The 137,500-nt window shown below is 39.6% G+C and overlaps 1 protein-coding gene across 4 annotated transcripts; it reads right to left on the minus strand.

The window, feature by feature from the left end:
- NNT (nicotinamide nucleotide transhydrogenase) lies at positions 22,831-116,773 on the minus strand. Of its 4 annotated transcripts, none has more exons than XM_005694731.3 (22): positions 116,694-116,773; positions 111,353-111,557; positions 104,676-104,905; positions 101,627-101,844; positions 97,587-97,674; positions 92,360-92,448; positions 89,482-89,669; positions 70,331-70,464; positions 69,869-70,060; positions 68,694-68,847; positions 65,568-65,729; positions 64,337-64,447; positions 63,327-63,472; positions 61,909-62,104; positions 58,510-58,743; positions 57,245-57,405; positions 55,494-55,673; positions 48,317-48,476; positions 45,350-45,431; positions 27,958-28,076; positions 26,375-26,490; positions 22,831-24,064 (listed from the first exon to the last, which is right to left on the minus strand). In XM_005694731.3, the coding sequence occupies exons 2-22, from the start codon at positions 111,501-111,503 to the stop codon at positions 23,915-23,917; spliced, it is 3,261 nt and encodes a 1,086-aa protein (XP_005694788.1). In that variant the 5' UTR covers positions 111,504-111,557; positions 116,694-116,773; the 3' UTR covers positions 22,831-23,914. The 4 variants fall into 4 exon arrangements, with proteins under 4 accessions (XP_005694788.1, XP_005694789.1, XP_013828228.1 ...); XM_005694732.3 differs by lacking the exon at positions 116,694-116,773 and adding an exon at positions 116,460-116,538; XM_013972774.2 differs by lacking the exon at positions 116,694-116,773 and adding an exon at positions 116,444-116,536.

Raw genomic sequence — 137,500 nt, forward strand, 5'->3', positions numbered from 1 at the left:
TGTGGCAAACTTTAGATACGTGTCGGCATCAGAGCCTGCACTGGGGAAAGTTTGCTATTAGTCACAGCAAGCATCCAGTCTTGGAAAGTATAATAAGGAAGTAAAACCATCTTTTCCCAAAATTCAGAAGTTAAGCTATCCCGCACACCGCATATCAGTATATAAATGCCGCTATTGAACTTTAAGCAACAGTTTGCTCCCTAAATAAGTAATTTGATAAAATATAAGTCAGTTTCAGAAACACAGGCTTAGAGAATGAACTTATGGTTGCCTGGGGGGAGGAACTGGGAAAGAGATAGTTAGGAAGTTTGGGATGGTCATGTACACACTGCTATGTTTAAAATAGATAACCAGCAAGGACCTCCTGTATAGCACAGGGAACTCTGCTCAATGTTACGTGGCATCTTGGATGGGAGGGAGGTTTAGGGGAGAATGGATACATGTATAGGTATGGCTTAGTCCCTTTGCTCTTCACCTGAAACCATCACAACATTACTAATTGGCTATACTCCAATACAAAATAAACAGTTTATATATATATATACACACACATATATACATGTATACATATATATATGTATATATATATACATATATATATACACACACACATATGCGCCAGTTTCAAGGATACAGGCAGAGTAGAAATAGGTTACAACACTGGAATGAAAGGAAGGAAAGAGTGCTAACTTAATTAAATTGGTATTTCCTTGGATTGTTCTGTGACTGGGAACTTATCAGTCTTCATTAGTAGGTGAAAAAATGATAAGAAATGTCATGAAAGTTAACATTTTTTTTGAGGGCTTACTATATCCCAGGTGCTGTTCTAAGATTTTTACATCTATCAAGGCATAGAAATCTTATGAAATGGAAACCGTGGCAGCCTAGTTTTGCAGGATGAAGGAAAGGAAAGTTAAGAGAGGTAAAATGCCAAGATTACACAGCTAGTAAGTGGCAGATCTGGGGTTTAAACTCAAGCAGAATGAATCCAGACCCTTCCCTTTTAACTTCTACACTTTTATCTTCTAATACCTCTAAACAAATGTAAAGGAATATTACCTACCAGACACCATTTAAAATCTAGTCAACAATTCATTTCACAAAATAACATTATGAAATCAAATGATGCTTTTACAATATAAAAATTTATGTGGCTTTGCTTCCTACCAAATATTCAAGTTGTATTTTAAAGACAGTAGGAGAATTTTTTTAGCTTCCTAGACTTGGACAGTTAGCTCACAAAATGTTCAGAATTTGGTGATTGCAATGATCTTAATGGGTATTTTTTTTTCTCCTAAGAACTTAACATTTTCACCAGAAATGAAGATGAGATTTTCTCCAAGCAGTCTAACAAATATAAAGGACGGTCTTAAATTTTTTTCTAATTTTTGAATTTCCTTATTCTATTTAATTCACAAATGTCCCTGTTTTCCCTTAAATGAATAAAGGAGGAACTCAATCTTTTTCTTGTTAGCTCATAAGCACCATCTAGTGAAGAAACAGAATAACTACAGAATGATTCTTGGTGATCAAGATTTAATCTGTATTACGGATAACCAACAAGGACCTACTGTAGAGCACAGGGAACTCTGTGCAATGTTATGCAGCCTGGATGGGAGGGGAGTTTAAGGGAGAATGCATACATGTGTATGTATGGCTGAGGCCCTTCGCCGTTCACCTGAAACCACCACAACACTATTAATCTGCCATACCCCAATACAAAATAAAAAGTTTGGGGGGAAAAAAGATTTAATCTGTACTAATAAAGCTTAAACCAGCACAATTTTATATCATTGTTCTCAAATAGAAGGAGATTGGTTAAATGCAAACATTATGGCTAAGGTTTAAAATATGTATTCCAAGCTTTGTTACTGTTTTAAATTTTTCGAAATAAGAATTAGCTTGCTTTGTATTTCCAGCTCCATTGGCCTTTCTACTATTATTGACTATAAGTCCTCAGACTGCATTTTAAGTGGCACATTTTACTGTATCAATAACCCAGGTTGATTTTTGGAATGTATTTTTCCCATATCAGCCCATGTTCTGCTTTTTCCTCCTTCGTTTCATATCTCACACTGAAGTTTTTTAATACATTCACCCAAAAATTTATCAAAGACATCTCTGTCCTCACGAGTTCACAGACCAATAGGTGCAGACTTCAGGGAGACAAAGTATTACAGGTGTTATGATGGAATATAATGTAATGTAGCACAACACTATAATTAATCAATTCTAATCAGAAGGGTCACAAAAAACTGGCTACCATTTTGCAATTTCCTCAGAGGGCAAGAAACACGTGTTATTCTACAGCAGAAGTTCTTTTAATCAACCTCCATTTAACCAACTCATCACATTAACCAAAGCTCTCCATTACGTCTATAAAATATATTGACTCACACCCACTGCACAGTGAATGCTTAGGGCTAGAAGGCTATCTAAACACTCATGAACATCTGTTCCTACCAGCTGAGTTGGATGCCTAACAAGAGGCAGCTGGATTTTGTTCCCAAATATGTTTATGCCAGTTTTAGTTGTAGTTACACAATATTAATTACACAACTTAAATAATTACTACATCAATCAAGTGTAAGTTCAAAAATTGGTATCAAATTAGGTAGGAATGAAACAAGTATAGAAGATTGAAGAGAAACCTAACAATCTAGAATTCTGCATTCAAACTGATTTGGAGATGTTTGTAGATTCTTGCTCTAATTTTTTAAAAAATACTGGTAAACTTAATCGATGGCTGTTTTAAACAAGAAAGACAATTCACAGCATTCCTAGAATCTCAAACTCTAAAAGGAGGTAAGGATTCATAATCAAGACCCAGAGGGATGGTACAGGGCGGGAGGAGGGTTCAGGATGGGGAACACATGTATACCTGTGACGGATTCATGTTGATGTATAGCAAAACCATTACAATATTGTAAAGTAATTAACCTCCAATTAAAATAAATAAATTTATATTTTTTAAAAAAGAACAGTATTTCAAAAGTGGCACAGAGGTATAAGAATGGTGTCAAAGAAGGCAAAATATGACATGAGCTTAAGACTGTGAAAGAATAAACCAATAAACTAGGTTCTTTATATTTAGAGGAAAATGAAGCATGAGAGGTGAAAGTCTTTGAATCATGGGAGCTGATGCCAGCAAGGAGCAGGGACAAAACCAATCTCCTCGAATACTATTCTCCTTTCTTCTGTGTAAAGTATATTGAGATTTAGCTGGAAAAGGTAAAAGAGAGGACTTTTTAAAGAACCTCCTAACTTCTCTAAAATGTGCCCAGATGAGATCTGTTCATACTATTTCCAAGTATAAACGTAGAACATGCCTTGAGATTTCTGACTCCGTTTTCAGCCAGCTTTGAGGAATTAAGACAAGCAGGAATCATGCTACAGGACAGATAATGGGCAAATGTATCCCTGGCCTTCCAAAAATGGCAAGAAGTCAATATTGAAAATGGACTGGGAATACACTAATCATCCTCAACAACATTCTAGAACAAACTATTAAAATCTCAGACTGTGAGCATCTAAAACAGGAACACTGCTGCGTGTGAATCATGATTAGTTCACAGGAAACAGACCCTACCAGAACTAACCCATTACTGTTTTTATATGTTTATTAGGTTAGTCAGTTTCCTATTTCTGTATATTTTGGGAAAACTTTTGACAAAGCTATTAAGGATACGCTTCTGGACAAAAAGTGAAGAAATGTGAGTTCAATAGATTTATTGCTGTTTGTATCTAAAATGTCCTGATTAACAGATTAAAGTCAGCGTTGGAGAAGAGTGTGTAGCATGTGTTGTCCAGTTTCATCCTAAGCCCTACAAAATGAGGAAAATGTTTTTTTTCTCAATGACCTCAGTACGAACATTGATGCCATACTTTCAGGTGACACAAAGACAGAAGGAACAGTGTCAACCCTTTGAATGGCAGACTCAAATTCCTGATCCCCAAGGATAGAAAGTAGGCCCAAATAAGTCAAGTTTAAAAAAAGAAACTATAGAGTATAAGTGGAAGAGAAATTAATCATCAACTGCCCTTGCAAGAAAAGAGCTAAGAATTTTAGTTAAGTTCAATACAATAAAAATAAGTGTCAAAGAGGTAATATGCTCATGGTGGTTGTGGTTTAGTCACTAAGTCATGTCTGACTCTTGCCACCCCATTGACCGTAGCTCACCAGGCTCCTCTATCCATGGGATTTTCCAGCAAGAACGCTGGAGTGGGTTACCATTTTCTTCTCCAGGAGATCTTCCCCACTCAGGGGTTGAACTCACGTCTCTTGCATCTCCTACATTGCAGGCAGATTCTTTACCACTGAGCCACCACATGACTGAAGTGACTTAACATGCAAGCACTCTAAAAATGAGTGGTTGACCAATGGTGTCAAATGTTAGAGATGTCCAATAAAATGAATTCTCAGATTTATGTTTGATGATAAGGACTCATTGTTGACTTTCGAGATAAGACTGTCATTGTTGTCTAGTCGCTAAGTCGTGTCTGACTCTTTTGCAGCCCCATAGACAGGAGCCCACCAGGCTCTTTCGTCAGTTAGGATGGGAACCAACGGCAAAACTTTTTGAGGCCTGAAGAGAGTATGAGCTAAAGTAAACTATCCACTGGAGAGCCTGATCAGTAAAGGAAAGAAAATAGCATTTAAATCAGGAGATAAACTAGTATTGGGTTAATTTCTCTTGCTTTAGAGAACTTTGTTAATTTTATACAATTTCAAGCAAAAGCCAAAACTATAATTAAAACTAAGAAGCAATATGATTAGTGTCCTTAGATTATTATATAACTTCAGTTATGCTCTGACACAGAGAAGGCAATGGCACCCCACTCCAGTTTTCTTGCTTGGAAAATCCCATGGATGGAGGAGCCTGGTGGGCTGCAGTCCATGGGATCACGAAGGTGGATACGACTGAGCAACTTCACTTTCACTTTTCACTCCCATGCATTGGAGAAAGAAATGGCAACCCACTCCAGTGTTCTTGCCTGAAGAATCCCAGGGACAGAAGAGCCTGGTAAGCTGCCATCTCTGGGGTCGCACAGAGTCAGACACGACTGAAGTGACTTAGCAGCAGCAGCATGCTCTGACAACTAGTATATGAACAACCATATCAAAAAGACTAGCTCTGAAGTAATATAAAAGAACTAGAATATAGTTTAGCAGATTTATGGGCTAGTATAAAGAAAGAAGTTTAAACAATTTTTTTGAAAAATTTGATCAGCTCTACTGTAAAGAATCACCTCTGCAGGGAATCCGGACTATTCTCCAGGCAAGAACACTGGAATGGGTTGCCATTCCCTTCTCCAGGAGATCTTTCTGACGCAGGGGTTGAACCCATGTCTCCTGCACTGCAGGCAGATTCTCTACCAACTGAGCCACCAGGAAAGCCCCAGAATGGGATAAAGAAGGTCAAAAGATGATGGAGAACCCAGATAATAACAAAAGGAGGACCAGAAAGAAAGGACAGAATCTGCCCCCAACCAAACTGGATTACAGGCTTCATAACTTTCCAGTAAAGAAGGTATGGTAGTTAACACTGGAATCATGATGTGCTTTGGTAATCAAGTTATTTGTGACCTGTTGTATGGATATGTATGCTTAAGAACACAGTAAGATCTATAGCTATACTATATAAAAAGAAAGAAAGGGAAAACCCAAGAGCAGCCTGCACTTAAAAACAAGCAAGTTCATACTGTAGGAGTGAAGCACATGATCCTTCTCATGGCACCACATCAAAATGACAGATTCTGTATTTCTAAAAGGTGAAGAAATCTTTTGGAAAAATTGACTCTGCCAAACACATGCATGAAGTTAAGCAAATGTCAAACTGGTACATTAAACTGTACTTCTTGCTTCTTTGTTTAGCATCCCAAGGAGTTCACAAATTACAAGTAGTTCCCAACTTACCAAGAAGTTGTTTTCTAAAAGTTAGTTGGCAAGTCAGTGCTATGACAGCATAGTACTGTGGTTCAGAGTGAGGCCAGATGGCTCAGGTTCAAATCCTGACTCCACTTAATTAATTGGACTCTGAGCTCCCATATCTGTACAATGGGATGCCTACTGAAAGGATTGCTCTGTTGTGATTAATGAATTATTACATTGAAAAGCTTTAGAATTATGTCTGGCACATAGTCAGTATTCAATGAATATAAGTATTCTTGCCTGGAGAATCCCAGGGACAGAGGAGACTGGTGGTCTGCCATCTACGGGTTCGCACAGGGTTGGACACGACTGAAGGGACTTACTGGCAGCAGCAGTAGCAAGCTATTATTATAATTAGCACAGCTTTAGGAACAGGAACAGAGTTATTTAGTTCCTAGAACAGGAGGCTTATAGGGCTGTGGTTAAGGGAAAGGACAGGAGAGAAATACGTCACCACGGATTTGGTAAATGCCAATACCTCTCCTATACCTATGCGTAAGAGGATATTTCTCTCTGGGCTAATCTCCCAAAGTGTTGGTGTGCTTGGTCGCTCAGTCATGTCTGACTCTTTGCGACCCCATGGACTGTAGCCCGCCAGACTCCTCTGTCCATGGGATTCTCCAGGCAAGAATACTAGAGTGGGTTGCCATGCCCTCCTCCAGGGAATCTTCCCAACCCAGGGACCGAATCCAGGTCTCCCGCATTGCAGGCAGATTCTTTACCATCTGAGCAACCAGGGAAGCCCAAAGTGTTTAGTAGAACACATTTAAATTCCAAAGAACACGTAACACAAAAATAAAGTGCTTAATTAAATTTAAAAATTCAGTGATCAGATGATAATGGGAAATACTGTATATTATATACCTCCTTCTTGGAGATTTACAGTGCATGTTACTAATAGTAGCCCTGTGACTAAAAAGAGAAAAATATTATTGAATTTTGTTTAATCCAGCATTTCCTAAACTTTTATAACCACAGAACCTGTTTTTCTTTTACCTGTCATTACCATCACATTTTGGGAAATGTTTTTCCAGGTCAATTACTTCCCAAAAAACCTAAACTGAAGAACAAAGAATAGTTACTCTTAAGGAAATAAAACTGGAGGTTTGTGATTCACAACTCTCAGAAAATTATAAAAATGCTATTCATAAGTGGAATATTGGCTAAATCATGACTGTGATTCTTGCTCAACCCATTCAAAGTCACAAAGCCATGTTAAAATAAAATATAGTGCTCCAACACTTCCTTTTTCTGCTCATATTAGTAAACCCACATTAAGCATTCTTTCTGCTTAATTCTTACAGATCTTAAGGAAGATAAATCTGAGAACTGCAAAGTGTATTAAAGCATTATAGTTCTGAAAGTGTCATAATCATTTCACAGTACATACAAATATAGAATCATTATGTGATACAACTGAAAATAAATACAATGTTATATGGAAATTATACCTCAATTTTAAAAAAGCTTTAGAGTTCTTCCTTCATAAATCCAAAACCATTTAATTATAAAAGCAAAGAAAGCTTTTAACTATTATTGCATGGGAAAATAGGAGTAATTTTTAAGGCAGCCTAGTGATGTTTTTACAATGCATGCTAGTACTCATGCTAGCTATTAGTTTTCTTGCTTCTGAGAATGTTTTTATCCATGAATTAGAATTTGAGTAAGGGAGCCGGCATTGCTCTGGGTCTTAGTTTCCACGCTCCACTCTTAGCTTTTATTTCCCTTCTTGAAACATCTCATAGAACTTTGAGAATGCCATGTGCCTGCGCTGTCCCCTTATGTACAACAGTAATACAACACCCAGTCCAGGCACAAAAGTTTAAAAAGTACAAAAGTAAGAGAAAATTGCATTGTTCAGAATCTCTCAGTTCATTCATTCATTCATTTAAGAAATATGTTTTGAGTATGTTCCAGAAGTCAGAATATAAGCTAAATATTGTGGGCAAAAAGAGACAAAATTTCTTCTTTTGGAGCTTATAATTCTAGGGAATATAAACATAATTACATATAAGAAAGTTGAATTGAAATTTCTCTGGAGCTGAGATGTTTGGTTCTATTCAGTTTAGTTTAGTTCAGTTGCTGTCGTGTCCAACTCTTTGTAATCCCAAGAACCGCAGCACGCCAGGCCTCCCTGTCCCTCTCCTGGAGTTTACCCAAACTCATGTCCATTGAGTCAGTGATGCCATCCAGCCATCTCATCCTCTGTCATCCCCTTCTCCTCCTGCCTTCAATCTTTCCCAGCATCAGGGTCTTTTCAAATGAATCAGCTCTTTGCATCAGTTGGCCAAACTACTGGAGTTTCAGCTTCAACATCAGTCCTTCCAATGAACACCCAGGACTGATCTGCTTTAGGATGGACTGGTTGGATCTCCTTGCAGTCCAAGGGACTCTCAAAACTCTTCTCCAACACCACAGTTCAAAAGCATCAATACTGCAGTGCTCAGCTTTCTTTATAGTCCAACTCTCATATCCATACATGACTACTGGAAAAACCATAGGCTTGACTAGACACACCTTTGTTGGCAAAGTAATGTCTCTGCTATTTAATATGCTGTCTAGGTTGGTCATAACTTTCCTTCCAAGGAGTAAGCATCTTTTAATTTCATGGCTGCAGTCACCATCTGCAGTGATTTTGGAGCCCCCCCAAAAAACTAAAGTCTGCCACTATTTCCACTATTTCCCCATCTATTTGCATGAAGTGACAGGACCAGGTGCCATGATCATAGTTTCTGAATGTTGAGCTTGAAGCCAATTTTTTCACTCTCCTATTTCACTTTCCTCAAGAGGCTTTTTAGTTCCTCTTCACTTTCTGCCATAAGGGTGGTATCATCTGCATATCTGGGGTTATTGATATTTCTCCCGGCAATCTTGATTCAAGCTTGTGCTTCATCCAGCCCAGCATTTCTCATGATGTACCCTGCTGCTGCTGCTGCTTCTAAGTCGCTTCAGTTGTGTCCAAATCTGTGCGACCGCAGAGATGGCAGCCTACCAGGATCCCCCGTCCCTGGGATTCTCCAGGCAAGAATGCTGGAGTGGGTTGCCATTTCCTTCTCCAATGCATAAAAGTGAAAAGTGAAAGTGAAGTCGCTCAGTCGTGTCGAACTCTATGCGACACTATGGACTGAAGCCCGCAAAGCTCCTCTGCCCATGGGATTTTCCAGGCAGGAATACTGGAGTGGGGTGCCTGCATATAAGTTAAATAAGCAGGGTGACAATATACAGCCTTGATGTACTCCTTTTCCTATTTGGATCCAGTCTGTTGTTCCATGTCCAGTTCCAACTGTTGCTTCCTGATCTGCATACAAGTTTCTCAAGAGCTAGGTCAGGTGGTCTGGTATTCCCATCTCTTTCAGAATTGTCCAGTTTATTGTGATCCACATAGTCAAAGGCTTTGGCATAGTCAATAAAGCAGAAACAGATGTTTTTCTGGAACTCTATTGCTTTTTCCATGATCCAGCGGATGTTGGCAATTTGATCTCTGGTTCCTCTGCCTTTTCTAAAACCAGCTTGAACATCTGGAAGTTCACAGTTCACGTATTGCTGAAGCCTGACTTGGAGAATTTTGAGCATTACTTTACTAGCATGTGAGATGAGTGCAATTGTGCAGTAGTTTGAGCATTCTTTGGCATTGCCTTTCTTTGGGATTGGAATGAAAACTGACCTTTTCTAGTCCTGTGGACACTGCTGAGTTTTCCAAATTTGCTGGCATATTGAGTGCAGCACTTTCACAGCATCATCTTTCAAGATTTGAAACAACTCAACTGGAATTCTATCACCTCCACTAGCTTTGTTCATAGTGATGCTTTCTAAGGCCCACTTGACTTCACATTCCAGGATGTCTGGCTCTAGGTGAGTGGTCACACCATCATGATTATCCAGGTCATGAAGATCATTTTTATACAGTTCTTCTGTGTATTTTTGCCACCTCTTCTTAATATCTTCTGCTTCTGTTAGGTCCATACAATTTCTGTGCTTTATTGAGCCCATCTTTGCATGAAATGTTCCCTTGGTATCTCTAATTTTTTAAAGAGCTCTGTAGTCTTTCTCATACTATTGCTTTCCTCTATTTCTTTGCACTGATCGCTGAGGAAGTCTTTCTTATCTCTCCTTGCTGTTCTTTGGAACTCTGCATTCAAGTGGATATATTTTTCTTTTTCTCCTTTGCTTTTCATTTCTCTTCTTTTCACAGCTATTTGTAAGGCCTCCTCAGACAACCATTTTGCTTTTTTGCATTTCTTTTCCATGGGGATGATTTTGATCCCTGTCTCCTGTACAATGTCATGAACCTCCATCCATAGATCATCATGCACTTGGTCTATCAAATCTAGGCCCTTAAATCTATTTCTCACTTCCACTGTATAATCATAAGGGATTTGATTTAGGTCCTACCTGAATGGTCTAGTGGTTTTCCCTACTTTCTTCAATTTAAGTCTGAACTTGGCAATAAGGAGTTCATTTTCTGAGCCACAGTCAGCTCCTGGTCTTGGTTTTGCTGACTGTATAGCTTCTTCATCTTTGACTGCAAAGAATATAATCAATCTACTTTCAGTGTTGACCAGCTAGTGATGTCCATGTGTAGAGTCTTCTGTTTTGTTGTTGGAAGAGGGTGTTTGCTATGACCAGTGCATTCTCTTGGCAAAACTCTATTAGCCTTTGCCCTGCTTCATTCCACATTCCAAGGCCAAATTTGCCTGTTACTCCACGTGTTTCTTGACTTCCTACTTTTGCATTCCAGTCTCCTATAATGAAAAGGATATCTTTTCTGGGTGTTAGTTCTAAAAGGTCTTGTAGGTAGGTCTTCATAGAATCTTTCAACTTCAGCTTCTTCAGCATTACTGTTCAGGGTATAGACTTGGATTACTGTGATATTGAATGGTTTGCCTTGAAAATGAACAGAGATCATTCTGTTGTTTTTGAGATTGCATCCAAGTACTGCATTTTGGAATCTTTTGTTGACCATGATGGCTACTCCATTTCTTCTAAGGGATTTTTGCCCACAGTAGTAGATATAATGGTCATCTGAGTTAAATTCACCCAATCCATCCATTTTAGTTCACTGATTCCTAAAATGTCAATGTTCACTTTTGCCATCTCCTGTTTGGCCACTTCCAATTTGCCTTGATTCATGGACTTAACATTCCAGGCTCCTATGCAATATTGCTCTTTACAGCATCGGACCCTGCTTCTATCACCAGTCACATCCACACCTGGGTGTTGTTTTTGCTTTGACTCTATCCCTTCATTCTTTCTGGAGTTATTTCTCCACTGATCTCCAGTAGCATATTGGGCACTTACCGACCTGGGGAGTTCATCTTTCAGTGTCCTATCTTTTTGCCTTTTCATTCTGTTCATGGAGTTCTCAAGGAAAGAATACTGAAGTGGTTTGCCATTCCCTTCTCCAGTGGACCACATTCTGTCAGACCTCTCCACCATGACCCATCCATCTTGGATGGCCCTGCAGCCATGGCTTAATTTCATGAGTTAGACAAGGCTGTGGTCCATGTGATCAGATTGGCTAGTTGTCTGTGATTGTGGTTTCAGTCTGTCTGCCCTCTGATGCCCTCTCTCAGCACTCACCATCTTACTTGGTTTTCTCTTACCTGGACATGGGGTATCTCTTCACGGCTGCTCCAGCAAAGCCCAGCCACTGCTCTTTACCTTGGATGTGGGGTAGCTTCTCTTGGCTGTTCCTATAATTAGGGGTTCAGGGACACTTCCCTAAGTATGGGGAGGGAGGTGGGAGGGGGGTTCAGGATGGGGAACACGTGTACACTCATGGCGGATTCATGTCGATTTATGGCAAAACCAATACAGTACTGTAAAGTAATTAGCCTCCAATGAAAATAAATAAATTTATATTTAAAAAAATAAAAGAGCTTTCAAAAAAAAAAGAATTAATGGATTCAAGAGCCGGCGGAAGAGTCATAGTTAACTAGATGGCAAAACAGGGGAGGAGCAAAACAAGAGTAAGCAAAAGTAAACATGTGGGCAAGGTCCTCTGGCAAGCCAGGGCCAGTAAGCAGTCCCTCTCAGCCATTTCCTTGGAGAACAAACTAACAAACTAATCCTGACTCAATGGTGAATGACAGAGAATAAATGCTGTGTGTCCAGGGATAGCTGCATGTTCATCATTGGAGATGGAAATTCTTAGCTTAAGGGGAAAAAAATCATTATTTAAATAATGTTAAAGATTCAAGTACCAGGACAGACTGATAAGGAAGATATTCCAGGGTGAGCAGGGGTTCCAAGTGTCTCCCAGCTCTCACTGCCTATAAAAATGACCATCCGTGCTTCCACAGGAAAAGGGGAAGTGGAGATAGCAGGAAGAAATAAGAAGGAATCTAAAAATGGACAGACGGAAAACTATGTGAAGAAATAGGGAAAGACAATCATATACATGCCAAGGAGGGAGGCCTGTGAAAGAAACAACATTTCTGACCCCTTGCTTGATCTTGGACTTCTAGTCTTCAGAATTTTGAGTAAATAGATTTCTATGATTTAAGTCGTCTACTCTGTGATACTTTGTTATGGCACCCCACGCAAACTTAGAAGACATCGGTGCCTTAGAAGGCACTGGTGTTTCCTGCAACAAAGAATATTCATATAAAAAAGACATGAAAGAAAAAAAAGAAGGAATCTAAGGAAGGGATTAAAAAATAATAGAACTAAGTTAATCCATAGTTTAAGGGGGGAAAAAGAAGTCAAGTTTGCTATTAATGCTTTGTCATAGCTTGTTTCAGTTGTCCATTGCTGTATAACAACCACCCCAAACAACAATCTGTTATTTCACAGAAATCTGTTTGTTAGGCATGCTGGCAAGGTCCATCTCTCAAGCTGCCCCTCATGACCCAGCCCAGCTTCTTTATAACATGGCAACAGGCTCCCAAGTAGGAACTTTCCAAAAGATGAAACCCTAGTGCACAGGCATTTATCAAGACTGTCTGCATGTCACTTGTTAATACCCACTGCCCAAAGTGGAGTCAAAGAGCCAAAGGATTGATCTCCACATGCAAAAATGAGTGCTCTTTGAATTTCTAAAAGTGGAGTCAGTCTTTCTCTGGATATGAGCATATACTATCACCAAAGCATCACTAAAAAATACCTTTCTTCAAACGTTCAAACGTCATCCCCACACATCTGCACTCTGACACAAAGAAGATAGATGTTACAAGTGTTTTAAATCTCCCTTGGTGGTGTATCACGTCCTCTAGAAAAAGGAATCATTTATTAGAAGAATCATTGAATCTATCACTCAATCTGTTTGTAAAAGGTGGTGAAATGTATCACCTAATTTTAATATGTCAGGAGAAATGGTTGCAGTCATTAAATGAGATGTTTTGATCATCATACCTTCAATGATTTATGTAAGGAACATATTGTGAAAAATCTTAGGAATATTATTTTTATTTTACTTTTGCTTGACAGCAGCATAAGGAAAGGGAGGCAAGTCAGTATCAAAATTGACAAATGACTACTGAAAAGGAGTAAAAAAAAAAAGTGACTGTTTCAAATCATGACCTGAAGTCTCTTCTTCACGGTAACCTGGAAGGTAACAGTCCTCTAGCACAAGTTTTATATAAAACACTGATAGCTATTAATTAAAAAGCTATATTGTGTTCCACATTTGAAGAGAATTACTTCCTTTGAATGCTCTTGATCCAGTTAATGCTCATATACTTTCTCCTCCACTTTAAATACCCGCCCCTTCCTGCGTGCCTGGTCATCTCTGATTTGTCTTCCAGAACACTCTGCAAATGCTCCCCAGAACTTCCCACTCTTCCTCAGGCAGCAACAGTCCTTCTCTTCTCTAAGCTCCCTCCATAACTTGCAGATCCTTGCAATCTTACATTTACACCAAACTGTGCCCCTCTATGCATCTCATACTTCACGGCAAGGGATCATGTCATGTGTATCTGTTACCTGGCACAGCACAAAGTGCACAATAAATGATAAATGGTTACGCTTTCCATTGCCACATGAGTACCTATTTTACAGACAAAAGAGACCAAACTAAGTCAATGCTAGAGGAAACAGAATTCAGGACATTTCAAACATAAGCAATTTCTCACATCATCTTATAGTCTAGAAAATGTCATTACTCCTGCCATTAGCCCATTTTCTGGTTTCTTTTGCTTTGAATTGCAACTTCTTACTCCACCATCCCTTCCAAAAACCTCATGCCAACGAGCTCTGATTCTTCTCTCCTTTGACATCCCCTGCCTCCATATTTAGAATCAACAAGAACCACTGTTAGTTGACTTTCTCTCATCTCATGAAATGCTCCTTGGGTCTCTCTCTATTCACAGGGGGGTTTCCTCCCCCCATCGTGTGAGTGAGTGGTCTCCTATGCTCAGCAGTGGCCACTGTACTCTTCTCAGCCTCTGTTCCACTTTGGCAAGCTCCTCTCATCCCAGGTACTTCAGGAACATCTTTTATGCTAAGCACTTCCCTATTGTCCCATGTTCTATCTTGTAGTCTATTGCAAGTGGTAACATGAAAATACTAAATCAAGGCAGTTTTAAATAGCCGTGATTTAATATCTTATGATTTAATGTCTTTAATGTTTGGCTCAATTTCCTACAATTCCATGGGAGGGGGGGACTATTATTCCAGAGGAGCAAAAAGCTTATGCATAAAATAGGAAACATGACATTTATTCAAACAACCAGGCACTCATGATTTAAGAAAAAAATACAGCTAAATGGCAGAAGATAAAGTTCTTGCTGTTCCATCTGCCGCAGGGTAATTATGGGAAGATTGTGATGCCCTATTCTCCAATTTCTCCAGCTGAAAATTACAGTTAACAACATACACAGAAATTACTATTTAAAAAAATTTTCATTGGTACAAAAAAATTAGTTGGGCTAGAAACACTAATTTGTGTCCTTAAAAAAGATAATAATTATCAAAGGAGGTGTGATTTGACCTTGCTTTGTTTGAGAGGTGCTCCAACTATGAATGAATCTTTCTATTAAACTTTTGACTATAGATTTAACACCAAAGCACTATTAATAAACTAACAGAAATTAGAGATAATGCACTTTATATTCCACATAGGGGAGGAAAAAAACCTTCCCCAAAACAATTCCATGTCTTTAAATTTTTAATAATACATATTTCTGAAGCAATTCAGGTATTCACAGGAGAAAAATTAAATAACTCCTTAAAACTCTTTTGCTAGAAGCATTTGGATCAATTCCATTTCAAATTATTTAAACAATAGGGCACCTACTACATTCTTTGTAGGAATAACACTAATATTCCATTTTCACACAAAGGAGAAAAAAGTTTATCCCCAAATATAAATTGTATTTTGTTTTCAGAGGTTCACCCCAAATATAAATTGTAGGAATAGGAGAAATTTGCCAAGATATATTGAGATTATCTTATCTTTTACTTGTGTGTTTCTTCCTCCCCATTCCATATTGCTTTAAATGATCTTGTAACTTCTTTTATTTCATTTAGTACATGATGCCAATCAGCAAAGATGTTAGAAACCAGGACTTGGTAGAACAATGTGTATTTCAGAGCATTCCAGACTGGACAGATGGATACCAAGGATCTGACTCATCCCTCTCAATCTTTGAGGTTACATAATTCACCTTGCCTCCAACCCACCTTGCTTCAGAAGGAAGCAGTGCCCCCAGGGGTAGGAGACGGAAATGCCCTGAATTAAGGGTTGTTTCCAATTCCAGCAAAAATGGGAGGTCTGAGGAATTCAGTTCATTCATGGAAAAATAGTCATATTTTGGCACATCTCAAGTTTTTTACCTAGGAGACAAAAATTCACAGCAAAAAGCTTTGGCCTGACTGGTTGTCAGGTGGAAATGTGTCAGAGGACAAAGCAGGCACGGAGTTTCAGCAGGTGTGATCCTGGAAAGCAAAGCCTGGAAAACTGAAGCACCTGCTCCAAAAGTTCCTTTCTCCTGCTCCTGAGTAGGAAGCATCCTCAGGACTTAGGTGTTTGTGTATGAGGCAAAGAGAGAGAATGAGCGGCAAGACAAACCCTGACTGGATAACCAGCAACTTTTGCAATGCCATATAAAGACAGCAGGCAGTTGTTTCACATTTCTTCCTGTAAGAAGTTGGCTTCTTCTGGCTGAGATTTTAACTCTATCTTTAATAATTAAATAGTGTATAAGATAAACTGCCCTCCTTCTGTCCTGCCCGGTAAAATATTTATTAAAATGGCTTTGTGTTTAATGTACTGAAAAGCGATACGCTCCAAAAATGAGGCATGACCAAAGTGATTTATTATGTAGAAAACAGTAACATCTTTTATAGTCACACCACTAAAAACTGTTTAACCGGGTTCATCATTAAAATCCACCTTTGGCGCCACTTACACACACAGTATTTGGGGTGAGATGCACTCTGTGTGTCCGTGTTCATGGGTGCGGGTGGGCATGTGCTTGGTCATGCCCGCCTCTTTGCGACCCCATGGACTATAGCACTCCAGGTTCCTATGTCAATAGAATTTTCCAGGCGAGAATACTGGAGTGGGTTGCCATTTCCAGCTCCAGGGAATCTTCCCAATCCAGGGATCGAATCCGTGTCTCTTGCATCTCCCGCATTGGCAGGAGGTTTCTTTACCACTAGCACCACCTGGGAAGCCCGAGCGGCACAATAGCAAAGATCAGAGCCAGTATAGGTACTCAAATTCTTATGCATACAGTAAGCTCATAAGATTTTTTGCTATGCTCTCATTTACAATAATGATTCCAATCTTTATGAGATCATGTTTCCAAGTTACTAGAATTACACCCAACACTAATGAAGCAGTTAGCCCCAGTCAGACACAAGGGTGTGGACCTGAAGTATGCCTAAGTCGTCATGCCCATATATATCCCAGTGGGACAAAACCACAGAGCAAACCATAATTTTCAAGAACAAAATTTTCCATGAATCAGTAAAGCCCTGAAAGTTTTAAAAGGCCTTCTAGAAGGCGTGACTTCTGAAGCATAATGTTCCAGTAAACTTGGGAGAGTGGTGACAAAACATTCTAAAGTCATGACACTGTCTCATCCCTCTGGGGAGAAAAACCATCTCTCCGGCAGACATAATACAAAGGAGTTATTTATTTAGTCACACTTTCTCTCATTTCTCTGGAGAGATTTAGATGTAACCTTTCAGTTCTAACCGTGTGTGTGCAGCGAGGACTGGAATCGCATGGTCTGAATAGAATTAACCAGCGCAAGACACGGGTTTAGCCACTGTATTGTACTTCTTCAGAAAGTGCACTCCCTAACTGGGGGAAAGAAGGAAGAAAAAAACCAAGGCTGACTGATAGCAACCCACTGGCATTTGGAAAATCAGTTCCAGGAAAGGACTGGTTTAAATCAAAATCCACAGGCTAAACCTAGTCCTACACCTTGTTGTAGGAGTTTCCCAGTGCTGCTTTTTCTATTGCAAACCAAAAACAAAGAAGTAGGGTGGGGAAAATTGGCCTTATTTCCATTCATAAATGATTCATTCCATGGGTTTTTACTGTCCCCTACATCAGATCACATGGCTGCTGTTTTTCATTTTCCCAAATGCCACAGGAAGGAGAATGAGAAAAAGTTATGAGATCCTCCTATTCCATCTTTACACCAGAGGAAATAGGAGCACTCGTGATCCCTTGGTCAACAATGGTCAACACCAAAATCAGATTGATTACATTCTTTGCAGCCAAAGATGAAGAAGCTCTATACAGTCAGCAAAAACAAGACCAGGAGCTGACTGTGGCTCAGATTATGAACTCCTTATTGCCAAGTTCAGACTTAAATTGAGAAAAAAGGGAAAACCAACTAGACCATTCAGGTAGGACCTAAATCAAATCCCTTACGATTATACAGTGGAAGTAAGAAAATAGATTTAAGGGACTAGATTTGATAGACCAAGTGCCTGATGAACTATGGACAGAGGTTCGTGACATTGTACAGGAGACAGGGATCAAGACCATTCCCAAGAAAAGAAATGCAAAAAAAGCAAAATGGCTGTCTGGGGAGGCCTTACAAATAGCTGTGAAAAGAGAAGCGAAAGAAACGAGAAAAGGAAAGATAAACCCACTTGAATGCAGAGTTCCAAAGAATAGCAAGGAGAGATAAGAAAGTCTTCCTCAGTGGTCAGTGCAAAGATATAAGAGGAAAACAATAGAATGGGAAAGACTAGAGAGCTCAAGAAAATTAGAGATACCAAGGGAACGTTTCACGCAAAGATGGGCTCAATAAAGGACAGAAATGATCTGGACCTAACACAAGCAGAAGATATTGAGAAGAGGTGGCAAGAATACACAGAAGAACTATACAAAAAAGATCCTCACGACCCAGACAATCATGATGGTATGATCACTCACCTAGAGCCAGACATCCTGGAATGGGAAGTCAAGTGGGCCTTAGGAAGCATCACTACAAACAAAGCTATTGGAGGTGATGGAATTCCAGTTGAGCTATTTCAAATCCTAAAAGATGATGCTGTGAAAGTGCTGCACTCAATATGCCAGCAAATTTGGAAATCTCAGCAGTGGCCACAGGACTAGAAAAGGTCAGTTTTCATACCAATCCCAAAGAAAGGCAATGCCAAAGAATGCTCAAACTACCGCACAATTTCACTCATCTCACATGCTAGTAAAGTAATACTCAAAATTCTCCAAGCCAGGCTTCAGCAGTACGTGAACCATGAACTTCCAGATGTTCAAGCTGGTTTTAGAAAAGGCAGAGGAACCAGAGATCAAATTGCCAACATCCGCTGGATCATGGAAAAAGCTATAGAGTTCCAGAAAAACATCTGTTTCTGCTTTACTGACTATGCCAAAGTCTTTGACTGTGTGGATCACAAAAACTGTGGAAAATTCTCAAAGAGGTGGGAATACCAGACCACCTGACCTAGCTCTTGAGAAACTTGTATGCAGGTCAGGAAGCAACAGTTAGAACTAGACATGGAACAAGAGACTGGTTCCAAGTAGGAAAAGGAGTATGTCATATTGTCACCCTGCTTATTTAACTTCTATGCAGAGTACATCATGAGAAATGCTGGGCTGGATGAAGCACAAGCTGAAATCAAGATTGCTAGAAGAAATATCAATAACCTTAGATATGCAGATGACACCACCCTTATGGCAGAAAGTGAAGAAAAACTAGAGAGCCTCTTGATGAAAGTGAAAGAGGAGAGTGAAAAAGTTGGCTTAAAGCTCAACATTCAGATGCCACGGATCATGGCATCCAGCCCCATCACTTCATGCAAATAGATGGGGAAACAGTGGAAATAGTGGCAGACTTTATTTTGGGGGCCTCCAAAATCACTGCAGATGGTGACTTCAGCCATGAAATTAAAAGACACTTACTCCTTGGAAGGAGAGTTATGAGCAACCTAGACAGCATATTAAAAAGCAGAGACATTACTTTGCCAACAAAGGTCTGTCTAGTCAAGGCTATGGTTTTTCGAATAGTCATGTATGGATGTGAGTGAACTATAAAGAAAGCTGAGCACCGAAGAATTGAGGCTTTTGAACTATGGTGTTGGAGAAGAATCTTGAGAGTCCCTTGGACTGCAAGGAGATCCAACCAGTCCACCCTAAAGGAGTTCAGTCCTGAATGTTCATTGGCAGGACTGATGTTGAAGCTGAAACTCCAATACTTTGGCCACCTGATGCGAAGAACTGACTCATTTGAAAAGACCCTGGTGCTGGGAAAGATTGAAGGCAGGGGGATGACAGAGGATGAGATGGTTGGATGGCATCACCAACTCAATAGATAGGAGTTCGAGTAAACTCCAGGAGTTGGTGATGGACAGGGAGGCCTGGCATGCTGCAGTCCATGGGGTCGCAAAGAGTCGGACACTACTGAGCAACTGAACTGAACTGAACTTGATCCCTTGGCTGAGTTCTCACTTCCTTTTTCCCTTCTCTCCATTGTGGTGGGAAAGAACTAGCCACCATCACTCCAGGTGTTACCTGTATACCCCAAATCCACACCCCCTTCTCAATCCTTCTCAAAATCCATGACAACCACTTCTAGCCCCTGCCATTCCATTGCTGCCACATGGATTCTCCCACACACATCACCCCATCTCATGGGCACCCTCTCAATTCCAGCATCTTCATGATTTTGTTACTCACAATAACCCAGACAATGCAGCCCAAGCACCCAGTTCTCAGAAGGTCTGGTTGGTCTGTGAAATTTGAAATATCAAGGGGCAAACTGGACTCCATATCCTTTAAGCAATCTTTCCATTGGAATTAATTTTCACAAATAGGCTTTTGGAAAGAACTGAAAAGCAGAGCTCAAGGTTGGCAAAAATATGAAGTACAAATAATTCATATTGAATAAGGCAGTCTTATGCTTTGACAATCAACATGACTGAGATGTAATATACCTCACTTTTAAAGTTCTTCATAAACTGACCTTTCTCTATCTATCCAATATGGTTTTCCACTTTTTCCCCAAATGAATTATCTACTATGATCTAACTTTTTTTTCCTACCACTATCTTATTATATGTAAGAGCTTCAAATATTGGTCACTCTAATTACTGTATCATCTATATCACTATTTTACCAGCATCCAAAAGATTTCCATCCACAATTACAGTATATACCATGTTAAATATCTGTAATTACTTAAGTATTATAGTAGAGAAAACAGTTCAATTCCTCAGCCCACTACATAAATGTCTAAGAGATAAGAGTTTAAGAACAGCAATCTTGAGTGTTTTGAAATTCAAATGTTACTATTTCTGCTGCCTTAGTAAATCAACATTTTAAAAGTTTCACTTAGAAAAGGTTTTTCTTTTTTTCTCTTTGTTAATTAACCTAATCCTTCTTTCCCTTGAGAAGCTAAAGAGCAACCCGGTTATGCAAGTTACTGCCACTGGATTGAAGTTTGGAGTTTGGGTTTTTTCCTTTTTAACCATTCTGCCCCAGTACTATTTGTTGGCAAAGACTTTCAAAAACTGGCAAGAGCTATAAATTAGCCATCTGAACTATTCTCCCCTATCTACACAAAAGAGCTGTCCAACTTTCCAGGGCTAAAATGCTTTAATTCACAAGACTTATGCCTTTGGGGACTAGAAAATTTGCCTCTAAGTCATAGAAACATATGGGTTATAAGTTATTATACAAAATAAGGCTTTGGGACCAGATAAATTGAACTAAACCCTAAAGCTGACTGATACATAATAACATAATATATCCCATATTTGTGTTGGATAAGAAAAGAGTAAAATCTAAAAATCAGGGTCATGACTTAAAAGGACTCAGAAAGACCAAGCCCCAGCTTCCAGATCCATTACCAAATACTTAACTGATATCCACTGGCTCAGAAAAACTGAAAGCCTCCTGAAGAGATCAGTCCCCTCTCTTAATCTCTCTATTCCAACCATAGAAAGAAGAGTATATAAAATGATAAAAAGATTTACGTACTAGAAAACTGTTCAAAGTTAGATAAATAGATATACAGATAGAATATATTTAAAAATGTATACATTTACTTATATAACATGCTTTAGCTAGATTAGTAACTTTAACACAAACTCCCAAATTGAGACAAACCTAAGAAAACTAAAGGATGGTTAATAAGACTAAAAACACAAGTCAACATTACCACTTCACTGCTTCTTTTTTTTCTTTGGTAACAGATTGTAGGATATAATGGATTTTTAAAAATTATTTCTAGTTGAATATCAAAAAGACATACTGAACAATAGATCAATACAGAAAAAAATAAGTCATATTTACCAGTTGTATGACTTATCAGAAAGGGAGGAATAGTAAAATAAGAGGAATGAAAATTATTTTGTTGATCTTAGACCTCACTATAATAATGATCCAGGATCAATAATCTTTTAAAGTATTACTTTAAGGAATTATATATATATATATTCAAAAATCCCTTAAACAATAAAGTAAAATAAAATCAACCAGAACATGAATTTTCAATTAACACAACTGAATGATTAGCAAGTATCAAAGAAATGAGATCATCCTAAATCTTAAAAATATAGAAAAATATTTGCTATAAATGATGGAAATAATAAATCCAAGTGTAATAATTTTAGTTTAAATAGAATGAAGAAATTATTCCCCCCCCAAAAAAATAACCCAGATATACCTACAACTACTTTGAGAAAAGGAAATGGAATGAATCAAGATACTGCTTACTTTCTTCAAATAGAACTTTCTTGGTATAAATCACTCATGAAGTTACAAATGATCTGAGATCCATTAACAAATTGCATTTACCATTTAAAAATTAAAAAGGAGTCTTTCCTGATTTAAACACATGCACACACATGCAGATCTTAATCTCAGGCACAGCAAAACAGAAACTGATGACCAAACCAACAATTATTACGAGTTGTAAATTCAATAAACAAGAGCATTATAGTAAAAAATTTCACACCAGTTATTTCTTTTTACGATTTACAGATAGTGTTTACATGTTAATAACTGTCTCAAGAAACAATGCTGGGACTTACCTAGTGGCTCAGTGGTAAAAATACAGGAGACACGGGTTTGATCCCTGGTCCGGGAAGATCCCACATGCTGTGGAGTAACTAAGCCCATGTGGTACAACTGTTGAGCCTGTGCTCCAGAGCCCGGGAGCTGCAACTAGTGGGCCCACATGATACAGAAGCCTGCTGAAGCCTGGGGCTCCTAGAGCCCATGGTCAACGCAACAAGAGAAGCCACCACAATGGGAAGGCTGCACACCGCAACTGGAGAGCGGCCAGCACCCTCCACAACTAGTGTAAAGCCCACGCAGCAGTGAAGACCCAGCACAGCCAAAAACAAGCAGAAAGAAAGAAACTTGATGCCAAGTTAATTACACAGAGAAATAGGTATTCTGAATATTCACCACACATTCAACCTGTATAGAACTTTTAGCACACTAGCAAAGACACAAAGAAAATTACACGTTTACTGCAAAAGGACAATCTTTACTGGTGCCAAAAAGGCAGAATCTTTACTGGTGCTTAAACAAAGAGGTAGCTAGAAAAATGCCACCATTTCTCTCAAACGTTATCATTTACATAACACCTTCAAATACACAATGATTTAGGGAAAAAGTCATTCTTCCAAACAGGTAAAACAAGTTAATCTCATCTATTTCATGACAGCAATTCCTTCCTCAGATGTTAACAACAGGCAGAATTATTTGATTTTAGCCTTTAGTCACCAGAGACAACTGCTACATCACTATGCAAACATGATGAACTCATTTTATTAGGCAAATAGTAGAATTTCATTCAAGTGCACTTAATACAGTACTACACATATAAACTGAAATTAAAAGAGATCTCCAATTGGAAATGGGTTTAAAAAATACAGCTAATACTGATTTCAAGTTACATGTTTCATTGGTGTTCTAATGAAACATACAAAGCAAATGATTTGCTTCCAGCATCTCTGAAAGATTATCTAGTCCTTTAATGTATTAAAATAGAAGTGAGAAAATATACCCTTGAATACAGACTTTAAAATACAGTGTGAAAAACTGAAACCAATTTGATATGCTTAACTCAGATTATGGTTAAATGGTTAAGAAGATAGCTCAAGAGTTGATAAAAAGTTTCAAATTAGTCACATTTTGTAAAAAAAAAAAAATAAATGCAGGTGGCTGTAATGTTTACACTGTGTCAGATTTTTTCAAATCCATGTATAATGTAAGTCCCAAAAATCATAGACTTAATTTCTTAAAATAATGCTGACTATTGAGGAAAATCTGAATGGATTATACCTAAAATGAGACTTTTTTTCTCCTTTTGTAAAATACTTTTGGAATTCATAACAAAAAAATATGCACAGAAAGACATTTAGAATTATCAATCCTTTTTTAAAATTGATGGATCGCGGCTCTTGAAAATTTTCCGTTTATTTGCTTTGTTTCTTCAGAGTCTTCCTTTTCTTCCAAGAGTTTTGCTACAGATGTGTATCAGCTGTATATGTCAATAATTTATTTGCCTGTTCCCACAAGTGAAGAGGTGGTTTGATTTTTATATTTTACTTCTGATAGGATTCTCTAACTTTCGCCTGCAGAGCATCACACGTCTTCTTGGCATCGCCTAGAAGCATGGCTGTGTTAGGTTTGTAGAAGATTGGATTGTCCACTGCAGCATAGCCAACACCTAGCGACCTCTTCATAACAATGACCTAAGAACCAAAGATTAGGTGAGAGAGTATATTTAACAGACCTGGCCAGGACGTGTCAGACACACAAACTTTGTCCTGCCCTAACTTTGAACAAAGCATGTACCACTACTGATTCTTTACTACAAAGACTTTTAAAATACACAAGGAGTATTTTTATTTTTTTAAACATAAATTTATTTTAATTGGAGATTAACTACTTTACAATATTGTATTGGTTTTGCCATACATCAACATGAATCCGCCACAGGTATACACGTGTTCCCCATCCTGAACCTTCATGTTTACTTTGTATTAACTTGAACTCTTCAAATATGCCCATACTCTTACATCCACTAGAGAAAAGGTCCTGTTAACAACAGTGTATCTCTGAGTGATAAGTGATTTTTCCCCCCAGTGTCTTTGTCTATAAAGACAATGTATAACATTTTCCAACAAAAAAAATAATAATAATAACCATCTTTCTCTGAATGGGCTAAAGATTTCTCTGAATGGGCTAAAGACAACAAATTTAGTGCATAAATTTCTACTACCAATCCTAAGATAAAAGTAGTTGAGTGGGAAAATGGTATGATTCTTAGCCCATTGATTTAAAGTAAAGAATATTGGACAAGAAAGATGTAAGACAAGAGCCCAAAGAGTAATCCAGTGTGCCCCAGAACAGAGCTAATGACTAACAGAATGCTTCCACAAAGAAAAATGAAGAGGTAAGTCTTTCTCTAACACTGATGTGTTCTGCTGCTGCTGCTGCTAAGTCACTTCAGTCATGTTCAACTCCGTGGGACCCCATAGATGGCAGCCCACCAAGCTCTCCCATCCCTGGGATTCTCCAGGCAAGAACACTGGAGTGGGTTGCCATTTCCTTCTCCAATGCATGAAAGTGAAAAGTGAAAGTGAAGTCGCTCAGTCGTGTCCAACCCTTAGCGACCCCATGGACTGCGGCCCACCAGGCTCCTCCGTCCATGGGATTTTTCAGGCAAGGTACTTAAGTGGGGTGCCAAAGATGTGTTCTAGACATTTACAATTACACAGATTATAGATGTCACTATCCTGTTGAATACCAAGTTAATTCTTCAAGACATAAAAAGCCTTTCTACGTTCTTCTAGGACACAGAGGCTACTCAAAAATGGAAGCAGAGCAAATGTCCCCTATACCATTAATACAGTAAGGTACTGCGCAAACTCTCAAAGTACTGATGATTGATGCAGTAATTGTCTAAATACATATGAACAAGTGCAGGTCCCATCTACTCACCCACCACAGATACTATGTTTACAACTCCACATTTTTACAATGAAGATAGACAAATTAAAAGGAAATATATCCGTTATAATGATTCTTAAAATCCAGATATGAGTTGAGAGTGGTGAAAAGAGTTGCCCACAGTTGGGACAGAGCACAATTATAAGGGCTAAATTTCCCTACAATCTAGCAGTTAGCCTTTTCAGAAGTAATGTGCTGTGAGCAGGGCTTGCTTCCCTATGCCATGTTACTGTTTGGATTTCTAAATCACCTTTCTTCTGGACACTCCATAATGTACAAGTGAAGTGAAAGTCACTCAGTCATGTCTGACTCTTTGTAACCCCATGGACTATACAGTCCATGGAATTCTCCAGGACAGAATTCTGGAGTAGGTAGCCTTTCCCTTCTCCTGGGGATATTTCCAACCCAGGGATTGAACCCAGGTCTCCCATATTATAGGCAGATTCTTTACCAGCTGAGTGACAAGGGAAGCCCAACCCTTTCAAAAAAATTAAATGAAAATATGTGCTCATCTTCATATGTGAAGGTGATGATATTAACTCACTGTCCCAGAGGGAAGCCATCTGCTTCACTGGACTCGGCCTGGAATTCAGCCAGCCTCATCCCCAAAGCTTACAGATCCTTTTTCAGTTGTGGTTACAGATTGCATTAATCCACCCTATAATCCCCTCTAGTTCTAACTGCGGAGAAGGCAATGGCACCCCACTCCAGTACTCTTGCCTGGAAAATCCCATGGATGGAGGAGCCTAGTCGGCTGCCGTCTATGGGGTCGCACAGAGTCGGACACGACTGAAGCGACTTAGCAGCAGCAGCAGCAGCAGCAGCAGCAGTTCTCATTGAGGAGGCCTTCAGGGCATTCACTCAGTTTCTCTGGTGACCACAGAACAGACAGAAGCTGGATCTAGAGAGTTGGACCCTAAATCTCCTCTTAACTCCTAAGCCTCCTAAAAGGCATCATCATTTCTCATCAAGTGACCCACGAAAAGTTCTGTGTGCATATCTTAAGAGACCTTTAATCCTTAGAATGAAATGCAAGTCTGAAACTTTACCTGCTTTGATTTCCAGACTTCAAGGACTGGCATGCCTGCGATGATGGAGTTGGGGTCTTCCTGAGCCGCTGAATTAACAGTGTCATTAGCTCCAATTACAAGGACCAAATCAGTGTCTACAACAGAAAATAAAAATATCACAGTGGTCACTTCAGGCAAATGATGGTGACTGGATTTTTTTAAAACAATATAATAGTTGTTATAATAAGTTAATAGCTATAGGATGAACACTTGTGCCAGGCACTGTACAAAGAGCTTTATCAGAGAGGTTCAGTAACTTAGCCAGCATCACACAGCTTAAAAGCAATAGGTCCTGAATCTGAACCTGAGCACCCTGACTGCAGCTTGTATTATTATGCTTTCCCTCCCCTCCATGGATCTACCCAATCTGACTTTTGTTGTTGCTTTTGTTCAGTTGCTAAGTTGTGCCTGACTCTGCGACCCCACAGACTGTAGCCCACCAGGCTCCTCTGTCCATGGGTTTTCCAGGCAAGAATACTGGAGCGAGATGCCACTTCCTTCTCCACGGCATCTTCCTAACACAGGAATCGAACCTGCATCTCATGCAATGCAGCTGGACTCTTTACCACGGAGCCACCAGGAAAGCCCAATCTGACTTTACAGCTATTATCTCAAAATGATCTTGCCAGTAACATTAAAGATATGCATTCCATTTTCAACTTTCAAAATGACCACTTAATATGCAATCTGACATCTAAAAGAATATGGTCTGAGAGTCTGTACTATATTAAAGCTGTGTCCATAATTCTTGGAACTGCCAAGTTTCACACATAATTTAGCAACAGTGAAATCTAAAAAGGGGACATAAAATTAAAATGGCCTAAATTCCCTCTTTAAGAACCGTAATTTAAATTACCTTAGAACTTTGCCAAAAATGCCATGTGAATCTAGACATACACATAATTTCTTTATTTTTCTCTAATAAACAGTATTTTTTTAAGTTTACAGTGGATACTTGCCAGAGGGAACTGGTTTAATTTTAACAAACATGATTTTGGGTCAAATGTCATTAGCATTCCACATCTAGCCAGTGAAAACCACCAAGTCCAGCCCCTTATTTGTGAAGTCCCAGTACTTCAAAGAAAACAGGAAAGTACTGACTGACCATGAATTGGTGCAACTGAAAACCAGTAAAATCTCAAGACGCTGGCAAGAATCAGATCCTAAGTCATCAATGGAAACAATTTTATAAATGAGAAGCCTGAAGTTGAACACCAAGTTCAAGAGCACAAGCAAACCAGAGTCAGGATCTGGATTCCAAACCCAGGTCTGTCCCTAACGCCTCTGCAAGGCACTCCACTCCACCGCATTGTCCCCCAAGATTTCCACCGTCCTTCAGATCTCCTCGCAGCGAAATGACTACTCATGGTGCTCCCAGATCCTGTCTCACTATTTTTCAGTATCATCTTTCGTTGATTTAATTTCAACTACTTACTTACTAGGAGCAGGTTACTCTTCCTCTGGGAGCAAGTCTGCAGTAATCCCACAATTTATATCCTCAGACTGGCATTGCTCTATTCATATTAAGAACACTTGAATTTCACCAGTACCCCATCACTTACCTGGGAAATCATGATTGATCTCGTCCATTTCCAACACAATATCATATGGCACCCCAGCCTCAGCCAGCAGCACATTAAGCTGACCAGGCATCCGGCCTGCAACTGGGTGAATTCCAAACCTAGACAGGAAACAAATGAACAGCTGGCCTTATTTGATGGGCCAAAATGTACAAGGACCCCAGGATTACCTCCAGACCTGCACACTCTGTTCTTGGCACCTCTGCTTCTCCTGGTACTATCTGATCTCTGCAAGAAGGAATAGAATCAGTCCAGATATACCATTAGTCTACAAAGAGTAAGGCTGGAGATTAAGGATCTCCATATATACAAACTATAACTGCTCTCAAGAAAATAAGTGTTGCTTTAGAACCTGACTCTTCCATATATGTTTTAAGTCCAATGAACTCCCAACAACATTAATAAATAATACCACCTTACATTCAGTAAGTATTATGTTCTCTCATGATATTTTCTGATTTTTTTAATCTTTCTGAAGTCAGCCTGGAATTAAACATTTGCCATGAAAAACACTGTCGTGCACATAAGTTAAAGGCCTACTTTCAAAGAGAAAGTTATCCAACTATGTTATCCACATTTTCTATGAGAATAACAGCTTTACAGTGGAAAAAAATTAACTTCATTTAAGATAAATTAACACTTCATGTTTTTATACTGTGAGATAATTTATAAATTTCTTATATATTATTTCATTCTATCCCTAAGTCATCTTTAATAATCTCCATCAAAAATTAGAATTCAGAGCACCTGATTCAAATTTAGGACTTAGTTAAATAAACTGAGCTATAGAGCTACATTCTTATATCTAAAATAGGGCAAAAGAGCAAGAATGTAAATAACAGGGGTTCCTTGCATATATTTTCGCATAATGGCTAATGCTGACTCTTCAAGATGTGCCATGCAACCTGACAACTTTTTTAGTGAACAGGTAACCAGAGATTCAAATTCAGGTCTCCTTCAAAAGTCTGTGCTTTTCACTACTATACAACACAGTTAGTATGGTCAGGCAATTTAAGAGGCATTTTTGTTATTAGCTCAAGATAACCAGTTATATGATGTTTGGTAAGTTACTAATCAGCTCTCTCAATTTTCCCATAGAGTACTAACTAGCTGTTATTACAAGCCCACCTCATACCAAGGGTTATATAAAACCCTGAAGAAAAGGTTTGAGAAATACCTATTTATCTCTGCTTAAATGGGTGAAATAAGGAATTCTAAGAATCCAAATTACAGTATTCTCTAACAAAAATTGAGAACACACAAAGTTTCAAATAACATTTTTTTTTAATTTTTAAATGTTTGCATGGACATAGGAAAAAAAAAATGTTTCCTTACAGAAAGTACCTGCAATAGTGCAAAACATTTACCAGCACCTCTACAGCTGGGAAGTAGGTTCTGAAAAACTACTAGGGGTGGGAGGTAGAATGAACTGCATAGAATGGACTATTAATAACCTAAGACTCGAGAAAGAAGGTCAGCAGCCGGTAACTTGGGGAACTACCAAACTGTTGAGGCCATTTGGGGACTTTGGAACTTTGTATGGTGGCATATACAACTCTTCAGCTATAATTGTTTTTGTCACAGGAATGAAAAGATTGGAAATTCTCTCTACTCCACTCTGGGCTTACTCCCTTGGGGGAACTGAGCCACTCTGGGTTCCCTGAGTGCCAGCCCTGCATCTGCTCTCAATCTACATGGAAGCCTCTCTCTCGGAGTAGAAGTGGAATCTTTGGGCTATACTTTTGACCTTCTGTTTGTGGGACAATGTTTTATTATTTGTGTGTATGTGTGATGGTACTTACTTTGACTGGCTGAACTATATTTAATTGACTTAAAGATAAGTGCTTATAAATTAAATCTAAATATATAGAAAAAATAATCCAAGACTTGGTTTTTTAAAATTTTTACTGGTGTATAGTTGATTTACTATCTGTGTTAGCAAAGTGAATCAGTTATATATATATTCATCTTTTTCAGATTCTTTTCCCATATTGACCATTACAGAGTATTCAGTAGAGTTCCCTATACAATAAAGTAAGTCCTAATTAGTTATCTATTTTATATGATAATATTTTATATACAATAGTGTGTATATTGAAGACTCTGTTAAAAGGCATTTATCATCTCTTTCTTCAGTGAGTTTTATTTTAGTGAGAATAAAATTAAGGCAGTCATTAGTTTACTCCAGACTGTGGTCACCGAACCTCACCATCTCATAAAGCTTAAATTCTTTAATCACAAATTCTATCATTTTTAGAAATGTAAATGTTCAATACTTGAGTAAAATTTTTAAATATTCTCTAAAAACAAGATTGTTAAGACTGCTCCTTTTTTTTTTTTTTTTTTGGCTAGATACTACTATCCTAGTATCACTGTCTCTTTCAAATGAGAGTTTTTAATCACCCTGAAAACAAAAGAAATGAGGCAAAATACCAACAATTCATGCTCACATTCTTCATGTAATAATACAAACTATATTTTGCACTTCCAAAATATCACACAGACTCTTGGATTGAGATGTATACTCTACAATGTTAACATTTTCACAAAGGCAGTAGGATAAGACATTTGAAAAGAATATCTCCAGGCACCATAGCATATGTTCATTAAATGGGAATTATATTACAAACCCTCAAATCTGAAGATAAATGTCACTTTAATACTCTAACAATAATATTCTAAGCATTAATATAAAAAATGGGAGAAAATGTAGTATATTGAAACAACCAAAATATCCTCCTACGCCTTCTGATTGCATGAATGTAGGAAAAGAAAAGACATATGAATGAAGTTTCAGAGGGGACTGATTTTGTAAACAAGCATCACAGTCTTCAATTCAGGACTTCTAAACCTTTCTTCAATGACGGAAAGGGATGAATAATCCCTTAGGCTCACAAGTAATAACAGAAGCAGAAAGAAAAAAAGATAATAACAGACTCAGAAAAGGTAAAGCTCACTTATACGGAATAAAGAATTTTAATTTCATAAAAGAGGAAAGATTCAATTTGTTTAATCCTCACAAAAACTGAGAAAGAAGGCAGAGCACAAAGCAAAATAAATGCACATAAGAGAGGGACATGGATGTGACATGCATGACATTAAGGTGTATAAAAATAAGAAAGTAATTTGAACATCAAAATAAATAAGGTTAGTAATGGACCATAACCCTCTGGGGGAAAAGGCAACTCAGGAGTCAAGACTGATAACCAGGATCTCCCTGGTGGTCCAGTGGTCAAGACTCTGCACTTCCACTGCAGAAGGCATGGGTTCAATCCCTGGTTGGGAGCCAAGATCGCACATGCCTCTCAGCACGGCTAAAAAATCATAAAATAAAGCTATTAGAAACTTATTTTTTAAAAAAAGACTGATAACAGATTAGGTCACTAATGAAAGAAAGAAATGGAAGGAGGGAATACTCTCCCCTATAATGGCTTAAATGGCTTACTCTCTCCTATAATGAGCTTCCCTGGCTCAGATGGCAAAGTGTCTGCCTGCAATGTGGGAGACCTGGGTTCGATTGCTGGGTTGGGAAGAGCTCCTGGAGAAGGAAATGGCCATCCACTCCAGTATTCTTGCCTGGAGAATCCCACGGACGGAGGAGCATGGTAGGCTACAGTCCATGGGGTCGCAAAGAGTCGGACACAACTGAGCAAGCTTCATAATGGCTTAAAGCTCAACATTCAGAAAACTAAGATCATGGCATCTGGTCCCATCAATTCATAGGAAATAGATAGGGAAACAGTGTCAGACTTTATTTTTGGGGGCTCCAAAATCACTGCAGATGGTGACTGCAGCCATGAAATTAAAAGATGCTTACTCCTTGGAAGGAAAGTTATGACCAATCTAGATAGCATATTCAAAAGCAAACCTTTGCCAACAAAGGTCTGTCTAGTCAAGGCTATGGTTTTTCCAGTGGTCATGTATGGATGTGAGAGTTGGACTGTGAAGAACGCTGAGTGCCGAAGAATTGATACTTTTGAACTGTGGTGGTGGAGAAGACTCTTGAGAATCCCTTGAACTGCACGGAGATCCAACCAGTCCATCCTAAAGGAGATCAGTCCTGGGTGTTCATTGGAAGGACTGATGTTGAAGCTGAAACTCCAATACTTTGGCCACGTCATGCAAAGAGTTTACTCACTGGAAAAGACCCTGATGCTGGGAGAGATTAGGGGCAGGAGGAGAAGGGGACAACCGAGGATGAGATGGCTGGATGGCATCACCGACTCGATGGACATGAGTTGAGTAAACTCCGGGAGTTGGTGATGGACAGGGAGGCCTGGCGTGCTGTGATTCATGAGGTCACAAAGAGTTGGACCCGACTGGGCAACTGAACTGAACTGATAATGGTAGAATACCAACTGATAAATGTAGTGGATTATAAAACCACCATTTTGCATCAAGATTGGTTCAGATAAAAAATCATCAGCACACACTCAATCTAAGGAGTAAAGCTAGAATGAGAAACAGGATTTTGCTACGTCTTAAAGACAGCGAGAGCTCAACAGAAAAAAAAATGAGTAAAGACTTTCAGCATGTTCTCTGAGAGCTACCTAATTGAAATCGAACAGTAATAACTAGTTCTTAGACACAGAACACCTGGATCCTCTGCCGAATGGGCATCTGGTTAAGTGGGCACAGTCCATGTTTCCTTTTCTCCCAGCTAACAGTTCCTTATAATAGCTAAAATATATATGTTACCAAGATTATACAGCCAAATCTCAGCCAAGAAGAACTTAAATTGAAATTATAGCTTATTATGATTTTAATGCACTGTTTGATATGCACAGATACTGATAGAATATTGCAACTTGATGTTCTTCTAAATATCATATAAAAGTGAAAGTCTCTCAGTCATGTCTGACTCTTTATGACCCCATGGACTATATAATCCATGGAATTCTCCAAGCTGGAATACTGGAGTGAATAGCCATTTCCTTCTCCAGGGGATCTTCCCAACCCAGGGATTGAACTCAGGTCTCCTGCATAGCAGATGGATTCTTTACCAACTGAGCCACCAGGGAAGGCCAAGAATACTGGAGTGGGTAGCCTATCCCTTCCCTAGGGGATCTTCCTGACCCAGGAAATTGAACTGGGGTCTCCTGAACTGCAGGCGGATTCTTTACCAGCTGAACTACCAGGGAAGCCCAAACAGCATGTGGAAGAACTAAAAAGCACCAAGAATGTGCCCACCAAGGCAGGGATTCTGTAATTAAATTTGGGGACCCTAACATGTCATTATTTTTGAATAATGATAGAACAAAATATTTCCAAAGAACACATCCTAAACTCAAAAATTTTAGTTTGGAAAGGTCATTTCACTTCACAGAGGTTCTTAGTAATACAGCTGACATATCAAATTATATTGTTAATAAGCTGACTTTTATTCAAAGTCAATGCCAATTTGTATTTCAACTGTGGTGATTTCAAATCAACATTCAAAATTAATGCAGGGTTGTTTTCAAATATCAGTAAAAGGCACTCTATCTCCCACCACTGACTAGATCCCATAATATAACTAAATAACTAGATTTAGTTAGGGAGTTTCAGCTTAAAAGGATCACAGGGCACTTGGAAAAGGTTCAAGAGAAACATAAAATACCTAACAACTTAGAAAATAACCCACACTAAGTGAAAAAAGATCAACTGGCTAGAAAAAAAGGCAAAACTGATTTTCAAGCAGACCAAATAAAACAGAAGTTGACCAAATATTCCCCATTTTCATTTAATAGAAAGAAAGAAAATGGTCTTCAAATGCAAATGAAAGAACTGGAATTAAATTTTTTAAAAAATACCTTTCTGTCAAAAACTTAGGAAGTGAAAGTCACTCAGTTGTATCTGACTCTTTGTGACTCCATGGACTGTCCATGGAATTCTCTAGGCCAGAATACTGGAGTGGGTAGCCTCTCCCTTCTCCAGGAGATCTTCCCAACCCAGGGATCAAACCCAGGTCTCCCGCATTGCAGGTGGATTCTTTACCAGCTAAGCCACAAGAGAACAAACTCCCTCGTTAGGGGAAGTTTCAGGCCTCTTTTCTGTGGATCAGGAAGAGATGGTTTCATTCATCTGAGCTGATGTTCAAACCACCAATTTAGTACAAAATGGATTCAAAAGGATTTCACAAACAAATGCTAAGGATGGTTGGCCAGCAGTGAACATAGTCAAGGCAGTTATGGCAGCTGAGACAGCTCTTTATTTAATGGCGGGGGGCAGGGGCAGTTGTCAAAACCACTAGGAAGAGAGAACAACAGCTTTGGTAAAAGTTAGGATTCCCAGAACAACCGCAAGACACTGCTCTACCTCCGTCCTATGCCACTAACTGCAACGAATTTGTGCTCTTTTGGGATCCTCATGGCAAATTTTGGACACCAAAAATTTCTCCTGATCTCACAATCCTTCTGAGCATCAACAAGTGCTTCCTGTTGCACCCCAGTCCGTTCCTCTCCCCAAAACCCGATTGGTGAGGCTTGTGCTTAGTCATGTCCAACTCTTTGTGACCCCATGGACTGCGGCCTGCCAGGCTCCTCTGTCCATGGAAATTCTCCAGGTAAGAATACTGGAATGGGTAGCCATGCCCTCCTCCAGGGAATCTTCCCAACTCAGGAATCAAACTGAGGTCTCCTGCATTGCAGGCAGACTCTTTACCAACTGAGCTAGCAGGGAAGCCCAGGGGGAGGCTCAAGAAAGACTGAGTCACTACAGGACATATAAGGTCTGTATTAGTGTCCTATTAGTGATATAACAAATTACCACAAATTTAGTAGCTTAAAACAACATGCATCGATGACAGCGGCCTGACATCCAAAATCAGCACCCAGGTGCTAAAACCAAGGTGTCGGCAGGACTGTATTTCTCTTAGAACCTTGAGGAGAAAATCCACCCGTCCCTTGCCTTTTTCCCAGCTTCTGGAGGCTGCCTCCTCTCCCTGGCTTGAGGCTGCATCACTGACTTCTACTTCCATTGTCACGTCCCCTCTTCTGACACTGACCCTCTTCCTCTCTTTCATAAGGACCCTAGTGACTACATGGACCCAAACAAATAACTCAGAATCATCTCTGCATCTCAAAATCATCACTGAATCTACAAAGTTCCTTTTGCCATATAAGGTAACATATTCACAAGTGTGGGGTATTCAGAGGTGGGTTTCTTTGGGGGTCATTAATCAGCTAACCCCAAACTCCCTTTCCAGTCCTAAAATTCCATGAACCAGGGATTCCGTTTAGCTGAATAAGTCAATATACACTTCGTGGTTTACTTTTGTAATTTACTTCTGCATCCCTCCCTGATTCCAGTGATTCTGTAAAATTTTACTGCCTTTGCTTATCTTTAATCCATCTGGCTATCATCTTCATGTTTTAACTGAGGTGTCTTGGACCAAATCAGAAGTTAAAGACCTCCAAATGTATTTGTTATTATCATAATATTTGATTATCTGCAGACTGCATAAAGACAACGTTTCTGCTGAGCTAGTTGTGAGGGGTAAATAGCTAACCAGCATGTTATGCTGAATATCCCAAAGGACAGCTCACTTCATATCTGTTTGTATAACAATTTATTATACTAAATTTTAAGACTCTAAAGTTGGAGAGAAACACACAAAGGCTATTATAAGAGAATGCCAATGTTTTGAGAGAAATGACAGAACACACTAAATTTGTAGGAATATATATGAGCACACTGATGAGTCAATGTGAATTTATAAAAATTCTGGCCCATGCAACTGGCTAATCTTCAAAGTATGGATTAAAGCTAATTATATCAGACATTGGTTGCCCATGACCAGCAATTTCCAGGAACTTATGGCTAAAGTTCATCAATGTTCCATCATCCCATGAAGAACATCCAGAATTCAGAAATGCAAAGCCTACCAGCCTTTTGGTTCTCCCCTGTAAACTGCAAAAATTATCTTGATTATATACTTGCTTATTAACAGAACAGGATCAGCTGTCCCTGTCCAAAACCTAACTTTACAGAAGAGCAAATAACTACTAACATGAGACCATAGGAAAATCGTCCAGGCTCCCAGAACTCACTCTTCACGCTCCTTCTGCATTATAGGAACTGGCTGATGACTGTGCCTTCCAAACTGGGAGCAACTTGAGAACAGGGACTGTGTCCTATTTATCAGTTCCCAAAGTACCTGGCACTCTAGTAGAGCAACTCAAATAAAGAGAGGGAAGTAAGGACGGGAGGGATGTAGGGAGTGGGGGAAAGGGTTTTAAGGAAGATAGTGTGCCCAATAAAGTGCACTGATTCAATAAAGTGAAAACTCGCTATATCTCTTTTGGAAAAAAGATTTCAGAGAAGTAGTAAAGAGTAGCAGCTAAAAGCTCTAGGGTGCCACTGCCTGGATTCAAAACATTCAGACAATTTACCTCTGTGTGCCTCCCTTTCCTCCTGTGTACAACAGGAGTGATAATAAAGCCTTTTCAGAGGATTACTGTGACATTTAAGGAAGATAATTCACATAAAGAGCATTTTATACAAAGTGTTTTAGGCCAATGCCTGGCACACATGAGTCCTTAATGAATGTAAACTGCAATTATAATATCCCATTGAAACATATTTTGTGATATAAATGCTCATCTGTATTGTTCAAATAAATGCACATTTTTAATGATCATTTATATTAAAAGAAAGGCAAATTTTCACATTAAAACAAATGTTGATTTGTCAGCATTTTCTAAACTGGTTTTCTAATTTTTACCTTGAAAACCCAATAAATATCAATATGGTCCAATAAAAGCCAGAAATTCTTTGTACTTGCAACTACATGCAAAAGCTAGAGAAATTATATAGTCAATATAGACTGAGGTCAATAATTATGACCACTGGACTTGTTGATCAATTGGTCATAGCTAATATTCAAATTATTGTAATAGTGTCAAATTTCAAAAGGCCACATTTAACTCTTCTATAGGTACTATTAAGGCAAAAAAGTACTGTTCCCTGAACCTAAAGATACAACAAATGTCACTGACAAGTCAAGGTAATCTTCTCAATTATCTTGAAGATAATTTAAGAAAAAGTTAAACATGTTTTTCTATTTTCCTCTCTCAAGCATAAAAACAATAAAGTCTTTTGTGTAACATTATATAATAAAAACTAAGGCCCCCATCACCAGTTAAAAACAGACCCAGGCACAGTTCCAAAAAGGTGGCACAATATACTCACATGAAACAATGATCTTTAGAGCCTTTTAATTAACCAAGAAAGAATGAAAAAAGATAAAAGTGCATATAGAAGCTATTCATAAATTCCATGTAAAATGGGTAAATTTAGTAAAAGAGCAATTTTAAAAAACTATGAATTTTAAGCCTCTTTTATAATTGTTGCTATTGTTCAGTCACCAGGCTTTCCTGTCCTTCACTATCTCCCAGAGTTTGCTCAAATTCTTGTCCGTTGAGTCATTGATGCTATCTAACCATTTCATCCTTTGCAGGCCCCTTCTCCTTTCATCTTCAATCTTTCCGAGCATCAGGGTCTTTTCCAAAGAGTGAGCTCTCTGCTTCAGGTGGCCAAAGTAACACACAATGATATAAGTCCCATTCTTAGAGTTTTTCTGCAACTTCAAATTAGATTTCAGACATCACATGTGCTAAAAGGAACAACATGAGTTCCCATGAACAAGGGCCATGGGGACAATATGTCCTGACCACAGAGTATCACAACAGTTGTTGACTTTTACAGAGTATAAACCATTCACTACATGGATCCTACCACAACGTTCAAATAAACTACATTTCCCTGCTTGCATTATGGAAATATCCAGATTTAGTTTAGCAATAAAACATGATGAAGAGCCAAGTATCCCAACTCAGTACTAAGACAAAGAAACTACAGAGACAACTGGGCCCCATTCTAAAGTATTTACCGTGTTTTCTCCATTTTGAAGCCTCTTATTACAAATAGTAAAAAGGATCTCCAGATTAAAAAAAAATCTTTTTACAACCTTCAACTATTTGGTTATATGTTTTACGAGACACTATAAAATTAAAAGATGCTTACTCCTTGGAAGGAAAGTTATGACCAACCTAGATGGCATATTCAAAAGCTATTACCTTGTCAACAAAGGTCCGTCTAGTCAAAGCTATGGTTTTTCCTCTGGTCATGTATGGATGTGAGAGTTGGACTGTGAAGAAAGCTGAGCACTGAAGAATTGATGTTTTGAACTGTGGTGTTGGAGAAGACTCTTCAGAATCCCTTGGACTGCAAGGAGATCCAACCAATCCATCCTAAAGGAGATCAGTCCTGGGTGTTCATTGGAAGGACTGATGCTAAAGCTGAAACTCCAATACTTGGGCCACCTCATGCAAAGAGTTGACTCATTGGAAAAAACCCTGAAGCTGGGAGGGACTGGGGGCAGGAGGAGAGGGGGACGACAGAAGATGAGATGGCTGGATGGCATCACCGACTTGATAGACATGAGTTTGAGTAAACTCCGGGAGCTAGCGATGGACAGGGAGGCCTGGCGTGCTGCGATTCACGGGGTCGTAAAGAGTCGGACACGACTGAGCGACTGAACTGAACTGATTGATGCAAAATTTATTCTCATACCCAAGATGTTCAAAGGGTTAATATCCTTTCTTTTACTGTTTCATATTTTAAAATTGAACTTTACACAGAACAATGTATGCTGACAGCATTTTGAAATTCTGCCTTCCCAATAACATCATTGCACAATTTTCCTAAATATATCATTCTCAGCTCCTACGTGGCTGACAAATTAACTCAGGAAAAGATATAACAAAGGGAAAATAAAAAGCTTACTTATTCTTCCTGTTTTTAACCATAAATATCTATAAATCAAGAAAACTTTAAAAGTTAAAATAGACTTTAAGGTCTCTCTAATACAATGCTTCCTAAGGCAGGACACTTTTATTTAGAGTAACAACAATAACATGTACACTGCGTTCTGTCCTGGGAATTTCACTACAGATGTAATAGAATCCCTGCTAGGAGGTACACCCGAAGAACCTTTGTATTTGATGTTGCATGTAGCAATGCTCCATTCTGAGGAAGGTTCATGGAGGTAATAAAAAGATTTGTTACTATTTTCAATATTTTTTAATTAAATGTTTATTTTATTTAATTAATATTTTAATTAATTTTAACCTTTGAAAAATATGACAGCATCTGGAAAGACAGGGTTCTTTGGTTTATCACATTCTGACCAGAACTTCTGATTGACAGCTATAGGTCACCTATTAAAAGCACAAGGAAAACTTATTTAAGAGAAATAATTTTAGTAAATGCATTTTGAAGTAAAATCTTATAAAATATGAAGCAGACTAAACAGTATCCTTCCCGGTAAAGTGGCTGGGACCAGCTGCGAGGGGTTAGTCTATCCATCAGAAGAGAAGCATGGAAACAAAGTGGAAAAAAAAATCTGCCCAGCAATGCAGCTGTCATCCACAAAAACTGATTAATGAGAAAGGTTGTGGAGTCAATGTTTTGGCAAGTCTTCTTAGGCAAAAGGATAGAAACCCAGCTTTTGAAAACTGTGAGTCCTTTTCAGAAGCAATGGTTCAGATAAACCTACTCATACAATTCTGAATGAAAAAGAAAATTCTAATTTCCTCTAACTTTCCAACTGCCAGAATTGGAGAACACTAAGTACTTTTCTCTTTTTTTTGAAGGTGAATAAAGGCTGAACTCTGATCTGAATCTGGTATTCATCCACAGCCTCCCCTTCTTCAGGAAAGAATAATGAATGTTAAAGGGCTTACAAGAATGTCTCAGGGGCAGTTTTTCTAATACAGAACAACCTGTTCTATGAGTATGAGTGAAGAAATGTTTGACAGGACGCTACGGTCACATGTTCCAACGTGTACAGGTGGCCCGTGACACTGGGGCCACCCCCAAAAAACAAGAAGTCATCTGAACAGGACCAGGTCAGATGACTGGTGCGAATGTCAGTGCAGAACCCTGTCCCAACACTTCCTTTTCCACTCCAAGGAGATTATTATAAATTGTGCCCAAATCTACTTTTTCCTTCACTGAACCAAATCCAGTGCAGTCAAGAACAGCAGCTGTATGACTAGTGACATGGTTTTCATTTCAAAATAACTACTAAGACCATGAAGAATGATATATCAGGGGGAAAACTGAATTCTACTTGCAGATGAAGTTCTAGAATACATATGCTTGCACAATGGAGAGATGTATTGAAAATTATACATAATTTCTTATTTCTGACTGAATAATTTTAACGATGCTGAATGACTCTTGAAATGCAATGGCTAGTAAATAACATGAAATGGAAATTATTAACAAGATACTGAAGAATTTGAACATAAAATGACAAGAGGGCTTCTATCTACTTCTCCTCTGCCATGTTTACATGAACCTCATTGACAAAAATCAGCTCAAAGAGTCTATAATAATTAACAGTAGACCTAGAAGCCAAACATCACTCTGATGGTCAGAGGCACTGGTTTCCGTCAATGGTGAGTTTCTCCCCTTGACCGCTGGAATGCCTGTGATCATCATTTCCAAGGAATGAGTCCTAGAACAGCATGGCTGGGAGAGGCTTTATAAAGCACCTAAATCACAGCCTTTAACATAGTCTTCTCTTCCTTCCACTATATCAATATGTTGTGGGCAGCACGCAGTCAGAGGCAATCTGATCAACAGTCAAGAGTCTGGAAGGATGATGGCCCTTTTCTAGTAAAACAGACACCTTTGATCTGAGGGATTCCTGGAAATTTTATACAACAGGTTGACCAGAGATATAAGTGAATGCACACGCTGGTTTTCCTCTCTTCTACCAGAAGTTTCACTCATCTGACTAATTACACAAATAATTCCCATCATCCATCCTCCTGTCACCATGTTTTATAAGAAAGCAGGCTCAGTGCAGAGAGACACAGCATGTTCTTTCAGAACACCAGAAGCACTGGCTAGTTCATCACCAAAGAGTGCCAGTGGAAACTCTGATACAGTGATCAATGCCCCTGCTGTTCTTCATCATTTCAACTAGTGACTGAACTGAAAACACAATAGGGTTATAAGTGTCAATTCAGAATATCTTAACACCTCTTAACTAAGTTCTCCTTAAATGTCAGCTCCACATGGGTCAGGAATTTTGATCTTTGTATTCGCTGATGTATTCTCAGAACTTAAACAGTGCCTGGCACCAAGTACTGTGTAATTATTCATACAGCGAAATGGTCACTGACATGAATAGTCATGGCTAATAAGAAAGTAATGCAAAGCTGGCAAGAAACTCATAAAAAATATCTATTTCCTTTCTCAACTGCTACACTGGATCTTTTTATCTGGCCTAACCCTCTATTCTCTTCAGAAGCACATATCTTTATTACTCAACAAATCTGCATGTGCTAGATTTTCCTGCACCCCAAAATCTAACAAATCCAAGATAGCTGAACTCTGTTTATTTGGACTGCATTTAATCCATGAAAAACGGGAAAATCCAGTTAGATCAACAAAATATTTCATCTTCCAGTATCTTCAGAGAATAGATTTCCTAGCAAAAATAACATACATTTAAACTTATAGTCATGTCACACAAGACCGTAAAACACTATTAAACTGCAAATACCACTGGCAGCTAGATATGTTTAGATAGAAGATGAAAAAAATAATTAAATATTTATTTTTTAAAACCTGCAAAAAAGTTTCATGTTATGAGTAGAATAAAAAGTTTAAAATATTCCCTTGACAGCTATCTACTCTTGTCCTTTGCCTTCCTACCCTCCTTCTACTCCACTCTTCTTAGCATATTGGTACATTAAATGGAATTCATTCACTCGTTCATTTGTTGATCGATTTGTTCTCTATCTATAAACTTTTGAGAGTGGGAAATGAGCTTCTGCATCCTTGTATTCTCAGCACCTAGAAATAAATTTCTGTCAGCAAATTATTAATAGAAAGACAGAGTTGGACATTAATAGGAAAGCCATATATAACATCAGTCAGCCAATCAAAGAAGTTGACAAATTTTAAAGCAATAATGCTTTATACAAAGAAAATCAAGCAGTGATTAATTGCAAAAAGAAAAAAAAATATGTCTTTCTAAGGATTATTTGTTGGAAACACTACCTCAGCTTTATAATGAAAAGCTTGTATTGACCCAAAGATTGGGAAACAAAGAGAAAAAAATGTCTGTGCTCTTGTATCATAAGATTTTTATAATCAAATGCTTTCAGAGATCAAGCCAAGTTAGGTATTCTGGGTGCCCAGGAAGCAACAATATCCTGGTAAATTATCCAGTAAAGATGGCTAAGTCAGTGAACTTCCAGGACATTCTAAAATGAGCTCTTTTCATGAAATGTCATGTGCTTCATTATCTAACCTCAGGTCTCTGTGAGCATGTTATGACTATGGCCAAAGTAAAGGGAAACAGGAATGTCTCTAAATCAATCATGGGCCATGAAGCCAGACAGACTGTATGACAGAGGCAATTTTTCTCGGCACCACTTGGGCATAACTGATTGATGACAATCGTATGTCCACACTGGCACATTTCCACGGGGAATGTGTGAGAATACGTCACCACATCTGGATGTGAGGCATGCCGGGGTCCTGAGGCACAAAGATCTACTAACAGCGAAGGCCCAGCAGCTGTGCTCAATGAACACCGTGGGAGCTCCACAGAGTGATGAAAGGACTAAATTACCGCAAACTGTAAATACAGATTTATTTCATTAAAATACGAGGTAACCGCTGCAGCCATCTCTTGTTCAAACAGACATGTGCCTCTTAAGAAAAAGCCAACACCTAACTTCGTAAAGAAAATCTGCATTTCTGCTACAGAAAGATGATGATGCACATAAAGCAGAATCAACAAAGTTGCTATGACTCCCTTTAAAATTAAAAAAAAAAAAACACTCTCATGGAAGCTAGAAAGGAAAAATATGATAATCTACTGTCATGTTAGCAAGAATAGCTCTCTTTCATTTAATACAAATATGAGACTTACATAACACTACAAAGCCCATGTTGAAAATTCATTATAGTAAAAAAAAGAAAAAATTTGAACATATTAATATATAAATTCATCTTTAATATGAAATAGAGTAATCAATGTAAGTGGCTAACTCTTCCTAACTCACAAGTAGAAATTAGGCTGACAAGTAATATCATTCACATAATAAATTATTAGCATTTACTATTAACAAATGATTTTTAAAACTGACGATTATACAAAATGATTAAAAGCTCTCGTGAAAGCCTGATGTTCTGGTCACAAAATTACTTTTTCTTGGCGGGGGCGGGGGGCGGGGCTGTGCCATGTGACTTGCAGGATTAGCTCCCCAACCAAGGATCAAATTCGGGTCCCCTGTAGTGGAAATGCAGATTCCTAATCACTGGACTGCCAGGCAAGTCCCAAAATTATTTCAGTAAAAAAAAATTATGACTGAGAAACTATTCATACGTGTTTAATTAAATACCTGCCTGAAATCTTAAGTCAAATAGTTACCTTTTCAATGCAGTGTGACAGAAATCCTTCTAAAACAGCACTTCATATTATGCCTTCATGGATGAAATTCAAATTTTAAATGAGGTCAGAAGCTAAAATTTCCATTGTCTTATCCCTTTTCTTTATCCCTGATTTTCTTTCCTAACTCTCTTAACTCCTTCCCTTTCACATCCTGCCTTCTGTCAAGCTTCCCATCCTTGCACCCACAACCTGGGCTGACCAGTGGGTAACAAGAGAGGTTATATCAAATTAATCATGCCTTTCCCTAAGAATAATTAAGACATGAAAGCCATCTTTCTATTTGATTATGATTGCCACTCATCTCCTAAACATGTGGTGACAGAAGGCATCGTTAATACATTATACTTTTTTACATGTGGATCAAATAAAGAGAAAAAAATTTCTTTTTAGGAAAATCATAAAAGATTCTGTAACACATCCTTTCCACTTGTAGGTCTCCAAATGCTTTAAGTGGCAAAGACTACAACTAAAAGGGAAGCCCCATTTATACCCTCTATAAAAAGAATAAGCTACCAAAATGAGACCGCTCATGTGAAAATTAGAAAACAAAGACGATGCCTTTTCTCATCTTCTATCAATTCATCTTAGACTTTACTAAACGTGGGAGCCATCTACATGACAGAAATGCTGGACCTATCATAAAACAGTATTTCGATTCTGTGTATTTAAAAAGCACAGACTCACTATAGATCACAGGAAGGTGGAGAATGAGAAAAAGATTGACAAAAGGAAAAAAGGGTGGAAAGAAAGAAAGAAAATGCAGCTGACGTTAGAACTTTTTAGATAACCCTTTGATTTAATCACCTAAGACTCTTCTACTGCTGTTAAAAGTGGCGACATTCAAGCTAAAGATTCGGACTCTGCATCTAGTCTGCACAGATAGTCTGATTAATTCTAGGCCCTCTGTTTGGCTAATTTTCTTATCATTTTCCTCCAGGCAAAAGTGTAAGATTGACACCTCAAAGGAATTTTATTAACAGACATAAATAGTTTTGTCAATATGCAATGACATCTTGGTAAATGAACCAATCTTATTTAACAATAGAGTTATCCCGTTGCTCTGACTTCCATGTCAATGAAACTGCTAGTGAACCAGTCTCCCCACACAACATGCAGCAGCTATGCTCCCATGGACAACTCCAGCCCGCCCCTTCACTGCCTCCCAGCAGCAGAGTTCCAGAAGGCGGACCCAAAGGTACACAGGACAGACATAAAGCACTTCAAGGGCTCATCACCCTGACCCCATTTTCACATACCACAAACCCTTTATCCAAGGTCAGGGGGAATAATCTAGAAATGCAGAGTCCTTGACTTCACATTCTGCTTAATAACCATCCACCCAAGAGCAGAATCCAGGGCCCAAGTAGCACATAGCAGCAACAGGAGCTGTTCTAATTCACAGTCCAAAAAGTGTATGGCTTTATTATCTATCTTGTACACAGAAAAAGAAAGTTTTCTGCAGTCTTTTCTAGCCCGAGTGTGAGAGCTAAATCCATCAAACAGTCACGGGTTCACCACTCAGGCTCACACCCTTTGGAAACCCCCCATTTGAGATGTTTTCCTTCTGTGTGAACAACAGAAACCCAAAAGACACAGCTTGATGGGACTCAGATGCCTTGATGACCTCCTTCCCCAAGCAAACCACAGAGAAACCAGGTTTCCATTTTTCCCTATTGATAAATATCCTAGAATGTAGTACCGTAAGAATTTCCTTTTCTAAAATGAGACTATATTGAAGTTGGATGCTATTAGAGACAGCATGAAAACTAGGAAGTAAGACTAAGGCTAGAACAGGGTCTTTCACAACTTTCTCTACTTAGTATCACAGGTAAAACCCCACTTGAAGAAACAGTCACCTCAAAGAAGTCGTCTCTCTTCCTTTCCTTTCACATATGCATGGCAAGCACTTACCTGACTTTTTTGCCTTGTTCAGAGAGCATCTTCACCAAATCAGCAATGGGGTACTGAGCTTTGGCTGCACAGAGGCCGTAGCCTACAGGAGCATTGAGAACACAGAAGAATGCGGTTTTGTTTCAAATTGTATGAACAACAATTTCTTTATGCCAAAAAGGGCAATCAGTTAACAGGACTAGAAGTGAAAACAAAAAACTGACAATATGGACTTTAAAAATATTGGCCTAAATTTCAAATTAAAATCTCATGGTCATCATTGCCATCTTCCTAAATTCCATATATATGTGTTAGTATACTGTATTGGTGTTTTTCTTTCTAGCTTACTTCACTCTGTATAATTGGCTCCAGTTTCATCCATCTCATCAGAACTGATTCAAATGAATTCTAAAGACACAGATGTGTATAACGGACTTTTGGACTCAGAGGGAGAGGGAGAGGGTGGGATGATTTGGGAGAATGGGAATTCTAACATGTACACTGTCATGTAAGAATTGAATCGCCAGTCCATGTCTGACGTAGGGTGCAGCATGCTTGGGGCTGGTGCATGGGGATGACCCAGAGAGATGTTGCGGGGAGGGAGGTGGGAGGGGGGTTCATGTTTGGGAACGCATGTAAGAATTAAAGATTTTAAAATTTAAAAAATAAAAAAAAATTTAAAAATATAAAAAAAAAAGATGAAAGCAATAAATGGTCATCCAAAGTCCTCAAGAAAAAAATAATAATAATAAAATAAAATAAAATCTCATGGTCCCTCCTCAGTCCCCTACAGTGTCTAACAGTGCTGGGCACTCCCTCCCACATCACACACACACGCACGGTGTATACGCTCTCACATAAATGTTTTCAAACTGTCACCCTACTTGGCTTTGAGATCACTGCCGTCCCTTAGTAACCCTCCTAACTTCACCACTATTCTTCCTCAATTTCCTTGAACAGATCTTTTCCTTCTGTATTCCCGCTCTTAAATCCTGAGTCTCCCCAGGGCTTTAACTTTGCACCTCACTCTCTCCCTGGAAAACCTCAGCCCATCCCACAGCTTCAACAACCTCCTGAAAGTAAAAAAGTATTAGTCACTCAGTCACGTCCAGCTGTTTGCAACCCCATGGACTGTAGCCTGCCAGGTTCCTCTGACCATGGAATTCTCCAGCCAAGAATACTGGAGCAGGTAGCCACGCCCTTCTCCAAGGGATCTTCTAGACCCAGAGATTGAACCCGGGTCTCCTGCATTGCAGGCAGATTCTTTACTGTCTGAGACACCAGGGAAGCCCCAACAACTGCCTGACGGCTCCCAATCTGCCTCCAGGCTCCACCTAACACTGAGCTCCAGTTCAGCCTGTCCACTGTCCCAGCTACACTGCAAACTTAATGTTTCCAAATGAGAACTTAAGATTTTCCCCCTCTGCCAAAAAAAACAGTGCTCCATAGTTCTGATGTTCTTTCAAGTATGACCAAAAACATCAATCATTTCCCTTCTCCTTCAACCCCTGTGTTCTGTCCCTCCACCCTTTCCAGTGAATCTCATATCTATCCCCCCTTTCCTACCCTCATTTTTTCAAAGACCGATCTCTGCTCAAGGTATCCCCCCTACCTCCCCCACCCCAATACCATCCACCCTCGGGGGTCCAACACAAATCCAGACTTCCCAACAATCCTTAGATTCCCCATGATAGAAAACATGCCTACATTGTCCAATGCAGCTCTCATCATAACCCATCTTGCATTATTTACTGATCTGACTTCTCCACTATATGGAAAATGCCTAAAGGGCATTTACTCTCCACTTTCACACCCCAGGACAATGTTTCTCAACAGGTAACACCAATGCACTCTGGCTGGGAAAACCCATGCTGCAGGAAGATCCGAGGCTTATAGCATATTTGGTTTACCTGCTCGCACACACGCTAGCTGACAGTAGCAGCTCCATCTTTGAGAAGCCAAATCCCCAAATCCATGTGTTTCAAATACCCTGAGAAAAATAATGCTGCCCCCACTTGAGAAGACTGTCACCTGAAGTTTCAATTCTGCTAATGTTTGCTGTTTACAGCATCTGCCTCCAGTGCGGGAGGCCCGGGTTCAACCCCTGGGTCGGGAAGATCCCCTGGAGGAGGAAATGGTAACCCACTCCAGTATTCTTGCCTGGAGAATCCCACAGACGGAGAAGCCTGGTAGGCTACAGTCCACGGGGTCGCAGAGTCGGACACGACTGAGCGACTTCACTTACTTTCACTTTCACATAGTCAACCAACAAACTACCCACATGACAAAATCAATTGATTTCCTTTACAGAAAACTTCTATGATAGCATGATAGAGTTAAAATTCTAATCTGAAATCAAATGCAATGACATTCTTTGATGAGTAAAGAAGTACTGGGCTAAGCCTCAGGAAATTGGGAAATTGAAACGGGGACACCAACTGACTTGGGCCACATGTCAATTATTAGAGGCAAAATGAAAAACAGAAGTAAGGTGTTATGACTTCTAGACCAAGTCCTTTCTACTGGACTTGTTACCTCATCTTGTTGGAAATCACATGATTTTCAATGATTTTTTTAAAAAATATTTACTTTTAGAAAGAAAGACATTAACATTTACCAACCTTTACTGAGTAAGTCTAACGAGTGAGTTGAACACTTTAATATACTATCTAATTCTGACACAGGCCCAAAATTTATCAGTGAGAAAAAAAAAATTAACCAAGACTCAAAGATGATTTAAACATTTTGTACTGAATCACAGAAAAACACAGGTAGAATCTACTACCTCAACTTATAAAATCTCTATATGATTCCCAAACTATTAACCTAAGCCAAGAATTCCAGAACTATTCACTTAGTAATCACAGAGTTGTTTCTAAATTTCCATTATATTTTCAAAAATGAGTAAATTCCAATTTGATTTTTCCTATTACAAGAAATTACTTTACGTGATTATAGGTTGTTTCCTTTTGGGTTTTGGTTTTTTACCTGGAGTAATAATAATGCTATTAGCTTCTCGAATCATGTCAATTGCATTGTCAAGGTTGATTTCTGTATGCGTGCCAGAAATTTCCATGGGTTTTCCACCAGCTGTTGAAGTGGTACCATAGCCTCCAAGAATCACATTAGCCAGGGAGCGATTCATTGCCTGGAAAGAAAAATTATCAGCTGTGAAAATTTAATCCACATAAATTTTCTGTGAATATGATAGTCAGAGTCAATTAAAGACATTTACTTGATCACCTAAAACATTTTAACCAAATAAATTTGATCGAGTGTCTGAAAATTATTTCAAAAATTTAAATGATAAAAAGACATCTAGGAAATCACATCATTGTTTTCTAAAAAATCAACTTCACACTGATATATTTTCCATCAAAATAAATTTTAGAAAGGCATTTAATGGAAAATTACCAGTGATTTTAACATATATATTTAAAAAGTACTAGTTGTTCAGTCATGTCCAACTCTTAGCAACCACATGAACTGTAGCCCATCAGGCTCCTCTGCCCATGGAATTCTCCAGGCAAGAATACTGGAGTGGGTAGCCATTCCCTTCTCCATGGCATCTTCCTGACCCAGGTATAAAACGTGGGTCTCCATCATTGTAGGCAGATTCTTTACCATCTGAGCCACCAGAGAAGGCCTAAAAACTCTGATCTAGTCATTCTTAATCTGTCTACTGACTAAGCACGTTCTAACTCCATATTGGCATGTATTTCACCTGAGCAAAAGAGAATGAAGGCTATAGAAATTTTACAAGGTGCCTCTACCTACCGATATCTCACGTGAATTCTGCTACAAGTTCAAGCTGTCAAGAGGCAACAGGGAAGAATCAAAGGATAGAGACCCCTATCATTTAGAAGTCTGCTGCCCTCTGCCGTCAGGAAAAAAAAGTGAAGGAGTTGACACTTCAAAGCACCTACAGCTCCAAGAAGCAAGAACAGAAGTGACTGGATTCATCATTAGCCTTTTTAAATAGTTCACTTCCAAAAGGTATATGAGTAAGTTTATACCCTGCTTCACTAAAATTTACACCCACCTTTTAACTAGTAAAACCATCTAATGGAAAAGTAAGTGCGAGGCATTTATTGGATGCTCATTTACAATCATCCAACCTGGAGTGCTGTGGTTCATGGGATCGCAAAGAGTCGGACAAAACTGAGCAAGTGAACTAAAGAATGTACCATACAAACACACCTGGACCATGTGACAATAACGGATTTGAAAACTGTCTGCAGATCTTGAGAGGTGTGGTGGTAAAAAAATAAATATATCAAATGACAAAAATAAAAGACCAGAGGCTGGATATTTTTAGTAACCAAAAGCATTTTCAGAACACTATACATGATCAAAGTAGTCATCCTAAATGATCATAATTGATATCATTTCATAAAAAAATTCCAAACAATTAAACCTTATTTTAAGGGTTTGAATAAACATATCATTGATCCATCATTTATACTATTTTAAAGCTATACAAGTGTCAAACTAAACTTTTTTTAAAAAGACAACCCTTTATTATTAAAGAGCAAAAAGCATCTGGAGACTTTCAGTGACAAGTAATACATCAGAGGGGAAAAAAATAAAAAAACTCATCCAAAGATAGGCCAGCCTGCTACCACCTTAGCAGAGAGATTTACATAAACTGCTGAAGTAGGACAGAGCGAAGGCAGGAAAAGAGAAGAGAAGAGGAGAGCCTCACTTATGTTTCAAAGATGTGGATCAAAAAGTCAGAATTTTTAAGTTGTTCCTTTGACCTAACCTCATTTATCAGACATTCACATTTACAGAGCCCAGAGTCTGGTAAATTTGCCTAAGATTATTACATATAAAATAAAGCTCAGAATATCCTTGTGCATATTACTAACAGATAAGAGGATCAGAGAAAAATTAAAGTGATGCTTTTAAGTTCTTCATCCTAATCCAACATGAAGTTTCAAATTCTTAACACAACCTCCTCTACTTAAATCCAAGGTTGAATGAAAATCCAAACAGCCATATCTGAGACTTCCCAAACATTCAACATCTGCTGATTCTTATAAATCCTTTCCAGTTTTGAATCACAGGATTTTGAAACTAAATTACTAAAAATATGTTCTATCAATTTTTGCCCTTAAAATGGTTTCAAAGAACAATTTCAAACACTAAAATATTTCTGCTATAATTTTCTTTTAGTGAAACGTACAAAAAGGCTCTATCACCTGCATCACACAGCCCTATAGACAGACAGATGACAGAGGAATAGGACGTAGAAGAATACGACCAATTTACTCTCACTTGGCTTAAAAGGAACCCTTCTTTTCTTCCCATAAAGCTGAATGGAGGAGAAGGAAAGAATTTCTGAGAATATTTAATTAGTGTGTACCCACTTCTGATGGTATCTTACAAGAAAAAATAGGGAACCACACAGTAATTTAACAATCAAAGTCAACTTGTTAAACACATATCCTCAATTATATCACCATTACACCAATTCCACATGGTCTCTTAAAAACTAAATCAAACTTCATCTCTGAATTTACCATTGCAACATCATATTTCCAATAAACGTTTAGGGTTTAGGGCTTTGTTTTGTTTCCTTTTTTTATTTTTTTGGCTTGCTTAAGACTTGATGAGACTACCCTGTGACCACTGATCCACAGCCTGAAGAGTTCCCAAGTTCCAAGACAAAGCATTTGCAACACTGTCCAGGACTGTTCCTTTTAAGTTATTAAGGCCCGTAATGAAAATTGTATGCTACATTAAAGAGATGCTTAATTCACATAATTCCAAGCAAATTAAGAAATAAATATGAAAACAAAGGAAGATCATAAAATAAACAAAACCAAAGCAAAAATAACATGTATACCATTGACTAGCATCCCCTCGTTTCAATGCTTTGTAGGTGCTAATTAGTTCATCACAAGGCAAAAAAAATTATTTTTGGTTTGGCTTTCATTTACTTCATTCTGCTTTATTTTCATTTGGAAACAAGCAGCAAAGTATACAAATCAGAGAATTTAGTCTGAGAATGATGTTGCATTTTTGAAAGCCCTCTATATCCCAAACCCTAATTTGGACACTATCTCAAGTAAATGAACTATAAAATCATAAAGAGGTTAACGTCTCTATGACCTCTGGATATAAAGCAAATCATTCATTTGAGCTGGCTATTTGGACACTTTTGACATTTTCTAGTTTTTATAATATTGGGTGTCATGTAACCAAGCATTATGCTCAGAGGATACCCTAAAGACTTCTTTGTCAGAACAAATATTCAATTTTCAGGATGATGGTTACACTTAGGGTCCATCCCATCCCCTCTCACATAATAAAACCACTCCACCACTCCGCTCTGGTTTGGATTTTTCCTTCAATAAATGATAAAATTATGAAGGTAAACGTACTAGTAATATTAACAGCTATTGATAAGAAGCAGTATTTCTGCTACCATAACTTCCCAAAGAGGATTCCAAAATGGGAAATGAGCTAATAAAACATTCATTTTAAAACTGCTATATTCACTTGAATGTGCCAGGTGTGAGGGCAGGCTCCACAAACACAAAGGCAAATAATAAATGGTGTCTTAAAACAGCTTCCTTGTAAAATGAGAATATTTCCTACCTCCAGAATTAGTTTGAGAATTAGGAGTCAACATTTGTAAAGCACCCAGCATAGTATACTACATCCAATTACGAGCAGCTATTTCACTTTTATTATTATTATGAACCACTCTAAGCTGCTAAGCACAAGCCATGGAGAAACAATTGCTTATAATTAATTGCTTATTATAAGAAATAAGCAATTTCCTACAATAAAGCTAAGAATCAATGAAGATTAATGTGAAAAGTCAGAGAGCAGGAAAATTGAAAAGGAAAGGAAATTTGTACTTTTGAAATATAAAACGTGGCAGGCGTGTTTTTGTTGTCTCGTTTGTTTTGCAAGAAGTCATAGGAATGGACAGTGAGCAGTAACACAAGCACCCCACACATCACTGGTGGGAGCTTTGACTGGACTGTCCTTTGAAGATCAACTTATCAATATCGACAGCGAAGAAAACAATCTTAATCCCTTTGGTCAAGTAATTGTACTCACAGAAATTTGATCTAAGAAAATAATCCATGATGCCTAAGGAGGAACACTGCAGCAAAAAAAAAAAGTTAAAAACAACTACTATCATAGACTTGGATAAATAAATTATGATATATCTTTGTGATATAATAATATGTAGACACTAAACTTTATTGGTAAGAAAACTAAATGTTAACATAGAATGTATTTAAACATATACATATGAAAAAAGATAAGAATTAAGACTAATGTTAACAGTTAAGTGATAATGGGATTGTAGATAATTTTATATATACTTATTTATCCTTTTCTATTTTCTTAATGAAAGATGTTTCATTAAATATCATTTATTTTTGTAATCAAATAATATTTTTTAAAAATTAAAGCTTCAACTGTTCTTGATTCCAAATTACTACAATTTGCTATTATAGAGTAGCAATCTGACCGAGTGTGATTTCTACAGTCACAGACAGCTATGAGACCTTGTTAGCCTTATATACAATACAGGTATTAAGAAATATCTGAGGTATGCTGACAGTAAATGACATGCCTGAGGCAGTGAAAATAGAAAAGTACAGCAAAAACGGGTCAATAAATACGAAAGAACAGATAAAACTTTAGAGAAAGATGACATAACTGCAAAAGTACATTGGAAGGACTGACGCTGAATCTGAAGCTCCAATACTTTGGCCACCTGACGCGACTGAAAACAAAGAGAAAGATGATATGATTGCAGAAACACATGTAGAAAAGAGCACTTTCAACAAGTGCCTTTTATACCTTATTCTAGTTAAAGCTATAGAAATGCTATTTCAAAAGTTATTATAGTTACTGTAACAACAGAAGAAACTAAGTGAACAGGGGGAAAGAGAGGAAATAAAAGACACAGAAGGTTGGGGAACACTGCGGATAAATTTAAGAACCCAACTGTGGTGCTGGAGAAGACTCCTGAAAGTCCCCTGGACAGCAAGGAGATTAAAACCAGTCAATCTTAAGGGAAATTAACCCTGAATAGTCATTGGAAGGACTGATGCTGAAGCTGAAGCTCCAGTATTTTGGTCATCTGATACGAACAGCCGACTCACTGGAAAAGTCCCTGATGCTGGGAAAGATTGAGGATAGGAGAAAGGGGCGTCAAAGGATGAGATGGCTGGATGGCATCACTGATGCAATGGACATGAACTTGGGCAAACTTCAAGACATGGTGAGGGAAAGAGAGGCCTGGTGTGCTGCTGTCCATGGAGTCACAAAGAGTTGGACACGACTGGACAAGTGAACAACAACAAGGAAAACCATTTAAGAGAAAAAGAATTTTTAAAAAAGAGAGAGAGAAAAAAAGTATAAAGATTAGAAGGTACCCATGTTGACTTTTCAAGAACTATATACAAGTCCCCCCTTCCTCTCCCCACTGGCCTTGTAAAAATTTAAATCCTCCCATTTAATTTTAAAATTAGTATTTGACATCAACCATAAGTTTAAGTGGGACTTCCCAGGTGGTGCTAGGTGCTTCCCTGCCAATGCAGGAGATGCAAGAAATGCGGGTTCAATCCCTGAGTCAGGAAGATCCCCTGTAGTAGGAAGTGGCAATCACTTCAGTATTCTTGCCTGGAAAAATCCATAGACAGAGAAGCCTGGTGTGCTAGAGTCTATGGGCTGCACAGAGGACTCAACTGAGCACACACACAGTAAGTTTTAAGTACCGTGGTGGATTTATGTCAATGTACGGCAAAACCAATACAGTATTGTAAAGTAAAATAAAGTAAAACTAAAAATTAAAAAAAAGTATTAGTGACAATCTGCTGCCCCCCACTGGTCATTCAAATTTACCAAATAAAGCAAGAAAACTATTTCTAATACAACTGAATAAATTTTTCTTCTTTATGAACATTTGCTTTAAAAAAAATACTCCAAAGCCTGACACTCTTCCAATAAGAAAAACCTTTCCAAACTCCTTGAACAACTTGAAGGATTTTATGTGAAACCTCTCAGCTGGTTTTGAACTGAGGCTTTCAATTTTTTGTACTTACAGTATGTCCAAAGAAAACTAATTTTTCATTATGAAAAGATAATTTTAGCATTCAATTTTAAATTAAAACATAAGAGAAATTCTGAGTTATAAAATAAGGGCTTTTAAACTTCTAATAAAAGAATGAAGGTGGAGTCATTTTTCTGCCTGAGTGATCAATTAGTATAAAGGCAGTTCTGACTTTACCCAGTTTCATGCTTGCCCTTTCACAGCCATTCAAAACCATTATTTAGAGAATAATAGCTATCATTTGAAAAAAGTGCTTTAGTCAAAACTATTTGCAGGTTATCTTCTTGCCATTAAAAAGAGAATTAGAAACAAAAAAGAAGCTAGGAAGTATTTGTCTTGTTAATTTTTTTTTCAAACCATGCTGACCACAAAACTTCAAGATAAGACTGTAAATTGCAGCAAGCTTTCTGGAAACCACATGACAAAAAGAAGACAAAGCCCAAAAAATGAGCACACCCTTTACTTCTAGGAATCATCCTAAGACAAAAATCAGAAATGCCAAACATGTACTTATGCACAAGAAAGAAATATCAAACAACATTAAAGGTAAAGCATTGGGGAAGAATTAAATCTTGAATATCCACATGATAGATTAGTATGAAACCCTAAAAACAGTATTTAAACAGCATTTTTAAAATAAGCATCAAGACTATCACTCAAAAGATTTAAAAAATTAAATATACATCCTATGGACAGAGGAGCCTGGGGGGCTACAGCCCATGGGGTCGCAAAGAGTCAGACACAACTGAGCAACTAACATACAATATACAATATGATCAGACAAGTAAACACAGAGATCTGGAATACACAAAGAAAAAAATAAAAAATAAAATCTTAAGTGTTTTAATCACCAGATGAAGTTAGAAGATTTTTGTCTTGATATTTAATTTTATAAATTATCTACACTCAGGTACTTTACAAGCAGTCTGGCAAATTCATTCAAACGAAACACTCCAATATTTCTGCGAGAGAGAAAAAGAACTGACATGGTCATTTCTACTACAAATAAAAGAAATAACAGACAGGTCCTGATTTTCAGAACAGTATTTCCTTCTCCTTCACGGGCTGCTTCCTTACCACACACATGATGTAGGACAGGATAGCGCCCGAGGAGCCAATAAGCGCGCCCACAATGGTCAGCAGATTGTTGTTGAGCAGGAAGCCCTCTGCACACAGGGCCCAGCCTGAGTAGCTGTTCAGCACAGTGATGACCACGGGCATGTCAGCACCCCCAATGGCAGCCGTCAAAGTCACACCCTAGGACGAAAACCAGAGTGGAATTCAAAATTCACGCATTGGAAAGGAACCTCTGACACTGAGCACTGTGGTTCATAATCATTCCAGTTTTCCAATTAATATATTTACATGTAAATTCCATGCCTGGGAATGACCCCTATCAGGCCAACTCTCCTACAGATATAACAAGTGAAAACACTAAATCACATTTTCCACCCACAAAAAAAAAAAAAAAAAAAAATCCCCAAATCCCTAAGAGGCACTAACCATGAGCAGGCAGAAATTGGAGAGGGGTCTACACTTGGAAAAAAGTAATAGCACTGAGTTGATGTGACAATTTGTACGACTTTAGCTGATGAGCAGGGAGGGTCCTGTCGGTGCCAAGTGAAGCAGCTAAAACTCAAATACAAGCCCAGTCTTATTGGTTTGAAATCTGAGGGTAGAGCTTTGGGTGACTAAGCAATTACTCACTCCTGTCCAAACTGTCACGTGACACCTTTATTACTCTGGGGTTTTCTCACTGGATCAATGTTTCGGTCAATAGGAATCTAAAGAGACAAGGGTTTCAGTTCTGTTCATTGGTGCCTACTGTGTGATAAGACCTCTAAAATGAAACAAGTGTCAAAGAGACCTTGCCCATTAGTTGCTCTCACATTTGATGGAAGCCCCGATATCACGCCAAATAATCATAAAATGAAGGGACAACAGAAGATGAGACAGTTGGATGGCATCACTAACTCGATGGACATGAGTTTAAGTAAGCTCTGGGAATTGTTGATGGACAGGGAAGCCTGGCATGCTGCAGTTCATGGGGTTGCAAAGAGTCAGACACAACTGAGAGACTGAACTAAACTGAAGCAATTACTATATGTCTAACTTTGTGCTAAGCACCATAGATGATTTTTGAAATTTTTAACTTCATTTCGACAATGAAGTATACACTAAGAGTATACTAGACAAACATGAAGTAATCCATGAACGACACACAGCTAATACAGCAGCGCCATACATTGCTCTAACAGAATGCTAAAGTGTGACATACAGACACACAGAATACTGTTATGTACCCACATACTAAATGCAATAAACAGAGAGGAAGAGGAAGAGGAAGACCAGTCTATCCTAGGAGGTTTCTCTGAACTCCCCTACTGAACACACAGGGTTTAATAAATGCATTTCATTTTATATGACTATTTGGCTTGATATCAGAGCTTCCGGCAAATGTGAGAGCAACCAATGGGCAGGGTCTCTCTGACACTTGTTTGAGGGCTTGTCACACAGCAGGCACCTGATGAAACTCTTGGCTCTTTAAATTCCTATTGACCGACACACTAATCCAGTAAAAAGACCCCAGAGCAATAAAAGTGTCACATGTGACAGTCTGGACAGGAGTGAGTAAGTGAAGAGAAGGGGGACTTTATTCTTACACTTTTCTATATTGTTCAGACTCTACGAAGATGAACACATAACAGCATATTAAAACATTTTTATTCCATCAGGGGTCTTGATGAGACAGAAATAAGGTTAGACTATAACCTAATAAAATACTTAGTTCCTCACTAAGAACATGCTTTCCATCTCTGACCTCTTACCATGACAGCAGAGAGGGCTGACACAGAGCCCAAACAGGTGATGCCAGTGGTGAAGCTGGGGTCCATCATGAAGGGGATGATCCCACCCACGCTGGCAGCCAGCAGGCCTGCGTTGAGGAGGTGCCTCCCAGGGAGCAGGAGAGGGGCGGACTTCAGGATTCCTAGGGTGGAGGATGGGACCATCAGAACCCAAGACGTGTCCCAAGAAATCCCCTCAAACACTCTAAGTCATTTAATCATAAGCTACCAAATGTAATATTAGGAAAAAAAACATGCTACTTAAAATAGCACTTTTTATCACCACCTACTGAAACATGAAAGCGTACATTAGAGTTCTTACACATACACATTCATGGAAGTGGGAAAAGGATGGCTCAGCTTAACTGTCCTTTGATCACACAAGTTCATTACTCTTTGTCACGGAATCATGAAAAGTGATTTTTCTTCCCCATATGACCGATACAGATGTTAAGTGTGGTCTTATTTATTTAAAACTTCAAAACTGAGTCAGACCATTCGTTTTTCTGATTCTATCAACTGAGCCCAAGGCAGAAGGGTCCCTGTTTGCTTCTTTTAAAGACAGAACATATCATAGGCATTAAGCTCTTCTGTGATTTTTAAGTTTCACGATGTTCCCCACTTAATTCTAATGATTGATTACTGAGAAGCAAGACCAGGTTTTTAAATCACAAACTTGTTTTTCCAGAGACTCGTGTTTTCGTGAAAACACTGAAAGCAGCTATGAGAGGTTTTTTTTTTTTTCCTCCACTTCTGTTTTCATGATTGGCTTTAATGGTTGCCAAAGCTGCCACACTACACCTCAAAAAAGGTGTATTTATTTTCAAAGTAAGTACTGTATACTAATCACACAAATTTATTCAATAAGTCTCTCTCTATTCTGGGAAATGTATAAAGTTCATTTCTGTGAATGCTATACAGGCATCTCTAACCAAAAATTATGAAAATGTCATTTTGTTCATATGTATCATCAAATGTCAACTAGTCCCTGTAGGCAAATTTCTGTGCACTAGTTTCCTCCATGAGCTGTCTGCAGAAGCCTTGGCTTCAAAGCTTTGTGAGATTTGTAAAGACCAATAAGAGAAGCCATCTTTTTTGAGAAAAAAACTTTCATAGTGTTTCCCAGAGTCATACAAATACTCTTTGCCTAATAGATTCTACTACTAAGCCATTTTCTGAAATTGAAATGGACACCTGAACACCCTAAACAATAGATATTCACCTCCATGTTACATTGAATCACTTACCCTGCAATTTTCCATAGGCAACCAAAGACCCACTGAAGGTGACCCCACCGATGTAAGTACCGAGGTAGGCCACGATCTTGGTAAGATTGGCTGCCGCATCCGTAGCGAAATGTGGATACTCTATGATGTACTCAGCTATGCATGTAAGCACAGCTGCCAGTCCCACTAAACTGTGGAAAGCAGCAACCAACTGAGGTAAATCAGAAATCTGGATGCGTTTCGCAATTGTCAATCCTGTCAGGAAATGAAAGTTAAAGAAAAATTAAAGCATAACAGACCTTTGAGAAATAATCCAATAAAGTCCACAATTAAATATTGCTTGGCTACATGAAAGAAGGAAATCTTGTCCCTGGAACAACATGAATGGACCTTTAGGGCATTATGCTAAGTGAAATAAGCCAGACAGAGAAAGACAAATACCATATGATCTCACTTATATGTGGAATCTAAACAAACAAAGAAACTCATAGATACAGAGAACAAATTGGTGACTGCCAGAGGCAGGAGGTAAGGGGTGGGCAGAATGGGTGAATGGGATCAAAAGGTACAAACTTCCCATTATAAAATGAGTGAGTCTTGGGGATGGAATGTACAGCATGGTGACTATAGTTAATAATAAAGCTATATTGCAGATTTGAAAGGTGCTAAGAGAGTAGATCTTTAAAGTCCTCATAAAAGAAAAAGAATTTATGTATGGTGACAAATGTTAAGTAGACTTTTTGTAGCGATCATTTTGCAATATATATATGTATGTATCAACTCATTATGTTGCATATCTGAAACCAGTATAATATTATATGTCAATTATTCCTCAATTTTAAAAAAAGACAATACTAAGGTTATCCATCACTGTCATTAATAACTATTTATCCACTTCCTAGCAAAATACTCTCTTACAGGACTATCCAGGCAAGAACATTGGCTTAAATACCCTTTAATATAGCAGGTTCTTTCAACCACCTTATCAATCAATGCCAACTCCAAAGAACCCAAACACATAGCATCAACTTTTCCTTACAAACTCTGAACATTCCCCTGGACTAATGCATCTTCAGATTAGTTAAAGTTCCAACTAAACCCCTTAAATTCTCCCATGAACAGCCCAGGCTCCCTTCCCTATTAGGCATCACTTGCCCCTCAGCACACAAGAAACAGCTGGAATGAAGGCAGCCTAGGTTTTCAGGTGGGCAGAAGGAAGCCAAGTCCACAGGTAATGAAATGCAAAAATCTGGATAGAAAACAACCAAACCAGGAGACTCTGAAGGAGTTACCTGGCTACAGGTAGATGATACACAGGACTGGGGCTCATAATATTTGCAAAGACCACATCTAAAGGTTTTCCTGCCACGAAACTACAGCACAAGCATTTTCCTCCACGTGCCTTTCCAGGGACTGTAAGAAAGTATGCACCGCTTTCCCAGATAAATAAAATACGAGACGTAAGCTAAAGCTGTGCTGGTAAGTATTTAGCCACCAGCCTCCCAGGATGAAAACAGGTGTGTGTGTGCCTGGATGGGAGGGGAGTTTGGAGGAAAACAGAAACATGTGTATGTATGGCCAAGTCCCTTCACTGTTCACCTAAAACTATCACAACATTGTTAATCGGCTATACTACAATACAAAAAAAAGTTTAAAAAAATGAATAGATTAGAGAATGCTCCTTTTTCCTATTCTCAAAAAAGATTCATGTAAAAGTGGTGTTTCATTTTTCCCTTAACTATTTAGAAAAATTCACTAGTGAAACTGTATGAACTTAACTTTTCTGAAAGAATGCTTTTCTGTTTCAATTTCAATAGATGTAAATCTTTACTATAAATTTTTAAATCTCAGCCTATATCATTCTTGGGAATATATAGTTATAAAATTATGCATAACACTATTTTACTACCTTTAATACAGTTTATTATCTTTTTATTACCTTTTTAATAGCTGTAGGTCTAAGTCATTACTTTCTTATCCACTGAAATGATATATACAATTATATATGTATAATTACACATATATTTGTATTACTCTTCCAAATCTTAGAATATTGTTGATTTTATACTTAAATAAACCAACTTTAAGTTTTTTTAAAAAGTGTATGTGTGTAAATATAGGAGTTTTTACTTATAAAAAGGTATGTAGTACACAAATTTCAAAAAATAAAAATATATACAATATTCTTTATTGTAAGCTTCATCTAGCCAATTGACTTTCACAGAATGCTTTTGTTGATTTTTTGCTAAACTCTGGTACCTGCAGCCAACCTAGTATTTGCAACTGATAAATGAGTATAGTTCCCACATGAATGCTGGTTGAGACTGTTGTTTACTTTAACAAATAAAATGACAGTGAAACAACAAGGCATATATAAGAACTTCACTCATTGTCAACCATGTGAGTGGGAATTCTGCTGAATCTGAAAATAGTTTCCAAATACTAGAAGAATATTCAATTTTTTTGTGCAATTCACAATATAATGGCTACAGACAAAACACACATTTAAGTTTAAACTGCATTAACATTTTCTCCATCACTTTTTTAGGGCTGGACAATCAACAAAACAGTAAATGAATCCCAGATTTGTAACATTTGTTGACTTATATGGTGTAAATACAACTGCCATGGATGATCTGAAGCTGCAATGTGATGGCATTAAATATGGATTCAGGAAGAGATACACAGAAGCCCATAATTACATAGTATTTCTACCACACAGACATAAGACACATGGATAATCTCAAAAGTGGAGATAATAAAAGCTAGTTAATTCATTGGAAAGTCATGAGTGCTCAGAATTATTACCTTTGTTTCTAATTCATTTAATTTTAAGTTTACATAATTTAATTTTTTATAATGGCTGTGTTAACAACCAGTTCAAAAGATTCCTGAAAATTTAACAATCAACCCCAACACACTACTGAATAAAATTAAAACAGTGGTTTTTCTGCTGGCACATGTTTTCGTGTTTTTAACAAGTCTGAAGCCGGATCGTTTGCTGTTATTTAAACCCAACAGAATAAAACACGAGCCTCCAGACAGTACATACATACAAGTATTCTAATCTCCTGTTCTATTATCAGCTAAAGGAACAGTCAGTAAAGGAAAACAAGAACTGAGTAAAGGCACTTCTTAGCCCACTTTTGTGACACAGTTCATATTACTCAGTGTTTTAAAATGTTTATTTCTGAATGACAATTACAATACCAACTATGATGACTTTTGCCAAAATATTTACTGAAGCAACTTCCGTAATAGGCAACTTAATTCCTTTATCAATATGGGCTTCAAACAGATACATATATATTCAGAAGTGTTCTTACTCTTAACAACGTATTCCTAAATCTCTGAGCCTAACTGCCTTCAGGTGTTCAAAGGGCATGGGTTTATATGAAGGCAGAACCCACAAGTGCTTACCAATGGTACCGCCCAAAGCCATTGCTCCAGACATCTGCGCTAACAATTCTGGACACGGTTTTAGGCCTCCGAGGGTGGCTGCCAGGCCTCCAGCCACCCCAATCATGCCCAGAGCATTGCCAAGACGTGCAGTCCCCTGGGTGGAAAGCCCGGCCAGGGCACCAACGCAGCAAAGGCCAGAGCCCAGGTACATAATCTTTTCAAAAGAAAAGGAAGAAACAGAGAAGTTACTGAAAGCTTTTAGTCCATCAGCTTAAAGAGAACTTCCTTTGAGGAAACATGATTCTCTAAAGACATTTCTAAGGACAATTTTAAAGTCAGACAATTTTAAAGTTAAAAGAGTCAATATGATCTCTTCTTTTAATATTTCAATATATATTCCTATCCATTGGGGATATTAACATACTAAATACTTTAAATTGTACTTGCAATTAAACCATTTACGTACACTGATTTCTTCTGGACTTGACAGCATACAAATGCATATAAAAGTACCTAAATTTAAATGGAGTTATGGGATCTAGACCTGACCCAATGTTATAAGGGAGCCAATCCCGTGAGGTTGTAAGTGCCAGAGACCATGCTATATACGTTGCATAAGTTATAACCCCTATCATGAGATTCACAGGAGGAGAGAATCATCATCCTCATTTTATAAAAGAAAATCAGTGCATAAAGAGGCTGCATAATTTTTCTAAGGGCAAATGATCATTAAATAGCAAATCTGGGATGCTGACATAAATCTCCCTGACTCACTACTCTAACTCTTCTCAAAGACTGTGTTCATTCAACAAATACATGTTAGAAACAGCAGAAACTAAGGGAGACATGATTTTTCACCTGTCAGAGAGGCTGCACTCTACAATAGTCATTGAAAACAAAGGTATGACTGAGTTCAGAACAAAGCTGAATCTCTATTATAAATTATATTTAGATACGGAACTTTCCAAAGTTCAACTTGATTATTTCTGTTTTCCTACTCAGCATTCATTTTAATTTTTTCTTTTTTAAATGCATTGGCATAACACCTGCCAGATCCATAGAGGAAATAAATAAATAGGAAAAGGACTGACGGTATTTTAATAAAAAATTTTCAAATTCTTAACTGATTATTTCATTGTATCCCCACAACAATCTAGCTAGGTACATAAAAAGGACACTTATAACCTTCTTGACTCTTTTTACATGTGGAAAAATGTAGGGACAAACAGGTAAAGCCGTATTTGCAGAGTTAGCGGGCAAAGCTGCCTCTAGAAACCAGGGTCCTGATTCTTAAGAGGATGAGAATGTTCTATTTGATCCAGATGCTTCAAGAGTTACTGTTGTATTTGATTAGTGGAATTAGAATTTTGGTAATGGTAATCTCACTGGGATGAAGACACAGTACCAAAAAAAAAGCTTTCAAAAGAGATTCTCACCTGTTCAATGTTATAACCACTGTAGAGGGAGGCTAAATATCCTCCAACAAAGGTACCAGCAGGGAGCAGATACAGGTAATTATACTCTGGAGGGTCAGTGGGACGCTTGAACATGTCCAGCATTCTCTGAGTCACCAGAAAGCCACCTTATCAAAGTAAACATAAACATAATTTTTAAAGTGCTAAAATTTTTCTATGTTAACCATACCTTTATCATCTAGGAATAACTACCATTTTAAGTTAATATTTTAAAACCTCAAAATTAGAAGTTATTGTATCATTCAAGCCAGTTACATTGAAGGGGGAACCCTAGAGACATTCAGAAGAAAATCTGCTATCAGAGCACAGAACCAGCTATTTCTGCATGACTAAAAATAAACAAGCTATTCAAACAGCTCAGGAAAGTAAAAGATCAAAAGGCCAGTATTTTTTTCCTATAGGTTATTCTATTTGTTAAACCCTAGAATAAGTGATTTTTAAAAATACCATATCAGCAGGTACTAGGTCTGCTGGACACATTAAAGAATTTTTAGGTACATAATAGCATCACATGGGTTTCATACACAAGTCATGTGCTAGGCTTTCAGTTTTCAGGAACATGGGACAGGATAAGGCAAAAAGCTAAAGTTTTACCTAAAATTATACTTAGTTAAAGATGCTATGGTGATAGATCTAAGTCAGCTTAATTCAAAACTATGCATGCAATAACCTTCCAGTTAACCTGAAGCAAGACATCATTTTATTTGTTTGGGGGCACTCAGGGGTAGGGGTGCTCTTTTATCAAATAGTTTCTAAAAATTACCAATGGGCAAAAATAACCAATTCCCATCCACACAGAGCATTTATAATCTGAGTGAAACATTTTTTAAAAGGCATGATTAAATTCTTAAAATCAGAATGCTTATTTTATATATTTAATATATATATTTTAACAAATGTATATCATTTTATATTTGCTTCTCGTGTCTCCACCAAAAACAGCACTCTGGGTTCTTTCCCCGTCCTCGTACCTGCAATGTTGACTGAGGATATGAACGTAGCAAGAGCAGCAAGGCCCTGAGAAGTTGTGGAAGGATACAAGTGTCCTCCCATCAGCACCAACCCACCGACTGCAGTCAACCCTGGGAAGAAAGCACGGATGTGGTAAACAGAAATAATCACGCTGCCAAAGCAAATGTCACCGGTGAAAAACCTCACAAGCACGCGCACCATAAAGGAGAAAGCTCTTACACACACTCTCAATGAAGTACTTTCACTGCCAAAGAGTTAACAAAACATTTTCTCTTTTTGCGTAAGAATTTTAACCTTGAACTGCGCAAGAATTTTAACCTTGAACTTTCTAGCTCTGTTCCCCTGATGTAGATATAAAACAATAATGTTATTAGATGACATCGCTTGTGGCGAAAAGGGACCTCTGCTGGATACGAAGCATCCGAACTGGAAAATGCTACACATGAACTAAAAATATATGATGGAGAGAGCCACAGCTTTGAGCTTTCCTGAGCAGAGTACTTCTTGGGATTGGATTTGTTCCCGGTGGAGATTTCCTGGTGGCTCAGACGGTAAAGAATCCTCCTGCAGTGTGGGAGACCTGGGTTCGATCCCTAGGTTGGGAAGATCCGCTGGAGAAGGGAATGACAACCCACTCCAGTACTCTTGCCTGGAGAATTCCATGGACAGAGGAGCCTGGCGGGCTACAGTCCATGGGGTTGCAAAGAGTCGGACACATCTGAGCAACTTTCACCTCACTGGTGGAGATCCTGAAAGCTATGCCTGTGGCAAGAGATGCTCACCAGGGCCATGAGGTTTCCGAGCCAGCGGCTCCCATATCTGTCCAATGTGGGTCTCATTCCTCAGATCTGAGCCATCGCTAGGGACAACAGAGAACAGTCTTGGGAAGAGCTGTGTGCACTACTGCATGAACCATCATGCTTCTGGGAAACATTGCTTCCAAATTTCTTTGGAGGAATCGTTTCTTCAAAGGAAATCATAACTGAAAGAAGAAACAGTGGCTCTGCCCTGCTTGAAATGGGGGCAGCCCAAAGGCTTGACACACCTCCCTGGCTTCTTACTTCCAACCCCACCCCTCCACCTCTGGGAGCCCAAGTCACCACAACCACCACCACAATGCCAAGCCCTACAATTTGGAAACACAGACTTTATCAACCTCATGAAAAGCACTCTGTGAGTTGAACAAGCCCTTGAAAACCTAAGATAAGGGAAAACAAGAGGGGAACAAACCTGAGATTGCATTAGTCACAGACATCAGCGGTGAGTGGAGAGCAGGAGTCACCCCCCAGACAGTATGATAGCCCACAATGCCAGCCAAGCCGAAAGTGGTCACCATCTGGGAAAAGGCTAAATTGGGAGCCGCGATGCCCAAACCTAGTATCCCAGTGAGACCTGGAGAAACAGGAAAGAATGTGAGCTCACATCCAATTATCTCAGGAGGATTAAAAGTACACGCACACCCACACACAAACAAACATGTGACATAGTCAAGGCTTTAAAATTTCACACCCTTGCAAATAATGAGTTGTTTTTTTAAAAGACATTTCATTATTGGGAAGGGAGGTGAAAGTGAGTTAAAGGTATTGTGAGCAAAACTTAACTTCCTGACCACCATCCCCTAAAATAAATTGTAAACATCTAGTAAAATTTATGAGTCACCTTAATAATAATTTGCACATTTTCCTCTGCATAACTTGTCCTCTTCTCTGCTCTAACTTTCATTGACGATGCCACATGTGTTTATACAAGTGTTTTTATTCCAGAATTATAGGCCTATAAAGGATCTACCAAAGCATTTCCTACTTGGGCAAGATACAACCTTTATAAGACAGACTTTAGGGAGGCCTATTTCATGTCACTCTCAGATTTAGCTGGGAAGAGGGATTTTAAAAGAGTAGGAAGGGTTTCATTCACTCCAGCACCTCCCCAAAACATATGGCTTCCACCCACCCGGGACAGAAGTTTTGCAATTGCTCCTGAATCTGGACTGGACTGCTGGCCAGGGCAGTCAGCTCCAGCCTCAATACCAAGTCAGCAAACAGGATTTTACAAAGAAAAAGGGAAAAAAATACAAATTAAATTAAGAATGTGCAGAATACAAACACTCAGCTCTCAACATACATCTTTAATTATCACCTTTCCTAACAGCAAACATGTGGATGGCTGTTCTGCAACAGAAGAAAGGGTTACCTAGCGGTCAGTGAAAACCAAATCATAATAGATGACCAGGATGCTGGAATTTAACGTCCTTGAATAAGGTACTTTTTCCCCTTGATATGGATTATTTCTTTACAAGTGGCATAGCTGAAACATTAGCAACTGACAAGTTACTTTGAACTATTCAGTAAGACTGTAGTTTTAAAAGTTTTTATTTTGTTTACTGGACACCCCACATGGCATAGTTCCCCATGATCTTAGCTCCCCAATCAGGGACTGAACCAGTGTTCCCTTCAGTAGAAGTGTGGAGTCTTAACCACTGGACCACTAGGGAAGTTTATGCAGTTTTATTTCCCTACCCACATATAAGACTTCCAGGGCTCCCGTGAATGGCCTGTTAACCATCTGGAGGGAGAGTTAGACAAAATATTGTTTTGAGCTTCAGTTAAGCATCAGAGAATCTGTGCAGGGTTATATTTAAGGATATGTTTTCTTAAGCCAGGCTGCCTGGTTCAAATTCTGGCTCTACTGCTTGCTAGCTGTGTGATCCCAGGCAACTTACTTAACCTCTCTGTGCTCCAGTAGTCTCTGTAACATTATTAATCCTTTCTGTCTTCATTTGGAAAAAGAAAATAATAATATGCCCAACTCATTGAGTTCTTATACGGAATAAATGAGCTAAGGCATGTGACGTGTTTAGCATGATGCCTAGCACTCACTAAATGCCCACATTAGTTATGAAGCAGTAAGTTATCATCACCTGCAATTAGTTGTATTGGCCATCTAAGATAGAAACTCCTCAGCTGAAGTTTTCCTATTAACTATTTAATAAACTAAAGTCTTTTCATTTGACATTCATTAATGTCAAATATGCTACATTTAGTCTCTATGATGAAGGAAAAAGAAAAGAAAAACGGGAAAAAAAAAAGGAAAAAAAGCAAATCACATTTTTTCAAGAAAGCTAGTTAACATATGGTAGAAGTGTTCCGGAAAAACACTTGGCTTTATTATAAAGGAGGAACTTTTTTCAGGGTACAGAAAAATAAACAGAAGGCCATCCTTTTATTCACTGGGATACGCCACTGTCACATCTATTAAAACACAATAAACTTTGACTCAATAAACATAAGAGAAACCTAGAAAAATAAATCATTGCTATATCTCACTACATTTCCTTATGAATCCCAAAGAGAAATGGAAATTTACAACCTACTGACCATATTCTCCAGTAATATGGTTCCTTCTTTTTAATAAGTAAGTGCAAACAGGGACACTGCTCCATCTATTCACAATGTTCACAACTAAAGGCTTTTTCAGTCATTTTGCTGAGACTTGCTCTTTATTCAAGGAGAGTTGCATATTTAGCTTAAAACATCTGGCCTCACATGGGAATCTGAAGAATGCTGAGGCTACAAGAATTCTGTGTGCTTGGTACCGGTCCTTAATTCTTTATAGTTTGCTTTTGTTTGTATTTTGGCTCTCACAGATCTAAACATTTTTAATTCATTCTATGAGATAGAAACCGACTTAAAATCAAATCTCCATATTTCAAATTCTAATAATTCATAGCCAGAATGAATATTTATCACTATTTTATGACAATTCTTTAGTGCTTTCATGAAGATTAACTGGAAAATGAAGAATCTATGTTAAACTGTAAAGAAAGAGATTAAAAACTTAAAAACTGAATTTTTTTTACTAGATGAATAACTTACTGTTTATTCTTAAAAGCAAATATTTGGCCTCCCATCTTACCCAGAGATACAGATAATCACAAGTGATGTTTTATAAACCACAAAAAATAAATCAATAACCACATTTAGATGAACTTTATAACACAATCTGACATACATCATTACTCATTATATTTGGTGTACATATATAAAAACATTAACAATTATATTTTAAATGTTTTTTATAAAAGAAAAGCATTAACCACCTATGTATTATTTCTTACTTGTTCATTCCAGCATTTACCCCAATGCCTACATCTCTGAGAGTGGACAATGCAGTCTCCAAGTCCACAGAGGTGGGACAGGTGACATGTTACATGTGAAAACTGCTTCTAACAAGTTCAAGTCCTGAGAATCCAATGAATGACAACTGCATTTCATTTACTAACTTTGACAGTTAATATATTACTCACATAATACAGTCATAATTCAAAGAAGCCTAAATCTTCATAGAAGGAACCCTTACCTGCTGTATAGACAGAAGCCGATGTCATCGTCTTCCTAAAGGGCGTGATAGTAGCTGCTTTTTCAGCCTCCAGCTCTGCCACTGTCTTCTGTTTTACTGGGGCACCTTGAGGAATATTTTTCGGTGTGGGAGCAGGGAAAATCACTTGGCCATCCTAACAGAAATTAGAAGAACAGCACTTTTTAAACCATCCAGCATTCAGTCAATTCAGTGTTGCAGAAAAACTCTTTGAAAAACAATTTTAAATAAATATAGAAGTTCATATAATTTATAACATCATTTTATATAAATATATAACATGTACATGCATGTTAAGTCACTTCCATCAGTCGTGTCCAACTCTCTGTGACCCTATTGGCTATAGCCCATCAGGATCCCCTGTCCGTGGGATTCTCCGGGCAAGGTGAGTTGCCATGCCCTCCTCCAGAGGATCTTCCTGACCCAGGGACTGAACCCACTTCTCTTATGTCTCCTGTATTGGCAGGTAGGTTCTTTACCATTAGCACCATATACATGTACATAAATATATAATGGCTGGGTCACGAAAACACACATATATGTACAATTTGTATGTGCATAGAACACATAAGGAAGAAAATAGAACTTAAAAGAAGATAGGTGGGGGAATGTTTAATTTTTACTTTATTCAGTTCTGGGGGTTTTGTTTGTTTTCTGTTTTTCAAAAGCAATACACATTTTAGGCGCTGCTGCTGCTGCTTCTGCTAAGTCGTTTAAGTTGTGTCTGACTCTCTGCCACCCCATAGATGGCAGCCCATCAGGCTCCCCTATCCCTGGGATTCTCCAGGCAAGAACACTGGAGTGGGTTGCCATTTCCTTCTCCAATGCGTGAAAGTGAAGTCGTTCAGTCGTGTCCGACTCAGCGACTCCATGGACTACAGCCCACCAGGCTCCTCCGCCCATGGGATTTTCCAGGCAAGAGTACTGGAGTGGGTTGCCATCGCCACCTTCTATTTTTTTAGGTGAGTCACATGTATATCTGCAATATTTTTTTTTAAGTTGTTCTGGATTTTTAAATAATTTTTATTGGCATAAACCCAACACATTGATACTTTATTAGAATATATCTCAATTCCAAGATAGGATTCTTCCATAAACAAAAATCCTAGAACAAATGCAAAATGAAAACACAGGAAGGAACAGATCTCTCCACTCACCTTCATCACTACAGTTCCTCTAATGACGTGACCCATTGTACCAAAGTCAAAGTCATCTTTCACTTCAAAGTAAAAATTATCTTTGTCCGGGCTGATAGCCTTCAGAAGCTTGGTGATGTTGTTGGAATACAGGGTGCTGGCCTGAGTGGCCATTCGGCTGGGAAGGTCTGTGTAGCCTATGTGAGTAATTCCCTAAATAAATAAAAATACAGTCAGAAAGGTCTATTACTACATGCTCACATTCTTTCCAGGATAATTCTCAGCCAAGGCTAAGTTTTGAAATTATACATCTTTATATACACACGAATACATATTTCAGAAAGAGCTTTAAATGTGATTATTTTTAATTTTAGAAAATTACCGGCCTCAGTTTCTCTAAATATTTAAAGCAACAAACACCCTCTCACAAATCACTAAAGATGAAGGATCAGGATCATAGCAAGAGGAAGCTCTGAGCTATACCTTATGAACATAAAGTTCTCCTGGCTTGGTGGTTTCAAAGTTTCCGCCAGCCTCAGCAGCTAAATCCACAACAACTGAACCTTCCTTCATGGACTCGATCATTTCTTTATTAAACAAAATGGGAGCTTTTTTACCTAGTAAAACCAAAGAAAACAGAAAACAGTATAAAGCACATGGTGAGTTTTTAAAACTCTATATTCTAATTATTATGGTAGTCTCTGAGTACTCACAAATTAAACCCTTTCAAGAAACCCCTTAAAGCCCATAACAAAGGTAAGGCTGGTCACCTAAGGAAGAAATGGGATGAGCATGAACCGCAAAGCCAGTGGGCAGGAAGGAGCCACTGAACTAGCAAACAGCTCTTGCCATCTGCTAACCACAGAAACCTCAACTAGCACTGCTCTTTCCAGCTGGTTTACATCCAGCTCCACTTGTGGAAAAAAAAAAATCAACGTTTTACCTGTTTTTTGTAAATGCATAATAAATAAGCTAGTAAGAAAACTGTGTGCATGAGAACTGGACAATTCATAAACACCACAAATGTCAAGGGAATATTCAGTAGTAATCTATGAATTCCAACACAGTATTTCCAGTCATCTGAATCAATGTCACCAGATTTTCCCACATACTATATTGCGCTGTGCATGCCAAGTCACCTCAGTCGTGTCCAACTCTTGGTGATGCCATGGACTGTAGCCCGCCAGGCTCCTCTGTCCAAGGGGTTTCTCCAGGCAAGTATATTGGAGTGGGTTGCCCTCCTCCAGGTGATCTTCCCAACCCAAGGATCGAACCCCACGTCTCTTATGTCTCCTGCGCTAGCAGACAGGTTCTTTACTACTAGCACCACTTGGGAACCTTAATTTAATACAGGATAACTTTGAGGAGAAACAGAGGAGTACCATGATATGGAAATGATAGAATACCAGAACTCGAAAAAACTCTTAGAAATCACCCATACATTTTTATTCCCACTCAACAAGTATTTATTCTGTACCTCTGTTGAGTCGAGTTCCATGACTGGTGCTGGGAATTTACTGGTAGATAAACAGAAAAGATCCCTGTTCTTGTGGGGCATACTCTGCACAAGACATTTCACATTTTAAATCATACACTAATTCTTACACAGAGAATAAAGCTCCGAACACAAGGATTTTTCAAGCTAACATACATCAATCAGTATGTTCAACAGGGGCTCACGTGGTAGGTATAATATCTTGTTCAAGTTTCACAAAACAATGTAAATATCTAAGCCAAAAGAAAAAGGGCATGAACTTGTGAGATTGACTATCGGAAAACAGAGAGCTAAAAGGCTAATTATTTCTTCTTCTGAAAGTTTTCAACTCTGAATGAATGTTAATAAAAACACTGTCAATTTTATAAATGGAAATCAACTAAAAGTAAAATTTTCATTATAATAATCTATTTTTCAGACTATTTGACTGGAATACATGTGATTTGAAAAAGAAAAATAACCTTTCTTTGTAGCACATGTAAAAAAAAAAAAGTTATAAAGATACAAGTGAGTGAACCTCCTTTCTCAATGCAAACTTAACACTTCCAAGATCAAGCCCAACTCCTAAGTCTCCTATGACTGAAGGCCTTTCTCCTCCAGCTGAAGCACTCTGCCTAGCATTCCTTCTCATTACTGCTCCAGTGGACTGTCTGCTCCAACCATACTGGTTTGTTAGGGAAGATCTGAGGCTCTCTTTTGAGTCCCCATGGAAAGGAGCAAGAATGAGGAGGTCTTTGCTTCCCTGATACCTCAGTTGGTAAAGAATCCACCTGCAATGCAGGAGACCCCTGTTTGGTTCCTGGGTTGGGATGATCCCCTAGAGAAGGGATAGGCTACCCACTCCAGTATTCTTGGGCTTCCCTGGTGGCTCAGATAGATGGTAAATAATCTGCCTGCAATGCAGGAGACCTGGGTTCGATCCCTGGGTTTTGGGAAGATCCCCTGGAGAAGAGAAAGGCTACCCATTCCAGTATTCTGGCCTGGAGAAGTCCATGGGGGTCGCAAAGAGTGGGGCACGACTGAGTGAATTTCACTTCACTTTCCCAAAGACAACTCCCAGAAGTCCTGGTAGCTTCATACTTCTCAAAATTCTCTGGAATTTTGCATTCCTTTCCTCTAGGCTCCCACGCTACAGTCCAATAAAGGCACCTTCAATATTTTAACCTTTACTCGAGCATGGGAATTTGGGAATGCAAACCACACACATCTTAGGATTCTTCAAAATAAAGGTCATGCTGCTCTGTTCTGCGGGTATTTAAAGTTATGTGTGATAGAGTTGCTTCCACATTAGGGAGCAAATTTAAAGGGGTAAATTTGACTGTCATCACTACCCACCTCTGGTGCCTCATCTCTACTAAGCCTCATCTAATAGAACCTCATCTCTACTAACCAGACTCATGTTTGTCACAGGTTTTCCTCCCACCTGTCTTGTGCCTTCTGGTCTGAGGTTGACATGCCTTAAACTACTCTTTTGACTATAACCAATTAAGATACAGGTCTACCCCCTTTGACTTCTAACTGCACCAACTTTACAACCATTGACCTCACAAATTTGATCTGGCATCTAACTAACATCTCCTGCCCCCAAAATTCTGAATTCCTTCTACCTTCTGAGATAACTATAGCTACAGCTCAGACCCTGGATCTGTAATGCTGCCCACTTTATAAGATGTCAAGTGGCCAAAACCATTTAGGCTCCCTAGAATACATCTAATGAACCACCTATTTATTTCTCTTCTTTGATTTTACTTATTCAACCTACACAAAGCAATTCTACAGTGGCTCACACACACATATATGTCCGCTGCAACAGAGGTAACAGGTGTTCTGGCCATATTAGCACTCTGAAACTCAATCTCCTTGAAAGAATAGCATTTTCTTTCACATAAAATATTTTATTTAATATATAGCCAAATAATGGGAATGTAAGTCAAAAAAATATATTTAAAGTCATAGAGGAATGTTTAAAAAACATGGAATTATTACAAGTAAAAAGTACACAACAAAACAGTAGGTATAGGGTGTTCCCTCCCATTTAGTAAAAAATAAAATTATACACATATATATGAATGTTTCAAGCATACACCCACACACACACAAAAAAAAAAAATACTACAAATACTATATAATTCCTGGGCTTCCCTGGTAACTCAGCTGGCAAAGAATTCACCTGCAATGCAGGAGACCCCAGTTTAATTCCTAGGTTAGGAAGATCCCCTGGAGAAGGGACAGACTACCCACTCCAGTATTCTTGGGCTTCTCTGGTGGCTCAGATGTGGGCTGCAATGTGGGAGACCTGGGTTCGATCCTTGGGTTGGGAAGATCCCCTGGAGGAGGGCATGGCAACCCACTCTAGTATTGCCTAGAGGATTCCATGGACAGAATAGCCTGGTGGGCTGTAGTCCATGGGGTCATAAACAGTCAGACACGACTGAGTAACTAAGTACACATGCATATAGTTCCTAGAAAATTTTATAGAGTCTGTTTGACAGTATCAGGATATCTTTGAGTGATAAGACTAATTTATTTTCTTCTTTATGCTTTTTCTTATCTCCCAAGTTTTCTAGAAGAGCTTGCTTTAATGTTATTGCTTTAAAAATTCAATAAGGGCTACAGGGAATACAATGATGAATGTAACAGTGCAGCTGTCTTTAAGAACTCACATGTGGACTAAGTTTTTGAAAATTCTGAAAAGTGCAGAAATGCAAATTAAAAACAGAAGGGAAAAAACAGAGCCAAAAGAGGAGCAGAATAGTGCATAAAAATTCCAAATGAGCAAATCCTCAAAAGATTAGGTCAAGAGAGGGAAAGACTGAAAAGGAAATTTCAAAATACTATCTTACCCTGATGGCCTACTGTGACAAAAATGTAATAAATGCCAAGTGTGGCATTACAAAATGGAAAGAACAAAAAAATAATAAGATGATAAGTTAGCTTTTCAGGGGGAAATCTACCCAAACCTAACGTTTATTTCAAATTAAACTCTGAACTCTATAGGTTAGAATTAATTATGAAAGAATCACCACACAAAGAGAAGAAAAGATATCCTTGGTAAATCTCTCTCTTGTCTTTAGACTGAAAAGTACTTCTTCAATTTCAGCGATGGGAAAAATTACAAAGGAAAACATCAAGAAATTTAAATATGAAAAGGTATATATTACTATCCTCAGAAGAACATAAACATGACACAAAATTAATGCAATAAAAAGTTTACAGGAAATTCAAATAGAAACAAAACAGTACACTAAGATCCTAATAGATAAATGAACAGCAAATGCAAATGGCTAATTCAGAGAGAAAGGTAACAACCCAATGAAAACAGTTCACCCTCAGTAAGAACCAAAGAAATGTGAGAACACACACATATATATACTACCATGTGTAAAACAGATAGCTAGTTGGAAGCTCCTATATAGCACAGAGAGCTCAGCTGGGTGTTCTGTGATGACCTAAAGGGGGAGGATGGGGGTTGGGGTGGAAGGGAGGCTCAAGAGGGAAGGCATAAATGTACACATATAACTGATTTATGTTCTTGCATAGCAGAAACTAACACAACACTGTAAAGCAATTATAATCCAATTTTTAAAAATAATATATTAAAAAAAGAAAGAAAAAGAAATGTGAGTACAAAGAATGAGATATATTTTTGCCCTCAAACTGAAAGAGTCAACAAAATCTTGAATACTGATGAAATGAAACAATTAATTGGATGATCTATTGATGAGACTATAAACTACATAATCTTCCAGGAAAGCATGGTTTATCAAGTGTTTACCAAATTGCCAAAAATACTAATATTCATCTACTAATTCTACTTCCTAGATTTGATTAATCCCGGGGAAATAACTGAAAATACAGATAGAGGAATAAAGCAGAAAAAAATGTTAGTATATCATTTTTAATTGACAAAAACTGGAAATACATAAAAAGCTTAACTTTGGGAGAACAGTTAAATAAATACAGTACATTCAAACAAGAAAATTCTAACAAAACCATTAAAATATATTTATAGGGAGTTCTTAATGACTCATTATATTAAGGGGGAAACTTAAAAGAGTATTAGTGGGGTAGGTAAGAAAGCTATTTTATCTTTATCTAATGTGTGGAGAAGGCAATGGTACCCCACTACAGCACTCTTGCCTGGAAAATCCCATGGATGGAGGAACCTAGTAGGCTGCAGTCCATGGGGTGGCTAAGAGTCAGACACGACTGAGCGACTCTCCTTTCACTTTTCACTTTCATGCATTGGAGAAGGAAATGGCAACCCACTCCAGTGCTCTTGCCTCAAGAATCCCAGGGACGGGGGAGCCTGATGGGCTGCCGTCTATGGGGTCACACAGAGTCGGACACGACTGAAGCGACTTAGCAGCAGCAGCAGCAATATGATAAAAATGCATGGGAAAAAGGCTGAGAGGAAATGGTAAAATGTTAATAGTATTTTTCACTGAGTAGAAGGATCACAAATGATCTTTATTTTCTACTTTGTACTCTACTGTATTTCCAACAAAAGTCACACACTATTTTTATAAAAATAAATAAACAAAGCATAATCACAACCAGTTTCCCCTTTAAGTAGAGGATAGAGATTAAAGAGTTGTACTAGAAGAATTAAAATAATTAAGAAATAACCCTTACCCAGTCTGTTTACTTACCAACAGAAAACACTTCACTCAAAATCCTCTGCCCTCCCTGCTATAGCAAAGGAAGCTATACAGTAAGGAAAGCCTTTCAAAGAGTGAACCCAAATCCTTACACAGGGAGACAGAATCATAACTAAGGATGGATAGCAAGCAGGAAGATGCACACAGAGTTTTTTTTATATAACATAGAAAAGAATAAATCCAACTTTTGGAGATGTCCCATAATACCCGATACCATTTCTGTCCTTTATTGAGCCCATCTTTGCATGAAATGTTCCCTTGGTATCTCTAATTTTCTTGAAGAGATCCCTAGTCTTTCCCATTCTGTTGTTTTCCTCTATTTCTTTGCATTGATCACTGAGGAAGGCTTTCTTATCTCTTCTTGCTATTGTTTGAAACTCTACATTCAGATGTTTTTATCTTTCCTTTTCTCCTTTGCTTTTCGCTTCTCTTCTTTTCACAGCTATTTGTAAGGCCTCCCCAGGCAGCCATTTTGCTTTCATTTTTGCATTTCTTTTCCATGGGGATGGTCTTGATCCCTGTCTCCTGTACAATGTCACGACCCTCAGTCCATAGTTCATCAGGCACTCTATCTATCAGACCTAGTCCCTTAAATGTATTTCTCACTTCCACTGTATAATCATAAGGGATTTGATTTAGGTCATACCTGAATGGTCTAGTGGTTTTCCCTACTTTCTTCAATTTAAGTCTGAATTTGGCAATAAGGAGCTTATGATCTGAGCCACAGTCAGCTCCCGGTCTTGTTTTTGCTGACTGTATAGAGCTTCTCCATCTTTGGCTGCAAAGAATATAATCAATCTGATTTTGGTGTTGACCATGTGGTGACATCCATGTGTAGAGTCTTCTCTTGTGTTGTTGGAAGAGGGTGTTTGCTATGACCAGTGTGTTCTTTTGGCAAAATTCTATTAGCCTCTGCCCTGCTTCATTCCGTATTCCAAGGCCAAATTTGCCTGTTACTATGGTTTTTCCAGTGGTCATGTATGGATGTTAGAGTTGGACTGTGAAGAAAGCTGAGTGCCAAAGAATTACTTTTGAACTGTGGTGTTCGAGAAGACTCTTGAGAGTCCCTTGGACTGCAAGGAGAGCCGACCAGTCCATTTTAAAGGAGATCAGCCCTGGGTATTCTTTGGAAGTACTGATGCTAAAGCTGAAACTCCAGTACTTTGGCCACCTCATGCGAAGAGTTGACTCATTGGAAAAGACTCTGATGCTGGGAGGGATTGGGGGCAGGAGGAGAAGGGGATGACAGAGGATGAGATGGCTGGATGGCATCACCAACTCGATGGACGTGAGTTTGAGTGAACTCCAGGAGATGGTGATGGACAGGGAGGCCTGGTGTGCTGTGATTCATGGGGTCACAAAGAGTTGGACACAACTGAGAGACTGAAGTAAACTGAACTAATACCCCACTGACAGCCCAGTACAGATCCTAGACACATGGATAAAAGATCAAATAAGCATATCAGGTGTTTCAGCACAGGACTGTATAAGGAGGCAGAAAGATTAATAAAAGGAGGCAGATGCAAGGGTTTTGTTAGAGGCATGCTTGGGTTTTCCCCTTTTGACTGCTCATTTCTGTTGATTTTATCATTTATTTGCAAAAGATGAGAAACACAAAAAGATCAAAACTTACATCTCTTTAAACCACCCCCCTCAAAAAAAGAATCACTATGATTGAAAAAACTCAACAAGGATAAAAAAATATTAATATATTTCCTGGCACAAAACAAACTGTGGATTAAAGGTTTGGGGAGATGTCCAACTTCATGAACTATTTCTTGGTTTCTTCTGGTTCATGAACATTAAGTTCCTGGTAAGATTCCTCCCTCCCAGTTGGGAGTTTACTTCCGTACTTTTGCCAAAACAATCATAGAACATCATGCACTCATAGTCATCATTCAAGTATGTATCTATGCACTGACTCAACTGATACCCATTCAGTGCCTACCATGTACAGGCTAAATGGGGAAGGAGAGCTGTACTTATAGCTCTGAGGTCTAACAGTTTAGGACTGAAGGAGGTTGCATTCAAAGATCAGGGAACATTTTAATTAGGAGAATAACTGAGATATTTATAACACTCATCTAAAAATTTTAATTATAGAGTTTCCCAATTGGATGGCCATTATTTGGGGTAAGTAGAGGTGCCATGGGCTTCCCTGGTAGCTCAGTGGTAAAGAACCTGCCTGCCAATGCAGGAGACAGGAGTTCAATCCCTGGAACAGGAAGATCCCCTGAAGGAAATGACAACCCACTCCAGTATTCTTGCCTGGGTAATTCCATGGACAGAGAAGCCTGGTGGGCTATAGTCCATGGGGTCACAAAAGAGTCAGAACAACTTAGTGACTAAACAGTAACAACAGACAAGAGGTGCCATAGATTAATATAAGGTATTCTTGAATCTTTGTGTACACGCAGAACTGAGTGCAGGCTGAAAAAATGCCTCACACGTGTGCACTGTTTCTTGATGTGTGCCTATATGGCAGTGCGTCACACATATTTATTCTGAAATGTGACTGAATTAATAGTAGCTTTCATACTCTTGTGTTTTCTTATTAAATGAATACTAAGATGTAGTTGTTAAAATGGCAAATACAAAAACTTCTAGAAAAGATTGCATGCCAAGTCGCTTGTGTCCGACTCTTTGCAACCTTATGGATTATAGCCCTCCAGGCTCCTCTGTCCATAGATTCTCCAGACAAGAATACTGGAGTGGGTAGCTGTGCCCTCCTCTAGGGAATTTTCCTAACCCAGGGATCAAACCCATGTCTCTTAAGTGTCCTGCACTGGCGCCACCTGGGTTTCTAAAAATAGCTTTAACAACTTACTGCTGTGTGGCAAAAGAATATACCACTGGCCTCTACAACACTAAATTCAAACAGATTTAGGTTAAACTAAACACCAACAGCTAAAGCTTTCCTGGAAAGTTCTACAAAATGTTATTTATACCTCTCTGAGTAAATCAGGTCTAACATGATCATCTGAAATAATTTTCAGATTCTGTCTTAGCAGAAAAAGAATCAAGCCCTCACAGACAACTTTAATGACACCACAAAAAAAAAGAGGAAAATTCAGAGGAAACCACTAAAAATATTAAGAACAACAAGACACCAAGATGAAAAAGGTTTACCACAAAGTTTTATAATAATTCCAAAGAACATTTAGCATTACTTACTGGAATTATTCAATGGCATTTAATCAGATGGGGAAATTCCTAACTTCCTGGCCTGTAAGGCATCAAATTAAGCAGGCTCAAGAAAAACTTTCTGCTTTAACCAGAACATAGTATATTTAACAATATAGTAACAAAGAGATTAATAATATAACTTATTAAATATATTTATACAAACCAAAATAGATTTCTTGTGAACAAGTACTATAAACACAAGGATAATTTTAATATATTAACTACTATATTGACTACATGCAAAACAGAGCATGTAAAGATGTTCTGAACTGTAGTATTTATCCATTAAGGAGTATTATTCAAGAACACAGTTTTACATTGAGCACTGGTGTTTATCCAGCATCCTCTTGTCACTACTCTGACTTTCATTTTCTCGACATAGTCCATGAGCTTTAAAGAGAAATGACCTGAAACTACTCCAAAGGCAGGCCTGGCTGGCCCAAGGATAACTTATTGATGACCTGTTCAGAAATCCAGGTGTAAGCTGAGGGACCAGCCTACACTGATTGGTTCAAAAGTGGTGATGTTGGGACTTCTTTGGTGGCTAAGACTCTCAGCTCCCAATGCAGGGGGCACAGGTTCAATCCCTGGTCAGAGAACTAGAACCCACATGCTCCAACTAAGACCCAGATAAACAAGTAAAAACAAATATTTTTTAAAGTGAAGACATTACCCAGTCAAAGTAAATAAGAATGAGGGAAAGTGTGTGAAGGGCTTCTGAAAAAGAAGTTTCCTTGCTCTTCAAGAGGGAGTCATCAGACTCGCTTGCCTTGTCCTCTGGTGGTGTAATGTTCTGCGCACACTGCGGCCTGAAGCTACTTCTGCCTCTACCCCTGAGGATGAAACCAACCAGAGAGGGCCGAGCTGAGAGGACAAAGGAGCGCAGCAGGGTTCCCCAGAGCACACGTCTCCAGTTATAACTGGACTTTTTCCATTACAAGTGACAAGTGAAAGTCACCCAGTCATGTCTGACTCTTTGTGACCCAATGGGCTATAGTCAATGGAATTCTCCATGCCAGAATACTGGAGTGTGTAGCCTTTCCCTTCTCCACGGGATCTTCCCAACCCAGGAATCAAACTGAGATCTCCCACATTGCAGGCAGATTCTTTACCAGCTGAGCCACAAAGGAAGCCTAGTTTTTTCAGTTGCAAGACCCAACAAATCTCCTTTCCGGTTTAAGGCAGATTGTGCTGGAACATCTGCTTCTGGCAGCCAAAGGCATTCTAACTTATACACACCAAAGGCTCTTCTGGAATTTCAAAATCACAGATAGGGTTCAAATATTGAATTTTAAAATATAAAAATGTTACAGATCAGGTCAAAAGGTGTTTTATACAAATATATGTATACATAAGGAAAAAAGAGATCCTTGGTTATGTAATAGATTGGATGTGGCAAAAAAACTGCTGAACATGTGAACCACTGATCTAATGAGTCTCTGATTCTGCCAAGTGTGGCAGACACAGCAACAGATAGATCCAACCCCCTCCAGCTCTGTTATCACTGGAGAAGCTACAGATAGCTGTGTTTGTGAACAAAAAGAGATTCTGAGAGTGAAAGTGCTGTTCGCTCAGTCATGTCCAACTCTTTGCAACCCCATGGACTGTAGCCCTCCAGGCTCCTCTACCATGGGATTCTTCAGGCAAGAACACTGGAGTGGGTTGCCATGCCCTCCTCCAGGGGATCTTCCTGACCCATCAGAGTCTCCCACATTGCAAGCAGAGTCTTCACCATCTGAGCCACCAGGGAGTACGGAATGATCCTGACCTAAGCTTAAATAGTCAAGTAGAGTACGTTACATGTGAATGCTCTTCTTGGAACTAGACAAAAATTTTCTCTGCCTAATTAATTATTTGTATAAGGAACCAGAGAAAAAGTCAGGCTGGCAAAAATTTGACTTTTACAAATTGGATGCCTCAAGATATTTCTAAAGGTAATACTTAGCAAAAAGGGTAAGTCAACAGCATGTTTTAGCAGATTAGAGAAATCCCTAAAGATTTATTTAAAGAAGAAACCTAAAAACAAGCCTTTACCCAATAACTAGAGAACACATTTATAAAAATTTTCCCAGGATTATCTTAATAATTTACCTGTTATAGCTATAAAATTCTGTATAGATAAAAATTAAAATTAGTCAAGGCTTTACCATGGAATCATAATCTATGGGAATTCTCAAAAAAAGGAAAACAACCTACCAAATTTAAATGGTAACATAAAAAGGAAACGTATATTATATAACATATATGTAAATATATATTACATTAAGCAATAGTTAGTTGCACAGTTGTGTCTGACTCTTTGCAATCCCATGAACTGTAGCCTGCCCGGCTCCTCTGTCCATGGAATTCTCCAGACAAGAGTACTGGAGTGAGTTGCCATTCCCTTCTCCAGAGGATCTTCCCCACCCAGGGATGGATGTCTTCTACACTGGCAGGCAGGTTCTTTACCACTAGCACCACCTGGGAAGCCCATTTAGGTGTACCTCAGCTACCAAAATCCCTAAAAAGATTAATGAATATTTATTATACACTAATTTATAAAACAATTAGGAAGTTATTTTTTAATAGAAATAATACTGTTTATTTTCTTTTCCATGTCAGAAAACTTAGAATGAGATGGACGAAAAAGGCTTAATGAAACTGGTATCTTCAGAAAAGTCAGATGAAAAGCAAGTTAAGTCACGGTTTTCCACAGTGAAATCCATGCTAGATTGCCATCTAATGGCAATGGTTTTGTAACTTCATGAGTTATGTCCATAAGCTTGAAGATTTCAGAGACTATCTCTGACATGCCACGAAATGCTCAAGAATGTCCAGACCTTCTACTGCAAAATTCAACGAGCTGTTCAGTCTGGGTACCATCTGCAAGACAAGCATCACCAATGGAAGAAAGGAGATTATGCTAAAACTCTACGTGCCAGGCCCTACGCTGGGCTTTTTCTCTTAACAAGTCCTCAGAACAGCTCTGTAAGATGAAAATGTTTACCTCCTTTTCAGAGATGAGAAATCTGAAGTTAAGAGAGACACATCAGCTGTTAAGTAGTGGAACTAGAATTTGAATCTACTCTGTCTGGTTCTAAATCCATGATCTGATCGCCAATGAATGGATTAAACATAAGCAGTTATAAGGGATGTCCCCAGTGGCTCAGTGGTAGAGAATCCGCCTACAATACAGGAGATGCAGGTTCAATCCCTGGGTCAGGAAGATCCTCTGAAGAAGGAAATGGCACCCCACTTTAGTACTCTTGCCTGGAAAATTCCATGGGCAGAGGAGTCAGGCGGGCTACAGTCCATAGGGTCGCCAAGAGTCAGACACAACTGAAGCGACTGAGCATACACACAGTACAGGGGAAGAGGAAAGCAGCTTTCAGCTCCTCACCAAAGTCCACATTTGCTATGGGCTGAATTGCGTCCCCAGAAAAATTTGTATGTTGAAGCCCTAACCCACAGTAACTCAGAATATGACTATATTTAGAGGTAGAACCTTTAAAGAGATGATTATATTAAATGAGGCCATCAGGGTGGGCTCCAGTCCAATATGACTGGTATCCTTAAAACAAGAGAATATGAAGACACGCACACACAAAAAAAGACACCCAGACTATATGAGGACGCACCAGAAGAGGCTCTCTGCGAGCCCAGGAAAGAAGCCTCAGAAGAAACCAAACCTGCCGACACCTTGATCTTGGATTTCTAGGCTCCAGACAATAACAAAATAAATTTCTATCATTTAAGCAACACCACCACACACCTCCCCCCAGTCTGTGAGATTTTGTTATGGCAGCCTTAGCAAACTACCCACAGTGTTCTCTTATTTCTGCGGGCACTGTTAGACTACGATTCCCAGCTTCTGTCACAGTTAGGTCTGACCACGTGACTAGGTCTTTCGCAAGAGAAATGTTAGCAGAGGTGGTATGTGCCACTTCTGGGCATCCCATGCACACTCCTCCATGGCCCTTTGCTGCTAGTCAGTGGAACAGACACAGTATCCTGAGTGACTTTCAGAGCCTTATCACCATTACGGTGATACTGTCGTACTTGAATCCCAGAAGACTGCAAGAAGAGCTGCCCTCCAATGTGTCAATCACCCTATTACTGTTAACTGACCAGGAAATAAATGTCTATAATGTCTGAGCTCTGGGGTGAATTTGTTAGGCAGCTAGACCACCCTAACTAATACTGAGACAGAGGAAAGAAGGAAGAACAGAAATGCACATGATGGAAGGTGCTGGTTGTAGCTGTAACTCTATTGGGTGCTCCTCACCAGAGCAGCATCAGTCTCCCAATTCTTTTCATCTCAAGGACTGCCAGGGAGGGGAACACAATGCTTCCCAATCTTGCAACACACTTTGGGAGAAACAACAGACCAAACCAGAAGATTCTGTGCCATAAATCTTCCTAATGGATATCTGTTAAATTCGGCCCATTCTCTCACTAAATGCGCTCAAACATACTCTAAACAATCAAGACTGGCACATGATGGAAAACTTCACAACTTTGGCACCTTCTTCTTGATGACAAGTTGTCCTGCTCTGCTGAAAGTTACAAAGAGGTGTGTAGACAGCCTGTGGTTACCAACCCTTGATGTTGCAACATTTAAGTATTTCTCTCTGTCCTTCAAAATTCTCAAAACAAATGAAACTTCATACAATATTTTAAAAATTCCATACAATCATACAATGCATTTATTGGAGAGGAGGCTGGTATATGAGTCAGATTAGTCAGTAAAACAAAGTTAAACCATTCTTCAAAAAAAATTGGAAATCACTGATCTGTACAGTTCTGTCCTATTAGATCACAACGCTTACAGAATGAAAAGAATAAACCTGAAAAACAAAGCTTCACTTTAGAGAATAACCTTGAGTAGTTATCGAAACAATAATATCTTTGTGGAATTTCATAAATGAAGATACGTATATTGCTGAATCAATTATGCTCCTGCCTAAAAGAACAAGTTTGAAAATTACTGTGGAAAGTTACTCTTTTGTACTATATTTCTACTCTATATGAAAGATGGATTCCAAGAGACAGATGGAGATCTGATGGAGAACCAGTGTTGATTTTCCAGGAGACTGTGACAGCCCTCAGGTTAGGTCTCCTATGTGTAAGGCCCTTGCATATCAAGGGAGAACATCCCCTCCCAATTCCCCAGAGTCATGCAAAACTACCACAAAAGTCCTTTGCAGGCAGATTCTTTACCATTGAGCCCCTAGGGAAGCCCAAAAATAAAAAGTACCGTTACCCTAATCTTCATTGTGCCTTAAAAAGGTCCAAGCATATATGGCCTAAGCCATTATAATTTATACCAACCAATGAATAGCCTCCCTCCTGGCTGACAGGGTACTTCTAACTCCTGAACAGACCATCCCACTACTTCCTCTAAGTCTTTCTTCTGAGAGGCCTAGCTAATCACCTCAAATTGCAAATATGGCAAGAGTAATAGTTTCGAAAATTTAAGAAAGCTAGTTTCCTTTCTTAGTTTAAGACTAGCCTCTGCAGTATTCCTACCCAAGAGTATTCTATCTTTCCTTGGATAGCACTGGTAAAATGAAAGGGACTGTACCAACTGAGAATAAAGAAGGAACTCACATTAGCTCAGGAACGTCTGCTGAGCTACTGCTGCATACAAGGCTCCGTGGTAAGCACCGTCCATGGCAGAGATAAGCTAGGCACTCTGGCGGCACAGGTAGATGGGGCAACGGCAGGGCAGCGAGCTGAGCACTGCTGGCATTCAAGCCACGGGCAAATGCTACAAATGCAGGGGTTAAAGAAAGTGTTTACTCCAGGGTCGGGCACAGCAGAAACTATGGAGTTTAACTACTGGGCTCAGTAGGACTCCAAAAGGCAGAGAAGGGCAGGGACAGCATTCTCAAGAGAAGGAACAATATGTTTAAGGCCTGAAAGTCCTTGGCCTCTTGGTGCAGATCACAACAGCCAGCATGATTGAAATCAGGCCCAGGGAGCATGAAATTAGTTTAACATGAGGCCCCAAAGCTAAACCGGGACTAGAAACTGAAAGGCAACAAACACTTAACCAAGGGGTGCAAAATTTAGAGCACAGTTAAGGGTGGGGTTGGGGAGGGAGGGGATGTGCTCCAGTCCTGATGACTTTAGATGCCTTTATCTAACATGAGCAGTCCAAGTTACTGTCCTTATTAAACAAAATCCCAGGCTTTCTGGTACCATTACAAAATGAGGACAGGACCTGAGGTGGGGAAATGGGGAACAGGAGTGTCAAGTGACCCTGCGATGCTCATGCTTTGCAAGCGGGTGGCCATCAGGAAAGGTCCTAAATGGAGAAGGCTATTTCCATCAGGGTGGATTTACTGTGTGCCCCATGGCACTCCTAAGTGTCTCAGGAATTTAGGCAAAATCTGCTTAAACAGTCAGTGCTAAACCACAGCAATTCCTCCTCACCTGGCCCCTATAAGTCCAAACTTACCAATCAGATTTTCAATCTGATTCAGTCTCTTCCTGATTAAACATTCCAAGTCTATGAAGAGTCTCTCTAGGTACTTTTTAATGATGACCCTAAAGGTCACAAGAAGGTTGGGAGCGCTCCCTGGTGGGTACAGAACCACAAACTGACACTCTCCACTAGGCCCTCTCTTGAAGTTACCTGCCATTAAGTTAAATGCTAGCCCTCATCCATCGCCCAGCCCAACTGAGAGGATCTAGAGGATGGTATAAGATACCAGACAGCATAAACCAGATGTCCATTGACAGATGAATAGATAAAGAAACTGTGGTACATAAATACAATGGAATGCTACTTAGCCATAAAAAGGAATGCATTTGAGTCAGTTCTAATGAGGTGGATGAACTTCAAAGTGAAGTCAGAAATAGAAAAACAAATATCATATATTAACACATATATATAGAACCTAGGGGCTTCCCTGGAAGCTCAGCTGATAAAGAATCTGCCTGCAATGCAGGAGACTGAGGTTGATTCCTGAGTTGGGAAGCTCCCCTGGAGAAGGGATAGGCTACCCACTCCAGTATTCCTGGGCTTCCCTGGTGGCTCAGATAGTAAAGAATCCACCTGCAATGCAAGAGACCTGGGTTCAGTCCCTGGGTTGGGAAGATCACCTAGAGGAGGGCATCACAACCCACTCCAGTATTCTTGCCTGGAGAATCCTCATGGACAGAGGAGACTTGCAGGATACAGTCAGTCCATGGGGTCGCAAAGAGTCGGACACGACTGAGCAACTAAGCACAACACAGCATGGAATCTAGAAAGACTGATAATCTATTCATAGGGCAGCAATGGAGACGCAGACACAGAGAAAAGACTATGGACATGGGTGGAGGGGAGGAAGGAGAGGATGAGATGAATGGAGAAAGTAGCGTGGAAACATATACACTACCATATGTAAAACAGCCAATGAAAACTTGCAGTATGAATCAGGGAACTCAAACCGAGGCTCTCTAACAACCTAGAGGGGTGGGAAAGAGACGGGGGTGGGAGGAAGATTCAAGAGGGAGGGGACATATGTGTACCTGTGGCTAATTCATGTTGATGTATGCCAGAAATGAAACCTATATTGTAAAGCAATTATCCTTCAATTAAAAATAAACTAAAAAAAATAAAAGCTAGCAGGCAGCATAATAAGCAGCTAGTTATAGAAACATCTCATTCTACCTACGATCCTCCTAACTACAATGTAATTGTGTGTCCAAGCCCACTGACTAATGTGCGCCTAGGAAGAATGAAAATTTACCCACTCGGCATGATTGCTGCCTGAAGCAAGCTAACTGCCCATGCTCCTCTCTTAATGTTCTTATCCTGGCCAGGTCTTCAGCACAGCCGCGAGGATCTCTGTTTAAGGAATTGCTACTTGGGGAACCTCTGACATTTGACTTAATCCCCTTTGGATCCACTCAAGGAAAACTTCAGAACAACTTATGCTCCAGCAGTCTTTCAGAAACGAGACATACACCGTCAGGTGACCCATGCAAAGGCTTGGGACAAACATCAATAAGGGTATAATGCCAAGGACACTATTTTTCACAGGGCACGTGGACCTTTATATAACCTCTTCAATCTTTTTTTTTTTTTAATGCTCATACTTTCAAGTTTCAGTCCCCTAGGGATGTGAAAGATCTGTAGAAGACCATCTTCCTTATAATATTTGAATAGCTTTTCTCTTTTGGAGGGCTTACCAAAAAAAGTAACAGGAAAGTCCTTTTCAGATCAGTCTTATGAGTGCAAGCTCAGGTCAGTGGCACTGGTCAAGGACATTGTACAGGTTTAAAGTGCTCTGAGCAGGTTGCTTCAGAAAAGACTGGAAACAGGAAAGGCTCAGCAAAACAGACTCATAAAACTTCCTCAACAACTTCTTTTTGTATAGTATAGTTATATTATATTACACTATCATATAATTTGACCTGTTGCTAAAGTACACTTACTACTAACTATTGATATTTTTTTTTTAATGAGAGGTTAAAGTCAAGTCACCTCTTCATATCCCCTTTTTTAGGTTAAAAAAAATACCCTATGTGGGGTAGGCCCGGAAAGTCCAAATGTGTTTTATACAAGAAGTCTTGAGTTCTATCACTTACTTAAAGCTTTACAATCAATAATAATTCTATGCTGTGCAGTAGAAACTAACATAACATTGTAAAGCAACCATACTCCAACAAAAATTTTTTTAAATAATAATGATAATTCTAAGCACTATGCCCAAATTATCCTCAGTTCTTTATAAAGAATATGGCTTCACTAAACTATCAGCTTCAAAGCCTCCCCATTTTACTGCATGAGTAAATGCTTTAGCACCCTCTACTGGCCACTTGTTATATCTAATCAGCTCCTAACTCCTCTGGCCAGTAGGCTTCTAACCTTTCAAAGGTCACATGGTGGCTACAGCAAAGGCTACCTCACCTCCTTCAAAACCAACTGTGTAAGAGCTGAGCCAGCAGCCGCCGCCACGAAAGGAGAGGACGAGCCCTAAAGTGCTCTCCTGCCACAGCCTGTCCACGAGTTCTACTGTCGCTAGCAGATTCCACAAATAGCAGCCGGGGCTCCTGCCTTGCCTGGTCTGCACCTATCTCCACTAACCAACCCCAGTCTCATTTCCACACACAGATTCCTCTAGGGGCTGAGCCCAGATCACCTTCCCGCTATCTGCTCCATCCAGCCAGCTCCAGGGGGATGGAGGTACCTGGAGAGAGCGGCTCACCTATCAGGTACCACGTGGGTAAACAGAGGACATAACGGAGAGCCTGGGAGGCACAATTTCCCCACAAGCTCATAGATGTGACCCCAATCAATCTCCTGCTGTTAGGTGTATATTAGCCAGATTTGACAGGGGCACAGGGAGGAGTGCCAGAAGAGAACTTCCCATTTCCTATAACCTCATGGCAAAGCAGCTTCCCCTAATCCTCCACAGTCCCCTAGAGCAAGCGACGCTCCTTTAGTAGGTTCAAACACAAGTAACCTGAACTTGTAAGCTCTCATTATCTGGCCCACTTTCTTTTGGAAAGGGAAAAAAATTAGAGTCAGCTTGGTATTCATTATTCAATAACAGAAGGAAAGGACAGGAGAGCAAGTAGCAATAAAAAAGAGGGAGTCTCTTCATGCCCAAATCTTGCTAGATCAAGCTACTGTGTACTATTTACTACTGATAAATGCTGGCTGCTTTGATATCAATCATCTATTGAGTGAAAAACATTCTTTAGAAGAAGATACCGTAAAGGACTTAAGTGATTCCTTCCATCAAAGAGCTCACAATTTGGGTGCAAAGACCAAACACTTCAAAGGAAGTAATTAGAACATGACAAAGTATCATATCCTTCAGTAAAAATATATATATACTGGAAATTCCATAAATACATACATATAAAGCCCCTCTCTTTTTCTCTCATGTATAGAAAAACAATCATCAAGATATTAATAATGGTCATCTCTGGCAGAACTTTCAATCTATGCTTTTTTCCTTCATATTTTTTAGTACTGTTTGGATTTCCTATAATAGAAATGTAGTATCTTAACAAAGACAACAGAAGTAAATTAAAAACCAATTTTTCAAGGATGTAAACAGAGGAAACTGCTTATAAATCTAATATTGTACATAATCTGTAAACACAGATAAAAATATAAAATACATCACATCATGAATGACCATTTTTCTCCAGGGGCCACGGTGATTTTGCCTTTTCTGCCTTTCATGTGCTTTCTTATTTTCTAGAAGTAAATCAGTCTTTATTTGAATCCTGATGTTAAACTCATTCTCATTTTAAAATATCATTCATAAAGGTGCTTTACCAATAACCCCGATGTAATGACACACCTGGAATAAGCGCTGTGCTGATAAGGATGTCCACCTCCTTACACTGTTGAGCAAAGAGCTTCATTTCGGCCTCAATGAACTCTTTGGACATCTCCTTTGCGTATCCTCCTTGTCCCTCACCAGATTCCTTCAAATCCACCTCCAAGGGCTCAGCACCCAAAGACTTAAACTGCTCCAAAGCTGCGGCCCTGGTGATTATTGAAGGGGAAGCAGCAGTTATTTCAGGTCCTTAATACAGAAATTAAGATCATCATTTACAGAACTTATTTACAAAACAGAAACAGACTCACAGACTCAACAGAACAAACTTATGATTGCGAGCGGGGAAGGGGTAGTTAGGGAGTTTGGGATGGACATGTATACACTGCTATATTTAAGATGGATAACCAACAAGGTCCTACTGTATAACACAGGGAACTCTGCTCAATGTTATGTGGCAACCTGGATGGGAGGGGAGTTTGGGGAGAATGAATACATGTATACCTATGGCTGAGTCCCTTTGCTGTCTACCTGATACTAACACATTGTTAACAGACTATACTCCAATACAAAATAAAATGTTAAGAAAAAAAGGTCATTTATATACGCATTGTTAAGAAAACTATAAATTCAAAAGTGGACATCCCTTCTTTTGAGACCTCTGACCAGACTGTTTCCATTTTTTTCTAAAGACAGGTAACACTTTTATGATATTTTTTCCTAGGGGGAAAAAAAAAACTATAGGAAATTCTACTAACTTAGTTAACTAAATCACTTAGTTAAGTCACAAAAGGAATTTCACTACTGCCAACTCTAGTTATCAATTTGGTTTCTTAACAGAGGTCCCACTGTCAGTGATGAAGTGAGATCTGACCAACATTCAGATTTGACATCAGTCAAATCACTTGTAAACATTGCGACTTATGGGGACTTTGACCACATAAAGGACTCTTTTACTTAGAAATATTGTTACAAAGTGATTTTTGCCCCTAGTCCTCACTAAACTGTGTTTGAGAAAAGCAATCTATAAATGGCATAAATGGTAACATGTGAAGAACCAACACAATTAACTTACGTAAAAATATATTCGGGTTAAAAATAAACACTAGCCAAGTTCTATGTACTAGCTGGAAAACCAAAGCCAATAAAGCTCTCAGGTCTAGTGTGTTTAACTCACCATATCCAGTCCACTACAGTGAATCCCAATCTCCCTAACGACAACAATCACTCCAAGTACTTGTTAAAAATTCAAATTGCCAAGCTCCTCTCCAGACCCACTGAAATTACAATCTCCAGCAGAGGTACCAGAATCTCTATTTTTAGCAAGAGCTGCAGGTCATTCTTATCATCAGGGAAATTTGGGAAACAGTAGCGGTCTAAGCCCTTCAGCCGCATGATAACCGCCATGGTCAGGGAGAGGACACAAAGGTAGGATGTAGAAGGCAGGGCAGAAAAGGAAACTCATGGGTGGACGTGAGCTTCTCTCCATTTCTGCCAGCTTGAACAAAGACGCTCATACCTCAGCCAAAGCTGACAACGGCAGAGAGGAGAGACAGAAAGACCCTGGTCCTGGATGGCCCTGATGGGTGATAAGCTGCTGCCTCTAGTGTGAAAACGGAGTCCTTCCCCCAGATTTTCACTTCGGAGATAAAATACATTATCTTTTGAATTACTTTTGGCCAAGCAGCATGCAGGATCTTAATTCCCCAACAGGGATCAAACCCAAGCCCCCTGCAGTGGAAATGTGGAGTCTTAACCACTGGACCACAGGGAAGTCCCAATAAGCCATTTTCTTACACTTTAAGAAAGTGACAGCGCTTCCCAGGTGGCTCAGTGGTAAAGAATCCACCTGCCAAGCAGGAAACGAGGGTTCAGTCCCTGGTTCAAGAAGATCCCCTGGAGGAGGCAAGGGCAACCCACTCCAGTATTCTTACCTGGAAAATTCCATGGACAGAAGGAGCCTGGCAGGCTACAGTCCATAGGACTGCAATAGAGTCAAACATGACTAAGTGACTAAACAACAACAAAAAAATGTGTTCTGAAATGAACATTTTTTTTCATTTTTTTTTATTGGAGTATAATTGCTTTACAATGTTGTGTCAGTTTCTGCTCTACACTGAAGTGAACCAGCTATATATATATACATGTATTCCTTCCCTGTTGGACCTCCCTCCCTACTCCCGCCACATCCCACCCCTCTAGGTCATCACAGAGCTCCAAGCCGAGCTCTCTGTGCTATATAGCAGCCTGAAATGAAGAACAATTTTAATCAAACTTCTTTTAAAGAAATCCTAGGAAAATGGTGATGTGTCTGCTTTAAAGAAATATGCACTGGACATAATCAAGTACTTTCCTCTGGGGGCTCTAATGCTGCCCAATCAACTTCACCTGCTTCCTTCCTTCAATGCAGAGCATGCCTCTCAACCCCCCACCCTTCACTCCCCCTATTGCTCTCCAAGATGTTGCCCATACTACTCCCCTTCTTTGAACTCACAACACCTTTTTTCAAACCCTACCTAGTGCCTAAACACATTTCAAGCAGAAATAAAACACAGTGGAGAAACACGTTAGAAAGTCAGGAGAGAGATTAGCAAACCCTGCTAATCTGGTCCCATTGCTAATCTACGTGAAAATACAAGTCTGAGTGTGAGTTGTTTTTTAGTTTTTTTGTTTTTAAATAATCTCTGCTGTACTGGGTCTGGGTCCTTAAATTTTTTCCCCACTAAGTAATACATTTTCACTTTGAGTAAACTGTGAAAAAGCGGAAATATTTTTAAATGGAAAGAAGTCATAAAACAGTTTCAATGTACTACTTCGGTTTATAAATTCTAAGGAAAACATAATATTCACCTGAAGCAAAATGTTTTTACCTTAAAGCAATCACTAGTATAGCACTCACCTTGTATCAAATCCCCTAACAATGGCACCCATGGACTTGGCTGCACCTGCAGAAGCCAGCCCAGCAACACCACCACCAACTATCAGAATCTAGGAGAGAAAATAGAACCCACATGTTTTAAATAAAGTTGATGATCAACTGATTATCTAAAATCATCAGCCAGTAACTCTCAGGGCCAGGTATCACACTTAGCATCCACTATTACACCCAGTGGTGCTGGTAATGATATTCAGTCCTCAAAAAATGTACTGAGTGGATAGACTATCCTTTAACTGGACCACCACTGTTTTTAAAAAGTTTAAAATAGGGTTTCCCTGGTGGTCTAGTGGTTAAGAATCCACCTGCCAATGCAGGAGACATGGGTTTGATCCCTAGTCCAAGGAGATTCCACATGCCAAGGAACAACCAAGCCCTTGAGCCACAACCACTGAAGCCCATGAGCCCCATAGCCCGTGCTCCGCAATGAGAGAAGCCACTGCAATGAGAAGCCCACACACCGCAAAGAGAAACAGCTCCAGCTCACAACTAAAGAAAGCCCATGCAGAGTAACGAAGACTCAATACAGCCAAAATTAAATAAATCTTAAAAAACACCAATACAGTATCCTAACACGTATATATGGAATTTAGAAAGATGGTAATGATAACCCTGTATGCGAGACAGCAAAAGAGACACAGATGTTTAGAACAGACTTTTGGACTCTGTGGGAGAGGGAGAGGGTGGGATGATTTGGGAGAATGGCATTGAAACATGTATACTATCATGTAAGAAACGAATCGCCAGTCTATGTTCAATACAGGATACAGGATGCTTGGGGCTGGTGCACGGGGATGATCCAGAGAGATGATATGGGATGGGAGGTGGGAGGGGGGTTCAGGATTGGGAACTCATGTACACCCGTGGCTGATTCATGTCAATGTATGGCAAAACCAATACAGTATTGTAAAGCAAAATAAAGTAAAAATTAAATTAAAAAAAAATAAAAAATTAAATAAATCTTAAAAAAGAAAAAGTAAAGTTTAAAACAACTTCACTAAAATAGTGTGATACCCAGCATCTCACTGTAAAAGCTATATACAGCATCAGCAGTGTTGGGAATGTTAAAGACTGACAGGTTCTTCCCCACAATATCAAAGCTACTTCTAATAGAATCCCCAGTGTAATATTTCTTTATGCTCATAAAACATCAAAATAAGTTTCAGAGATGGGTACAACTTTGTGAAGTATCTAATCCTATTTTGAGCTCAAATGCTTCTACAAGGAAAAGAGGGAACCAGGTGCCCAACTTTGATCCATTGTGAATGATCTGTACCTGAAATCCAAACCAATGTAAATAATCCCTCTAACCAAGGCAGGACTGGAGCCAAGTAAATCAAAGAATTCCTCAGAAAGAGTCTCCTCATTCTAAGAAACAAGCTAAGAACAATGTTGTCTCTAGACTAGAATGGGCCTTCCAGAGAAAAGTCCCTATTATACTTCTCAGTCAATTGAAAGCAACTCCTTGTTCCTGCTAAAAAAAAAAGAGAGAGAGAGATACCCACAGATACAGAGAAGTTTATAAATTCCCACCCACCCATCATGCCCACTTCTTGCACCTCTTCGAGAAGACTAGGCTAGTGGAACTGTGCTCCAGTGACCTCTGGGCAGTGTTTTAGAGATCTCATTTATCAATCTTCATGGGAATGCTTTGTTTAAGGAGCAGAGGGGATTTACAGGAAGGGAGACAAAGAGGGACCAGAGGGAATAAGATGCTACTGGGCCCCAAGGCACCATCCCACTCCACACACCAAAGCCCAATCACTGGAAAGGAAGGGAAGGAGAAACAAAGAAGGAAGGAGGTAGGAAGGGAGAGAGAGAGAAAGAAAGAAAAAAGGAAAAAAAGAGGACTAGGCCAAGTTATCCTGAATCAAGAAATAACAAACGATCCCATAATTTAAAAGGCAGAATCTGTTCTCCAGAGAGGGAACAGGGGCTGGAAATGGAGTAAATACCTACTTATGAAGCCTCATAAAAATCCCCAAAATACAGGGTTCTGGGAGCTTCCAGGAGTAGGGCCCAAAGAGGGCACTGAGGCCCCACACCTGCCCTGCTCACCTCTCCCAACAGGATTTTCATCTCACCCTTTATCATATCCTTTCATAATAAACTGGTTAACAGGAAGTAAACTGTTTTCCTGAGTTCTGTGAGCAGCTCTAGAAATTAATCAAACCCAAGGAGAGGGGTTGGGAACCTCTGGTTTACAGCCCATCTGTCAGAAGTAGGTAGCAACTTAGACTTGTGACTGGCATCTGAGAGGTGAGGGCAGTCCTACGGGCCTGAGCCCTTAACCTGTGAGATGCGACGCTACCTCCAAGAAGACTGTGAGAATTCAGTGAAACCGGAGGGTGCCCAGTTGGTGCCGGAGGATTGCCTAGGGTGGGGAAAATCCCCACAAATTTGGTAACAGGAAGTATCAGAAACATGAGGAAGAGTGGAGTTTTTCCAAAACAGTCCTAAATCAGACTTTCCTTCAACTGCAAGACAATCTGAATTCTGAAACAAGACCAAGAAGAGAGGACCCACGTCATCCAGCCCTGACCTACCTTTCCAGCATCATCTCAGATCACACTGCACCTCACTCACCACACCCCAAGACCAGAGGCCTCCTTCAGTCTCCTCGAGCACACTGCTCTCTTGGCCCAGAAGCCTGAACCTCTCTTTCTTTCTTCCCATCCTTGAGGTCCCAACTTAAATGCTACAGGCACTTTCCCCATCACCCTAACTACAGTAGCCTGCTCCCATTACCCACCCACCATACCATCCTGTTCATTTCCTCTCTCTATAAAAAAATCTTCTATATTTGTTTGATGGTTTATTTACTTCCTCTCTGTGGGCCCTACTAGAATGTAAGTTACATATGGGAGGGATTTTGTTTGTCTTGTTCATGCCATATTCCCAGCTCCTGCAACAGTGCCTGGCATGTCATAGCCATCAACCGATTGATTTTAGCTCATTCTAGACAAGTAAGAACACTCCATGTTTAAAGGAAACTCAAAATATTCATTCTACCCTGAAAAGGCCATCTATTATCTAATTCTTTGATATCAGGAAAGTGTTTGTGACATGTAACTAAAATCTCTTATGCTGCAGTTTAAATTCTCAGTAAAGTCACTTTTCCACCTTTTAAAAGCTGACTGATTCTCCTTCCTTTACTCCTCATCTTCTGTTTCACTTTTTAATCTTTTATAATCACAGCTTTCCTCTCAACTTTCATGTAATTCTAGAAAGGTTCTAACCAAAACTAAGTAGTGGATTGTGCATCAAAGCATTCAGCCAGTTTAAGAACAGCAGCCACTTCTGACCACCATGAGGACTAGACCTTTACTTATGATCCTAAGAAAGAAGTCCAGATGTAATCACTTTACATATTAGACCTCTGTGTTGTTTCTCTGTACCTTCTTGTTCAGTATTCTGGTCTCCACTTGGACCACTTGCCATCATCTTCACCTGCTTCACCTGGTCTGTTTTGGGGGATTTTTTTCGGCAAGGGGGGCTGATTTTTGTGGCCACACCACAAGGCATGAGGGATCTTAGTTCCTGACCAATCATCAAACCCTGCAGTGGAAACGTGACGCTTTAACCACAGGACCTCCAGGGAAGTCCCACCTGGTCTGTTTTTAAAGTAATATACTATATACTAGATTATATACTATATAATACATATACTACATAGTTATATACTAGATTTCTAGTATATATCCTAGTAGATATATACATGTATCTATTAGATATATATACTACATACTAAACATGTGTGCATGCTAAGTCACTTCAGTCGTGTCTGACTCTGTGTGACCCTATGGACTGCACCCTGCCAGGGTCCTCTGTCCATGGGATTCTTCAGGCAAGAATACTAGAGTGGGTTGCCATGCCCTCCTCCAGAGGATCTTCTCAACCCAGGGATTGAACTGGCATCTCTTAAGTCAACCTACATCGGCAGGTGGGTTCTTTACCACTTGCACCACCTGGGAAGCTATATACTAGGTACACTATGCAATATATTAGATATATATATCTACTAGTATATATACTAGAAATCTAGTATATAACTATATAGTGTATATATATATTATATAGTATATAATCCAGTACATAATTTATATATTATACTAGGTAGATTTATAGAGAGACTATATACACACTAGCATATATACTGCTGCTGCTGCTGCTAAGTCGCTTCAGTCGTGTCCGACTCTGTGCAACCCCATAGGGGCAGCCCACTAGGCTCTGCCATCCCTGGGATTCTCCAGGCAAGAACACTGGAATGGGTTGCCATTTCCTTCTCCAATGCATGAAAGTGAAAAGTGAAAGTGAAGTCGCTCAGTCGTGTCTGACTCTTAGAGACCCCATGGACTGCAGCCTACCAGGCTCCTTCCCCCATGGGATTTTCCAGGCAAGAGTACTGGAGTGGGTTGCCACTGCCTTCTCCGAGCATATATACTAGAGTTCTCAAAGCTGCTATTGTCTTCTTTTCATTTTTTTCAGATTTCTTTTGTGTGAGAGCTCTGGATTGATATTACAAAGTACTTAAGAGCAGGAAGCACCAAGTAGACCTATACTCCACAGAGTGTACTCTGCAGATAGATGACAATGTTTAAGGTCCTGTTTCCTATACTTTGCCAAAGTGCTTATACTGTCATTTAGGATATGTGGCCTTGAAGGTCACAGCATAATTGATTCTTTCACTTAGCCACCCTGACCTCTTATCTCCTGCTCCTCTCTGCTCTAAATATAGATTAAAGAAACCGCAGCTTCTCCCCCTGCCAAATACCCTGACTACACTACCTGTAGTGTAGTCCTGTCCTCTTGACCCAAAATTTGGCAAAAAGTGAGAAAACCAAGTCTTTCCCAAGCCAACATGTCACAATCACTGGGAAGTTGAGAGTTTGCTAAACGGTAGCACAGAGTTTTAAAAAAACTAGTAATAAGTCACCCAAATCCCTTTAAGAATTCAAGTTAGAAAGTAAAAAACAGAAAGGGGAAAAAAAAACCTTAGAACTTCCAGAAATGTCAAAAACTCTTTTTTTCCCAAGTAATCTTAAGCAACTTTCAGGCGCCACCATATATTACACGTGACACAAAAGTCATCCCTGTGACATTAATAGAGAACAAAAATTTTTAAATAACTGTATATATCCCTGCCTTTAATTAATTCATAGTATGAAGAAACATTAAAAGTTTAACCTACCTTAGCTGGAGGAACTTTTCCAGCAGCTGTGATCTGACCAGTAAAAAACCGTCCAAAATGATTTGCTGCTAGTACAACCGCCTTGTAACTTAGGAAAATAGACAAATAAGTGGATAAATAATTCTATAAAATTAAAGAACTTAAGCTTATGTGTCAAAATTATTAGAGAATAACAACTAAAATTTATATAGTAAGTACTATCTGTCAAAAACAGCTCTAGGTACTGCATATATACTTACTCCTTTAATCTTCACAACAACCCTATGGATAAATATAACTATAATCTTCATTTTACAGGTGAGGAAATTGAGGCATGGAGAGACAAAGAGACTTGACCGAGGTCCCTCAGCTATTAAATGGCAGAGCCAGACGTCTGACCCTAGCATCCTGCCTGCAGAGACACACTCTTACCCATGATGCTCTCTGACTTCATGATGAGCACTACAGAAAATTAGCTCAGATAAAACGAGAAGTAAAGGGAAGACAAGAAAATGCTAACAACCGTTTGCTTTGGCAGCTAGGACTCTAGGTACTTCAAACTTTGTTTTACTTTATCATCCAAATTTTCTTTGATGATTGTGTAGTATTTATATAATATGGGGAAAACATCTTTAAAATTAAAAAATGAGGTTGGCTATCTGTTCATACATAACAAAATTCCAACCTCATAACCAAAAACACTTCCCCTGATCTCTAATGGTTGGAAGTGTCCTATTTTGAGACAGCACGATCTCAATTCAAATCTGAGTTCTATCACTAACTAGTTTTGTGACCCCGGGCAAATTTCTTTAATTCTCTAATCTTTGGCTTCCTCATCTCTAAACTGGGGACAATAAGGGTCTCTTAAGAGTTGTTGTAAGGATTGAGTAAGATAATTCAGTAAAGCCCTTACCATAAAACCTATCACAATAAGTACTTGGCAAGTATGTTTTTAGCTAAAGAAACACTCTATACATCAAAAACTAGCAATTTATACCAAGTTTTCTTTCATAGGGTATTTTACACTAAATTACCTATTACATTAATTTCATTTTCACATTATTTTATACTTAAAAGGTACTTTTGCACACTCAGTAACAAACACTCTATCTTAACATTATAATACAAAAATCATAATCATAATGCAAGTATCCACCTACTAGCTGACAAAAAAACCTTTACCTGGTCATATTTTTGTAAAAAGATTATATAATGATTAATGCAAAAGCATATAATAGTTCCTACTATTACTTATAGCAAGAAAAAATATTTTAATGATTATATTACTTGTTAGTTCTGAATCCAAGTGATAAAAAGTTTCAGAGAGCAAAGATGATAAAGACTCAAAGGCCACTGGAAGAAATTAATTTTGATTAAAAGATTCAGTTGCTGTATTGGAAAAAAAAAAACAAAAATGAGATAGATTACACAGGAAATGTATAAGAAAACGTTGGTAGTGGGGAAAAAGTGATAAAAGTGGGCCTTTTTTGGAGGAGAGCAAAAAGGCTCAGATGAACACAGTGAACTAGAAGGAGCATGTCGTCACAGCAACACGCCTATGTGTGTGAGTTAGATAATGATTTATCACATATTGTACGGGTAAATATACTAGATGATTCATCTCTAACTACGCCTTTTGCATATATCAGCTCAGGACATAAGACAGTGATTCTTTAAAACTGTGTCCCTGGATCTCCAAAAGCTCACACTTCAGCCAACTCTTAGAGCATCATGGATGGGAAGGAAAACAGAGACAGTGTTTCTGGACACCCTTCTGTCCCTTAATTCAACTGAAGTGAAGTGTTAGTCGCTCAGTCATGTCCGACTCTTTGCGACCCCATAGACTATAGCCCTCCAGGCTCCTCTGTCCATGGGATTCACCAGCCAAGAATACTGGAGTGGGTTGCCATTTCCTTCTCCAGGGGAATCTTCCTGACCCAGGGATCAACCCCAGGTCTCCTGCATTGCAGGCAGATTCTTTTACTGTCTGAGCCACCAAGAAAGCATTAATTCAACTAAGGCCACTTGAATTACTGGATTTGTTTACATTCCCTCCTGTTTCATTTGCTCAACAGATTCTGCAGCTGAAAACCACTGACTGGGATAACCTTTCTCACATGTGCAAAGGAACACCATCCTTAAAACTTCACATTGTTCATTTCCTACATAAAGGTTTCCCTGAAGGCTCATATGGGAAAGAATCTGACTGCAATGCAAGAAACTGGGGTTCAATCCCTGGGTCAGGAAGATACCCTGGAGAAGGGAATATCTGCCCACTCCAGTATTCTTGCCCGGAAAATTCCATGGACAGAGGAACCTGGCCGACTACAGGCCATTCAGACACTACTGAGTGACACTTTCTTTCCTACATAAAATTTTAAGTCCCACACTGCATAACCTAACTCTTTCAGAAACTAAATAAATGTGACAAAAGTTTACTTTGTCTCTCTGCATTAATTCACATTACAAAAAAATCTTCAAACCATTTGTCATATTACATAAGGTAACAAAATGTGTTCTATTTGTCATTTTTGTTTAGCGCTTCTCTTTTACATCAAAAATGAACAGCTGGAATCCAGAGTAGAATCTGTGGCACATGTGATATGCTACATCTAAAATATGAAACCTAAGAAAACTTTCGGGCTCCTGGGTCAGCTGTAAAAGTCTTTATTCAGGTTATCTTTCTTTCTGCACTGTTTTATTTAAAAATTTTTTTCATTTGTTGGTGCCTCACTCATATTAGCAAGTTGTCACTATTAATAGTTTTCTGCTTAAAATCTAATTCAATTCGTTCCTTAGATAAGCTGATTTCATAAACATCATCTGATTTCCAGATTTTTCGCACTCTCCAGGCAGAGTCAGCAATATACTGCACTTACATAGTTATGCCTGTCCCTGCTCTGTGGCAGGCATAGGCACACATGACTGTTAGTCAGAGACACACTCCTCTGAGCTGAATGGGTCCTAGAATTCTTCTCAACGCAGCAGTCCAGGCACTAGATGGGGAATGCATTCAGGCCGGCGGGCAAATGAAGTTCATTGCCATCTTGGCCATAGTTAGCCTTCAGTTATCATGGGTTTTGACCTAAGATGAAACTTCCTCAAGTGCAGACATTTTCCCTATTAATTAAATAATTTATAAATTTCCCTAGGCAAAATCTAATTAAAGTGATCAATCTATCAATATGTATATATTAGATGGGACCATATGAAACTGCTAATATTCTACCATTTTTGACCCTATAACAACAGTAATTTATGTCAACTAAACTTAGTCTGGTAATAATTTCACAATATATACATATATCAAATCATTGTATAAATTTTAAGGTGGAAACAATGTTCTATGTCAATTATACTGCAATAAAACTGTAATTTCAACTAATACATACCCAAACACATACACACATATGACATACAGTATATCATCATTAAAGTACAAATAAGTTACAAAGGAAAAAAACTGGAACATTATGTATTCAGAAATCAGAAGTACTTTTTAAGCATAGATTCAGAAGCCTCATAATTAGTAAACTAAAATAAGACTTTTTACATTGCACCCTTTCTCATTCTATATAAATAATAGTTTTAAAAACAGTACTAGACTTATGTGAATTTTAAACCATTTGTTCTAAATTGTTATCACTACCCCTGCTATTGACTTTAGTAAAATATGAGTTTACTACATTAAAGCTCTTGGGTAATTATAAATAGCTAAGACTATGGTTTACTTACCATGCAGTTTTTCATGAAAACAGATGTTAAGAAAAATAACCACACATTTCAAAAAAAAGTCATTTCCTTTGGTAGAAAGAAATACTACTCCCTTCTGCCCATGAAGATTAAAAAGTAATATACAATAGCATGCAAAGTGAATAGCCATTTCCTACTGATGATGACTGTGAAACAATACAAATCTTAAAAATAACTGACGTACACTCTTGGAAGGCTGCAATCTCCTAGCCACTACAAGCAAAATCATTCTAAGAGAGAAGAGCTATAGTGAGCATGTTTCTGTAGCACCACTGTGCTTTTGTTCAACTGGAAAACAATCAACCTACCCAGCAATGTTGGCCATGGAGCTTAGCGCATCGTATCCCTGAGCAATTGTGACTCTTGGAACCTGGTCCATTGCCAGAACTGTCGTATTCCTTTTGGACAATTTATTTAGCAAGTCTGGATTTTGGGCTGGGTAAATAAAACTGATCAGTGTACCCGATGTCTTTAAAAGATCAGCTTCATGAATACCTAATGTTGGGTTAAGCATAGGGGCTCGCACCTGGGAAAAAAAAAGTCAAGTCACTGATTAAAAATGTAAATAACTTTATGTTATTTTTAAGTAAACATGACAACTAAAATAATATGCCATTATTGAAATTACACTCCAGAAATAATCTCTCACAAAAAAATTTCTTACTCAATTCCTAAACAAAATAAAGCACATAGAAATTTATGCCACTGATTATCTGACTGAACTTATGATCTAGTCTTGAGTAACAAGCACACATACCTAGAAATAGTGTCAGGACAGGTTTGACAATGACAGGTAGAGGAATTTAAAAAAACAACAACCTGTTTTGGGGGGGAAACAGGTTCTACAACAAATCTGTTGTCCCAAAATCTACTACTCTGGTAAAATTAAGAAACATTAGAATAAACAGACAGTAAGCTTTTGTTGAATGTTCAAAGATTTAATTCTTGTTAATTTGTAAGCATAAACATGTGGAGTGGTTAGAATTTAAGAACATCATAAATTAAAATCTCCATGTCATGTGTATAGATTTATGTCACCTTAAAGTACCAGAAAAATCTACAGATGAACACAACTCAAACCAGTAGCCTTGCTGAGTTGGGTTTAAGCAAAAAGCTACAATGTACTCTGTTATGTTGAATCAAGTCAATGAACACACACTGTCCATGCCTGAAAGTTTCAACTGTCTACTTCTTAAAGCTAAATTTTTAAAACTTCCATTTAAAAAGGTGTTTTAAAATGTGTTTTACATCCTTGTTCAAAGTCAACCTTCAATTAAACTGTATCATTTCATTAGCTCCCAATCTGCAGCAGCAGAGCTCTTAGGCTAGAAAGCACAGAACAATAACAGCTCTGGGACTTCTGTTTTAAAAGGAAACAGAAACACAAACACTCGGTCAATACTGTCATTTAACAGCATTTCATCTCAATTTACCTATGAAACACCTTTATCTGTCACTCCCATTTCAGTTGTTGCTGCGGTGATGCGTGTGATTTTAGGCTCTGGACTTTAATTAAGACTCTCTAACAAGGTCTATTTTTTTCCTCAGTGAGAATCTATAATATAGATTTAATAAACATTAGAGGACAACTGAATTCTCCTGGCCCCTATCAAATGCTTAGCTGAAACTGTTGACATCTGAGTGAGTGAAGCCAACAGAATGTCTCCCTGAAGATGCTTTTCGGGGTCACGAATTCCTCAGAATATTAACAGGCTTGACTCAAAAGAGAGACCTAAGGTCAAGTAGTTTATCACTACAAATATAAAATTATTTAAGTTTTCATATTATAGGATTCCTCAGTATCTTTAACATGGCTCATACACCTTGTGAATCTACAAGAAACACGTAGCATTTCTAAAGCTTATGTGCACCCTAGTAACCCCTTTCCGTGGGGTATCTCAAAAGGTTTTCGATCCCTAAAACATACATTAAAATGGATTATACTTACTTTATAATTTTCCCCTAGGCCTTTATTATACTGTATCTCAAGTATCAGTATACCTAAATGTTTAAACACTTAAATTACTATTTATTTCCGTATCATAAATTTGTTAATTTTCTATAAAAAAGTTTTGTGTCTCCTGCAAAAAATACTAGGTAAGATCCTATCAAGTTATTCAGTTGACTATATGTAAAAAAGCCTATGTATTGACTCCCCTTTAGAAATTAACGTAGGAAAAAAGCTGGTCATCCTAGAAAAGTGAGACTATTTTAACCTGATAAACATGCTTATTTAATCCATAGCTCACTACTTGCCTTGGTTGCGTGTTAAGACATTTCAGTCGTGTCTGACTCTTTGCAACCATATAGACTATAGCCCAGCAGGCTCCTCTGTCCACAGGATTCTCCAGGCAAGAATATTGGAATGGGTTGCCATGCCCTCCTCCAAGGGATCTTCCTGATGTAGGGACTGAACCTGCATCACTGAGCCACCGGGGAAGCCCCACCTGCCTTGGTTACAGAAGACTTAAGATTTAAGTTACTATTCAGCTCACCTATGTTATACTCTTGATACAGTTTCCCTTTCTCTACACAATTTTTTACTTCAGATTTTATTTGTAAAGTTCTTTAGCTTACAGCTCTCTATTACATATGACCTTAAGACCTTTTATTAAAGTAGGTAAGTCTATTCTAAGCCCAACATTACTTTTCCCAGAATAGTCCTGCCCTCTAGAAATAATACTTACATCAGTTAAATCACTGACCTAAGATCCTTCAAAATATCAGAATATCACTGTGCATTCAGTCCAAGGAGTTCTTTGCCTCTTTACCATTCTAGGAGGAGTTAAATACTCACCCAGTGGTACTATGGACATATAGGAACCATATGGTACAAATGTTCCCTAGCCAATAAGAAGGGAATTCCACACAGCAAATGTAAGAAAGAAGATAATTTCTTTTCTCATGCTTAAATACAGTAATATAGTTCACACTGCCTTATAAAAGTTCTGAGTTCCCTGGTGGCTCAGACAGTAAAGAATCTACCTGCAATGTGGGAGACCCAGGTTTGATCCCTGGGTTGGGAAGATCCTCTGGAGAAGGGCATGACAACCCACTCTAGTATTCTTGCCTACAGAATTCCAGGGACAGAGGGGCCTGATAGGCTACAGTCCATGGGTCACAAAGAGTCGGACATGACTGAATGACCAACACTTTCACTTTCATAAAAGTTCTACTGAAACATGAAGAATAGTCACAACATGCAATCGTTTCCTTGAGGAAAAAAGCATCTTTTGAAAGTATGAAAACTATAACAAAAGAGAAGGTACTTTAATCTTTGTACAAGAAGTAATCTTTCTACAAGAAGATTTAGAAAAGTCAGCAAGCCATAAATGGAAGGGGGAAAGGAATAATTACTTTGACCACCAAATCAGAAGCCAGCACTTCCTTCGCCCCTTGGATCTGGGCACCTGCTGCTCTGTAGTGATCATCTGAGAACTTGGAAGCTTCACCTGCGCCAGATTCCACAACAACATTAAACCCCTGCTTGACCAAGGCCTGAACGCCTGCAGGAGACAACGCCACTCGCTTCTCATTTTGGAAAATCTCTTTGGGGACCCCAACAGTTAGTTGCTTATATGGAATTCCTACAACAAAGACAAAAAAAAATTGGTAAGAAACAACACCAAAATTCAATGTTTTAATAATGCAGTTCAGAAAATGGAAATGGGAAATTTGTTCAAAATACACTACATGTACAGGCTGCTATTCAAAGTGATGTTCCTGATTCGTAATCATAATTTCACTTTTTTTGATAGATGATGGGGAATTCTTATACCTACTCTCCTGAAAATCCTAAATATTTAACCAAATGGCTTTCTTCAAGGCATATGACTAGCTTAGCTTATTCTTAGGGAAAAAATGGGTTGAAAGGCCACTCAACACACTAACTCCACTCATCAAACTAACCCACTGTGGTTTATGGTCCCCTGATCCTTATCTTTAAGGAAGACAGAAGCAATTGTTGCTCAGTCGCTCAGTCGTGTCTTGACTCTTTGTGACCCCATGGACTGCAGCACACCATGCATCCCTATCCTTCAACATCTCCCAGAGTTTGCTCAAACTCATATCCATTGAGTCAGTGATGCCATCCAACCATCTCATCTTCTGTCGTCCCCTTCTCCTCCTGCCTTCAATCTTTCTCAGAATCAGGGTCTTTTCCAATGAGTCGGTTCTTTGCATCAGGTGGCCAAAGTACTGGAGTTTCAGCTTCAGTATCAGTCCTTCCAATGAATATTCAGGGTTGATTTCCTCCAGGATTGACTGGTTTGATCTCCCTACTATCCAAGAGTCTTTCAAGAGTCTTCTCCAGCACCACAGTTTGAAGGCAACAATCCTTCGGCGCTCAGCCTTTTTTATTGTCCAGCTCTCACATCCGTATATGACTACCGGAAAAACCACAGCTTTGACTATATGGATCTTTGTAAGCAAAGTAATGCCTTTGCTTTTTAATACACTATCTAGGTTTGTCATTGCTTTTCTTCCAAAGAGCAAGTGTCTTTTAATTTCATGGTTGCAGTCACCATCCACAATGATTTTGGAGCCCAAGAAAATAAAGTCTGTCACTGCTTCCATTGTTTCCCCATCTATTTGCCATGAAGTGATGGGACTGGATGCCACGATCTTCATTTTCTGAATGTTGAGTTTTAAGCCAGCTTTTCACTTTCCTCTCTCATTTTCATTAAGAGGCTCTTTAATTCCTCTTCACTTTCTGCCATAAGGGTGGTGTCATCTGCCTATCTGAGGTTATTAATATTTCTCCCCACAATCTTGATTCCATTTTGTGCATCATCTATTCTTGGTCACAATTGATTAGACCGGGGGTCAGCAGCTGGGTTAAAGATAACAGTCTACAGGCCAGACAGAAGGAAAACCAGTAGTGCATGAGACAACTTATAGAGGAACTCTGCCCTGTGGATACTCCATGTCGGCCAACGACTATTCAACCCAATGAGGGTCTCTCAGAGAGAACTGGGATGTGAGACCCACCAAAAAGGACCAGAAGAGTAGAATGATGCAGCAACTATTTGTAAACAGAGCCACAAGGTAATCGAAGGGAGGTGGTCAGCAGCCACAGCAGCAGAAACGTTGGTAGTGGGCATGCAGATGGAAAAGAAGAGTGACAGCAATGAAATCCAGAATAACACCCCACTTCTCCAAGAAGAAGAACAGTTCCCTGTGCTCCATACTTCCCCAAAATCCATACAGTAAAAATAAAACCTCATCACAAAATATAACCTGCTGTGATTCTGTTCCCTGCAACACAGAAGAACCCGTATAACACAGTTAAACTATTTATCCCTGAAGAAGAAAATGGCAACTCACTCAAGTATTCTTGCCTGGAAAATCTCACAGTCAGAGAAAACTGGCATGCTGCAGTCCAAGTAGTTGCAAAGAGTCGGATACAACTTAGCAACTGAACAGCAACAGATTATTTATATACAGTTCAGACCAGCCTTAGCTAAAATACACTAGTTTTTTTTTTTCTGTTGTTTTACACAATATATGGGCATAAACATTATTTTTAATGAAGAGCATCTGCTTCTATATGTCTTATTAAAGTTTAGAAAACTTACTCTACCAATCTAAACTTTCAGTACAGTTCAGTTACTCAGTCACTCCCGACTCTTTGTGACCCCATGAATTGCAGCACGCCAGGCCTCCCTGTCCATCACCAACTCCCGGAGTTCACTCAGACTCAAGTCCATTGAGTCGGTGATGCCATCCAGCCATCTCATCCTCTGTCATCCCCTTCTCTTCCTGCCCCTAATCCCTCCCAGCATCAGAATCTTTTCCAATGAGTCAACTCTTCACATGAGGTGGCCAAAGTATTGGAGTCTCAGCTTTAGCATCATTCCTTCCAAAGAACACCCAGGACTGATCTCCTTTAGGATGGACCGGTTGGATCTTCTTGCAGTCCAAGGGAATCTCAAGAGTCTTCTCCAACACCGCAGTTCAAAAGCATCAATTCTTCAGTGCTCAGCTTTCTTCACAGTCCAACTCTCAACATCGATACATGACCACTGGAAAAACCATAGCCTTGACTAGACGGACCTTTGTTGGCAAAGTAATGCCTCTGCTTTTCAATATACTATCTAGATTGGTCATAACTTTCCTTCCAAGGAGTAAGCATTTTTTTAATTTCATGGCTACAATCACCATCTGCAGTGATTTTGGAGCCCCAAAAAATAAAGTCCAACACTGTTTCCCCATTCGTTTCCCATGAAGTGATGGGACCAGATGCCATGATCTTAGTTTTCTGAATGTTGAGCTTTAAGCCAACTTTTTCACTCTCCTCTTATATAATAAAAAGGTAAATCAAAATATCTCTACAGAGTAACTTATTAAGTGAAACTTTACAGAGACTAAATCAACCTAAAAATAGCTGCATTTGGACATGCAGTCTTACATGTCATACTATTTAAGCAGTAGTAATTGATAGTAAGCCAAAGGCAAACACATGCTGAATCTTCTTCTCTACTTAAAAGAGAGGAAAATAACTGAAAGATAGCAAACATTGTGGATTAAGGTGAAAATTTAATTATACAAACTTATATAAACTTATCTAGACTTATTGGACAACCTCAAATTCTCTAGGTCCTACATATCATATGCCAAGGAAGTTACCAAAGACAGATGAAGTCACATCAAAAGGATTTAGGAACCAACCTGGAAGGGCTTCCACCGGCCACATATGAGACAATTTGAGCATCAAAAAGAAAAATAATTAATTGCAAATGTCATAAAATACATATAAAGATGTTAAAATCCAAGAATTCATGATAATAAATATTTCAAAATTCAAAAATATTCAAAAAATAAATATTTGCTAAAAGCTTCTCAACTTTGGAGAAAGTAATGTGTGGTAAGATGAATAAGAGTCTCCCAAATATATCCATGTCTTAATCCTCAGAATCAGTGAATACGTTCCAGTACATGGCAAAGGAGAATTATGGTAACAGATGGAATTAAGGTTGTTAATCAGCTGACCTTGAAATAGGGAGAATATTCTAAATTATGTAGGTGGGCTCAATATATCACATGGATCCTTAAATGTGAAAGAAGGGAGCAGAAGAATCAGAGTCAAAGAAAAATTTGGAGATGCTATCCTGCTGGCTTTGAAGACAGAGAAATAGGCCATGAGCCAAGGAACACAGACAGTCTCCAGAAACTGGAAAAGGCAAGGAGACAGATTCTCCCCTAGAGCCTCTGGAAGGAATGTGTCCTGCTGACACCAGTGAGAACCATCTCAGGCTTTGGCCTCCATAAGTAAAAGATAATAAAATCAATGTGTCATATGAAGCCACTTTGCAATCACCTAATACAGCAGAAAATGAATACATAAGAGAACCAACTGATGAGCAAAACTAGTAAATACTGAACAATGATCAAACATCTACCCACCTTTTCCATACAACCTCAGAGTAACGAAATACAGTTGGCCCTCTTTATCCACGGACTTCCCAGGTGGTGCTAGTGGTAAAGAACCCACCTACCAATGCAGAAGGGTCAGACACAACTGAAGTGACTTAGCATGCACACACTCTGTATCCACAGAGGAGCCTGGCGGGCTACAGTCCATAGGGACACACAGAGTCAGACATGACTGAAGTGACTTAACACACACAGGCATCATGAGTAACCTAAGAAAGAAAGTGAAGTCGCTCAGTCGTGTCCAACTCTTTGCGACCCCATGGACTATAGCCTACCTCACTCCTCCATCCATGGGATTTTCCAGGCAAGAATACTGGAGTGGGTTGCCATTTCCTTCTCCAGAGGATCTTCCCAGCCCAGGGATGGAATCTGGGTCTCCCGCATTGTAGGCAGACACTTTACCATCTGAGCCACCAAGGAAGTCAACCTAAAGATAAGTAACCTAAAGGTGATTTAAAGTATACAGGAGGATCTGTGTAGGTTCTATGCAAATACTACACCATTTTATATGAGGAACTTGAGCATCCAAAGATTCTGGTATTCACGGGAGGTCTGGAACCAATCCCCCATGGATACCAAAGGATGACTGTCACAGAAGGAAAAATTTTTTAATAGAAAAATTCTACCTAATAAATGAAGATAAAATGATAGGATATTAAAGCTACTGATAAAATCACACATTTAGTTAACAATCAATTAAACGGCTGCTAGCGCCTCTGAGTGAAAAATCAATGGGAACTTCATAATAGGTCACACTGACAACATCTAAACTCACTGATCAATCTTCCTGATGGAATACAACAGACAGTGCACAACATCACCTATGAAGCACACTAGCTGGAAAAGGCAAACCTGAGTCTGATCAAGCCTTGAGATCCAGCTAAATATTACAGAAAATACAAGAAACCTAGTTAAATAACACCAAGGGAATTATGTGGGAAATTCTACAGGACAACTAAATTCTTCAACAAATAAAAAGAAAAGAGAGAAGAGGAACATGCAGACTGAAAGAGACCTAAGAGACAAGCAAGTAAATACAACACATGGACTCTATTTGGATCATAATTTGAACAAGGCATCTGTTAAAAAAAAATGAGAAAATATTAAAACTGACTGAAGTTACTTTTCAAACTTTTCAATGTGTTAATGAAATTGTGGCTATATTAAGGAATAAACAGAATCCTCATCTTTTAGAGATTAAAAAAATTATTTTCTAGGAAATAGTCAAGAACAGAAATTAAGCAAACAAAAAAAAAGCCTTACTCATAATTGATAATAGAGATCTTGAAGTGCAGGCTTTCACTTACAAGGACAATTCCCATGTACTGAGTGTAGTTACTGACTTTTGCTTTATACACATTCTTATCACACTGGATAATCTGGCCTTCCAGAACACTTAATCTGCAGATAAGGCTGAGGGCTCTCAGAGGCAGGTACCCTGCCAATAGTGACTAGTCATGTGAGAATAAAAGAGGCTATGAAATCTACTAAAGGCAGACATAAGAACTGAAAACACTTGGCAATTTAGGCATGCTGAATGCACATAACAGTCCTACAAACAAAAAGAGAATATTCTATATGGCAAAGACTTCTGATTCTTCCCAAATATCCATGCTGTTCCTCCCCTAAAAATAACAGAATACTATTTTTATTTAAGTATGTTGCCATCTAGAATAAAAAGCTAAATGTTCAAGTCTCCCTCAGAGCAACATATTGCCACCTGAGTTCTGGCCAATGAGGTATAGATAGAGCGCTAGAAGGGTCTTTGGGCAAGATGCTTAAAGGGATCTGACACAGCTTAGAAGGTTCCCCTTTTAGCCTCTCCTCCTTCTGGCTTGTACCACAGAACAGAAGCATGTGGGAGTCCTAGCAGAGAAAGCCTGTAGGCCACTGGAAGACTTCAGCTATTACTCTGTGTGAGCGAGCAAGCTGGTGGCAAATTCCGAACAGAAGAGTAACATGATCTTTCATTTTTAAAAGATTATTCTCATTGTCTTGTACAGAACAGACTGTTGGCAGGGACAGAGGTAAAGAGCGCAGAGACCACTTAGAAGACTAATGCAACAGTCCAGCTGACAGGTGATGGTGGCTTGGACCAGGATGATAAAAGTTGTGATGGTGAGAAAAGAACAGATTCAAGATACAATGCAGAGCTGATCTATACCGATCATAAGCATCGGAAATGACTCTAAGGTTTCTGCCCTGAGCAACTGAGATGAAGCTGCCACTTACTAAATCAAGAAACATTAACGCAGATCAATCAATCTGCTTAGTTCCTAATTCTTAGGCATCGTTAAGCCATGTATGGTATGATTCCCCAATACCAACTAGGAAAGAGGAAGAGCTACTAGGAGAAATGGTTACTATGAGCAATGGTTTCCTGGGTATAAGCTCAATTTATTTAACATTTTTCTTTTTATATTGTATTTTCTTCTCTGTTAGCACTGACAGCCAAGAACTTCCGTACATGGAAAATATAAGAAAGCACTCATTCAGTTTTTTACTCAAAATGACCACTCACAAGCACTAGGCTGTAAAACTGTGTGGTTTATCTATCATCATCAGATCTATTGTTTCTACAACTCAAAGTGAGACTTTACCTGGTTTTACAGGGGCTTTACACCACAGAATCCGATGAGTATGAAATGTTCGTAAAAAATTCTTCTTCCCTGGTAGAACCTTACAGGACCCCAAATTGCTGAGGAAAGGGCATGAACAGCCAGTCACCACTGTTTTCAGTAAGTTCGCCATGTTCACAGGAAGTTCCCGATTTTCTGGATCCCCAATTTCCTTCAAGGTAAATCACTAAAGGAAAGAAAGCAAAAATGTATGTGCTGAAAATAACATACTTTGCCTTTTGGATATCAAAAACCTTTTAAAAAAAAAAAAAGCAAATTGAGAGAGGTTGGAAAATAACAGTTAAACGTGGGCATCTACAAAGAATTTATTTGCCAAGTCCTTTACTTACAGAAGATGCTTCAAAAGGTTGTTTCCAATTAAGGTATTTAAAATTTGGAATCTGTTTTCCCACTTAAAACTGTAGTTATAAACTCATTACTCAATTCCAAGCAAGGTCACTTAAGTTTAAGTGATCTTTAATGTAGCTGAAAAGTTAAGAAAAGTTGCTATAAAGTCCAGTCACATCATTTTTGAAAGTTATCATCTCAGTTTGTCCAGCAAAAACTGCACAAAATCAAAATTCCCCTTAACTTTCCTTGCTGCTGCTGCTAAGTCACTTCAGTCGTGTCCGACTCTGCACGACCCCGTAGACAGCAGATCACCAGGCTCCCCTGTCCCTGGGATTCTCCAGGCAAGAACCCTGGAGTGGGTTGCCATTTCCTTCTCCAGTACATGAAAGTGAAAAGTGAAAGTGAAGTCGCTCAGTTGTGTCCGACTCTTAGAGACCTCATGGACTGCAGCTTACCAGGCTCTGTCCATGGGATTTCCCAGGCAAGAGTAATAGAGTGGGTTGCCATTGCCTTCTCTGAACCACAGTATAAGAAAGGATAAATTAAGAAATATCAGTACTTAAAAGTCTCTTTAGTCAACTTTCAAGTACATTTTATCTAACAATGTGATAGAGCCAGCTTAAAGAGCCAAATTTGTACACTTCTTCCCAATTCTTCATTCAGTGGTGATTTCATACTGGTTGCTTGAGACTGTCTAAATAGTACAGTAGTACTTGTTTGGCCACTATACAATACAGAAACCACCACCATCCTTTTCAGCGCAGCAGGCTATACATCCTGAGAGATATACACACCCCCACCCCAAACCCAGCTTGACTGAGTGAGATCCATGTTTGCCAGGTGTACATCTCAAGAAAATTTAACATGCACAAAATACAACTCCAAATTTTTAAAAAAAGAAAAAAAAACTTCCATAGTTAACTTTACCACATAGGTTTGTGCTTGCATATGTAGGCGTAACTAGGAATTCTGTGAGGGGTTCTCACCACTCAAGGCCCGTTTCTGCCAGCTCTAAATGAACTAGGTGAAGTGGCATTGTGACCTTTGCTGTTTTGGAGATTTCAGTGGCTATTTTCTCCAACCTCCCTGGCAGATCCCAGAGAGTACACAGAAGGCTCTCCCACTATCCCCCTGATTCCCAATGCTCTCTTTCCTTCAAAAATGTGAAGAAGCAGAGGACCTGGAACTGTTCTCAGTCAACCACAGCTAACTCTACTTACTATGCCTTTAGGCTCTGCCCCATGGTGCAGGCCCTTCTGGGACCCAGCACCCAAACTCAGCAGCCTCCAAAAACATACTTCCAGCCTCCAGAGGAAGTAGGGTCTAACTCATTTTTCATGTCATAACTACTGCCACAAGCCCTTGAAGCCAGTTCATGCAAATACCAGAAAGCAACACAGGGAACAGAAATGCTCAATCCAGGTAGTGCTTATTCCTGATGCTCTTTAATTCAATAAACACATGGAGGGCTAAGTCTCAGAGGCACAGCCGTTAGGAGCATCTGTAGAATTAAACTGGAATCAGTTACAAACTTGGAGATAAGAAAAGTCAACAAGCAATAACAGAGAAAGCAGAGTAACACAAGTCCAAAGTTCTTTGAGGCATCAAAGAAGATCATATCCTCCTACAGGGCTAAGAAAAGGAAGGAAAAGGCACTTGAGAAGGAGAGAATACTATGAACAAAGCTAAGGAAAAGGGAGCATATAAGATGTGTCCAGGCATGCAACCAAAAATGTGAATAATTCTTTACATGCTGACAGAAGACTTTATAATTTCAGAGTATTTCCATATATGTCATTTCATCTCAGTCTTTCTAAATCATCCCTGAATCAATAAACACCCTCCTCGTTCATTCAGAGGTCACTTCTAGAGTTATTCATGGCTGAGAATGGAGAACAAACAAGTTCAAAATTCAGCCACCCACTGAAAACATTCACTGAATCTACGCCAAGAACTGAGGGAGATCCAAAGATATACAAAAGATAATTCAGGTCGAAAGGGAAATTTTTTCCTACCACTACCAAGCCTAGTCCTAGCGCAATCTCCTCATTTACCCTAGTTTCTCTTCCTGGATCGTCCCATATCCCCAACAACCACCATTCTCACTGGTCAGGCTTACCCAGACCTCATCAGCAAAATAACAAAGCTAGTTATAATGCAGCCTGGGTATTGTCTAAACCTGCTACTCACTCACTGTTTGGCTTGAATTTCTCGGCACCTCAGTCTGCTCTTCTATAAAAGGAGTACAGGAAAGCTCCCTTAAAGGGCACAATCAGGCTCTAGAAGTTTTATCATTAGATGGAGATTTTGCAATGCTCTAAACCTGAAGTCCTCTTTCATGGCCTGGAGTCTGCACAATTTGCCCTGTCTACTTAAAAAAGCATAATTTGATGTTGAACAGAGCCCTGGCATCAGACATCAACATAGCCAAGGCCTTCAGAGACCAAGTGCTCCTCCAAATTCTACTTGATTCAAGTTATGAGCATGTAAGACAGTTGATAAGGAAGTAGTTTAGTGTCAAGAAACTGTCACTAAGCCTAAATCAAATAAAAATGAACCTGAAAGATATTCAGAGATATCTGAACCATGTTATCACAGCCGAGTACTTGTTTACAGCAAAGACAGTAGAGGTGACCCTTGACCAACAGGGTTTGAACTTCATGGGTCTGCTCCTAGGCGGCTACTTTTCAATACTAAATATCAATAGTACAATATACACAGTGTGCAGTTAGCTAAATCCTCAGATGGGGAGGAATTGCAGACACCGAGAGCGGTTATCTTAATTGTCACATCTTCCCCTAACTTCACTTGAAAGCTCTCTGCTATTTTATTATCCATGTGCTTCTATGGCTAATAAGAAATGGACAGCAACTTTACAACTGAAAATTGGGGCATTCACACCACCAGTTAATGTAAGGCATTTTGGTATCTCCCCGAATAGATTAAAATCTTTGGAGGCAAGAACCTGAGAGAGGATAACACAGAGGCTAAGAGTGTGAACTCTTAATTGGAAGCCCCACCTGCAACGCATTAGCTGGGTCACCTTGGCAAGTCACTGAACTTCTCTGTATCGGATTTCATCACCTTTAAAATGGGGGAAATAATAACAGTACCTTGTAGGGTCACTGTGAGGATTAAAAGGACACAGTATCTTTACTGCTATCAGTATTCACTTTAGTATTACCTCTGGCCCAGTGCCTTGCACAAAATAGAGGAAATCAACAAGTATTGTTTGATTCAGTGAATGTGTAACTAGAGTTAGATAACCTGAAGCCTGGAGTTCTATGAATATATTCTCCAGGGAGTTTCAGGAAATTTCCTTTAAAAATTAAAGGCTATGTAGCTTCGTGGAAAAGTGATTCCATCAGCAGAGGTAAGCAGCCTGAGCACACTTGCTGATAAGAAAGCAATCCTAAACTGCCAATTCAATTTTTTTTTTAATTTTTAAACGGCCACAGTTTGCAGAAGAGGGAAACATTTTAAATAAAAGCACACAACCCTCACTGTTCCGAATACATCCTATCCTACAAGACTCCTTACAGATTGCTTAAGGACTTCCTTGCACCAGAGGGCGAATAAAGGGCACCTGCAACTGTAATAAACAAGTCACGCTTTTAAAAGTGAGACATGCCAACCAAGGACACAATACCCTACCAAAGCTTAGACTAGCAGGCAGTGTGACCTCTCTCAAACCCACAGGTTCAAGCTCCTCCCTCGGCAGCTAAACTGCCACCCGGCTAGCATCTGCCAGGGACCGCTATTTATAACCTTCCTCGGAAGCCAATTGGTGGAGACTGGCGGCATAATAGTCATTCCGCCTCCGGAGTTCGAATCAGCTCAGCCCCACTACACGATCTTCCCCCCAACGCCAGCCCAGACCCCACTCTCAGCCCAATACAGGCTCGCCCAGACCAACACCAGCCTGCCCCACCCCCCATACACTTAAAACTTTCAACAGCACCACCTGTGTTTCCAGCCGGTCACCCACCCCAAATCTCTCCGGGTTCAAGCACAGTTTCGGCGCGTCCAGGTGCCACCTTTCTGGATGCACCACTTATCGAAAGTCCCCTATGTCCTCCCATCCTTTAAGCTGAAAGGACCCTGTAGAACTCCAGCCCCATTCCCCCAAAGCTCCAAAATCTGCATCTGCACAGCTGACACCTCGTTCCCTGCCTTCTGCGGCGGAAACCCGGTTTCTCGAATCCACCACCCCCGACTCGCTTCCACGTCGCCCCAGCTTGAGACCAGAAAGAGGGCCCTCGAGGCACGGCCTCAGGCTCCAGGGTGCACCCGGCGCCCCGGTCACTGTCGACCCCGCCCCCAGCGGCTCCTTGACAGGTCGTCCCAGCTCGGGGATCTCGACCTTCCGTACAAGCCCCACGCCCCTTCCCCAGCTGCGCCCCAGGCGCGTGCCCGGGCTGCATGGACGCTCACCTTGGCGGGGAGACCAGGCGTCCGCGGGCCGCGAGCGGACGTCGCGCTGGCAGACCCAGGCTCCAGCCCCGCGGCTCCAGCAACCCGGAAGAACAGCCCCAACCCCGTTGCTGCGGAGACCACGTGACCGCGGCGCAGCCCCCACGCCGGTTCCCAGTCCCCCCCTCTTCGCCTCCCCGCCAGGCCCTTCTTCCCGCCCGGCCCCCTCCCCCAGCCCGCCCGCCCGTCCTCTCTTCAAATGAGAAAGCGACCCCACGAAATGCCCCTTAGAGCGCAAAGACCAGTTACCCCAAGGAACCCTTGCCTCTTCTCCCGGGGCTGCCAAAACCCTCTTTGTCTCGGGCTCGACCTGCTGCTCCTCGGCCCCGCCTCCGTGCGATCCCTCCTCCCGTCTTTGTCAATCAAACCTGGAGCCCAGTGCGGGCGCTGAAGTTGCCAACGGCCACATTTGTCCTCTCCTGGAGAGCCAAGAACAAAGTGAGACTACCTGCATTGTCCCACCAGAGCAAATAGAGTAATGGAACTCCACTTTTGGTACCTGACTTTCCTCTCGCTCTCTAGGAAAAATCAGAACGTCTGAAACAGAAGACCAAAAAGAAAGTGAGAGGAGGCCAGGAGGTGGTGACGGGCGGGAATGTTTTTAATTCCGGATGGAGAGGTGGAGTTAAATGCTTCCGAAACGATGTCAAGGCCCGAAAATTAACACACTTCTGCGGACTGGTCTTCCAACGGCCCGCCCACGGAAAGCCATGTGCTTCTTTGAGTATTAATAGCCAGGGCTGCGGAGCGCCCTTCGTGGACGGTAAGTGTCCTGACCAGGCCTAGGCTGGTTTCGGCAAAACTGCCAAACGGCTTTGCAAGGCGATGACTCCTGTTACTTAGTCTGCAGGTGTCTTCTGATTGAAAGTGGGGGAAATAAGATACACATTGGTCCACTTATCCAAAGCTGAATCATCATGAAGTGTCAAGATGGTCACTGCTTCTTTACTTTAATTGAAATATTTAAGATGAGTTTAAAAATTATGAAACTCAAAGACGTGAGACAAGACAGATATTCCATATCCTTAAAAAGAAATAAACTACAGGGAAGCCCTTACTTTGCGAACATTTATTGTGTTTAAGCAATACAGAAGGTCATTCAACTTGAGAACTTCTACTGCACCCAGACAAAGTAAAATCACTGTTCTTGTCCTGGAGGAGTTCACAGACGGGAAAAGACACGGCTCCATGCTTTAAAATAATAATGAACCATGATAAGTGCAACCCTAGAAACAAGTTCCGGAGAAGGCAATGGCACCCCACTCCAGTACTCTTGCCTGCAAAATCCCATGGACAGAGGAGCCTGGTAGGCTGCAGTCCATGGGGTTGCTGAAAGTCGGGCACGACTGAGCGGCTTCACTTTCACTTTTCACTTTCATGCATTGGAGAAGGAAATGGCAACCCACTCCAGTATTCTTGCCTGGAGAATTCCAGGGACAGAGGAGCCTAGTGGGCTGCCGTCTATGGGGTGGCACAGAGTCAGACACACTGAAGCGACTTAGCAGCAGCAGCAGCAGAAACAGGTTCAAGATACTGCGAGTACTGTGAGGTAGGAGTATTTGATAAGGATTAAAACCTAAGCTCCTTTCCCAACAAATGTAAGTCACATTATTATGCTATACTCCTTAAACATATGCAGTACTATATATCAATATGACACAACTGAGCAACTAAGCACACATATGTCAATCATATCAATAAAACTGGGGGAAAACCTAAGGTTGGCTTAAAACACATGTGTAGGTGGGGGAGTGGAGCAGAGGTTTGCTTCTTTCTCTCCCAAGACTTAGAACAATGGTTGGTTCCCAGCTGGGGAAAATTTTTCCCACAATGTCTGGAGATCTTTGGTCACCACAACTGGAAAAGGGAGGCATCTAATGGATAGAGACCAGGGATGCTGCTAAACATCCGGTATTACACTAGGTAGCCCCTTACAGCAAAGAATTGCCTGGCCCCAAACGTCAATAGTCCTAAGACTGAAAGTGAAAAGTGTTAGTTGCTCAGTTCTATCTGACTCTTTGCGACTCCATGGGCTGTAGCCCGTGAGACTTCTCTGTCCATGGGATTTCCCAGGCAAAAATACTAGAGTAAGTTGCCATTTCCTACTCCAGGAGACCTTCCTGACCCAGGCATCAAACCCACATCTCCTGCATCTACCTGAATTGGCAGGCAGATTCTTTACCACTGAGCTAACTGGGAAGACACCAAAACACTGCCTCTAGTGTTGGATGGAGAACAGGTCAATTTAATGTTTTCATTGTGGTTATTACCTCAAATAGTTGTCAGTAGTTTGTTTTTTCAAACTTCCTTATTGTAAATAATTATTAGCAAAGTCAATAACTTCAATGAGCTCATATACTTCAATTATGGGGATTTTTAATAATGCAGACACCAGATTTCAAAGCAACCATCACTAACCTCAGTCTCAGCCCTCTTCTCTCAGGTAGACCAAGCAAGAGTGTGTTTGCAGACCTTCCTGGCAGTCCAGTGTTTAAGACTCCGTGCTTCCAATGCAGGGAGACCAGGTTTATCCCTGTTCTGGGAACTAACATCCATCACTAACTAACACATCACTAACGTCGGCAGCCAAAAAAAAACAGAGTGTGTTTGATTGTAGGAAGCAAATAATAACTAGCTAAATGAATTTATACTAATCAACATTAATTGGAAGAGGATACAGGCAAACTGACTTTAAACAGAGAACACAAAGTTAAATAATTGGCCATTAGTTTTATAAGCATCAAAAACACCAACTAGGACTTCCCTCATATTACTGGGTTCGATCCCTGGGTTGGGAGAATCCTCTGGAGAAGGGAAAGGCTACCAACTCCAGTATTTTGGCCTGGAGAATTCCATGGACTCTGCAGTCCATGGAGTCGCAAATAGTCGGACACAACTGAGCAGCTTTCACTTCACTTCACAGTGGATAAAAATCTGTCTGCCAACACAGGGGACATGTGTTCTATCACTGGTCCAGGAGGATCCCAAATACCCCAGAGCAACTAAACCCATGAGCCACCATTACCAAGTCCATGCTCTAGACCCCAGGGGTTGCAACTACTGAGCACACATACCACAACTACTGAGCCCGAGTGCTGCAACTACTGAAGCCCATGTGCCTAGAACCTGTGCACCACAACAAGAGAGGCCACCAAAATAAGAAGCCCGTGCACCACAACAAAGAGTAGCTCATGCTCACCGCAACTAGAGAGAACCCGTGCGTATCAACAAAGACCCAGCACAGTCAAAAATAAATAAAATAAAACACCAGCTCTAAGCATACTTTTTGTTGTCTCTATGCAGTAAGTGCCAATGATAAAAAAATCTATGCTTTTTTTAACAAATAACAAAAAATCTGTAGTGGTATCTCTGAGGGCCTGGGAAAATGGTGAGGGATAGGAGCTGATAAGAGTGAAAGAGGAGAGTGAAGAAGTTGGCTTAAAACTCAACATTCGAAAAATGAAAATCATAGCATCTGGTCCCATCACTTCATGGGAGATAGACAGGGAAACAATAGAAACAGCGTCAGACTTTATTTTCCTGGGCTCCAAAATCACTGCAGGTGGTGACTGCAGCCAGAAAATTAAAAGACGCTTGCTCCTTGGAAGAAAAGCAATGGCCAACCTAGATAGCATACTAAAAAGCAGAGACATTACTTTACCAACAAAGGTCTGTCTAGTCAAAGCTATGGTTTTTCCAGCAGTCATGTATGGATGTGAGAGCTGGACCATAAAAAAAGGTGAGTGCTGAAGAATTGATACTTTTGAACTGTGGTGTTGGAGAAGACTTGAGAGTCCGTTGTACTATAAAGAGATCAAACCAGTCCACTCTAAAGGAAATCAGTCCTGAATATTCATTGGAAGGACTGATGCTGAAGCTGAAGCTCCAATACTTTGGCCACCTGATGTGAAGAACTGACTCATTGGAAAACTTACTCACTGATGCTGGGAAAAATTGAAGACAGGAGGAGAAGGGGATGACAGAGGGGGAGATGGTTGGATGCTATCACTGACTCGATGGACATGAGTTTTAGCAAGCTCCAGGAGTTGGTGATGGACAGGGAAGCCTGGTGCGCCACAGTCCATGGGGTCGCAAAGAGTCGGACACGACTGAGTGACTAAACTGAACTGAGGAGCTGCATTAGTATTCTAAGCCTGCTGTAACAAATTACTGCAACCTAGGTAGCTTAAAATGACAGAAATGTACTCACACACAGTTCTGGAGGCCAAAAGTCTGAAATCAGAGTGTCAGCAGGGTTGATTCCTCTGGGGGCTCTGAGGCAGAATATGTCCCATACCTCTCTCCTAGCACGTAGAGAAAGCTTCTGGTTATCGGCAGTCACTTCTAGTTGTCAGCAGTCGCTGGTGTTCTTTGGCTTGTTGACATATTACTCCAATCTCTGCTTCCTCTTCACATTTCTACCCCTTCTATGTGTCTCTGTGCCCAAATCTCCCTCTCCTTTCCCTTATGAAGACGTCAACCAGTAGATTTAAGGTCCTCCCTAAATCCTGAATTCATCTCAAGATCCTTAACTAAAATTAAATCTGCAAAGACCGTATCAAATAAGCGTGATCACAAATTTTGGGGAGACACTGTTCAACCCACCACAGGAGCAGTCTGTGTGTTTAAGGCTACTACAAAGCAAAGTCGTATTGTTTTTAACATGGGTAGATTCACCAGTTCTTGAGTTTAAGGTGAAAGTTCAAACTATTTGGGGGAAATCCAGGTAAAAGTTGTTTTGTATTAATAATTAAAAGAATTTTCCTATACACGTGTTTACTTTTATAATACTCAACCTAATTGAATTTTTCCTTCATTTTATTAAAAAATATATATAACTCTATACTACATAGCTACTATTATCCAACTATGTTATTGCGAAACTCCATAATAGCAGTTAACATGTTTCTACTTAACTTTTAAATATTGCATTTGATGAAAACTCTAATTTGCTTGCTTTTTAAGCAGTTTTGTGAGTATCATCTCTTTGTAGATTTTTTTTTTTAATTCTAGGTGATACCCATTACAGTAAAGCAAAAACCAGGTTCTGGTTTTCATCTCACCACTCTCCTACCTCCTCCTATTTCTTTAACCATTTGTTCTCAGTTCTTACACCATTTAAATGTACAGATGTTCTCTTGACCGTCTTTCCCTTCATCTCTAATGTTGTCTTCCCTCCAGTGTAATGTCAATTATGCTATCACAACTCTCAAAGCTTAATGTTCTGCTCCAATCTCTCTCCTAACCTCCAGACACATGCAGCCAACCACAAGCTGGCCATTTCCACTGGGATATCCACAGATGTCTTAAACTTGACTTGAGAAAATTCCCTCCTGCTCTACAAAGGACTTGTATCTAGAAAATATAAGAACTTCCAAAACTCAACAATTAAAAAAATCCAAATAGAAAATGGGCAAAATGCATAAAAAGATATTTCACCAAAGAGCAATATAAGCATATGAAAATATAATCAATGTCAATAGCCATTAAGGAAATGAAAATTAAAACCACAATGAGACATCACTACACATCTCTATGAATGTCTAATATAAAAAAAATAGTGACAATACCCAATGCTGGAATGAAAGGGAGAGGCTAGATCACTCACATATTCCTAATGATGATGTAAAATGGTACCCATCAGTGGAAAAAGTTTGGTGATTTCTTTAAAAACTAAACTTGTGAACAAAAGAAGATGGCAGAGGAGTAAGACAAGGAGATCACCTACCTCCCTACAAATACATCAAAAACTCATTAGAATATGGAACAGCTCCTACAGAGCAACTTCTAAACGACAACAGAAACCTCCAGAAAGAAACCAAAGCAATATTATAAAGCAATTATCCTTCAATTAAAAATAAATACTTTTTTTTAAAGACTAAACTTGTAATTACCGTGTTTACACTCCTGGACATCTATCCCAGAGAAATGAAATTTTATGTTTCTGCAAAAACCTGTACACTGGTAATCTCCTGGCGGTCCAGTGGTTCAAACTTGATGCTCTCACTGCCAAGGGCCCAGGTTCAATCTCTGATTGAGGACCTAAGATCCCATAAGCCACATAGTGTGGCAAAAATAAAAAATAAAAACCTGTACACCAATGTTTATAGTAGCCTTATTCATAATAATCCAAGACTGGAAACAACCCAGTTGTTCTTCAACAGGTGAACGGTTGAACAGACTGTTGTACATTCTTACAGTGGAATGCTTTTCAGCAATGAAAAAGAATAAAGTATTGATACACACAGCAGCTTGGATGAATCAACAGAGAATTATGCTGAGAGAAAAAGGCCAGTCCCAAAAGATTATATTCTGAATGATGCCACACATTCTTGAAATAACAAAATTATGGAAATAGAGAACAGATTAGTAATTTCTAGAGTTAAGGAAGAGGTGAGAGTGGATGTGACTATACAAGGGCAACAGGAAGGAATCCTTAAGATGATGAAAATGTTCTGTATCTTGACTGTATCAACATCAATATCCTGGTTGTGCCATTGGACTATAGTTTTGCAAGATGTTACCACTGAGAAAAACTGGGTAAAGAACAAATATTCTGTTTGTATTATTCTTTACAATTGCATGTACATCAACAATTATCTCAAAATAAAATATTCAACCTAAAGAATTATCCTGGCAGGTGTATTAAAATGTTAATGACAGAATTGATTAATAGGTGGTAGGTACTCAGGTAGGGGCTTCCCAGGTGGCAGAATGATAAAGAATCTGCCCGCCAATGCAGGAGACACAAGGAAAATGGGTTTGCTCCCTGGGTTGGGAAGATCCCCTGGGGTAAGAAATGGCAACCCACTCCAATATTCTTGCCTGGGAAATCCCATGAACAGAGGAACCTGGTGGGCTACAGCCCATGAGGGTGCAAAGAGTCAGACACAACTGAGTGACTAAGCACACAGCACACATAGATGAGTATGTAAAATTTTCTGAAATTAGCTGTATGTATTTTTAAATTTTTTTCTTAGTAAAATTAGGGGAAAGATTAATATAAAAGTTGCAGAGATTCACTTGTTCCACCCCTGTGGCATGAGTTTGTCAAATGAATTTGCCCACCAAACAAGAAACCAATTCTGTGAAACGATTTTTCATTAGAGGGGCTTTTCTGAAGTAGAGTGATGCAGATGTTGATGGTTCAAGAGGCCATCCTAAATTTGGAGGTAAAGATCTTTTCCATCCTCCCACCACACCATCTCACCTTTATTCTACAATATTTATTAGGCCTGTTAATTTTCAGATTTTCCTCTCTACTGATCTTTTTTACCATAGAGCGGCCCATGTACTCTAAGGATGGCCTTGCTCACTCTACTGCTAGATGATACTTTAGCTGCCATATCTTCTCTGCAGTGGCTTTTGAGTAGAGGACCAATGATAATAATTTATGGCATTAACTCAAACATTTTAAGTAGCTTCAGAGAACAATTTATTTCAGAGCTTAAACTTGGCAGACCTCAAAAGAACCAGTAAATCTGTAGCAATGATACAGGACTTTTGGTTTCTTAATCCCCATAATGAATATAAAAGCATAGGGCATGACATCTTAGGACACTAAGAACAGTTAAGATCTATGTAACATTTAACAGTTTACATAGTGCTTTCACATGTATCACTTCATTTGATCATCTTAATAACTCTGAAGTGAAAGTGAAAGTGAAGTCGCTCAGTCGTGCCCGACTCTTGGAGTAGGTATTGTTATTCCTGTTTTAAGATGAAGAAACTGACTTGAGATCAGCTGGCATATCTAAAGACACATAAATAAGAAATATTACTGACAGTTAAATATAAATCTTCTAGTTCAATGATTCCTGGTAGAAGTATCCCCTAGGTATGGGGATGTTAAGATAATTGGCCTGTAAGAATGAAGATACCAAGAGATGCAAGGAACCCAGAGGCTCCTTCAGAGACAGAGATGTCTCTGTGAACATTGAGTCCCTCTTATTTCCCCCTCCCCATTCATCTGCCTGGATTATACCTGCTGCTGCTGCTGCTGCTGCTGCTGCTGCTGCTGCTAAGTCACTTCAGTTGTGTCCGACTCTGTGCGATGCCATAGATGGCAGCCCACCAGGCTCCCCCATCCCTGGGATTGTCCAGGCAAGAATACTGGAGTGGGTTGCCATTTCCTTCTCCAATGCATGAAAGTGAAAAGCGAAAGTGAAGTCACTCAGTCATGTGCGACTCTTTGAGACCCCATGGACTGCAGCCCACCAGGCTCCTCCATCCATGGGATTTTCCAGGCAAGAGTACTGGAGTGGAGTGTCATGGCCTTCTCTGGGATTATACCTACTACTCCTTTATTTCATTTTAGATGACACCTTCTCACAGAAGCCTCTTTGGACTACTCAAGGTTGAGTTAGGTGGTCTTCCACTGACACCCAACTTTTAACATAATCATAGTGTTTATCATTCTGCATTATTTTTGCCTATTGATTGCTGCATTTAAACTTCTTGAGGATGGATATTTCATCTTACTTGTTGATGAGTCATCAACACCTAACAGACTGTCTGGCTTTATTAGGCAGGCAACAAATAGTGGTCAAAATAAAGAAAACCTTGGGACTTTCCTGGTGGTCCAGTGGTTAAGAATCCCCCTCCCAGTGCAGAGGATGCAGGTTTGATCCCTGATTGGGGAACTAAGATCCCATATGCCATGGGGCAACTAAGTTTGCACGCCACAACTACTGAGTCCACATGTTCCAACTACAGAGCCCACGCACTCTGGAGCCCAACTGCCCACAAAAGAGATCCCACCTGCTACAACTAAGACTTGACGCAGCCATATGTAAAAAGAAAACCACGTTAGCATCCTCTAGGAGTTGAAACAGAAAGAACACACTGGCTTTTGAACTCGTGCCAACAGAGAGGGCAGTGAATACCAGGGAAGCAGAACATGCCTCTTATGTGACATTTATAAACATTGGTGTTCCTTAAAAAAAAAAAAAAAAAAATGATGTTCCAAACGGTCTTTCGAATGCCAAATTTAAATTCTGAAAATAGCACCTCCAGTTATTATATTACCTTGCTGCTGGCCAGCAAGCACTTCAGTTCAATTAGTTGAATCATGCAGTTAGTACAATATTATATGTTACAACTGTCTGCCAGAACTTCCTCTAAAATTTTTAACTCTCACATCTCATCGGACAACCACTTTCTTTCTTTCCAATTCCCCTCATTTCTTTCTTTCGATCCCCCTTTCCCTTTCCATCTATCACCTGTCTTTTATTTTCAATCCTTCCTCTAGCTAGCTTAAACCATGAACAGCCCCTTCTGTCTTTACCCTACTGCCTGAACTGCCTTAACAAAATTAGACTCCCACTAACAGGTTTCTCAGATCTCAGATCAGGATAGGAAGAGTTGCTCGAGAAAAATTACAAAATTTTTCAGTATTGTCCTTACAAGTCCCTGGTCGTCAATCTCAGCTGGATTTTCTGAACCACCCGGCAGTCCTCCTGTGAGCATGACCACTTCCTCTTCAGCTTCTTTTCCCACAGCAGCTTTTGCAACTGTCGCCACCCTCCTTAAGCCCTACTTTTAAGTCTCCCATTCTCAGTAAAGACATTTCCCCCTCTTTTACTGAGAACATAGAGATCATTTGAAGTTTCCAGACCCTCCCTTTTTCTGTAATTCATTGGCACCTGGTTCCATTTCTTAGTGACATAGCTTTTCTCCCATCCAAAGTTATTAATATTCCTGTTGTCTGTACTTTGGTCATAACTTTCCTTCCAAGAAGTAAGGGTCTTTTAATTTCATGGCTGCAGTCACCATCTGCAGTGATTTTGGAGCCCAAAAAAATAAAGTTTGACATTGTTTCCACCGTTTCCCCATCTATTTCCCATGAAGTGATGGGACTGGATGCCATGATCTTCATTTGCTGAATGTTGAGCTTTAAGCCAACTTTTTCACTATCCTCTTTCACTTTCATCAAGAGGCTTTTTAGTTCCTCTTCACTTTCTGCCATAAGGGTGGTGTCATCTGCATATCTAAGGTTATTGATATTTCTCCCAGCAATCTTGATTCCAGCTTGTGCTTCTTCCAGCCCAGCGTTTCTCATGATGTACTCTGCATAGAAGTTATATAAGCAGGGTGACAATATAGAGCCTTGACGTACTCCTTTTCCTATTTGGAACCAGTCTGTTGTTCCATGTCCAGTTCTAACTGTTGCTTCCTGACCTGCATATAGGTTTCTCAAGAGGCAGGTTAGGTGGTCTGGTATTCCCATCTCTCTCAGAATTTTCCGCAGTTTATTGTGATCCACAGTCAAAAGCTTTGGCATAGTCAATAAAGCAGAAATAGATGTTTTTCTGGAACTCTCTTTCTTTTTCCATGATCCAGGGATGTTGGCAATTTGATGTCTGCTTCCTCTGCCTTTTCTAAAATCAGCTTGAACATCTGGCAGTTCACAGTTCACGTACTGCTGAAGCCTGGCTTGGAGAATTTTGAGCATTACTTTACTAGCATGTGAGATGTGTGCAGTTGTGCAGTAGTTTGAGCATTCTTTGGCATTGCCTTTCTTTGGGATTGGAATGAAAATTGACCTTTTCCAGTCCTGTGGCCACTGCTGAGTTTTCCAAATTTGCTGGCATACTGAGTGCAGCACTTTCACAACATCATCTTTCAGGATTTGAAACAGTTCAACTGGAATTCCATCACTTCCACTAGCTTTGTTCGTAGTGATGCTTTCTAAGGCCCACTTGACTTCCCATTCCAGGATGTCTGGCTCCAGGTGAGTGATCACACCATCGTGATTATCCGGGTTGTGAAGCTCTTTTTTGTACAGTTCTTCCATGTATTCTTGCCACCTCTTCTTAGTATCTTCTGCTTGTGTTAGGTCCATACCATTTCTGTCCTTTATCGAGCCCATCTTTGCATGAAATGTTCCCTTGGTATCTCTAATTTTCTTGAAGAGATCGCTAGTCTTTCCCATTCTGTTGTTTTCCTCTATTTCCTTGCATTGATCTCTGAGGAAGTCTTTCTTATCTCTCCTTGCTTTTCCAGTGGTCAAGTATGGATGTGAGAGTTGGACTGTGAAGAAAGCTGAGTGCCGAAGAATTGATGCTTTTGAACTGTGGTGTTGAGAAGACTCTTGAGAGTCCCTTGGACTGCAAGAAGATCCAACCAGTCCATCCTAAAGGAGATCAGTCCTGGGTGTTCATTGGAAGTACTGATGCTAAAGCTGAAACTCCAATACTTTGGCCACCTCATGCGAAGAGTTGACTCATTGGAAAAGACTCTGATGCTGGGAGGGATTGGGGGCAGGAGGAGAAGGGGATGACAGAGGATGAGATGGCTGGATGACATCACCGACTCGATGGACATGAGTTTGAGTGAACTCCTGGAGTTGCTGATGGACAGGAAGGCCTGGCATGCTGCGATTCATGGGGTCGCAAAGAGCCGGACACAGCTGAGTGACTAAACTGAACTGTACTTTGAGTTTGTGACCTGCTATCTCTTCTGGTCCTTTAATCTTTCAATTTTCCCCCTTTCCCTAATGTGTTCCCTTACCTCATGATTTTTAGCTAACAAACTAATCTTTCTCCCTTCTTTAAAAGAAAAATAAAAGCAACAAAAATGTCTTTAATACACTTGCCTTGCAAACTTCCCATATCTCTCTCGTTTATTTCATAGTCAGGTTTAGATCTGTCTGTACTTCCTAATCTTGACAACTGCTTGCACCCAAATAACTCACAAATCTTTATTATTCCCATGGAGAATATCACTGGAATGTATATTTGTTCATTTACAGTGAGAAATATAACCCAAGCAAAACAGAATGTTTGCATCAGTGTCATCCACTTATTCTGAGGATAAAGTATAGCCTACTGGCTCAGTATGTGGACTCTGGACTTAATAAAACTGAGTTACTCATTAACTATGTGATCTTAGGCAAATTAACATCTCTGAATCTTAGTGTTTTTATCTATAAAGTGGGGTAAGTATCAATAATAGTACCTACCTCATAGGATTTAGAAGATGAATAATTTAAATGAATAATACATGTAAAGTGTTTACCTGGAACAGAGCAGTTGCTAAATATTAGTTATTATTGTTGCTATTGTTCTTCTCCAAATGCAAATTTAGCTAGAAAGTCAAATTATAATCAGAAGATCTCTTGAGGAAGAAGGGCATGGTTCCCACAGGCGGTTGTTCATTCAGCTGTGTAAATGACCTCAGATAAGCACACAGCCACCTGTGAAGAGGTGCGCAAGTTCAGGGAATGGGTGTGCTTTCCTGGATTCTTAGGAATCCTACTTTTACTTGACATTCTGGCACAATTTGACATTCTCAGTTTTAGTTCTACGTAAGCAGAGTAAACAAGCTGGAATCAAGATTGCTGGGAGAAATATCAATAACCTCAGATATGCAGATGACACCACCCTTATGGCAGAAAGTGAAGAGGAACTAAAAAGCCTCTTAATGAAAGTGAAAGAAGAGAGTGAAAAAGTTGGCTTAAAGCTCAACATTTAGAAAACGAAGATTATGGCATCTGGTCCCATCACTTCATGGGAAATAGATGGGGAAACAGTGGAAACAGTGTCAGACTTTATTTTTGGGGGCTCCAAAATCACTGCAGATGGTGACTGCAGCCATGAAATTAAAAGATGCTTACTCCTTGGAAGAAAAGTTATGACCAACCTAGATAGTATATTTAAAAGCAGAGACATTACTTTGCCAACTAAGTTCCGTCTAGTCAAGGCTATGGTTTTTCCAGTGGTCAGCTATGGATGTGAGAGTTGGACTGTGAAGAAGGCTGAGCGCCGAAGAATTGATGCTTTTGAATTGTGGTATTGGAGAAGACTCTTGAGAGTCCCTTGGACTGCAAGGAGATCCAACCAGGCATTCTGAAGGAGATCAGCCCTGGGATTTCTTTGGAAGGAATGATGCTGAAGCTGAAACTCCAGTACTTTGGCCACCTCATGCTAAGAGTTGACTCATTGGAAAAGACTCTGATGCTGGGAGGGATAGGGGGCAGGAGGAGAAGGGGACGACCGAGGATGAGATGGCTGGATGGCATCACTGACTCGATGGACGTGAGTCTGAGTGAACTCCAGGAGTTAGTGATGGACAGGGAGGCCTGGCGTGCTGCAATTCATGGGGTCGCAAAGAGTCGGACACGACTGAGCGACTAAACTGAACTGAACTGAAGCAGAGTAAACAGGCTTCTCTTGTGGCTCCACAGGAAAGAATTTGCCTGCGTTGCAGGAGACTTAAGAGAGGCAGGTTCGATCCCTGGGTCCAGATGATCCCCTGAAGGAGGACATGGAAACCCATTCCAGTATCCTTGCCAGGAAATTCCCATGGTCGGAGGAAACTGGCAGACTACATACAATCCATGGGGTCACAGAGTCAAACAAGACTGAAGTGACTTAAGAATGCACGCAAATAGAGTAAACAGAATCCTCTTCTTCAACCTCGCCATTCAACTTAGTGCTTCTCTTTCCTGCCTCTATGTATTCAATGCTTTCCTTAAGTGATGCTACCTACCCATCACTAGGTAGCATCATTGACTCAAAGGACATGAATTTGAGCAAACTCTGGGAGTGGAGGACAGAGGAGCCTGGCGTGTTACAGCCCACGAAGTCACAAGTCAGACACAACTTAGCGACTGAACCACAACAGTACTTTGCTTAAGTAATGTCATTTCTTCCTATGACTTCAGGCATCAGATATATAACTCTAGGCAACATTCCTTTGAACTCCAAGTTCATGACTTAACTGTTGAATTAACAATTCTACTTCGACATTCCAGGTGCCAAATGAAATTTCCGAAATGGAATCAGTGAGAGGCCACTGTTCAGTGAAAGTCTGCTTCCAGCTGGTATTCTCACTCTTAGGGACTAAGGCACCAAAGTTGGAATCCTGGAGTCATATTTATCTCTCGTTTTTCCTTAATGCCTTACATGCACCTGTCAGCTTCTTCCTAGCATCTCTTGCATTTGGCTCCTCTCTTCAACCCCACAGCCACTATCTTAGTAGCCACTATCATTTCTCACCAGGGTTTCTGCTGCTCCCACCTAACTGGTCTTCCTGCTACTAGTTTCATACGCAACATACCCACTAATCTCACACCTCTGAGTACCCTCAGCACCTAGAACAGCCTGGCACATAGTAGACATGCAATATTTACTGAATGAATGAACAAATAAATGAGTGAATTCCTATCCTCATGGAATTTACAGTCCAGCTAATAGATCATCATTAAACAAGTGACTGGTGACTTCCCTGGTGGCTCAGACGGTAAAGCATCCGTCTACAATGCAGGAGACCCGGGTTCGATCCCTGGGTTGGGAAGATCCCCTGGAGAAGGAAATGGCAATCCACTCCAGTACTATTTCTTGGAAAATCTCATGGACAGAGGAGCCTGGTAGGCTACAGTCCATGGGGTCGCAAAGAGTCAGACACGACTGAGCGACTTCACTTCACTTAAACAAGTGACTACACTAAATGTTGGGGGAGATTCCAGACAGCATTCTGACTCTTGAAGATGGATTGGAGCCCTGATCCAGATTGGAGTCGAGTGCTGCCTGGCTAGAGCTACATCTCATAGATGGCCCAAGAGACTAGGAGAGGAAGAAAATTTACAGAAATGAGACCCAAGAGAATCAACACATCAGCTAATGCTTCTCTCTGTTGATGAGACCCCCAATAATTTATAATGTTGCCATGATATATAACTTGTCATGATGATTTGGGCAGGAAAGAGTGAACAGAATTAGATAGGAAAGAGTTGGGAGTGATAGAACAAAATGAAACAAGATTTATTTATGTCTTCAGTTTTTTAAACTTTTTACTTAGACATAATTGTAGATACATACAGTTGTGAGAAATAAGAGATTTTATTTCTCCTTTATTCAATTTCCCCTGATAGTGATATCATGCATAAATATGCAGAACTATAATACTAAAGGGCTTCGCAGGTGGCTCGTTGGTAAAGAATTCACATGTCAATGCAGGAGACGTACGTTCAATCCCTGGATCGGAAATGGCAACCCACTCCAGTAAGAATCCTGGAGAATCCCATGGACAGAGGAACCTGGTGGGCTACAGTCCTTGAGGCTGCAAAGGACTGCAGGAGGAGTCGGACTCAATGTGGTGACTAAAACAACAACAAATAATACAGCATCACATCCATGAAACTGTAATAATCCACTTACCTTAGTTTTACATGCATTCATTTGTGTGTGTGTGTGTGCACATGTATTTAATTCTATGCAATTTAATCACGTCACCTTTTTAATTGCCACACTTAAGTGGGCTTCCTTGATGGCTCAGACAATAAAGAATCTGCCTGCAATGCCAGAGACCAGGATCTGTTCCCTGGTTCGGGAAGATTCCCTGCAGAAGGGAATGGCTAACCACTTCAGTACTCTTCCCTGGAGAATCCCATGAACAGAGGAAGCTGGTAGGCTACAGTCCATGTTTTATGCAATTTAATTACATGCGTCGCCTTTTTAATAACCACACCTACTTCTCTCCAAATGCCATCCCCCACTTAACCCCTGGCAATCACTGAGCCATTCTCCATCTTTATTGTCGTTGTTCAGTCACTAAACTTCTACTTTGGTCATCCTCTGAACATAGTTGCTGTTGTTGTTCAGTTGCTCAGTCCTATCTGACTCTTTGCGATCCCGTGGACTGCAGCATGCCACGCTTCCCTGTCCATCACCATCTCCCGGAGCTTGCTCAGACTCATGTCCCTTGAGTTGGCGATGCCATCCAACCATCTTGTCCTCTGTTGTCCCCCTCTCCTCCTGCCTTCAATCTTTCCCAGAATCAGGGTCTTTTCCAAGGAGTCTCTTCTTGGCATCCGGTGGCCAAAGTGTTGGAGCTTCAGCTGGAGCATCAGTCTTTCCAATGGATATTCAGGGTTGGTCTCCTTTAGGATGGACTGGTTTGATCTCCTTGCAGTCCAAGGGACTCTCAAGAGTCTTCTCCAACACCTCACTTCAAAAGCATCAATTCTTCAGTGCTCAGCTTTCTTTGTGGTCCAGCTCTCACATCCATACTTGACTACTGGAAAAACCATAGCTTTGACTATATGGCAAAGCTTTTACTTTGTCAGCAAAGTGATGTCTCTGCTTTTTAATATGCTGCCTAGGTTGTTCATAGCATTTCTTCCAAGGAGCAAGCGTCTTTTAATTTCATGAGGCATGATCTGCAGTGATTTTGGAGTCCAAGAAAATAAAATCTGTCACTGTTTTCATTGTTTCCCCATCTATCTGCCATGAAGTAAGGGGCCCGGATGCCATGCTCTTAGTTTTTTGAATGTTGAATTTTAAGCCAGATTTTTCACTCTCCTCTTTCACCCTCATCAAGAGGCTTTATCTTCACATTCTGCCATTAGAGTGTTATCAACTGCATATCTGAGGTTGTTGATATTTCTTCCGGCAATCTCAATTCCAGCTTGTGCTTCATCCAGCCTGGCATTTCGCATGATGTACTTTGTATGTAAGTTAAATAAGAAGGGTGACAGTATACAGCCTTGATGCACTCCTTTCCCAATTTGGAGCCAGTCTGTTTTTCCACGTCCGGTTCTTGACCTGCATACAGATTTCTCAGGAGGCAGGTAAGGTAGCCTGTTATTCCCATCTCTTTAAGAATTTTCCAGTTTGTTGTAATCCATACAGTCAAAGGTTTTAGCATAATCAGTGAAGCAGATGTTTTTCTGGAATTCTCTTGCTTTTTCTATAATCTAGCAGATTTTTGCAATTTGATCTCTAGTTCCTCTGCCTTTTCCAAATGTAACTTATACATCTAGAAGATCTTGGTTCACGTACTTTTGAAGCCTCACTTGGAGAATTTTGAGCATTACCTTGCTAGCGTGTGAGATGAGTGCAACTGTGCGACAGTTTGAACAATTTTTGGCACTACCCTTCTTTATTGGAATGAAAACTGATCTTTTCCAGCTCTGTAGCCATTGCTGAATTTTCCAAATTTCTGGCATATTTAGTGCAGCATTTTAACAGCATCATCTTTTAGGATTTGAAATAGTTCAGCTGGAAGTCCATCACCTCCACTAGCTTTGTTAATAGTGATGCTTCCTCAGGGCCACTTGACTTCACACTCCAGGATGTCTGACTCTAGGTGAGTGACTACACCATCATGGTTATCTGGGTCATTAATATCTTTTTTTTGTACTGTTCTTCTGTGTATTCTTGCCACCTCTTAATCTCTTATGCTTCTATTAGGTCCTTGCTGTTTCTGTCCTTTAATGTGCCCACCTTTGCATGAAAAGTTCCCTTGGTATCTCTAGTTTTCTTGAAGAGATCTATAGTCTTTCCCATTCTATCGTTTTCCTCTATTTCTTTGCACTATTCACTTGAGAAGGCTTTCTTATCTCTCTTTGCTCTTCTTTGTAAATCTGCATTCAGATAGGCATATCTTTCCTTTTCTCCTTTTCCTTTCACTTCTCTTCTTTTCTCAGCTATTTGTCAGGCCTCCTCAGACAACCAGTTTGCCTTCTTGCATTTCTTTTTCTCTGGGATGGTTTTGGTCACTGCCTCCTGCACAGTGTCATGAACCTCCTTCCATAGCTCTTCAGGCTCTCTATCAGATCTAATCCCTTGAATCTATTTGTCACTTCTACTATATAATAGTAAGAGATTTGATAATATTGTCATTTCAAAGTTGTGATGTAGAAGATAGATGGCCTTCAGGTTAGACATTTACAACTGGCCTCCTGTTTTTATTTCATGGGTCATGAAGAAGTGGGCTTCAGGTTGGGTACTTAATAACTATTACCATTTCTTGAGACAAGAGACAGGTGGCCTCCAGTGAAGGCATTTACACTCACCCTCCTGTTTGCCCTCCAAAATGGAAGTAACAACAGAAAGAGGGTAAATAGTCAGTGTTTGTCCTCATAAACACCTTAGGGTAATAGTCACGGCAATAGTCAAGGTAACAGTCATGGTAAGGACAAAGAGGGGCAAAACTCTGTCTGAGTAAAGGATTAAGGGATCTCAGCTCCCCCTTCTTTTGGGAAGAGGGATACTACACATGGGCAGAAAGTCTCCTTGTGGGTCAGAAGTCAAGGAATAATGCCAGGCCATAATAAGTCTTGCTCCTTCTAGAAGCCTTCATTTCAAGATCCACCTTGGCTGAGGGGTGCATGTGCACTCAGGTGCATGTCCTAGGATAGGTCAGGTATGAAAAAAGAGACCAGATAATTGGCCTGAAGCAAGACAAAGACCCAGAAGAACTGCCCTATATAAGTGACTTAACTGTCTCCTTACTGTGCTCCATCTCACGAGGTGGGACACCCACAGCCTTTCTCCCCGGGTGTGTCTCTCTCCTTGCTTCTTTCTTAACTAAACAAACCATTTCTCTCTGTGCTCTCCCACTTGTTGCTGTGCTATGTCTCTAATAATAAGCTTCGTACTTGCATTTACATTTTCTGCCTCCGTGATAAATGCATTTTTCACTGGGGCACAAAGATCCCAGGAAAATTAGTTTCTAGCCTCTAGCCCTTGCTGATCTGGTGGCTAGAATTCCTGGCTTTCACACAGGTTGCCCATGTTCAGTTCCTGGGCAGAGAATTAAGGTCTCACTTCTAGTCACCGCTCACTGCTGCCTCACTGAGAGAAGTTGTACAAATGGAATCATACAATAACCTTTGAAGATTACTTTCTTTTTTAAACTCAGCATAATCCCTCAAGAGCCATCAAAGTTCTATTTATCAGGGGTTTTTCCTTTTTCTTGTTGAATGGTATTTTATGGTATGAATACCACAGTTCAGCCATTCATCTGTTAAAGGATTTATATTATTCCCAGTGTGGGACTATTATGAGCTATTATAAAAGCTTGGGTACCAGTTTTTGTGTGGACATAAATCTTCATTTCTCTGGGTAAAGGCTTAATTTGGGCTGCTTTAACAAAATACCATAGACTAGGTGGAAACATCACTGAGCTGGTTTCACAGGTTCACAGCTGGAGAGGATCTTTGCCACTTTGTGATACGGAACGCCTTTCTGCCATTGTCCGATGACATCTTTACTTCTCTCTGAGACATCACTGGAATCATCTTTAGTATCCATATTTCTCCCAACACTCTGTATGTGATTATTTGTATTCGCTAAGAAGATGGAAGCTTTCTCTACAGTGCTCCTCTTTCCTTTCTGAGCTGTCATCAGAATTACCTTTAACAGTCCCTTCATGGCAATATCGACTTTTTCTAGCTTTTATAAAATCACTACCAGGGACTTCCCTGGCAGTCCAGTGATTAAGACTCCATGCTACCATTGCAGGGGGCAAGTTCCTTGTTCTGGGAACTAAGATCCCACACATTTCATGCAGCGAAAAAAAAAAGAAAAGAAAAGAAATCACAAGCAGCCTCTACCCATTAACCAGTTCACAAGCCACTACCACATTTTTTTGGTATTTGTTACAGCTGCTCCACACTTCTCGGCATCAATTTCTGTCTCAGGGCTTTTCAGAGAAATATAACTACAGAAGATAGACATAGAGACGGCTACAATTTATAATGCGAATTGGCTTATGTGATTATGGAGGCTAAGGAGTCTCATGATTTACTGTCCACAAGCTGAAAACCAAGGAAAGTTAGTAGTATAATTCCAGCCCAAGTCTGAAGGACTAAGAATCAGAGCAACAGCTATGTAGAAAATTCATTCATGTTTGTCCCCAGGTCTACTTTTCCTATACCATAACAGGGCTAAAGTTACATAACAGTAAATAGGCAGAAGGCAAAAGACAACGCCAAACCCTTTGACTGTGTGGATCACAACAAACAATGGGAAATTCTTAAAGAGATGGGAATACCAGACCACCTGACCTGTCTGCTGAGAAATCTGTATGCAGGTCAAGAAGCAACAGTTAGACCTGGACATGGAACAACAGACTGGTTCCAAATGAGGAAAGGAGTACATCAAGGCTGTATGTTGTCACCCTGCTTATTTAACTTATATGCAGAGTCCATCATGCTCCATGTGCTCCAGGCTCGATGGAGCACAAGCTGGAATCAAGATTGCCTGGAAAAATATCAATAACCTCAGAAATGCAGATGACACCACCCTTATGGCAGAGAGCAAGAAAGAACTAAAGAGCCTCTTGATGAAAGTGAAAGAGGTGAGTGAAAAAGTTGGGTTAAAACTCACCATTCAGAAAACGAAGATCAAGGCATCCAGTCCCATCACTTCATGGCAAATGGATGGGGAAACAATGGAGACAGTAACAGACTTTATTTTTTTAGGCTCCAAAATCACTGCAGATGGTGACTGCAGCCAGGAAATTAAAAGATGCTTACTCCTTGGAAGAAAAGCTATGACACACCTAGACAGCATATTAAAAAGCAGAGACATTACTTTGCCAACAAAGGTCCGTCTAGCCAAAGCTATGGTTTTTCCAGTAGTCATGCATAGATGTGAGAGTTGGACTATAAAGAAAGCTGAGCACTGAAGAATTGATGCTTTTGAGCTGTGGCGTTGGAGAAGATTCTTGAGAGTCCCTTGGACTGCAAGGAGATCAAACCAGTCAATCTTAAAAAAAATATCGGTCCTGAATATTCATTGGAAGGACTGATGCTGAAGCTGAAATTCCAATACTTTGGCCACTTGATGCCAAGAAGAGACTCATTGGAAAAAGACCCTGATACTGGGAAAGATTGAAGGCAGGAGGAGAAGGGGACAACAGAGGACAAGATGGTTGGATGGCATCACCAACTCAAGGGACATGAGTCTGAGCAAGCTCCAGGAGTTGGTGATGGACAGGGAGGCGTGGTGTGCTGCAGTCCATGAAGCTGCAGGGTCAGACACGACTGTGCAACTGAACTGAACTGAAAGAGCAACATCTAAATTATCTAACTTATCTAACAAAAGGGGCTATAAAGATAACCTGATTTCACCACGGATGCAGAATAGCCTCATTCTCAGATAAGAAAGTCTTAGATACGGAAAAGGAGCTAGCCATCAAGTTCTAAGGGGAGAAAAGAGGGGTGAATGCAAACAAAAGTCTGGGACAGGATTGGATCAGCTACTTTGGAGGAACATACAGGATAACTCTGTCATTGAACATACAGTTTGTGGGGCTTTCCTACACAATAGAAAAGTCCAGGCAAGCCTAAAAGAATGAATTTTTATGTTATTGGCATTATCTCATCTAATTTTGAAATTGTAATCTTGTCTTTGTGATATATACTTAGTGCTACAGGATACTTTTTTATTTCATAGCTGAGGAAACTGAGGCTCAGAGACGCTAAATCCCTTACTTACCTAAGACCACCCAGGCATTAAGGGTCTAAACCAGGATCCAAACCAAACTTCTGGCCTACTTTGAACCCTACATTCT

Source organism: Capra hircus, chromosome 20, assembly GCF_001704415.2.
Source record: "Capra hircus breed San Clemente chromosome 20, ASM170441v1, whole genome shotgun sequence".
In the NCBI taxonomy this organism is placed as follows: Eukaryota; Metazoa; Chordata; class Mammalia; order Artiodactyla; family Bovidae; genus Capra; species Capra hircus.

Excerpts from the sequence above, each read along its gene's own strand:
- NNT (XM_005694731.3), bottom strand. The coding sequence starts at position 111,503 with ATGGCGAACTTACTGAAAACAGTGGTGACTGGCTGTTCATGCCCTTTC. Across the intron at positions 89,670-92,359 it reads GTTAGGGGATTTGATACAAG|GGCCGCAGCTTTGGAGCAGT; the intron begins GTGAGTGCTATA and ends AATAATCACCAG. Across the intron at positions 68,848-69,868 it reads GAGGAACTGTAGTGATGAAG|GATGGCCAAGTGATTTTCCC; the intron begins GTGAGTGGAGAG and ends AATTTCTGTTAG.